General features: G+C 41.2%; 6 protein-coding genes and 1 gene segment (V, D, J or C); 2 read left to right on the top strand and 5 right to left on the bottom strand.

The window, feature by feature from the left end:
* Positions 1–1,823, top strand: part of gtf2f1 (general transcription factor IIF, polypeptide 1) — a 4,746-nt gene extending 2,923 nt beyond the window's left edge. Inside the window, 4 exon segments of the mRNA XM_080511898.1 lie at positions 63–204; positions 301–313; positions 315–437; positions 1,325–1,823. Coding sequence (XP_080368024.1) covers positions 63–204; positions 301–313; positions 315–437; positions 1,325–1,529 — 483 coding nt within the window. The 3' untranslated portion in view covers positions 1,530–1,823.
* Positions 1,824–2,542: 719 nt separating this feature from the next.
* Positions 2,543–4,435, bottom strand: alkbh7 (alkB homolog 7). Its single transcript, XM_080512035.1, has 4 exons — positions 4,079–4,435; positions 3,291–3,464; positions 3,085–3,209; positions 2,543–2,987 (listed from the first exon to the last, which is right to left on the bottom strand). Exons 1-4 carry the CDS (start codon positions 4,343–4,345, stop codon positions 2,867–2,869), a joined length of 687 nt encoding a protein of 228 aa, XP_080368161.1. The 5' UTR covers positions 4,346–4,435; the 3' UTR covers positions 2,543–2,866.
* An 8,654-nt stretch (positions 4,436–13,089) lies between these two features.
* cacna1aa (calcium channel, voltage-dependent, P/Q type, alpha 1A subunit, a) lies at positions 13,090–81,718 on the top strand (the record flags this gene model as incomplete). The annotated part of the gene is made up of 50 exons (XM_080510942.1): positions 13,090–13,434; positions 28,512–28,607; positions 28,724–28,863; positions 35,485–35,576; positions 36,306–36,458; positions 37,257–37,444; positions 39,120–39,223; positions 39,371–39,486; positions 40,066–40,110; positions 40,212–40,295; positions 41,278–41,484; positions 42,120–42,232; positions 42,355–42,467; positions 42,574–42,705; positions 42,963–43,035; positions 43,625–43,742; positions 44,136–44,203; positions 44,365–44,471; positions 45,155–45,175; positions 47,109–47,159; positions 47,962–48,130; positions 48,376–48,992; positions 49,121–49,470; positions 49,558–49,693; positions 50,160–50,289; positions 50,429–50,488; positions 50,631–50,737; positions 56,354–56,453; positions 57,109–57,269; positions 57,408–57,548; positions 57,633–57,834; positions 57,914–58,078; positions 58,312–58,422; positions 59,676–59,759; positions 63,112–63,228; positions 63,447–63,512; positions 63,710–63,807; positions 64,149–64,299; positions 64,531–64,658; positions 66,164–66,260; positions 70,613–70,718; positions 71,137–71,244; positions 72,220–72,323; positions 74,056–74,171; positions 74,285–74,417; positions 75,768–75,881; positions 77,164–77,202; positions 78,926–79,136; positions 79,254–79,537; positions 80,918–81,718. The coding sequence occupies 50 exons, from the start codon at positions 13,090–13,092 to the stop codon at positions 81,716–81,718; spliced, it is 7,572 nt and encodes a 2,523-aa protein (XP_080367068.1).
* A 6,542-nt stretch (positions 81,719–88,260) lies between these two features.
* Positions 88,261–89,447, bottom strand: ier2a (immediate early response 2a). The gene has a single exon (XM_080511216.1). The coding sequence runs from the start codon at positions 89,364–89,366 to the stop codon at positions 88,776–88,778; it is 591 nt and encodes a 196-aa protein (XP_080367342.1). The 5' UTR covers positions 89,367–89,447; the 3' UTR covers positions 88,261–88,775.
* A 5,309-nt stretch (positions 89,448–94,756) lies between these two features.
* On the bottom strand, positions 94,757–109,562 carry nacc1a (nucleus accumbens associated 1, BEN and BTB (POZ) domain containing a). Of its 2 annotated transcripts, none has more exons than XM_080511533.1 (8): positions 109,328–109,562; positions 105,184–105,338; positions 104,082–104,351; positions 102,981–103,611; positions 102,522–102,692; positions 101,041–101,146; positions 100,753–100,850; positions 94,757–98,697 (listed from the first exon to the last, which is right to left on the bottom strand). In XM_080511533.1, exons 2-8 carry the CDS (start codon positions 105,307–105,309, stop codon positions 98,387–98,389), a joined length of 1,713 nt encoding a protein of 570 aa, XP_080367659.1. In that variant the 5' UTR covers positions 105,310–105,338; positions 109,328–109,562; the 3' UTR covers positions 94,757–98,386. The 2 variants fall into 2 exon arrangements, with proteins under 2 accessions (XP_080367659.1, XP_080367658.1); XM_080511532.1 differs by lacking the exon at positions 109,328–109,562 and adding an exon at positions 108,671–108,807.
* Positions 109,563–113,555: 3,993 nt separating this feature from the next.
* Positions 113,556–119,652, bottom strand: LOC308141688 (immunoglobulin heavy constant gamma 4; the record flags this gene model as incomplete). Its single annotated transcript, XM_080511897.1, has 7 exons — positions 113,556–113,621; positions 114,589–114,737; positions 114,842–115,129; positions 115,644–115,976; positions 116,105–116,279; positions 116,781–116,906; positions 119,575–119,652. The coding sequence occupies 7 exons, from the start codon at positions 119,650–119,652 to the stop codon at positions 113,556–113,558; spliced, it is 1,215 nt and encodes a 404-aa protein (XP_080368023.1).
* Positions 119,653–120,310: 658 nt separating this feature from the next.
* On the bottom strand, positions 120,311–124,588 carry LOC308141508 (Ig mu chain C region membrane-bound form-like). The segment is given in 5 exons: positions 124,545–124,588; positions 122,553–122,849; positions 121,379–121,720; positions 120,963–121,280; positions 120,311–120,787 (listed from the first exon to the last, which is right to left on the bottom strand).
* Positions 124,589–134,588: the final 10,000 nt, after the last annotated feature.

Here is a 134,588-nt window from a genome sequence, read left to right as displayed (position 1 = left end):
ATTTTAACCTTTCGGTTTCTTTCCTCGTCCTCGCCGCCCCGTTCCTTTGCCGCTTTGCTCAGAAAAAACGCACGCCCCCGAAACGTGCCGGCGGCCGAGGCTCGGCAGGCAGCTCCAGGACCGGCAGTCGTCCCGGGACGCCGTCCATCGACCCTGCGTCCACCTCCAGTACGCTCCGGGCCGCAGCCAGCAAGCTTGAGCAAGGTGCTCGCTCAGAAAAGCGATGCAGCTGTAGAAAATGCAGGACTCCTTATTTGTGAAACGTATCTCCAATCCAGTTCACTCTTCCTTTTTTCACAGGAAAAAGACAAACCCCAGCCTCCGACCGACTCCCCTGCTGCCAAAAGGCTGAAGATGGAACCGAACAGTCAGAGTCCTGCTCCATCTGGGAAGAGCACACCTCAACCCCCATCGGGCAAATCCACGCCCAGCTCAAGGTACTTTGTTCCTCTCTGCCTCAAAGTCACACACACTCCTGAAAACGTACCGTAAGAGACGATACAATTGACTGTAGGGACGTGTGTTGGTCTCAATAACTTACAAAACAGTGTAGTCATTCTTATTAGATAAAGCTAAAGAGGCCAGGTTGAGATGATGTGGACATGTGATTCGTAAAGGTGTGCAAATATTGAACAAAAACTGAAGGTGTGAGGCAGAAGAAGTCAGCGATTATTTATTAATGTAACACTAAAGGAGACAGATGAACTGTTGTGGTGGCCTAACCACTATACCACTGTGAAGTATCATTATTATTGGGGAGTAAATAGCAACTTGTACTTGTTTTCGTTCATTCAGAGTAGTGAATTTGCCTTTATAATTATTTTTTTCTTTTTTACAATATCTCTTTATGTTGGATAACTTGTCTCCTTGCTTTGCTCTTTTGCCACCTGCCACAAGATGGCAGTAAAGTAATGTGTTGACAGCGAACAAAAACATTTATATATAAACAAATATTAAATCGATACAGTAAAGTTTTAAATTGAGCTTTACAAGCTTCTGAGTTAGTTTCTAATAACATGTTTTCCAACAATTTGAATTTAAGTTTTTATTGCATCAATAAAAATAAAAAAAGCAACATTTGATACCTTTATTAGTTGATCATGAAAACACACCATGCTTTAAAATTTTATTGGGATACTTTGATCTTTTAAGTATTTTTGTGACCCACATTGTAACCACAAATTATTTTGACATGATTTCTGAGAAACTCCCAAGGTTTCTCTCACCATTACAGTGAATCAAACGGTTTGGAGGATTGTAATTATGGCCTCGATAGCCAGTTTGAATGAGGTCAAACTGTTTTGGTTTGTGTCTTCCCCCACAGCGACGTGCAGCTCACAGAGGAAGCCGTCCGCCGGTACCTGATCCGCAAGCCAATGACCACCAAAGACTTGCTGAAGAAGTTCCAGACCAAGCGTACGGGCCTGAGCAGCGAGCAGACGGTCAACGTGCTGGCACAGATCCTCAAGCGTCTCAATCCAGAGCGCAAGAACATCAACGACAAAATGCACTTCTACCTCACCGAGTAGCGAGTGTGAGATGAAGACCAACCTCTTACTGTGAAGTGTTGATTTGACATCCAGCCATTCAAGGAAGGCTTTTCCACTGCTGTGACTTTCCACAGCAGTAGAAGCTGGAAATGTAATGTGATTTGTTCACCACTTCCAGGTTGTTTTTCATAGTTTGACATCTCACATTACATGACGAGCGATAATGTCAGGTGTATAGTTTCTCTAGAGGTTGAAGCTCTTTAAATTGGATCGTTGATTAAATGCTTGTTTGTTTTTTCGTAGTTGGAAACTTTTCTAATAAAATCAACAAAAAAAATTTTTCCCTTTAAAAGTCACATGCATGTTATGTTTATCTTGTGAAAAATCTTTGTTCTTTAGTAGCTTTTGCCTTCATTGAGAAACATTGAAACAGAAGCACAAGTAACACTTTTAACATTTTTCTAGGCACTGCTGCAGTTGCTCATAGTATCTGTTGTTAAGATTAACTGAGATGATTTGATGAACACAGTTCCGATTTGGGGGGAACGTATGTCTTGGAGTTTGCAGTTCGCCTTCATGCAAGACTGGTGTGAGGATCGCTTTGACCTGGCTGAAAGGACTCGCTGATCTCACTTTACTAGTACAGACATCATTTCCCTGTTGGTGGATGCATATTGTACATCTGCAAACTGAAGTCAATGATGACTTAGGTTATTGGTTTTTTTCCGAACACACCATGAAATCTAGTTTTTCTGCCAAACGCAACTTCATAGGTTGATGATGGAGCACAAAGCATGTTTGTTTCAGCTGCCAACACTAAAACGATGGATCATATTTAAAGAGGGCGAGGAAAACTGCAAATGTATTTTTCTCATTACTTAAAAAATATCCTATTTTTGCGTTTTCAAACTGAACCAGGACAAACATCTATTGTATTCACATTGGTTTATTTGCTAAAGTGCACTGAAAAGGCCTCACAAAGTGTCTTGTGTATCATATGGTTGTAAAGGAACACACCAAAACGATCACAGTAAATACATTGTTGACCTGCTTTCGGAGCCAGAGTTGACTGGTGCCAGTTAGTATTGAAGTCTTTGGACAGAGTTGATCTACAGTGATTTAAAGTCACCAATAACTTCCAAGCATGTCTTCAGACTGTGGGAGGAAACCAGACTCCATGTAAAGTCCACACACAAAGGCCCTGGCCTGAAAGCTTAACCTCATTAACTCAATGGACATAATTTTCCTGTTCTGTTAAGACAGAATTCATTAGTATTTTTGTGCCAATTGCAGCAAATCTCACAGGAGATTGTGGACACAGTCCTTCTCAGTGCTGTCTCTAATCTTCCAATCCCCAGGCTGAGGCAAAGTGGATGCTATCCTGGAAGGTTACGGCAGATGACCGAGATACGGCGCTGCCGCGGCACTCTCTGTCCATTGAACACAGAGTCCTCATCCTTCAGGATCTCATGAGTGAAGTTATATCTGGCTTGGTCCCTGTACAGGCGGAAAAAAACCAACAATATATTGTTATGTATCTTGCACACCCACACACATCCTCCATGAAGTGATATCCACAGGTAACATTTGTTACCTCAGTACATATAGGGAGCGTCGAGGCAGCAGCAGGTCCAGCCATTCATGGGTGGCGTCCTCTTTTACTAACCGCATGATGCTGTCTGATAAAAGACTCAACCCGGCAATGGTGCTGCCGCAGAACTGAAGCAATAAGCAAAATGATTAGATCACAAACTATTGTATTTGAATGTGTTTCCCGAAGTTTAGTCAAGAGAAACCCACCTTTACACTGTCGATGTGGGGTTTGATGTAGCCCCTTTCGTCCAAATCTAGGATGTGCACCGGGCCGAGGAGCCGACTGCCCTCTCTGAAGGCTACGGATCGGACACGAATGAAGATCTCTTCGCACGCTCCGCCCCAACTCAAACGCTCAGTTTCTCTGTATCCGTGAATCGCCTGAATGTAAGTGAGCACATCAGAGTTAAAGTTGCCATTATTGCCAACTGAACTGCATCTCCAGTGAACTCAAACTGTTTGAACTTAGATACAAAGCAGGTGAACTCACATTTTTTAAGTGTAAGTCTTGAAGGACTATATTTTAACAAACTGCATATAATTGGAGATGATTAGAAATTACGTTGTAATGAGGTTTTGCAAAAAATGTTCCTTAACCTGTCTGTTCAAGCGACTGAACACCTATGTATTTAAGATTACAAAATCAGCTCGCAATGTACACATGCAAGCCTTTATTACATCTGTGTAATGACACAGTCACAGGAAAGTCAATATTACTTTGTTAAACTACGCAGTAGAATGGGAGAGAAAAGTAGTTAAAGTGTGGCATCATTGTTGATGCCTGACAATCTGAAGCAGAAATATAATCATTGTTAGCTCAGCAGATATAAGAATGAGATCAATCATGTACATTATATTTATAGTTGTCAAATCAGTAAGTTGATCTGAACCAAATTAAGCCGTCCTGTAATAGCTATCCCAGCAATATAAAAGAAAAGATTTGCTTTCATTGAATGTCATTCACACATTGGGTTCATGTGCTCACAATCACGTACATCGTCCCAGTGGTCAAACTCGTATCTTTTCTTCCTCAGGCCTGGCTCCAGCTCTCTCGTGAGAGCAGCCTCCTCCTCCTCGGTGATGAATCCCGGCTTCACCTCCACCTGAGAGCCGAGGCGCCCCACCAGCTCCGGGCTGGACCCCACAATGAGAGCCTCATCCCGCAGCGGGGACCGGCCGCCGCTGGCACAGGAGCTCAGACGGAGCCTGCCGGGAGCCGAGGGTTTGTTAATCTGCTTCAAAACACTCACCAACAATCTCATTCTCCTCGTTTAACTAATAATAGCCCGCCAAATTAAACAATCCAATCTGTCGTCTCCTGTGTTTTGACACAAGTCAAGCTGCGATGGGAGGCGCCATCTTTAAACCGCAGTGCATTGTGGGTACTGTTGTAGTTTTGGGATGATACCGTTTTCAGATATATTCTTTTTGCAAGATTTAAGTTAGTTTTCATATTATTGTAGACATCGACAATTCAAATATTAATAGTAATCATATACTATTTTAAATTAATATTTTAGACTACAAGGTTTTTTTTTGTTTTTGGCACCTGATCAAACTGCATTGGCCAAATGTTTGTACACATGTATATTGAGTAACAACATTTCACGAGCCTTTTTTCTTTCTTTCTTTCTTTCTGTCTTTTGTTTCTTTAAAGTTGTTTTCTTATAACTTCGTATTAAACCTTTACAGTGGTTATTTATTTATTTATTTACTTACTTACTAACTTACTTACTTACTTACTTACTTACTTACTTACTTACTTACTTACTTACTTACTTACTTACTTACTTACTTACTGACTGACTTATCTTTACACCTTTGTTTTTACCTTTATCTTGGAGCTTTTGGAATGGGTGCACATCTTATGCTTCAGTTCTCCACCGGAGCTGCAGAGGGCAGTAAGCACCGATGTTTAAAAAAACAAACACTCCAGTCAAGTTTAATTACAAAAGTACCATTCAGACGTCAGGCAACGTCTTTTACAATAACTTGGAAAAACATTAAAATGTTACGTTTAAGGAACAATAGAATTGCCTTTAACATAATTTAAAAAAGAAATTGCAAAAGCAAGAAAATTATTAAAACACTAGAAGTTTAATTTGAAACCAAACATTAAAATCAAAATGCAAAAGCAAGACATTACATTGTTACATAAAACAAATAAAGCTAATGCAACCATATTTTACATATAAAAATAAATAGCTCAGCAATGTTTATAAAAGAAAGTTGAATATCTCTTCCATCGCTTAACAGCAATGATTTAGCCATTGATTTAAATAAGGTAAATAAGCCAACCTCAGATGTTCTGAAAGTTTGTTAGTAGAGAGTGTTGAGTAGAGAACTTGAAAGCTGCTTCAGCTTGCTTGGTTTTTATGATGTGAATGTTGAGTTAGAGTTTTCCAGATGATCTAAAGTTTCTGAGCGCTTCCTAAGTTACCAGTGAATCAGAGATGTGTTTATTGCTTCACTGACACCATAAGTGAATTGTATCCTTTGACAGAAAGGAAGCCAGTTTAAAGACTTGCAAAGATACAACAGGACTGCTTGAAGCTGTCTGGTGGAATTGACCTGGGAAGACATTAGTACACTAATCCTGCCTGAAATTGGAAACATGAACTAGTACATTTGGATCTTCTTCAAGCCATTTAATTCTTGTTAAAGTGATAGGAGGCTGATTTAGTGTTTGTATTTATGTGGTTACGTACACCAAGATTTCTGGATGGATTTGTAAATTTTAATGCGACAGACTCAAGTTTAAAAAGTGAAAACTTCCAGACTGTCTAAATATCAAAATGAAATGTTGCGCAAAACACACCCCAGCATTATAATATACATTTGTTAATGTTTAGTTATACAGGTCATCCCATTGAGACAAACAAAGCTTCTGTCTGTGTTTTTTTGTTGCTTGAAATCTCATTTTAAAGTTGCATGCTTCACATTGTTCGAACAAGTTTTATTAAACTATTTGATGTAGTCCTAATATAGTACTTTATATACATCAGGTGTGGTGATAAGAACTGCTACTACTACTTTTACTATAACAACTTATATATTGGGGAGGGGGAACCTTTTTTTTTTTTTTTTTTTACTTTTACCAGAACTCTTGAAATAAGAACTTGTGTCAAAATGAGATCAATAATAACAAATTTTAATAAACACAAATACACCTGGCCCAGTGATGAGAAATAGTACTGCTACTCTTAGATTTAGTACAAATCACATGGCTGCCAATTACTCAAAAATGTATTGTGACCAGATTTTAATAATGCCCGGCCCATATTCTTCCTACATTATCAGTCTATTGATGGATTCAACATTAAACAGTATTATAACATGCATCAGTTAAATATCAGGACAATCATTCTATTAAGTGATTGATTTAAACTAAGATGCATTTTTAGGAGACATTTCAGAGTTATTATGATATATTTTTCCTCATTAACAATGTTGCATTAGTTATGAAATTGGTGAAATCAGAACTATTTGCAATTGCATACATGAAGTAAACAGCAAATGGCAGGAATATATCACATGGTTTACAGGAGTCAAAAGAGGGACAAAAAAAGAATGATAATACTTTTTTCTACAAACCACCACTAATAAATGCAAATAGATATTGTCTCACTCTGGATTCCTTGTGAACAAGCAAATATAGAATGTTTTAGTATCCATGACAGATTGATAAAGAAACAGGGTTTGAAACGTCAAAACAGAATTTTGTTCTCAGAGCTGATAAAGTGGTGACTTCACCCTCGCTAGAGATTCCTGCAGAAAAAAGAGGGAAAAAAAAACAACTGTGGCCTACTTACAACTAAGGACAGGTTACCGCCCTCTCTCATCTGCTCTCTCTTTGCCTTTGTTTCCAGGCAAACCTTTTATTGGCCAAATGTTTGAATATAATGATCTGACTCCCTTTCTCTCACAAGAAATATGTTGACTTCTCAATGAGGTGATATTTTATCTGGAGCTTGATGATAAGTTGGATAAAAATCTATAAACACATCTAAAGAGAAAATATTGCTTGTACAGGACTTGATATATTAGGCTGCTCATGACCATGTTAATAATTATGAATGCTTTAAAAAAAAAAAAAAACACAGTTAATGCTCTTTTATTCTGGCTAAAATACTTCGAAAATGGCTTATTTTATTGCTTTATAAACCATCTGCTATACTATAAACTATAAACACTCCCTTTTTGATGTACTTGTCCATCATTCTATACATACAAATAACATCAAAGTAGATCGGCCGCATATGCAAGAATTATTAATGCTCCCTCTGCAAGGCTGCTGTTGGTCTCGGTCAGTGAGCATCCACAATAAAATTCACACACGCAGGCATGCGCGCACACACACACACACACAAATTATGTGATGCCCATTTCATTGTTGGATGCCATGTCGCTGCCCCCAGCATTGCAGTCATCCAGCCATGATGAGTGTTTTGGGTTTAGATTTTAATTCCCAGTTGGTGCACTTGTTTAAAGCCTCTGTGATTCACTGAATTATCATTGGTCAGCTTTTCCTGGAGGCATCATTATGCCTTCTGTTGACTCATGCGATTAAGAGGAAAATCACCAGAAAAAGACTTGGCTGCGTTCAAATCGTGCGATATATGTGTCTGTTGTCATTACTCAACAGTAATAAATGCCAACAGCGGGCTAGAGAGTGTGTTTATCAATTTTCTGAGCGCAAATACACAATACTTTTACTTTATTTAATTGATTTTATTTGCATTGTCATATTTTAGACATAAAATATGAGATGACGATAATAAATTAATAGATAACAGATGGTGAATTTGAACATTTTGCCTGTCAAATCTTTTGCCGCAAATTACCTATTGTGCTTTTTGTTGTAGCATGAAGATACCGTTTATTGCTTCCCATTTTACCAGCTCTTTATGTCCATGCACCTTCTAAAGTATGAGGGTGCACAACCCCATCAGGGTCAATGACAATTTATGAACAAATGAAATTTATGACGATGGATGGAATACGCAGGTTTTTGCCTGAATTTTAAATGTGGGCACTTGGGTTTTTTCAGGCAAAAGTATTTGATGCACGTGGCCATGGGTGTGTACTTTTCATTCATGTCAACAGATTATAATTTCAATCAGCATTATCAGATATAATATTGGAAGTAATGCATTGTTGGCGTGAAGTTGCTTGTCAAAGCCAAGTAACATCACAGGTTTTTGGAGTTGCTTTTTTTTTTATATATACAAAGATGTCATATCGAGCAGCATTCCGTAGAATATATGGCTCGACCCTTCACAGTCGGCACAGTTTTTCATGTGGCCCCCTCCAGAAAATCAACCATATGATGTGAACGGGTCTCGCAGGTTAACTTGAAAGCCTGCATCGGGTCTTTGCAGGACTGGGTTCAGCAGGGGCGGAGTGCTCTACATGCATTCAGCCATTGAATTATTCAGCCTTATGAATCATTGAGTCACGACACTCCTTTTTAGGCCCTCGCCTTAGAGCTCCAGCCTCACTGCTACCCACTGTTTGAACATCTGACAGAGAAAGAAAAACAACAGAGAACTATGCAGACACTTTTAAAGCTCTGGAGAGAGAACAATTGTTTCTCAAGCAACCATTGCTTCAATATTAGTGACTTAATCTAACTCACGGTTGGAAAACAATCCTCTTGTAACGTGCTGAAAGTCACTCGCTTTCTCCACACAATTGGACCTTATATTTGTACTTCATATTCATTCTCATAACTCCCAGGCAGATTTTGTGCATTTAAACAGAAAGTAAATTGTGTGAAGTCTTGGTGATTCCTTTGAGTTTAGGGCTTATTGTAGAATGGATGGACCAGTGGATTAGTGGATGGATGGATGGATGACATAGGTTGCCTCAGTCTCAATAAAATCCTCAACTTCTCCTAAAATAATGAAGGAGCAAAGATTTCAATTGGCTGTCATTCTCGAATGCTGCTATATTACGAAGATGACTTTCTCATGCCCTGTTATTTTTCCTCGCCTAAATCCAGTCCATACGCCCTCAGCTGATGGTGTATCTGTGTCTTTTGTGCAGACGCTGCATGCGTTCTTGTGAGGTAGCAATGTCTTATGCATGGGTGGCCTTCAAGCTGTTGCCCTGTGGTGCTTCTTCCACTAGCTGGATAGATTCACTGGTTTAGAAAGACGGTTGCTGCTCCTTAAAGAAATGTCCAGCCCTGAAGGAGTAAAGACAAATTCAACTGTAAATGCAGTGACAGTAATGGGATTTTTTTTCCCCAAAAGAAGAAAAAAGAAATAAAACAACTTGTCAAGCTAATCAAAATCATAAATATATGATTTGTGTCAATTCAAGTTAACAAAATGCATGCATACATCTAAAGAAATAACACTAGAACTATTGCAGTGTATTTAACTAAGAGTAACTTTGCTTAACCTCCTCGTCATTTTTAGCTCCCCCTGTCATCTTACTCATTCCAAGATAATTCTCACTGCTTTTATTAGCATCTAAAATATTATTTCTAAATATCCAACATGTCCTTCTCAGCCTTCCAAAACCTCCATTTTGGAAAAATTCCAAACTCATTCTCCCAAAACACTTTCACACTTCCCCCAACAATCATGCTGGGTTTGGTTGTTTTGGGGTTCTTTTAGTGAAAAAAGTGAGGTGATTACGTTTGTACATCACGCAACTGAATTCAACAAGCACAATGATTCCCAGAGGCCAGTTTTGGTTGAGGCAATATTTCTCATCTGACTGTGCACTGGAGTTACCCCTGAAACTCCCAAGAGGGACAGCGTCCACAGCAATAAAAAAAATAAAAAAAACAGCTTTCACAGCACTGGGGCTTTAATGCTGTCCATGGTTCTGAAATTATTCCATCAAGGGGCAACATTGCTATCTATCTCTCTATCTATCTCTCTATCTCTCTATCTCTCTATCTCTCTATCTATCTATCTATCTATCTATCTATCTATCTATCTATCTATCTATCTATCTATCTATCTATCTATCTATCTATCTATCTATCTATCTATGCCCTTGTGACGGGGTCAGTCTCCTTTATGGCCGGAAGCCTTGCTTAAGTGGGCACAAAGCAAAACGATCCCTTTCTGACATATCGGATAGACGTTTAAGGTCGCGCTGTTATCGATTGGCATTCTCACGTGCCAGGTTTTTCTCCCCTGATTCAATCTCTTCGAGCGGTGATTCAATTCCGCTGGTCACCCTTAAATCTGCGTCTGCGCGATCATTTCCCAATCACAGAGGCGGCTATTTGCAGAGTCAATCAATTGTTGTCCGGATGATAATTGTGGACTTCAGCCCTCCTCTCATCCCCACACAACGTGGCACCATCACTCTGGTGAAGGTGTGTAATCAGTGGTCCATGCCATCCACCGAATACGACTGCACTATTTCCCACCATGGGTCACTTTCCACACCAGGTTGATAAATGATCAAGAAATTGGATGAACTAGAATCACAGAAAACAATTTCACAAGGTGGGAAAAATACGGCATTTTGTATTTTCCTCTTAGCATTGTGCTTTCGGGTGGCCTTTGTCTGCTGTGTTGTCACTGGAAATAATTGTTGTGTGTTTGGGCTGTAGCGCAGAGCATATGGTCACACCTTGAGCAGGCACGAGTGTTTTTGGTGGAGCGATGACTAAAGCCTGGGGGAGAGGAGAGGAGAGGAGAGGAGAGGAGAGGAGAGGAGAGGAGAGGAGAGGAGAGGAGAGGAGAGGAGAAGAGAAGAGAGGAGAAGAGAGGAGAGGAGAGGAAAGGAAAGGAGAGGAAGCCAGGGAAGAAGATCCTCGACTCGATTTCAGCGAGGGAGGGAGGAGAGAGAGCTCCTCTTCGTCCATTAATTTCCAAATGTCTGTTGCTAAGAATAGCCTTCCCCCTCCACCTTCCCTAACAAACACGGGCAGACTCTTGCGCGCACCCTTTGGACGCGCTCATACTCTTTTACACACGCGCTCGAGGGCGCGCAGTCATTGTCAGCTTGGGTTGCAGCTGTATCTTTGCAGGAGCTGCATGATGCCAGTACCCCCCCCCCCCCCCCCCACACACACACACACACACACGCACACACCAATACCCCACCCCAGCCCCTCTCCTCCCCACAAGCGCTCATCTGACAAGCACACGTACCCCCGCGAGGTTTTTATAAAATGCCCACTTGTCACCAATGTCTCCCCACTCTTCACACCGTTTACTCATTATTTAGATCTGATTGTAAAGCCGTTGGGCTGGAAATGGCCAATCCAGCCAAGAAGGGCAAGGGCAACAGCCCCCGAAGCTGCCGAAAAGAAAACAGGCGGTAGACGCCACCTCCACCAGTGACATACGTCTGGAAGTTGGACGAGCTGCGTGCGTCATGTGCCGCGGCTGCAGAACTGATCAGGCGCGCACTGTAGTTTACGCAAGCTGAAAGACAGCGGATTTTTTTTTTTTTTTTTTTCCGCGCACGGTACAATTTATTTTATTCATTTTATATAGCCAGACCACCGTCGTCTGGATTTCAAGGAGAACAGTCGGTCTCCGCCTTTTTCAATTTTTGTCTTCGTCCATTCACAGATCCATCCGTCCGTCCGTCCGTTTGTCTCCCTCCTCATCCCCTGGACGGAGAGAGGGAGAGAGAAAAGGGGAGAGAGAGAGAGAGAGAGAGAGAGAGAGAGAGAGAGAGAGAGAGAGAGAGAGAGAGAGAGAGAGAGAGAGGAGGCCGTGAGGAACGCACTGCCGAGCTCCAATGAGAGAGAGAAAGGACGCTCTGCCAGGACATTTGGACTCATCGGTGCGGACGAAGGGAGACTTTTCGGGGCGGGGATGGTGAGGGACTTTCTTGGCTCTGCTGCACCCCGAACGGCCGGACCAAGATCATGAGAGGGTGTAAGGCGGCGGAGAAGCGGCCGTCATACCCTTGTCTTTGACAACGCCGTCCGTGTGTGTCCCTGCCTCAGCCTCTGGATAGCCGCTCAGGTGAGGGAGACAAGATGATGGTTGCAACGAGGGACCATGTCATTGATTTCATTTGAGGAAGAAGAAAAAAAAAATCTCATCTACAGTGCCGGACAACAATGACACCGACGATTCAAAGACGCACGGTATTTTTTTTTTATCCTCCTTTGTGCATTCTGAAATAAGACTCATGAATAACAAATGTCACAATTTTCCTGGTCTCGAGGCTTGTCGGAGCGCACTGGTAAAACAACTGTAAGGTGGCAGGAGTCCCTCTATTGCCACATACTGTATCAAACATTGCGGATGTTTCGAAATAAATAAATAATAGTAGAATTATCCTCTTCAAAAGCCTTTTTTTTTTTTTTAAAGTCTCGAGAAATGCGACTGTTTCTAAAATGCCAAGTTGAACGCCTCTGACGACCGAAGCCATCCATCCAGGCTGTAAATTATTTTTAGGATCCATGTTCGATCGTCTTATTCATTGAGGCCTCACTGATCTTTTTTTTTTTTTTTTTCCTAAGGATTGTCATTACATGCTATAATGAGAGTGAAGACATGAATCGCCGAGAAAGGTGCAGGATGCTGTGGTGCGCTCTGATACAGGCATGAAGCCATGGAGGGCATGAAACATTCATGTTAACTCGCTACAGTCTCCCCATGATTGTATGCTGGGGGCGAAGCCTGCTTCATACGGACATCAGGGAGGACGAAGACTGAGACACCTCACAGCACTACCCCACGGTGCGACCAGTCAGCCAACCGACCGCACATTTAATTTCCTCACACCCACCGTCGGCCGCTGGCAGAGACGCGCAGAGGAGACGGTATACATGGGCGTCCTCGTCTGCTGAACGCAGGAGCTTGGAGGACTGCTCGCCGAGGTCCAGGTGTTCAGCAGAAGCCGAAAAGAAAGAAAAAAGAAGAAGGGGAAAAACAACAACAAAAAAAACAACCCGTTGTGCATATGAGACGTTCTGATGCAGATGGGATGTAATGTTGTGTGGCTGCACAGCTGAGCATTGGTCTCCTTCTCCGCTGCTTCGTGAAGATTGGCTTTCGGTGTCCACAGAATGGCGCGGTTTGGAGACGAGGTGCCGGCCAGGTACGGCGGAGGGCCAGGCGGAGGGGGCCCCGGCGGCCGTGGCGGCAGCCGGCAAGGTGGACCGCATGGACATGGACACGGTCACGGCCACGGGCATGGCCACGGCCATGGCCACGGTCCTCCCGGTGGGCCCGGGGTCCAGAGAATGTACACGCAATCTATGGCGCAGAGGGCCCGGACAATGGCCCTCTATAACCCCATCCCCGTGCGCCAGAACTGCTTCACAGTCAACCGCTCGCTTTTCATTTTCAGCGAGGATAACTTCGTGAGAAAATACGCCAAAAAGATCACCGAATGGCCATATCCTTTACTCGTTGTTGTGGGCACACAGGCCTCGCCTACGGGGCCTGGTGTGAAAACAGCTGTCTGATTGAATTGCTCACATATGTTCTTACTCCACGTGCCACAGGCTTTGTATTCTGTCCTAAAAGCCAAGGTGCAACAAGCTGACCCATCCATCACTTGAAGCCCATGTGAGGTAAGCTCCAATCTGTGACAGAAGATATGTTGGACATGAAATTGATAGTTAATTAAGAGGAGGAGGTGTAAACCAGCACGCCTCTTTATGAGGCTGTTGATCACCATCCATCACATTTGTTAGTGATGTCGTGTCACAGGCCCATAGGGCCAGCTTGATTTACGTTTTTCTGTGCATCGGGGATGTAGTATTGCTTGTCCTGTTTGCTGATGTCAGCATGTGCAGTATAGACCCAAACCCAGGACAGGAGAAAGGAGCAGGGTGGGATAAACATGAGTTGGAGGCAGATTTTTTTAAAAAGCAGCTGCTGCTGGTGTGTGTGTGTGTGTGTGTGTGTGTGTGTGTGTGTGTGTGTGTGTGTGTGTGTGTGTGTGTGTGTGTGTGTGTGTGTGTGTGTGTGTGTGTGTGTGCCCTTGCAGTGATGCACACACACTTCCATATCAGCATGGTGCAGGTGCCTTTCTAGATATGGTATATGGTGTGTGTGGAGAGAGAGAGAGAGAGAGAGAGAGAGAGAGAGAGAGAGAGAGAGAGAGAGAGAACTTGCACATTGGCACTATTTTTCCTCTCTTTTGGTGGGTTCTTCTCTTAATCACACAAGATGCAGGTGTCACTGAGTGAATGTGCCATCATTCCAGACCTTGTGTGTGAGAAACAGTGAGTGATTTCACCATTTCCATTCACTGTGCATATCTGCCTGCATGGCAGAGTGAATGCCTGCAAATTTGGAAGTACATTTCTGAGTGAGTGTTAATGACAAGAGGGGGAAACTGGAGTAATGATTATATTGATACATGGTGATGTTTGAGCCATGACATAACGACACACACTAATTGGGCTGTTCTGGTGAAATGTAGGAGCTACTTGTACTGCCTCTGAATCAAGACTATTCACTGTCTAATAAATGATGATCATGCTGGTGAGAGAGAGCAGGGCTTGAGCAATACATCTGATGCAGTATGGATTTCATTTTGAACGGAAAATCTGTAACATGATAATGAAATACAGTTTTTAAAAAACTTAAAGATGACCCTTATCCACACTTATACAAACTTAAGTGCTGCATCACTCCTTACTCAGGCTGTTTATTAATTCTGATTGTAATAACTGTTCTCACTGTCAGTGACCAAAAATGGCAGAAGGGAATGAAGTGATTGCTCTCTGGTCAGGTGAAAAAGTTGTGTTTTGTGTTATTGTTTCAACCCTTTGGAGCCCCACATGTACTGTGTTTGTGTGAGAAATGGTTGCTGTGTTAACAGAGGGGGCATGACAGCAAGGCGATGACAATAGTGGCTTACAAGGCTGTGTTGTTTATTGTGTTTTGTGTGCCTTGGCGGAGGCTTTCATGTTGTCTTTCTCAGCAAATGCCTGTGACTATTATGACTGTTTTGCATATGCTTGCAGGGAATTTCACTGTTTGCCAATACTATAGGCCTTGTTGTGGTGGTTTTGCTTTCCCTATGGCCTCATTGTGGTTTTTCTCTTATGCTGTGTGTCTTTCTTGTCATTTGATTGACTCCTCAGAAAGAAATGTCAACAGTAGCATGGGAAGAAAAGCGAGACTGGAAAAGAGCAATGGTAGGCAACCATTCAGAGCTCCCATGTTGTGGCAAAGCAAATCAAATTAGGGTTAGAAAGAGGAAGTGATATAGTGATAATGCACATATCAATAATAAGGTCATCTCAGGTAACTCGCCGTTGTGGGATTGAAGTGTCAAGTGTCACGTTAGCTGATGCTATTCCGCGGAGCACATTCAAAACAAACCAAAAACTAATAATTAAAAAATAAAAAAAATATGAAAAGGCACAATAATTGGTTCATAATTACCCTGTCAAATCTAAAGTCCTATCGAATTCATCCAGATATGGATTCTTAACAGTTTTCATACATTATCATAAGCACACTGTTCTTTGAACTCTTATCTATTATATAACACTACAAATAAACAACCCACAGTGTTATTGTGAATGGCAGAAAATGAAGATAGAATTTGACCTTTCAAATATTGCTGGTGTGTACACTTTTTTCACACTCCGAGTCTGTTGAAATACCTTCCTGCTGCTCTCACTTATTGCTTCCCAAAAATATAAACCTCACTGCTATACCCCAAAATAAAGACTTTCTTCATATAGACAGTATTTGTATCATTCCGTAGATAATACAGACGAGGGTTTGATTGACCAAAACCAGCCGTGTGCAGCTGACGTGGTGAATTAAACCAACAATGCTTCATCAAATGGAGAGCAAAACAACCTTTTGATTTACCGGATGTATGAGGCTCAGTGGATTCATTAATCAGCTGAATTATGACCTGCAGCTTTATTTAGCTGTGAACTGACTGTGGACCCATGGGAATATCATATAAATAAGTACTTGCTCCCTCATCCACATGTAGACACTGTAAGTTGATATTTGGTTGTTTAATTACAATTAGCATCACAGCTTTCAGTCCCATTATGGCGTCATATTCCTTTATAGAACCAGTGGTTTTCATTGTGTGTGGGCTTCAGACACCGGGAATAGTGCAGCCAGGCACTTGTAATTACATTCTTGCCAAGAAATACATACATTGTATTGACACTCATAACTGTTTATTTTTTTAACATCTAAGAACAAAACCATGACCCAACAGTGATGTTGTGGTAGAACATTCACCAAATAGAAGATCCCTGGTTTGAAACATGCATTTTGGGTTATTTGTTATATCATAGGCTGTAATGATTTTGTGTGTGATAGTCCTGTGATGGGTTGTCACCTGCCCGGGGTGTGCCCTGCTTCTCCCCATTGGCATGTATAGGCTTCAAAGCCCCGTGGTCTTATGTTGGATTAATTTTTTAATTTTTTAAAAAATTTCATATGAAGCAACAACCACAAGTAAACACAGACAAAAAGGAAGCTATTCAGTTATGGGGGCAAAAAAACATACTCTCGTCATAAAAATGAGGGAACCCTCAAGATAAAAAGTAATTGTCAGTTTCTCTGTCCCTGTGATTTCCGGGACATGTAGAGATCTTCTAATCGAGGTTGTCATTAAGTTTGGCATCTTTTTTGTGATCGCTAATTTTGCTGTGTAATATTTCATACAGTCATAGCTATATTATGGCTATATTTTTTTATTAAATAATTTTCACATGTTCAGGATTCCTCATTGGTAGCTTTGTTTTGTGCTTGTTCATGTATGCTTTGGCTCGTTGTGTTGTTGAGAGACCCCATAGCACCATCACAATCATGATTTTTACCTTTACCAGTGCACCCACCTGACAGGTCTTCTTTTTCTCGGTTTTCTGGCTCAGTCCAGATTTAAAAGAAACGTTGGCTGCCGTATCTTCTCCTGCACTGTGGCATCTGGTCGTGAGTAGTGATGGGCCACATGTCGGCTATCAGTTGTTATTGCAGCAGGGCTCATGCAGTGGACACTGTGGTGCATATAGCTTTTGTGTGTGAACCGTGTTTTAATTGGTACTTGCAGCTGCTCCCTTTCATTTTTTTAAATGTCTGCTATTAGTTGATTTCAACCCATTAAATCTGAACTCAACCAGCCATAGTGACTTTACATCTAATTGGTATGAAATGTGGATATTTCTGTTCCAATCAGTAATATTTGGGTCTAAAAACATAATCAAAACCTATCAGAAATAAATATGTCCAACCGTCAACACTATTTTAATCACGTCCCAGAACTACCACATAGAGCATGAATATGGTATGTAGATATTGTGCCGGTATTGTCCTACTAATGTGCCCAGAAATAACAGATCCTGTTACATACTGAGGGGGAAGTTGCATCTAAATGGGTCACTCTATAGGACCTCAGAAATTAAATCCTTATCGGCTTTCTCACTCACCTTTGACCCAAGCTTCCCATTTGACCTTGTCCTGTTCAGTGGCACATTGTAAACCCGGTGAACACATTTTAAAGATCTTTAAATGTTTGTATTGAAAACAACATGTGAGCCTCGTTTATGATTTATGCCCCTGAAGGACAATCCCGCAGTGTCTTACATGTACTGTATATACACCATATGGCGTCGTCTACGTCATCTGCGTACAAGTGTTTTATTTTTCTTCCCCCTGCTGGAGTAAATGGAGATGAAGTCAATATATGTTGATATACTGAGCCCATATAGAGTACTGTGTTTTTTGAACTAACCGCTGTATTTTCAATTGTTAACTTAAGGGAGATTTAATAGTGTTTCTGTGGTTTCGTTATAGTGAGTAAATCCTGTGAAATGCTAAAACCAGGTATAAGTTAACACATTCCATCTCTGCATTCAAAGTCAGAAAGTTAAAAAAAATTTTTTTTAAACCTACTGATTTTATTATGTAATCTAGATAACTATATAATGTCCAGAATGAAACATTTGTGAATCTTATTAAGCTTAGTGTTTATGAACTCGTATTGTGTCCTCATCCATTTCAAGCTTTGAGTTCCATAATATATTCAAACATGGACTCAGAAGCAGAATCAATGAGTGATCAAACTACCTTTGAATATTTATTTATGTTAATGTGGTTCAGCATGTCTATTTTGAACTACACTGCTAGCTTTTTGCTAATGCTGACAAGTTTCTAACTACCTGGTTGTGTAACATCTTTTTCACTCCGTTGTTGGAAATCATACACTGGCTGCACCAATAAAAGTTCTGCAAGCTTTTATGAAACCATTTCAGTCATGCATGATCGTGTGTTTACATTTTATACCTTATATAGCCATTATAGTCACATCTCTTACTTGTATACATGTCAAACTCGAGGACACATACAGCATTGTAACACACATGTGAAGATTAGAGACACACCCGGGAACAGTGATTTGGAGAAAGAGAGAGGGACCGGGGTGTTTTTGGCTGGACGTGGTAAGTCAGTGATCTATGTTCACTGCAGAATCTAAATTATTTATTGGCCTTTCTCCAGCTTGCTACTGTCAGCTGATAACTAAACAGATTTAACATCAGCTTGGTTCTGTGTGTGTGTATGTGCCTGCATGCAAGTCCATCTTCCAGCTTCATTTTGTAATCCTGACAAATCTTTTTTTTTTTTGGTAATTTAGCAAGAAAAGAGCACCTTACACTAAACATATACTGCCCTGATGTGTTCAATATTGCTTTCTATGTATGCTTGTTCATAAAGATTGTGTGTAAATCAAATATAAATACAAAAATAGCAATTTTGGGCAACATATATAGGCAACCAAACCAGTTGCACGTGATGTGTAAGTTTAGTTAGTTTGACATTTGGGTGCAGGGTTAGATGTATGCTTAAATGCTTGAAGAGGAAGTGCAGTGTTAATGAGTTGTGGTCGAAGGTTGTTTCTGGTTGGCTTCCAATATGCAGCTGGAGTAAAGAAGAATGAAGGACTGTGGAAAGACGGATACTGAGGAGGGAGGAGGAAAGTCAGTAAGATGCAGACATTATATGGAGGGATAGGCTAATGAGAGAGAACAGAGAAGGGGGACAGAGGGAATCAAACTGTCCGACTGCATATAAATCATTTAACTGAAAGTGGTAGAGAGACAAATACTGAGAGATGGACAGCTCGGCTGCAGTCTGAACTCACAAACTGTTTCTTTTCTCCTTTTTTTTTTTTTTTTTTCGTTTTCTTCACTGAGACACACAAAGTGAAATTACTATCATTAGTTCCTGGGTTCATTACGTCACCATAACAGCCACATGCCTGCAGATTACCCTAAATTGAGTCTTAACCAAAAACCCAAGTGTTAACCGCGACCATGAAGCGTGAGTAATATAACCACACACGTACACACTGTGAGTGTAACCTTCTCCCTTAAAGACCCATTTCTCTTGCCTCCCTTTTCTATTATTTTCTTCTTCTTTCCTTCCCTTCCTTTGATTTACCGGTATAGGAAGTGAAGTTTTGCCACATTCTCTCATGTTTCTCTCCATCCTTTTCTCCTCCACACATCTAACAGGCTGCTTCTACCTTTTTTTTTTTTTTTTTTTTTTTGAAGCAAACTTAAGAGATTTGTCAGAAGTTTGGGAGGATATTCTGCTGAACGTCCTGACAGCTGCAGCTTAACTCTCCCGCAGTCTACCCAGAAGTGGTAGCAACGAGACACACGTGTGTGTTTATGCAGCATATGTGCCACGGTTTCCCGTCCCGTGCGTGGGTGTTTGTGTGTGTCCTTTGGGCTCAATCTGCCAGCCTCATACCTTTGACCGCCTGGTAATAAATGTGTGAATTGATCCGTATCCCGCGCCCCTACGGGCAGACTTGGCACTGGGGTTTGCATGAGCGTGAAAACACACACAGGCTCATAAGAAAAGCCTGATCTTCTCAGATTTATTTTCATCATTTCTTCCCTCTCAGATAGAACAGATAGGATATAATGACTTTAATAAAACCTGTTTCCTCTTTAAAAAAAAAATCAAAAAAAAAATCATTGTTTATATCTTCACTTGATGTCAAACACAGCTCTATTGATGTGTGTGTCCATTTATGTACTTGTGTATGTTTTTAACAAAGTTTGGATTGAGCAGAGGTTTCGGGATCTCTCTACAAAGAAATACTGATTTCAGTTAAAGCTTCCAATCCACTCCCTCGCCAGTTTAATGTTTCTAGATCATTTTCTGTTTTCTTTCATTTTTTCTCATTATTTACCATTTTAACTGACGTTTTTTCTTATTCTTTTTAAAATTCAATCATATTGCGTTACGTTTGTCTTCTAAATGGCCTTATCCAGTAGACTATGGGAGATGGTGGGATGTGTGCTTGACTGAACGCAAAGATACACACAATCACATGTTCATTCACACCTGGAGACAATTTTTTGCATTGGAAGAGATTTTTTTTTTTTTTTACCCTTTGTTGTCTTTGTTTATCATCTCTGCTGTGACATTACATATTGGTTGTGGTCAAAACTTCAGATGTTTTAAAATTTTTGATTATAGGAAAGTTTTATCAAACCTGAGGTGAAAGTCTCACTCTTTAAAATTATTTTGTTTGAATGAAAACAAAAAAACCGAGATGGGATGTGAACATTACAGGCCAATGAGGGTTTGACTTCAGTGCCTGAAATGAGTGGTGGTAACTGCTGCTGGAACAGCTAGAAATAAAACCTTCGTTAAAAAGAGATCAAACATGACTGTGATAGATTGTTTTGTTCGTCGAACCCCAGATCTATAGTATCTGTCCATGCGTGTTAATTTGATAGAAGGCTGTTGTCTCTTTCTTTCTTTTGACCTCCTTCCTTCCCCTCCTGTTTTTCTCATCCTCCTTTCTCTTAGCTGTGCGTTCAGGCTCTTTTGAATAATTCAGATGCTGGCAAGTTTGGACGTGTGTGTGTGTGTGTGTGTGTGTGTGTGTGTGTGTGTGTGTGTGTGTGTGTGTGTGTGTGTGTGTGTGTGTGTGTGTGTGAGAGTGTGTGTGTGTGTGTGTGTGTGTGTGTGTGTGTGTGTGTGTGTGTGTGTCTTGTATTTTTGAAAATGTCTGTGTGTGTGTTTGAGAGGGGTGCAGTGACGTGGTCAGAGCTATTTTAGGGATTCGGATACGTGAAGAGAGAGAAAATAGAGAGAGGAAGTCTGTGACGGATCAATTTTGTTGGTTTTTTTTTTGTTGTTTTTGGTTTTTTACTTTTTTGGTCACGTGTCGTGGCTGTTACGAGACAAACCCTGCTTGAAACCTGCACTCTACCTGCAGGGCGTGCTGGCACACACTCAAGCTCACACACACACACACACACACACACAAATACACATTGGCGGTGAGATACAAGTGAGCTCAGTCACTAGGCACCGTCAGGTAGACAAACACACTTCATATCAACACAGCGCTCAAACATAAAGCTGATGTAAAAACATGTCACATGCTACTCTGCTACGCTCCACGCTGCGCACAGCACATTCACACACCACCGTCAGCATCTTTCACAAAGTGGCAACTCGGCTATATGTGGGTGATGAGGGAGAGGCAGTGGCAGGGGTGAGATAGAGACACAACATATGCTGTGTGGAATAAACATGGAGGAGGAGTGGGCGGCTGCATCGCTTATACACTCCGATTGATGCTAACTAAGACTAAAAGAGGCCAAGCAGGGTTAAATGGGCCTTTGGGTGCTCACAATTGTTTGCCGACTTGTCACATGTGAACCAATAGTTAGATTTTTTTCCTTTTTTTCCCCTCGGCACTCAGTTGCAGTTTTGACTGGACAAATTGAACGAATCACTTTTTGCTTTGAGGGATATTGTCAATTGTAACAATATTTTTTTTTCTCTGGAGATCATTTTCTTTATTTATGCTCAATGAAGACAAAGTGAATTGTTGCTTCTGGGAGATGTACAATGTGCGTGACATTATTTAGCATCCGCTAATGAGAGTACAAACACAATCCTGCGATGGGCACTTTTCGGTCTTTAAGAGAATTATAATTTATACCTCAATTCTCGACTTGCATGCTGAAGCTAAGGTGAATTAATACAAACATTGGAGTTTGTGATATGCATGTTTGATTTAGTTGTACACTGTATGGGCTTGCTGACACAACCTGAGCAGCACCCAGACTGGTGAACTGCTGGGAGCGGGATTCAAACCAGAAACCTTTAGGCTACAAACTTGCTTCCTTAACATCCAAATTCTAATGTTGCTTTGATATTAAAATCAAAACAAGGCAACATATGAAATATGAAGAAAAACCTTAACTGCAAAATTATAAATTTCCATTAAAATTATATAGTACACGAATAAAACTAATCACTTCAACCACGCTTCTTATCTTTATGGCTGCAGATTATCTAAATAATTAGATTGGTTTCAACCACGCTGCCTAATCACGTTCGTTTGATCAAATCAGTGCTTTAGAGGCGAAAGTGACAAGAAAGTGAAGTAATCATTTGGAGCCGTTCTGCTACTGCTGCATCATGTAACAGGACACAAAGAGAGGAGAATAGAGTGAGGGATATAAATAAACTGGCAGAAAAATAAGGGAAGGCTGCTCACATATGAGTTCAACTTTTTCCTTTTGTCTCCTTTTTGAAAACAACACAAAACCTTTTCCTGAGGCATATTTTTCTTTTAAAACAATTGAGATGGATTTCGGCAAAGCAAAAGGAGAAGCTGAGTACATTCATTAGTTCCAGCTGAGGATGAGGAGTGAACAAAGCCCAAAATAATTACCTTCTTACACCATGTATGACAGTGATTGGTTGATGGATGGATGGATGGATGGATGGATGGGTGGATGGATGGATTTGAATGTAAAAGCAGCCAAATAGATTACATTGTGCAAATATTAAGAAAGCAGGAGTAAAATTTAATCTGTTTAATAAATACGTTCAAAAAATACTGCAACATTTTTTAATGAGTATGCATTTGTTATTTGGGCGAATCAGGCCACACCCTAAAATTCCATGGAGGTCAAACAGACACACAAATGCTGTCCTTTTTTAATTGAACAGGCTGAATTATAGATTACACTAAGATTGTGACTGAAAAGATGAGCTGTCAGACACCATTTTGAGGAGAGCATAAAAGAAAAAAACTAAGCAGGAATTGAGATTGTAACTTGAATAGCCTCATAATTTACTCCGTTTCACACAACCAAATATGTACAATCATGGAACAACTATCTTTATAGTCACTTTTTGAGTGTTTGACACCAGTCGTGCACTCAAAGCTATGCAGTATCCCCAGTTGTTCTTCATTTATTTGGCTTATTTGTCATGAAAAACACAGGTACACTGTGTTGAGATTTTGGAATAGTCAACTAATTCACTCCATTAATTTTAGGATTGTTGGATGATCAAATTGCATGTCTTGGAATGTGTGAGGAAATTATAGTTAAATAATCAAATGCAGCGATAGACCATGCAAACCCCACATAGAAAGGCCAATAGCTGGATTTTCAACTGGATAGCTTTACTGTGATATGAGAGTTCCTCCTTTTTGCATCTGTCCTTTGAAATTTGCTTCACAGACTGATCAGACCATCATTTCCTAAACATTTTTCAGCACAAAGCAACCGAAAGATCCAATGCAATGTTACCCAAACCCATAGTAGACAAGTAGGCCTGGCTTTTTAAGAGGTGTAATAGGAAGGTGCGTCGATGAGAAGGCTGGCACCCTCCCAGAGGGGAGCAGCTGGTTTGGACTGCACTAGCTGACAAGTGTAGCGTAGAGTAATTGCTTGTTGGTATATTAGTGCTTGGTCTATGTCTAAATATATGTTCCTAATGCATCTCTGAGGAAGCATATGTTTCCATGTCTTCGACAAAGCTGGTATGCTATTGTGAAAGATATTTATATGTACGTCTACATCCGCTTACCTGGCGGTGAGAAGTATTCCAACACACAATGACTGCAGTCATCGCACACTGTGCCGCGTGTCAGTGGCACACATCATACATACATTGCGTACACTCTTTCTGTATGTGACAGCATGATGCATGGTCCTCCACCCACTCTCATCCTTTCATCTCCCCTCCTTTTATAGACACTTGTATGTATGTGTGTGAATTCTGCCACTAACCTACTTTCCGCACAGCACACACACTGCTCGGAAAAGGAAAATACTGCAATACTCTCGCACCCCTTTGTCATTCTCCGGCTTTATTTATCATTCAGCACCCCTGTGCTTTTCGTCTCTGCCCTTCTCTTTCCCCCCATCCATTTGTTGTTTTTCCTCCATCCCTCTGCTGCGTCCTTCTGCCTTTCCTCTCTTTTATTCCTCACCACTCACTCTTTTCAATCATGTCTGTGCCCACAGGACAATTTCTTTCTTTCTGTTTTTCCTCTCCTTCCCACTCTCCTCTCTCCTTCAGTTTAACCCTCCTGATATTTTCCAATTCTCCTTTTTTTTTTTATTATCATACTGTCCCCGGCTGTCTGTGTCCCGGTATGTTTGCTGACAGTGCATCTCCCTTTCAGTACCCCCTTTCTCTCTCTTTCCCTCTTGCTCGATCTCTTCCTTTCGATTTTGAATGGAGATGGCATGATAGAGATTGAGCTAACTGATGAGCAAGCTCAGTGGCCGAATGGTGGACTGGGAAGCGAAGGGAATTAAATGATGGGAGAATGTGAGGGGAAAAGATGTAGAGAAAGGTAAGAGAGGGGGGAAACAAATGAAGGCGGAGAATGAAACGGATGGAAATGTAGAAGCACAGAGTTACTGGAGGGAGAGAGGAGGCTAAGCGAGGAGGGTAGAAAGGGCAATATATCAGTGAGAAACAGGCACAGGCTTTACTGAGGAGGAAGGGGAGTGAGAGTTAGCATAAAGAGCTGCACAGAGCTGTGATGGATAAGGTTAAGAAAAGACCAGGAGAAGTGCGTATATATATATACGTGTGTGTGCGTGCGTCATTTGGCTCCAGTGCCAGTACTTTACGGGTCCTACTTCATCTTTGTTTGGACGGACACTTTTGTCTACGACCTACTACTGTCCTGATTACGGAGTCATACGGACACACAAATGCTAAGACACACACCTAGACAAATGATATAAAGCCACCATATGTAGAGAGAGAAACACAGGGAGAGCTTCCTCTGCTTTATCCACATTTATTCCCTTCCTCGTAACGCTGATGTTCCTATATATAGCAGTTTGGGAAGGACAAAGGAAGAGATTCATAATTAAGGGTTTATGGCGAAGGGAAAGTCATTAATTCTTGATTAATTCCTGCGCAATATAGGGGAAAAATCTATCTGCAATGGCCAATATATGACATTCTTTTTTTTTTGCAGTGAATGAACATATATCATTGCATATACCATTGCAAAGTATTGGGGCTTGACACCCATTTCTTGACTGAAAAAGGTAAAGAAACAGAGTTAAGTAAGCTTTGGAAGAAGCTGACAAATGAATGAGTGTTTCTGATCCATTACATTTTGTTAAGTCATAGACAGTATCGGATGCACGGTGATGCTGTTGTTAGCAGTCTGGTCTCATAGCGTGAAAGTCTCCCATTTGGACTAGGGGGCTTTTCCTTGTGGAGTTTACATGTTCTTTCTATGCATGCATGAGAGAGAAAATGGATGGATGAATTAACAGTATAAGCCTGACCCCCACTGTCATTGCATGATCATTTTGTCCCCATTTTACATACTTCCAGTGTAGTTCTAGGTAAAAATGGGCAGCTTTGCCATCCTTCCATACACACAACCATCTTCTGTACCATTTTCTTTTTCCAGTCTAGGATCTTGGGGTGCTTGAGCCAATCAGAAAATAAATTTGGCAAAGGCAGGATACAAACACCGGATGGGTCACCATTCCATCACAGGGCAAACACAGAGACGGAAACACATAAGAGCAATTTAGGGTCACCAATTAACCAAATGTACTGTGCACAGTAACAACTCACACACAAACAGGGAGAACATGGAAACTTATCGAAGAAAGGCCTGGTTCAAACTCAAACCGCAGCTTTGCCAGTGCTTCACTTTTTTGCAACACTAATTTCATCAAACACATTTCCCTTCTTTCTCACCATCACCAAACTTGCAAATACCTACAAGTCGACACAACTTATTCTGGCAATTAACTAGGGCTAATCATGTTAAATGTTTGCATAATGATGAGTAATGTATGCTGGATATTGATAAAAAGTCTTTGTAAGTTCACTGCAGTATATCAATATGACAATAATGAGTTTGGTCTGAATTCCAGGACATCCTTAAGGATGTTTGTGCCTCTGTAAATATTACACACACACACACACACACACACACACACACACACACACACACACACACACACACACACACACACTTTACCATGGAAATGAGCGAGAAAATCCTGCAGCACCTTGAAATTTAATGCAAGGACAAAATGTGCCAAACGATCATCATACAGACGATACACACGGGGAACATTCCTCGTGAGGACCATTACTCTCACACACACGCACGCACGCACGCACACACACACACACTTGTCCCTTTGTCCCCTTGTTTCAATATCAGTCTTTCTCCTTCTGTCGCACCCTCTCCCTTCCTCTCTTTCCCTTCTTCAGTCAGCTACACACTGTGGCCTCTCTCACAGTTTTACACATACATATACATTTGTGCATGTACACAGACTCACAATTAGACAGACACATAGCTGGGGGGCTAAAAGGCTAATTGAGCGGTGCCCTGGGTGTTCTAGCAATGTGTGGCTGGCAAGAGCGGCCAAACACACACGCTTGATCGCAAGCACTCGCACTCACTGACACACATACACACAGACACACACACACACACGCACACACACACGCACACACATGCATATACAGGTCGTGCATGTACGTGTAAAAATGTTTCACACATGCACAAGTACGATGTATGTTTCTATAAATAGCTTCCTCTCTGCCTCTTTACTGTTCAATTTTCCCCTCCTCCCACTACTGCCATGGGAACGGCTGCTCCCAAAGGAGACAGGCAAGACGAGAAAAAGGTGAAGAAGAGGAGAATGAAAAGAATGGGGGGGTGCATTATACACTATGATACCCCTCGACTATTGATATTTGTTTGTCACTTTGTGATCTATTTGTCTCCATCACACATCTATACTCTGTCTTTCAATCACTGTCTCCTTTTAAATGTTCTTATCTCCTGACCTTAATGAGAAAAGGCCAGTGATTTAAGATGTTGCCCGTGTGTGTCAATGTGTGCGCAGGGGCGTGTGAGAGTAAAATACAAACACATTAAGATGTACAATAGGATACTTTTTCTTCCTCTCCCTCCGTCTCTCTCCATCCTTGCTCACCCCTCGCTCCTGCTCATTTAGCTTGCTGTTAGATGTTATGTGCAAAGAGCCAAATGGTGATGTCACAGTGAATCTCACTCAGTGTCCGGGCATGCTATCACACACTAACACTCTGATATAGCTCGTGTCTGTTTGTGTGCGTGTGCGTGTGTGTGTGTTTGTTTGTTTTGTTGGTCTGTGTGGGAGGTGTGTTACCAGAAAATACACTTAGCAGAACATATTTAACTGACTCATAATGGTGGTTCATTGTGTGTGTGTGTGTGTGCGTGCGTGCGTGCGTGCGTGTGTGCGTGTGTGAGGCCAGACATCGTCCGTCACAGCTCTGCTCCTGCTGCCTGGATGGTTCACTTACTCCACTCAGCCCGTTCAAACTCATTTATGACTTTTGACATGAGACTAATTGTCAATTTATTGTTATTGTTTTTATTCTGCCTTGTCATGAAGTCCCACAGCTCGTTGAGAAACGTTAGTCTTCTCATTTCTAAATGCTTGATGCTCTCACTCATCTTTAAATCCTTGTTGATGATGTTTTTATCTGATATTGTGTTTGGGCTTCCAGCTGACATTGAATCCTATGGATGAACTGAGCATGCATGGGGTTATAACGTGCAGGATTTACGATATATTCCCTTCTGCAATTATCAATTCATTCTCATCCCAGCCAACTATTGGAGAAGGCAGGGTACACTTTGGCGAAGTCGCCGGTCTATCTCCACCATGAAAGCCCCCTTCCCCCCAAAAAAAACCCCTAAAACTGGGGATGTTCTTGCTTTGAGTGCTGACATGCTCACACTTTGCCGCTTCACATATTTATTTGCACATTAATTTTTCCAGTGTAATTTCCCAGGCCAGTTATTTTAAGGGTCAACACAAAACAAAGCAAAGCTTAATTTTACAGCTTTCCAGCCTCGTGGCTCATTTTCCACTGCGAAGCCTTGGACTGGTTTGCTACAGCAGAGAAGGACTATTGATAATAATGATTTATGTGCATGATTAATTAAAGCCCCCATTGCCAGCAGGAAGCAACGTTAATATTAGTGCAGCACGTGTTTGCCTAATCATTCACCAGGTGCAACAAATGTTCGAAGGTAAAAACACTGTAATTGAAAAAAAAGTTGTCATCTTGAGATGGTGTTTTTGGTCTTATGTGCATTTTGTTGTGAGGCAAAATATTGTTCAGATTTGTTCCTTGACTGACCTTCCTTACTCCATTTGAGTGGATGATTCTCGCCACCATCATTGCCAACTGCATCGTCCTGGCTCTGGAGCAACATTTACCTGATGGGGATAAGACGCCATTGTCTGAACGCCTGGTGAGTTAAGCGGGAAATGATTTATCGTGTCATATGAAACTTTATGCTGCAACGTTTAAGGATTTTTAACCTTTTCCTCTTTCTACCATTCTGCCTCCACTTCTTGTCCTCCTCAGGACGACACAGAGCCGTACTTCATAGGAATCTTCTGTTTTGAATCTGGAATAAAGATCTTAGCACTTGGTTTTGCCTTCCACAAGAACTCCTACCTAAGGAACGGATGGAATGTCATGGACTTCGTAGTGGTGCTTACAGGGTGAGTGAAAAATACAGACAAGGTCTAGAAACTCGTGCACGAGATTCTAGTATCATATATCCTCAGTTTTTCTTCACAGTGGTCAGATTAAAGGGTTTGCAGAGAGGCTGTCGTATGTATTTGCACCATGTTCGTGTGTGTGTGAGTGTCCTTTTCCCTGCTCCTTCGCCCTAATGAATGGCCCCATTCTGTGCAAGGCAGCAGTCAGATCACAGAGCAGAACTGCAGGCAGCCAGCAGCCTGGGTAGTGAACAAATGTCACCACGATATACACAGAGTCCCAAAGAGTGGGGGGGCTGAGGCGGATCAGACACCGGAGAGAAGGCAAGAGGAGTGGGGCCAAGAGGAGTGGGGCTGAGACACATTTGCAGGCGTTGCAAGCTCTGAAGTGACAGAAATTCAGTGGGGAGGAATGGAAAGAAGTTGTGCAAGACCTTCCTACTAAGAGGGTACAACATACACATCTGCAGACCAGGGAGCATGTGCAACGCTCAGCTGTGAAAATGTCAGAAGAGTTAAATGCCAAGTGCAATAGCAAAACACTTTCCGCTCAAACAGAAGGAGCTGATCTTCCTATGATCTTTAAATAGTGAATGCCCATAAAAATGGAAGCATGGAGGCAAAGGGGAAGGATTGCAAAGGATTGCAAAGGTCTGTAAAGTACGGTCTCACAAAGTGTGAAACACAAAGTGATTATTGAGATAATTATTATGTCACACACACACTTTTTATATTATAGATCATGGGAAAATGACAATGAAGATCATATAATAAGTGTGACTGGCATATATGAAGGAATCACAGAATTATTGAAGTTTTCTTATAGTTTCGATTCAGAGACTCATTGATTTCTGGTCTCATACATCCGTACATCAAAAGGACAGTCAAATGTCACTTCTTCTATGACAGACATTTTTGTGAAACCACAGTAAGCGGCTTTGATGTGTTTATCGCTGTCACTTGTTGGTGTGTGGATGTAGTTTGTGTTTAAAGATTGATGCCATTTAAATCGATGTGATGCCGGAGTGATGTGTAATAAATGCTTTTGAATGTCTTCCTGTTGGAATCACAATTTCCTCAATCACTTAAGTCCATGTCAGAGCAACATATGAGACTCCCCAGTGTAGTGCTCAAGAATGAATCGAGGATTAACAAGCGCTTCCTCACCAGCTACACACATGCTATCTGTTAAAACACACTTTTAAACACATTTATTTTTCTTGCCTGATCGTAAAGTTTGCTCCATGTTAATGCGTCTCGTGGAGTGACTGAGTGGAAGTGCTGGCATAAGCTGTTGCTTTGAGGTCATTCCATGTTTTTGTGTGTGCATGTGGTGATTTGGAGACTTTCATTGCTTACATAAACATTGTGCATCTTTGCTGACAAAGCACCAGTGAATCTCATGATCCCCACCTCCTTCTGCCCACCCCTTTCTCGCAGGCTCACAAACACACACACAAACACACACACACCTACACACACACACACACACACACACAGGTGCTGAGTGAGCACTCGGTCTGGCCGTATGTCCTGATACTTTAATAAGAGCAATCATGAAGCCAAACCGCTCTCCGCTTGGCACGACAGAGTGAATGTAGGAGGGATGAGAAGTGAGAAGACGAGTGTCAGCAAGACACCGGGAAGTTGTAAGACTCAGAGAGACAGAAAACTGTGGACGCAAATGGTCTTCATAAAAAAAGAGAACTCTAGCAAATAAAACCTCACTGTGTTGTATTGTTATCTTTTTTCTGTTCATTCTTAAAGCTTGCATCTTTACATTTGTCCCCCTTTTGAGATATTGTTATGAAGCGTTGACAGCCTCAGGGTGATCATTGTTTCATGAGTACTGATCCCTAAAGTACAAGACCTTAAAATAAAGTTGGTTAATTTATCAATTGATGTTTTTTTTTTGTTTTTTTAAAATAAAATAAAGGCTTTCTTAAAGAAATAAAACACTTGGAAAAAAATCTAATTGTATAATCGAAAAACGGACATATTACCCGAGATGCCAGTGGGAGTGACCTTGCATTGGAAGAGTTGTTTGATAAGACAAGTGAAAAATAATGAATGGTTTGAAATCAAAAGGGAAACCTAAAAAAAGATGAGTGTAATGACATTTCAGTTATGCAAGAATAAAGCACTTGTTTGTCATGTAATCTTGCTGAAACAGTTTAAATCCATGCAGTCGTCTCTACTCCCCAGCTGGTTTCTGTACTAAAACACAAGGAAGGTACAAGATGTATCAATATATACAGAGAAGTTTTACACTGAAAGAGGTTCTATTGAAACGTTATAGACCGATGTCAATATGTGACGCACGCACGTATTCTTTGGTGTGCTTTCTGTGAATGGCGGTAGTGTTTTTAGCGGCGCAGGTCTTTGAAGATGAAAGAGTACTTGGCCTTTCTGCCCACCTCTGGTGGAAACCTTTGATAACACTGACCACCACACACACACACACACACACACACACACACACACACACACACACACACACACACACACACACACACACACACACACACACACACACACACACACACACACACACACACACACACACACACATTTCCACTTCAAACACCGCTTTCCATTTCCTTCTCACTTGCAGCCGTTCTCGTCAGACACACACTCCAAGACAAACATACAAGCAGAACTCAGCATGTCCCCATAGATTTGCTAGATTAATAGTTCACTTTACAACCTCGTTGGATGTCATCTGATTTGTGTGCATCCATGTGTGCGTCTTGACCTATCTCTCGCTGTAAATTGCCAAAGTGGTTTGGCACAGAGAGTAAGCTAGTTGTTTTTTATACCCTTTATTGATTATTAGTCCAATTATCCTTAGTTTACAGCCTTGCATTCTGCCTTCCTGCAAGCTCGTTCCAGTTATTTAGATGCAAGATTCTCAGGCAAGTGCGGGAATGAAAGTTGGGTTTTGTCAGTAATATAAAACCAACTATAACATTTTTTTACATTTGCACATATTAGACTGGGAATCTGTCAGTGTTATAGTCCTTTATATTTTTTTCCATAGTTCATATAGCAACGAAACCAAAAAGACCACTGAAATATCCGCATTCAAATTTCTCAACCGTTAAAATGAAACATAAAAATATTCAACTATTCTGGTGAGTCTAAATTTAAATACCTTGGATTTGACTGTGTTTACATTACGTACAAATAATTGGTTACCCTTTGTGACCAAACATGGCCTTGTTGAGATCAACACAGCATAATTAACCTGCAACCTTGACTGAAAAATATTCATGTTTTTTAACAGAAAACAGAGTGTTTTGCCAACTTTGTCTCATGTATTAAACATACATGTCACAATGCAATATTTCATATGATGCTGTAGTAATGGTATTTAATAGACACATGCAAAATAGACACATGCTCACAGAGTCACAGAGCAGACATGTTAAAACAATTATTCACATTCCTGTTCACACCTTCCAACAATTTCAAGACTGCAATTAGCCAAAATCAGATTTCTTGAGGCTGTAATATAAAAGTGGAGCTTTATACCAATGCAACTGAATATATGAAGAAAATAGTGGAGACAAAGAAAGATGAGTTGAATTTTAAGAAGCAATCAAGGGATTTACTTCGCGAAGTGGGTTAAGATAATTAGCCTTAGTCAGCAAGAAAGCAGATGGGGAGAGAACGGAAACAAATATTGTTTGTACAATATGTTGAATTCCCAAGTAGAGTGGACAGTAGAGAGATTTTGCAATAACAATACTGTCCGATGTGATTCTCTTTATTAATTTCAGTTCCTTCATGCCATGTGTAGGTCAATGTCGTTCCCTGGGTGTTTACCTGTACATGATGGATAGTGTTACGGCATAATCCATATGACCCACTTTCAAGTAGGCATGCTATGAACAAAATTATTACGTTTCAGCTTTGATTTGCACCCAGTTTCCGTGTGTAGGGATTTGTTTTATGAACATGTGTGCTCTTGTTTGTTTGTGTTGCAAGACGTTTACATTAAAGACAGAAGAGAGAAAGAAAAGAAAAAAAAACAATCAATCTGGCTCCTCCCTCGGCCCTGTTACCAAGGTGATACAGAGATTCTATCAATGAGCCAAGGTCCCTGTTGCCATGGAAACACTTATGAATGAGAAAGGGCCCAGTAACCGTGGAGACGGTGTGAATGAGGTGCTGCCTCATCGGTCTGACACTGCTTGTGACAACCAACACTGTTTAGAAACAGATTTTGTTTTTGTTTTGTTTTTTAAATCATCTCATCTTCTCATCATCATCTAGTGTCACCCAAACTGTCATTGTCATCACTATTTTTGCTCCCATTTTTTTCCCCATCTTACTTGAATCATCCTCACATCACATGAATATATGATGTGAAGTAATTTAAAATGGCAGGTTTTACTCAAATGGTCTCACCAATAATGCAAACACAGACGCACTCATTTATAATATATGCAGGGTGCGATGTGTGCAGAAACCAGAGGATAGGATGTTTCCAACTTAGGGGAAGGATGATGGCGTTGCTTATTTCCACTCTAACCTATTTCTTCTCGTCGCTGACAAAAAAAAATTGAGGAAAAAAATGAACGAGCGCAGTTTAAGACTAATATTTATGCAGGTGCAAGAATGCATGACTACACATAAACCTCAGCAGATGTTTTCACAATCAACGCTCAATAATACAACATTTAACATCTGGACTCCATCTTGATTTGCTATACCCAGAATGGGACAATATATGTGTAGTTCGTGAGCTGAGACTTCCATGCATAAGAGCTTATAATATACGTATTCATTGTTTGTGTTTTTTGTGATCTCATTTTGGGGTTAATCATTCTGAGAAAAAGATGAATTTTACCCACAGATGAAATAATGCAGCAAAAGAGCATAAAAAAACCCTCCCTGTTCTACATCATCTGCATATATCATTTTATCGCCATCTTTACTTGCATCTATGTGTTTTGCCAACATGCTAATGTACCCTTGAGCAAAGCAATAAATCATTTCCTTGTGGGATTTGTTTGGAAGCAAAGTTTGCTCTATTACCTCCTCGTTATTCAGAATTGCCAACCATATAAATATACATTACACATGTTGTATGAGATGCATATATGTGAATTAAACTAAATAGAAATATATTAGTGTGTTTTGAGAACAAACTTAGAATAGAATAGAATAGAAATAATTTGTAATCCCAGAAGGAAATTCTTTAAGGATCCATTTGTAAGTGTCCAAAAGCTTCACATATGATTTCATTTTCAGTAAAAAAAAAAAAAAAAAAGTATTCCTCCAAGAGATATTCTACGTGCATGTGGTTTTGACAGGTGCTAAACATTATTGTCAAGGCATATATATGATATGTGGTGCTAATTAACATTTTTGCCAATAATGTTTCTGAATGATTTATGATCTTGGCGGATTTTTCAATACAGCAATGTGGTAGTATGAGGCTTTATGTTTTAGCTATACATGCAGTTGAAATTAAGTAATGTCTCTTGACCAAACTGGGACCCTCTCCATTACAAGTCTGATGAGGCATTTGATATCACACAATGTCATTACAAGGACCCAAACCTATACGACTGATAGGCCACCCTCCACTGGGAGGGGCTATCTGGTAATGCAACACCAATTCAAAACCACAGCCGAGTATACTTCCACCCAAAAACCCTGAGTCGGGGGGGAGGGGGTTTGTGAGACTCCAAACAAAGTAGTTGGACTTTAAACCTGTGATTAAGGCTCTGCTGTGTCACTGGGCCTCTTCGTAGAACGGAGGAAAGGAGAAATGTGTCAGAAAGAATGAAAGAGAGAGGAAGCGAAAGAAGAGTGAAAGAAGTGGGAAGCAGGATGATTCACGGCAGACAAGGGGGACTGACTGGAAGTCTGGCGGCACAGAGGAACATCTTAACCCTCTCCAGTACACACACACACACACACACACACACACACACACACACACACACACACACACACACACACACACACACACACACACACACACACACACGCATGCTGTTTACAACTTGCTTTTCAGACGACATGCAGTGAAACAAGTGCAGTGGCACACGCCATGGCTTGTTCACTCTGTACCGTGTCGACGGACTGAAGAGAAACACTAAATGCACCAAGAATATGAATAGGCAGATATGAGCGTGTCAGCATGTCTTTTTGTTTTACCATCCGCCAGAGCATCCCCTCTCTCTCTCTCTCTCTCTCTCTCTGTCTTTCTCTCTCACTGTGCGTCCTGATGCTTTTTTCGCTCCTCGGCCCACTGTCTTTATCCTCACGTCTTCCCTCTCCTCCCAATCTTTCCATCGTTCCCCTTCTTCATTTACAATCCCGCTCTCATTCTGACACAAAACACCCTGCGTTCCTTCAGCCCGTCCCTCTTCTCGTCTTGATACACTTCTCGGTCCTACTTCACTTGTCAGCTCTATTGATCAGCTCGGCTCTTACAGGATTTACATACAGTGCTCACCCAGTTCTTTGTAATGACCTGGCATTGGTTTGAGAGTATGCGAGAGAAAGTGTGAAAGAGGGAGGTTGAGTGACAGTGACAAGCCTGACTGGCTTGAATATTGATTGGCTGTCCACGCTCCTATGCATTTGTCTTCTTCCCTTTAGGATTCTGTCCACTGTGGGTTCAGATTTCGACTTGCGGACCCTGAGGGCTGTGCGAGTCTTGAGGCCTCTCAAGCTGGTTTCCGGTATTCCCAGTAAGTCAATACTCTTCATTTTAACATCAAAACCCCAAAATTTCTCCCACTCTTCTGTGAGCTTTTCTTTGTGATTCGTGTATGAGAAGCATGTTGGCTGAAGGTCTAATACAGCTTCTGTGTTACTGTGCATAATGCACCATTAAAAGTGGTTCTCCTGTGCACACTGCTCATTTTTCAAATGTTATAGTGGCAGTACTGTTCCAGCACGACTGCCACTGCAGTGTTATTAATAGCCTGTTCTCCACTTCAGGTCTGAGCAGGCAAACCGGGGCTTACTCATCAGAGAAGTCACTGAGCTTTCTGTGAAAACCACATGAGCACAAGTTCTGCATCGCGATGATAGATTTCCATCAATTATATGCCACAGAGACCACATAGGCAGGGATCTTAACACAAATAACTAATAATTCTCGCAGATGTGTAGAAACTCTCTTCCTTTGCCTTGGTTTGTGTGGTAAAACTAGGAAAAAAGATGCCTGTTCTGACTCTGTGACCAGTCCTTAAGAAGGTGGTCCTCCTGTGTAAAGCATAAATGAGGTTAATGACTTGGCCTGACATGAGTATATTTTGATATACAATTGGATGACCAGGTCAAGTCAAAATAAGTGGTTACCAATTTAAAGTGAGGCTTATAGTCATTCTCTGTCAAACACACATTTGCTGTGGATCTTATTGTAAAACATTGTCTTTATCAACATTAAATGATGTTCTTTCTTTGTGCTACAGGCTTACAGGTGGTGCTCAAATCCATCATGAAGGCCATGATTCCCCTGCTCCAAATTGGCTTGCTCCTCTTCTTCGCAATTCTCATGTTCGCTATCATCGGCCTGGAGTTCTACATGGGCAAATTCCACAAAACCTGCTTTGACAATCACACAGGTAAAAAATATGTGTGTGTGTGTGTGTGTGTGTGTGTGTGTGTGTGTGTGTGTGTGTGTGTGTGTGTGTGTGTGTGTGTGTGTGTGTGTGTGTGTGTGTGTGTGTGTGTGTGTGTGTGTGTGTGTGTGTGTGTGTGTGCGTGCGTGCGTGCCTGCGTGTTTTATTAGTATCTTTAAATAGGCTTTGATCTGTATTCAACATGACTAAAATTGAGCATTGCCAAAGCCTTTATAGACAAAGCCTATATTAAAAACCTGAATCTTGTAAAAAAAAAAGAATAAATAAACTGTGATCCAAAATGTGTGCTTTTTCGATGTTGTATGTGTGATAGTAGTATTGCACTCACTTCTTGACGCACAAGCGTCTCCAGGAAGAGTCCATCCTTGTTGGTCAACAGTGCTGCCCCTTTTGCCAGAACCAAATAATTTACGCAATTTTTTCCGACCCGTGGAACCTTTAAAATGAGTGGTAGGGTGATTCAAAACCTGGTCCCCACAAACCATATAGAGTGTGCGAGGGTGCGCGTGTGTACGTGTAATTGTGTGTGTTGAGTTTGCCAATAGTGCAGACAGGATTAATTCCCTGTTTGCCCCAGAGAAGCCTGCACCTGTTCCTGCTGAGGTAGACTTTTAAATAGTCGCAGTGCTAATATTAGAGATGCAGACAGGCAGGTTATCTAAACAGCATATTGGGCATTAAACTTGGATTTCATGTCTTTGTGATGACAAAAGCAGTTTTCCCAAGAGGCTTCCTCATTTACGGCTAATAACTGCTTAAATTGTATGTGTTGTCTGTCAGATGAAATCCGTGAGGAGTTTCCATGTGGGACGGAGCTTCCATCGCGGCTGTGTCCGGAGGGCACCACTTGTAGACAATATTGGTTGGGACCAAACTATGGCATCACCCAGTTTGACAACATCCTGTTCGCTATCCTCACCGTCTTCCAGTGTATCACCATGGAGGGCTGGACTGACCTGCTCTATTATGTACGTACTACTGAACCTTGGTGGAACACTTGCGCACAATCAGGGAGCAGTTTATGGGTCACTTTATACATCAAAAGCTGTCTTTGCACAGGGGCTTTTTTCTTTTAGGAAACCCAATGACGGATCAAAGCGTAAAATGCATGAAATAAGATTAATGTCACGCAAATGTTGTCGTATAGCATAATTGTGTCCATATAGTTAAATGTAAACAAACTTTGATCCAGCATTTGTCAATCATGCCTGTCAGTATTATCGTTTTCTCATTCAATACTTCATATGAGATATTCACTTTAAATTCACAGTAAATTGGTAATTGTGATTTATTAGGTACTAAAATTGAGATTTGCTTTTTACCTACAACTACCCATAAAATAGATACCTTGTTCCCAACAGTGTCATCACTCAGGTCCATTACTGAATACTTCTCTGCTGTTAGTGGCAACGGTCGCTATGGCGACCAGAGGTTGACGAGGGTCTTTGAGTGTCACTGTAGACGTTTCCTATTCCCATCTCCTACTCCTCCTCCTCCTTTGCCCCCATTGTTCAGTTTTCAGCTTTCCCTCCGTCTCTTCTCCTTATTCTCATCCCTCCTTCACTTATCCCTTCTTCCTTTTCTTTCTCCCCTGTCCCCCTCACTTTATGTCTCTCCCTTCGTTGTGTCCCTCCTTCCCGGTGCTGCTCTATATTTAAAAGGGCCTGTTCAGCCCAAGTTATTCTTGCAGCTGCTGGGGAGAGGGAGCAATAAAAGTTTAATGGTAGAAAAAAGGGTCTGCAGTACATTGGGTACACAGAGGCAACGCTAGCATACAAGCGGGGAGGAGGAAAGATGGAGGAGACAAGGGTAAGGCAGACAGAGAGGCTACGGAAAAAGGATCTCAAAACAGAAAAGAGAAGTGGGGGTCTGCAGGTGTGAAGGGCGAAATTAAGAGTTTGTGCAGTGAATCGATCGGTAACCGTGAGGTGGCGTGAATGAGGGAATGACGGAGGGTGATACACCAATGATAAGATAATTAATCAAAAGTGAGGTATCAAGTTCCAAAAGAAAATGCAAAATAAGGGACAAAGCAATAAGGAGTAAATATAAAGAAGGGAAAAGACAGTCTGGGCAAGAGAAGGAAGTGATGGTGAAGGGGAGGCAGAGTCTGTTATACATTATTTAATCTAACGGAGCAGCTAAGTAGAGTGGCAGATATGCATTTACTTATTGAGATGACTTAAAGCAAAATCATGTCCATCCTGATGTTGTTTATATTTCCAACAGCAGTGGACAGCACTTTGGACTGCGCTGGCGTCCATCTTTTTAATAGCATTATTGGCTAGAACTTTATTCAGGAGATCAAATCAACTTTTCTCTGACATGATGCTGTGTGCTAATTAAATGAATTTCCTCCTTGTGTAGAATACCGATGTAGTTAATTCCACCAAAATTTTACAAAAAGTCCTGGAATGAGTTGCCCATTGTGCCGGGACAGACCTTTTAACATATTGTTTTAATGGCGCATCCGCCAACTTCAAAGGCTTAAACTGTATATATATTTTGTATCTAATGTCTCAGTCACGTCCTGCTGTTCATATAAATAAACTGTTTTTTGACATCTGTTTCTGTTAATACTGCACTTGTATGAATTTGAAGAACTGAGAGCAAAAGCTTGATCAGTCTTTTTGATGTCCGCAGAGCAATGATGCCTCAGGGAGTGCATGGAACTGGATGTACTTCATCCCCCTCATCATCATCGGTTCTTTCTTCATGCTCAACCTCGTGCTGGGTGTGCTGTCAGGGTAAGGATGTGTGTGTCTGTGAGACCGGCGCAGCATGACGTCATTGATTTTCTAACTTACACACGTGAAACTTAACATGTATGTCGGACTGCAAAGAATGTATTTTTAGTGGTGTGCGCTAAATGGGTGTGTCGTGCGTCCGTGCAGGGAGTTTGCCAAAGAGAGAGAGCGTGTCGAGAACAGGAGCGAGTTCCTGAAGCTCCGACGGCAGCAGCAGATCGAAAGGGAACTCAATGGTTACCTGGAGTGGATCTGCAAAGCTGGTGTGCAAGATTGACACACAAATGACACATACAACCAGGAACGCACAATATTTAGAAGTGTATTATTAAATGACATGCTTTCTATGCTTCATCGAGTCATAGCTTGAGCTGCTCTATAGTTTCATCCCACATATTTTGTGTTTGACATGTTCAAATGTTTTTTAAACCAGTACATGCACAGTGTACATATAGGGACAACCTTGATTTACATCACTGTGGGATGGATTAAAGATGCTCCTTTGAAGCTTACAAGGAGAATACCCACTGATACTACTCACGATTCTCTTTCTGTAGTGTTTCTGGCCCATCTGCTGAGGCCAGAAATGATGTAGGAAAGATAAGAGGGTGAGATGCGAGATGTTGGAAGGAGCAGATAAAGGGGCAGAGAGATGGGATAGACCTTTGATCTTCTAAAAAAAGACATAAAGGAAGCCAGAAAATAAAGGAGGGAATGGTGATTAACACACACAGGTGCAGGCTGAAATCTTCACAGGTTTAATTAAAGAATGGCGGCTAATGATGACATAAAGTTAATGTGACTACGTCCCATACTAATGCTGTTTTGTCTGTGTTTTGCAGAAGAGGTCATATTGGCAGACGATGAAAATGAAAATGATTATGATGGTATTAATGAGTTCATTATGTAGTATTGCTTTGTGTTATTGAATAAAACAAATAGGTCGACATTTGTACTCTTGTGTTAATTTCTTCTTTTCATGTTGAAGGTTCTCGGAGGAGAGCCACCAAGAACCATAAAAGCAAAGCTGAGCTTCTGAACCCAGAGGAGGGAGAGGGAGATTTGGCAGTTGGTAAGATACAAGTGCTCTCTCTCTCTCTCTCTCTCTCTCTCTCTCTCTCTCTCTCTCTCTCTCTCTCTCTCTCTCTCTCTCACACACACACGCACACACACACACGCACACACCTGTGTCCGTGACTTTAAAGGACATTACGTTGACTTACATCATTTCTCCGAAGCGACCCTCATCCTCACCTTCATTTACAAGACATTTACAATAGATGACAACTGTGTAAACACATTTAGGTTCACACAACACACACACACACACACACACACACACACACACACACACACACACACACACACACACACACACACACACACACGTGCACACACACTCTTACACTCACAAACCGCAGGTACATGGAGATGCTATCTTATCTTGCATATCAGCATTACCTGACCCTCCTCTCCTTCCTATTCCTCTCCTCTGCTGCTATTCTCTCCTCCTGTCAGTGATTTCCATCTCCCCTCTGCATTTAACCTGTGCTTTTTATTCCATTTATGCTTCTCTCCCAAAATCCCTGCTTTTCCAGCACTGTTGATTTACTTAGTTTTCTCAATTTTTTGTAAGACTTTGCTACTGACAGTGTTTCTGCTAGGATCTTGCAATTTAAATGGATTAACCTGCTTCAGTATTCATGTAATGCCCTTTCACTTTGTAGAAAAGGACAAATTATGTTTACAGTTTATAGAGATCTAACATATTTTGTCTTTAGCCATGCTATTTCTACTATGATTTGGAAATCATCAAGGGTTTTGGGACTTTTTTTGTTGTTGTTTTTGTTTATTGTTACCCCGACATCGACATCAAGTTTCCATCCTCGCTTATGTGGATTTGCTTTTAATTCCAATGACACAGTGTTTGCAAGCAACTATGTGCTTGTCTACTTGTACACAATAGGAAAATGCTAATCCACAAGTGAACAATCATGCCAATTAATCACTGTTCAATTCACAGTGAATTTAATATGTAATGGTTCCACTTCCAGGCTCACCCTTTGCTCGCGCCAGCTTGAAGAGCTCCAAGCTCGAAGGATCGACTTTCAAGCGGCGAGAGCGACGATTCCGTTTCTTCATCCGGCACGTAGTCAAGTCGCAGGCCTTCTACTGGTTCGTACTGTGTCTGGTGGGCCTCAACACCATGTGTGTGGCGGTGGTGCACTACGACCAACCCGAACCACTTTCGGACTTTCTATGTGAGTATGAGGTGGAGGATACGTGCATGGAAGCATCCGCAGAGTAATTCCACAAATACTGTCATCGCAGATTACCAGGAAGGAGTGGTGCGTTTGCAAATTCCTCAGTAATGTGACTAAATCCGCAAAAGTGCTGACACCAACCATTTCACGCAAGCGTCCAACACACACGCACACACTATCCTCCTCTTGCACAGGTTTTTGCACAGACGGTATATAAATGCAGGAAGTACACAAGGGGGATGAATGAAATTAATTAGAAATGTATCGCTTGTAAAGATTGAACTCCATTGTGAAACAATATAAGCAAAACTGGAAGTGTCTCATATAAAAACTGAAACATACCGCTCCATCATGAATGTCAGGTATCTTCTTGAATATATCTTGTAACATGACAAACAAGATCTAATCTAAAGTATTTGAACAACTTTACATATTTTGATGCAACTTATTCATTAACACATTACATATCTATCATATAAATAGCAGCACTGTAAAACACCTACATTGATTGTATACATGTCTGGGTGTAGATTTTGACATTTTGCAGACAGAGCTGATTGATGTGGGACTGATGATGCTCTCTTCACTTTTGAGATTCATTCCCTCCTCTCCGTCTTCTTCCCTCTGTCTAGATTTTGCTGAATTCATCTTCCTGGGGATATTCTTGACAGAGATGTTTATAAAGATGTATGGCCTGGGCAAGCAGGCCTACCTCAACTCCTCCTTTAACTGCTTCGACTGCATTGTGAGTTCTAGTGGCGCACACGCAACAAAACACACACATGCACATGTCTCACTGCGTGCTGATGTGTTCACATTATTTGATGACGAGTAAGACATGGTGACTTATGCTAATGTTGTCACTAGGTGATTTGTGGCAGTATATTTGAAGTGTTGTGGGCCATGATCCAGCCAGGCACATCGTTTGGCATCAGCGTCCTACGAGCTCTCAGGTTATTGAGGATCTTCAAAGTCACCAAGTGAGTCCTCTTAATATTAATATATCTTATATTAGTTTAAGATTGCATGATAGTCTTCACATAATCAACTGATACTAAATCCATGCTTTGTGTCTGTATTATTCAGGTACTGGGCATCTTTGCGTAACCTCGTCGTCTCTCTGCTTAACTCCATGAAGTCCATCATCAGCTTGCTCTTCTTGCTCTTCCTCTTCATCGTCGTCTTTGCCCTGCTGGGCATGCAGCTCTTCGGAGGACAGTCAGTGCAACCCCCCCCCCCCCCCTCCCCATTCTTTTTTAGTGTCTATTCTAATTTTCCTTGAATAGTCCTCATTTAATTTTATGCAGAGATTGGTTTTTACGTAATTGCCAGGATACCCGAGTCATGTTTGAAGTAGCAAGATGCCAAGATAGTTCTCGCTGTCCTTTTTTCAATCCGCTGCCTCTCTAACTCTGTTTTTATCTTCTTCTCGTCTCTTTTTCCATCTCTTTCCACATTTTTTTTCCCCCTGCTAGGTTTAATTTTGAAAATGGCACCCCTCCGACCAACTTTGATACCTTCCCTGCAGCAATAATGACAGTGTTCCAGGTGAGCAGAGGGGACTTTTATATTGTAAAAGAGAAAAATAGAGGCGATATAAGCAGAATTATAGGGAACGAAAAAGGCTTGATTAGGATAAAGAGAGGAGAGAAACTAATCTACATATGTAGCATTCTCTTTTTAACCATACTAAAACGTGTCTACTTGTTTAACGATGTACGTATGTACTATGCTTTTCACATTGAGCTCTTTGTATGTGTGTGTGTGTGTGTGTGTGCATGCGTGCGTGTGTGCGTGCGTGTGTGTGTGTGTGTGTGCGTGTGTGCGTGCATGTGTGTGTTTAAATGGAAAACTTATCAAATGCATGTAATGAATTCGATGACACCCCTGGACGAATATTGACTGAAATTTCAGAAAATAATGGGGATCTTAATAAAATAAAATAAGATAGAATAGAATAGAATAGAATAGAATAGAATAGAATGAAATGAAATGAAATGAAATGAAATGAAACAAAATAAAATAAAATAAGGTGTACATGCAATAAGATAGTTGCTTTGACATTGATACAGGACATCATGTCCGTGCTCTACATGTAAAGTAAGTCTGATTATTTCTGTTTGTGTGTTTGTGGCAGATCTTGACCGGTGAGGACTGGAATATGGTGATGTATGATGGCATCAAGTCTCAGGGTGGAGTCAACAAGGGCATGGCCTTTTCTGTCTTCTTCATTGTTCTCACGCTTTTTGGCAACTGTATCCACTTGTCGTGAGAAAAAAAACAACAACAAAAAACCTCTGACCCCCCCCCCAACACAAAACACACACAAAAACCACACACGTGTATCACTCAACAAATTTACAGTCCTATTTTTTGCCGCGTATTATCGTTACTTCAGCGCAGCTTAATTACCACAGTGTCCATTAAGTAGCCACGCATTTCATCAGTTATTCATCAGCCGTCTGTGTCAGCTCTGCAGCATGAGTGATATCCAAGCTATTAACTTCTTGGTTTTGTACGATCCAATATATCAATTTGCACTCAATCACATAATGATATACAGTATAATGGACATTTTTGCTGGTATTTGATGCATGCTGGCCATGTGAAGAAACAACCTCCTGGATAGTCTTTAACACTCTGTTCAGACACCCTGCTAAATGTGTTCTTGGCCATCGCTGTGGATAATTTGGCCAACGCACAGGAACTGACCAAGGTACGTCCAGTTTTGATTAACATCTCAAGCACTTTGTTGTGCTAAAAAAAAACAAGTTTGCTGCTCCAGTACTCAATGAATATCTGCTATCTGCCGCGTTTGCGCTTTTCTCACTCCATGCATCCTTTGCTTCTGTCGTCGTTCCCCGTCTCTGTCTGCAGGATGAGCAGGAGGAAGAGGAGGCAGCCAGTCAGAAGATTGCCCTGCAGAAAGCCAAGGAGGTGGCTGAAGTCAGCCCTCTGTCTGCTGCCAACCTCTCCATTGCAGCGTGAGTGTCTGTCTGGATTACTTTTGTGTTTACTTGTTTTTTTGGCAACAGCAGCAGGATTTTTATCAAGCGCACATCACGTCTGCATCCAGCATTCGGAGGCTTGGAGAAAGCGCAGGGCAGCAGTCTGAAGTGTTCAGAAAGAGCTTCTCCTCATCTATTTCAGCCTGGCACTCTTACTGCAGCACTTCATCTTATATCGGTCTGACAGTGGTAGTATTGATAATTTCATTACATTTTCCAAAAGCATTTTCCTTTGTTTAAAATAAAAAATTTTTTTACAAAATCCTTAAGTAGAAGTACCGGTATATGTTTTTTGTTGTGCTTTTTGGTCTCCTATTAGTAGAGTGCAACAGATCTGTTCAGCAGAACATTGAAGGAAAACCGGACACACAGATTCTTTTCTCTGCCCTCTTCCAATAATGTCTTCTCTCTCTCACTCTCTCTCTCTCTCTCTCTCTCTCTCACACACACACACACACACACACACACACACACACACACACACACACACACACACACACACACACACACACACACACACACACACACACACACACACACACACACACACACACACACACAAACACACTCACACACACACATAAGCCAGAGTTGCATTCATCTAGGCCAGCTTTCCTCTGGTCAGGAGAGTCTTTGATCTCTTTTCTCTGTATACACAGGGGTCTTTCCTTTTCGTGCTGGTAAAGTTCACACACCCCCAGTCATAGACACACACACACACACGCACACACACACACACGCACACACACGCACACGCGCGTGCACACAGTCCAATGTGGTCTGCACAACAGGGGGAGCCCATGTCTGCTTTTGAATGCCATACACATGACAGGTACATACAGTCCTGACCTCACTGCTGTGATGCATCAGACCAACTCTCAGACAAATGCAGGGAATACATTTACCTTTAGAGTTATTTCTTGGATCATACTATATTACAGTTAAACATGGTCATTATTTGTTCATATCATATCATGAGTCACACTGTGTTGTGTAATCGTCTGTGTTACGTACTGTGCCTCCCTGTGCTGTGAGCATTTGTGTACGTGCTTCAGCAGACAGGCTTCTTGTTAAAGTTCAGTATTTGTTTCTCAATACAGCATACGTGTATCAGTGTGTATGAAATTGAGAAAGTTACATATCTACACCCAGTAATTATTTCGCAGTAAATGCACAAAATATTTGTTGGAAATACTGCAGCCATATAAACATTTTGGTCCGTGTCACTGTATCAGCATGAAAAAACAAAAGACAGAGTTGTCTGTAAAGACAGTTCTGGGTTTGCTAAGCAGGGATTTTGAAGTCAGAAATATCAGCGGTGCATGAAAAATCTTTTAAGAAGATATTCTGTGGTGGATTCAGGATGGAGGCTGCTGTGAAAAACCACATAAAACCAAAGAAAAACAGTTGTAAGATGACATATATCTAAATAAATAAATATATCTCACTAAAATAATGGGTGAAAAAAAAAAGAAGCTGTCATCTATCAATGCGTTTTAAAAAAAAAAAGAGTAGTTCAGGTTCAGTCATCAATCAGAGAAACATTAAACAGCCACAATAATAAAACATTCAGATTCTTTATTGATGATAACATATCAGCTTTGAGGCATCAAATCTAAACAGCAAACACACAGTCCCTTTTTTTCCAAATGGAAGAATTTAGCTTGAAAATATATTGAATAAAGTTTGAGTGGCCTCATACGCATTATACAATACATAGTAGTGATGGCAGTGGTGCTCAATCGCAAGGATAAACCAGTTTTTTTTTTTTTACAGAAATCCAGTCAGAAATAATTCTAATAAAAAAAAAAAAAACTTTTAGACAAAATTCTGCAGTATTTCATTGAATTCCTTACAAAAGAGGAAAATTGAGCCCCATATAGGAAACTATAGAATAATATAACAGCTATTAAACCAAATTGCTCCTCTGAAAGTACGTGTACTCGCAAAACAACAATTTAGCCACATTTTCTGATTGTTAATGTATAATTGCACCTTCCTGAACACAATCCGTTCAGCAATCTGTTATTCAAACAGGCTGAGCTGCAGACTAATGGCAGTGCCCACAGTTTTAATGATAATCTTACTGGCACAAAGGACAGAACCACCAAGTACACTAAAAAAATAAACAAACGTGTAATGGATGAAAATGGAATTTCCAAGATTGTAAATAGGATTAATGTTTCGTGTGTGTGTGTGTGTGTGTGCGTGTGCGTGCGTGCGTGCGTGCGTGCGTGCGTGCGTGCGTGCGTGCGTGCGTGCGTGCGTGCGTGCGTGCGTGCGTGCGTGTGTGTGTGTGCGTGTGTGTGTGTGTGTGTGTGTGTGTGTGTGTGTGTGTGTGTGTGTGTGTGTGTGTGTGTGTGTGTGTAAAGGATTACATTCCAAAATGCTGAATAATTTTTGGCCAAAAGAAAAAAAACAACTTTTGGAGTTCAAGAATCTTGTATACTTACTGTATTAATTGAATAATTTCCCCTTCACATTCCATGTGAACAGAGACCATTTTTCACAGTCATGCTGAGTGTTAAATGGTGAATAAATTGTCCATTTTGGAATGAAATCCTCCTTCTGTTCTTTCGTGCCATCTCACTCACCAGCTGTTTCCCTCCTCAGCAACAAGGTACACAGTGAGTGTCACAACGCTACCGACCCCTTTCTGGACTGGTATTTATTTATTTGTTTATTCATTTCTGAAACCTTTCTGTTTTTGACTTTATATCCATTCCTTGCTTTCCTTTGTGTTTTAGAACACCCTCTTTTTCCTTGTCATCTTTAGTTCTTGACCTTTCTTTGGTTAAATATACATACTTGGCTTTCTTTCAGCTGTTATTTGTGTTGGCTTATTTTGAACTGTACCTTTTCTGTTGCCTGCACCTCGCAGTACGGCTGTTGCTTCACGGTGGTTGACTGTTGGCCCAAAGAGAAAAGGGAGTTAGTGTTGATTATTGGTAGACGTCTTGGAAGGATCAAAAGGAGATGGTCATAGGCAGGTTTGGGTTGCTGCTAATTATTTGGTAACAAAAAAATTATAATCTTTGATCAATCTAATCAGTTTAGAGTATTGGGAATCTAGGACGCTGATTTATTAACCTTTATTAAGAAATATGTATGAGTGAGTAACCTGCACATTACAACAAATTCTGACCTTTCCTCAGTGCTGTCCTCCATGTTGTGTGATCACATGGTTTACCAAAGGACTGTCTAGCCTTTGGCTTTGGCAAGCTGTGTAGACGTCTGTATCTATTGAGTCTTCTCATTTTGTAGGTCCAGCCAAAACCTGTAAATGTCTGTGGCCCCCAGTGTGTCCTTATGCCCTGGCTATTTTACGTCCTTATATTTTTGGTGTATGTTATCACGTCATCCTGTGCTCCGTCTTTGTGTGTATATTTTCACAGCATCGAGTCATTAGGCAGGCATTAATGCTGCCAATCCTTTTTTTTTTCTTCTCCCCTTCACCATTTTATAGTAAGGAACAGCAGAAGAACCACAATAAGGGGATCAATAAGTCAGTGTGGGAACAACGCACCAAGGAGCTGAGGAAGCAAACTCTGGCATCCAGTCGAGAAGCCCTCTACAATGAGCTGGACCCCGACGACCGCTGGAAGGCAAGGACAGGGAGGGAGGAGCACAACAATGTAAAGGACAAGGCAAACAAAGGCCCCTAGACTTGTGCTATCAGTATACACAAGTAACAGCAGCAATGATGTTGATGACTTTTATCACTGTCTAATTTATTTTATTTTATTGGTGAATACACGAGCAACACTATTTCCACTTAATACAATATTATTTTACAATTGCGTAACATATTCTGTCATTTTAGACTTAAAACTTTGATTTCAAATTTACTTTTCCTGCCCCCCCCCCCCCTCCTTGACAGGTGAACTTTTCGCGTCACATCCGCCCGGACATGAAAACCCACCTTGATCGACCCTTAGTTGTGGACCCTCTTGAAAATCGCAACAACAACACAAACAAAACCACTGCCAATAATTCAGACCTCTGCGTCAGTCAGCACCACCTTGCTGAGGAGCTCCACAAACAAACATGCCTCCATGAACCCCACGGCCAAGTGGGAGGAGGTGGTGGAGGGGGTTCAGGCCCACCGAGGCCTCCCATGGAGCGGGGGGAGTCCACAGAAAGTCGGCGGAGCCGCAAAAGTGAGCACCACCACGGCTCTCGTGTCCGACTGGATACCACCGCGATTCCTGGACCGGGCTCGGAGGAGAAGCCATCCAGACGCCACCACCACACCCGAAGTGGCAGTCGAGGGGGAGGGCAGTCGGAGCACAGGAGGCCCAGGTCACATCGAAAGGCCGCAGAGGATGGTGAGGACGGGGGAGGAGGTGCTGGGAAATCAGGCAGGCATAAGAGCAGGAGTGGAGAAGGAGGAGAGCCCGACGGGCCCGGCAATGGCATCGAGAGGAGACCGAGGAGAAACCGCCATGGGAATCAAACAGACGGCGAGGGGAAGAGGATGTGCCAACACAGAAGGAAGTACGTTCGCTGCAAATGGCTGTAGAAGACCTCCATTATGTTTACTGTATTTTTGTCTTCCGCTTTCCCCTATACATCATTTCTTTTTCCTCTGACCAAATGTTTCTTTCTCTGACCTCTTTGTTTAGGGATTGCAGCGTCCCGAACCTCTCCACCACACGACCCATTCAGAAGAGCCTCTCCAGGCAGAACAGCCAGTACAGTGAGGATATGGACAACCTGATGAATACCAAACTGGTGTCTGGCTCCACTCCACCTAGCGAGGCTCGTCCGAATCCAATTGGGAATCGCACTCTCGCCCCCGGATTTGGATCCGCCCTCCATCTTGCCAACAGTGGCACTCATGGGAGTTTGGTAACGCTGGATAGCTATGGAAATATTGGACATCACCGCACCAACAGTGTGATCAGGCTGCCCCACCCCGACTACACGGCTCTGGATATGCCGATATTTCCATCAACCAATGCCATACTGCAAGGTAAGAGCTGATTCCGTTGGGTTTTGTTGTCTTTTTTTAATTAAGTAGCTTCACCGTAATTCAATGACGTTCTCCTGTCCGTTCCAGTTAATAAAAATGCCAATACAGAGCCTCTGCCAGCAAAGGAGGACAAAGATGACGACGATGATGAAAAAGGAGGTGAAGGGGGGCCCAGGCCTATGCCGCCATTCAGCTCCATGTTCATCCTATCCACCACCAACCCGTAAGTGACAGATTCATACACATCCCGCATAGACCGATGCACATAATGCACAATATCAGAAGAAAAAAGAGTGAATCGCTGCATAGTAACAACTGGATTGAAAATTTTAAATGAATGTGTGATTTGTTGTACACCTCAGTTCTAAAGACCAATAATAATCAGAGAATGTGTTACTTATCAAATGTACACGTATTATTTTACCATCTGGGTGAAAGTAACTGATAAAGCCCATTGAGACAGTTGAAGTAGTAAAATATGCTATATAAGTAAAGTTCACTGCCATTACTTATCAGTAGTACCTCTCGCTCTTTAACAAAAGTCAAGTCTACAAATGCAGATATATTTATGAGCACTATGTTTTTTTAAATGTTTGTTAATCTTTATAAGTTTATACTCATAAATTAGACCTAATGGCATGTGGGACATAACATTTGAAACAATGGTGCGTCTTTGTGTTTATTTTTAGGTTTCGACGGGCGTGTCATTACGTCTGCACCCTGCGTTACTTTGAGATGTGCATCCTACTCGTCATTGCTATGAGCAGCATTGCATTAGCTGCTGAAGATCCTGTTTGGCCCGATTCCCCGCGAAACAATGTGAGACCGTCATATTAAACAATTAGCCTTTCACCTGTGTGAAGTGTCTTGCTGTACCGTATGACCTTGAAATCCATCAGACTTACGCATCCTGTTCCTCTTTTCCATTAGCGTGATGCATCTTTTTTTTTTTGTGCAGGTTTTACGCTATTTTGACTACATCTTCACAGGAGTGTTCACATTTGAGATGCTGATAAAGGTGAGACAGTGTGGAGGATTGCACATCGACACTCCCTCCAGACCTTTTGGGATCATCTGGCTTTATCGGATATGGATCAACACAGAAAACCAACTGTGCATCAAATGAGGATTTCAATTTTTTTTTTCTGATTCTATCTTAGATGGTGGATCTGGGGTTGGTCTTGCACCAGGGCTCTTATTTCCGGGACTTATGGAACATCCTTGACTTTATAGTGGTTAGTGGTGCTCTGGTGGCCTTCGCCTTCACGTAAGTCTCCCTCTTGCCTTCCCACTGTTCTCTCCTGTCTCCTCCTCCTCCTCCTCCTCCTCCTCCTCCTCCTCCTCCTGTGGCTGTGTATTGCCTCACTGGTACCTTGGAGTACAGTCTTTCCTATTCTTCTCTACTCGCGCATGGCTCATTTCGTACCTCTTACTCCTTTCTACTTTTTTTTTTGTCTCTACCACACATTCTGTTTCACTGCCTCTTTCTTTTCTTCTTTCCTGCTCATTTCCACCCATCAAACCTTCCTTCACCTGTGCTATAATACAAATAGCGAATCCTCAACATTTGGCAATTCTCATTCATCTTGTCTCTCACGGTCACCTATGTTTCTGCAATCATTTCTCAGCCCCTCAGCAAAATGCTTCCACATCTACATGTTAAAAAAAAAAAAAAAAAAAAAAACAGTATCCCAGCATCCTTTTTCCATCCACCTGTTCTTCCCTGTGTGAGAGGTGAGGACCACCTTTTGCACCTGTAACCCTTTAGTGCCCAGGGCGTTCTAGAGTTAAAGGCCCCTTTGCAAAGACAGGACAGGTCAAGCTGAGCCTTCTTCCAATAATCTCCACACCCCTCTTCGCAACAAATCAGGTACTTTAAGTTCTACTCGATCTGCATGATGTCAAGGATTAAAATACAGTTATGTTTGCATAACTGAGCTGAGCTAGAGATTAGATTATGAGAAGTGTGCTGCACTCCAAGCATGAACTTGGCTTTTTGCATGGTTGGGGAGGATATACGTAAAGCAAACTAGATCTTCAGAGATGCACTCACTGTTTATGGTGACGTGATCTTTGTATATTTTTTAAGATATACTGTACTCTAAGTTGATAATGGTAATGTAATAACCTCCGACACATATTTTCACATGTGGAGAAATATGAGATGTTGCTTGATATTAATCTGTTGACGACTGAACATCTTATTTGTGTTTTCAGTAAACAGCAGTGGCAGGTGTGTCACGCAAGTGTGTAGTTTTACCTCGAATTCTACATGAATGGGCTAAAGTGGTTTAGCAGAGTCGATGCAGAAACCACAAGAAGCATGCTCGCATGGAGAGCAAGAATTTGCATTTGTATCATTTTTTTTTTAATCATTTAAAAAAAGAAATTATTCATTTGTAATGTTTGTGACTTTGCTCCCCTAGCACTTTCACTGTGCAAGTAAGTAATTATTTATACATCAAATGAAAGCATGGTCTGAGCTGGCACAGCTTCAGCTGTTTTAATGTTAACAACATTGACCAGCATCAAGGTAAATACAGTTTTAATGCACAAGCCTATTGACTACTGAAGCAATTACAATTTTTGATGATTCAGATTGTCTATGTTATCCTTTCTCGTTTTGTTGTTTTCAGTTCTGTGAAATCATGGACTAAGTGTCCATTAGGCGTCCCGGGATTCAGCAGGTCGCTTCAAATGGGAATCCATTGTTGTATATGTCAATTTGTGACAAAGAGGTACTGCACTGACCATGCTGGATGCAAGAGAATTATCATTAACGCTTAGGTTATGAGCCCTTTCTTCAAGCACAGTTTGGTTGTGAGTTTGACTTGAGTGGTTTCTTCTTCACCCACTCAAGCAATAGCATTCCCCACAAGTGTTGTAAAGCTTGTATCACAAAACAGCGATTGTTGTGGGCCAATATAAACCCAATACTCACGTCAACATTACATTGTTGATCATTACCTCTTTGGTACAGTGCGGACATCCTTAACATTTTCAACATATTTCCTGAAGGGATTCTGTGTTGAGCAGATATGTAGGTATTTGAATGGTAAAATACCAATGTCTTATATTTAGGATACTTAAAGAACGATACTTAAAGAGGCAGCACAGTTTTCATTAATCCAACTATATTTCAGTCAAACAAATATTCCAACCTCATGTCCTCTCGCACTGTTAATCCTAATGTGTCTCTCTGTTCTTAGTTTTACATATACTTCTCCTTACCTTTGGTAAAGTGTTCAGCTGCTGTAGCTAAAACCAAAAATACATAGATAGAGTTCTCTTTTCTCCCACTTTTGCTTTTTTTTTTGCCATCCTATCACATTTTCCATCATTCACAGAAGCAACCAAAATCTCCTTTACTCCCTCCCTCCTTATCTATCAGGCGTCAGAAAAGTCCATATATTTCATATGATTGTATCTGGCAATAGATTTAGGATTTAGTTACACTCACTCGTCAATATCCAGCAGTACTCATAACATTATAATCTATGAATGATTTGATCGATAGTCATTGCTTGTCTGGAAATCAGCTCTTTAATTGTTTTGTTTTTTTAATTTGTATTTTAGGTGCACAGACTCCTTAAACCTGTGTTAATTAACACATTTAGTGTCTTTTGTAGAGGTCTTTGATACGTCCGTTCTTAACTCTCGCCTGTTCATGGAACACACCAATCCAAGTGTTTCTCAAACGCTTCTGTTGACAAGTTGGCTCGGTTTCCACGTGGACTGGTGAAGTGTAACGATCACAGTCATTGCATCAAGTTAAGATGCCCAAGAACAAATGCATGCATGTGAAGGTTAGCTGATAAAGCAAGCAGGTGCTCCAGGGTTCTAGTGATGGTGCTCCATGTATAGGAGTAGCTTTTACCCCAGCGTTTCTCTCCAGGTCATCTTTTTTTTGTGTCTCTTTCACCAAGACTCTTTCCCCTATTTCAGTCAAATCTGTCCATGTGTGTGTAAATGTATAAATCTGTGTACGCCTGTCATTATCTTGATATCCTCTACGCTGTTTGTGTGACATAGGCCAAATATAAATGTGACTGTGTTTGTCGTAATTATCTGCGTAAGTACTTTCCTGGGAAACGTTGGGTGATAATGTTTGGTGTATGCATGCATAGAGAATAGGAAGATCAGATGGTAGGTGCAAGTAGTGAAAAGCTTCAGTATGATGATGAAGTTTTTGTTTATTTAGTTCTGATTTAAGGGGTTAACAACATTTATAGCTGATTTGGGGAATCCAAACCAATCACAACAGACTTGCACAAATCCAGATAGGGCCTTAATTCAATTGGTGGAAATCACACAGCACTCCAGAAATGAGCAGCAGTCTCATTGGAGATGTTTATCGCTCCTTTAATCCAATTAGTCTGGTCTGAGGGCTGCTGTGGCTTTGACCACATTTGCCGCCGTCCTGCATATTTCTGCAGTCAGACTCAGATTCATCCCCAGCCAGGCATCCGGATGATGGATGGAGACTGGTGAGCTTAAAGCGATACTTTTACATCCTGTGATGCTCTTCTCACCAGGTGGTGTTTGTTCTCCAGACGTGGCGGATGTAAAATGAGTTAATACACGAGCGTATTGATCTTTCCAGCAGTCCTCATTACAAGGGATGCAAGCATTTAATTATTAATCAAGGGGTTTCAACTCGCAGTTCATGAGTGGGTTTTAAGAAACTGATAGTTTACACAATTGGAGAGTACCACTGAAACATACGGCGGTATTTAATGGGTAAATAATGGCAACCTCTGGCCTGTTGACTCATCACCAGTCTGCTGATCTCTTTCCCACATCTGTTGTCTTAACTGTGAGTGTGCGTGTTTCATTGCATGCATACGTGTGATTTGCTTAGAGTAGTCTGTGGGTGGGAGGGTTGATCTAACAAAAAACAGGCCTTGTGTTCTCTTTTTCTCTCTCTCTCTCTGTCTCTCATATGGATGTTTACCCTCAAAAACCCTCCTTTCTCTGTGTCCCATTCTATTCCTTCTCCCACCCTTTGTCTTTTTGTCTCCTCTCTCCCTTTGTCTTGCTGTCTCTCACTCCCTTAACTCATCTCTCCGTTTGGACCACCAACAGCGGCGGCGGGTAAAGTTCTGCTCTCTTTTTCCTGCTCATTTTCTCCTTCTGCACTACCATGTTCTTCTGAACACACATCTCTTTCCTTTTCATCCATTCCTCATCACAGCTGAAATTTGTACTTGTCTGTCCCCCCCCCCTCCTTTTTTTTTCATTGTTCACAATGGAACAGCTCTGACTCAGACAGGTGAAAATATGTCCCACCATCTGCACTCAGGCGCAGTAACATGGGGGACAAAAAAAAAAAAAAAAAAAAAAACAGTTATGAAGAAACCAAGACTCACATACACTAGCGCATACGCTCATACACGTGTGTGCAGACTTGCACACGAAGTCGCACACACGCACACAACCACCAGCAGTCCACCATCTGTTCGAACAGCTGTAAGACACAGGCAGCCATACACACAGCTGTTGTCTCTCCTCAGGACCACTTTCGACGACCTTTGAACTTAGTCTTTTAACCCTAATTTTGTTTTTGACTTTTTTTTTTATCAAGACATTAGAAATATTTAAATGTCCTTGATGCTAAGAACTTTGGTTTATTTTATAATGAAGTTATATAATACAATATGTTGAGGGTTTTTGTGTTATTTATTTTTCAGCTTTAGTTAACATCATTATGTTACAACTATGTTTTTTCAGACTCACTAAACAGATTTTGTGATTTGTTACTAGGTGTATAGCCCTTTTGAGTTCGTTTTTTTACTTAAATTTGTAAGTTTTTACTTTGATGAAGTTTTGGCTTTTTCTCTTCGAAGGTTACATTTTTCAAAGTGCTTCAAAGAAAGTGGTTTAGCTCAGCATTTCATCAGGAAATGCTCGCTAAAACGTCTTTGTCTTGGCTCGAAGCCCCACAAGACAAGAGTCCATGCTGTTTGAACAATGCCGTGATACCAGCTATAACAGTTGAACCTTAGAGTTGACCGATTTGAACTAGTCGAGTCATTTAAAGAGAGAGTTTGACCTTCCATTTACCACAAGTTTTTGCCTCTTTCACACAGAAACAGGATCAAACTGTGACTTATGGTGAACTTTGGGAATATTTTTGGTGGGTTATTTACAGTGAAGAGCAACTGTTTTTCCTTCAGACAGCTGCAAGTAAAGAAATAAGGGGTTATTTATGTCTCGCTGAGACCACCACTAAACTCTCTCTAATGCCTCTTAGAGAATAACGTTCTTCATCACTTGAGCTGCTGCTAAAAGAAGAGATAATGCAGCATGGAAAGCAAGGTTTCAATGCAGCATGATTATATTTCACAAGCTGGGCATGTGCAAGCCAAGGCTAAAGCATTGAAATACTTTGCAAAGTATTGAACAAGTGTAGCTACGAGATAGCATTCAGACAGGAATGATATCAGTTGTCTCCCATAGCATGTACTGTAGTTGTAAGTTACCACCTAACTCTAGCATGTAGCTACAATGCTAACCTCACGTGTAGATATGAGGCGAAAGTGTAATATAATAGCAATGCTGCATGTGTTGCTATGTATATAACCCAGACGAAGTTACTCTTTTTGAGTTAACTTGGACACAAATGCCATCAAGAAATGGCTGCCCACTGCCATTTTGGAATCGAGACGAGTATGACTGCCACAAACCCCTGAATCCGCTGACTCGTGGTTTGTGTTTGTGTGTGTATGTGTGTGTGTATATGTGTGCACTCTTTTGGGTGTGTGTGTGTGTGTGTGTGTGTGTGTGTGTGTGTGTGTGTGTGTGTGTGTGTGTGTGTGTGTGTGTGTGTGTGTGTGTGTGTGTGTGTGTGTGTGTGTGTGTACATGAACGTGTACACATGTAGGGGGAGCAGTAAAGGAAAGGACATCAGCACTATCAAGTCTCTGAGGGTACTGAGGGTGTTACGACCTCTGAAGACTATCAAACGACTTCCCAAGCTCAAGGTACGTTTCTGCAGGAAATCCCCCACCTGAGCATGATGCAACTTAAGGCTTTTATTGCGAGAATGGCTGGATTTATTTTTGAGTTCATGGCTATACAATTGTCAAGAAGTATGCAAAGTGTGAGTGCTTATGCCAAAGACGACTTTAACTTGTATTGTTGCGCATAATTATATATTTTTTTCTATTTTACAAAGGAATGTCAAGCTCATTTTGCTGCGAGGGCCACCCATGATAGCATAATACAAATGCTAAAATATTGACTTTCAACGATCCATCAGATATGCAGATTGTTGGCATCTGTAATTCATCGTTTTTATATAATTTTTTACATTTTGCATGGTTGTCTATTGGATTGATTGAACTCAGTGAGTGACCAGTTTTTACACACATAATATGGACATAAAACTCTATTTTTCTTGTTGTTTTGTTTATGGGAAGTGTGTGTGCCAGGGTTGATGAAGATGAAGCTTTTTGCGCATCAATTTCTATCAATTTTGTGTTGATAAAAACAAAAACCAAATGCCAACTGTGACAAGAGAGTTGTAATAATATTGCCATACAATAGAATATTTTACTTTCTAATTTTGGCGCTACAATTCAAAACACTGAAAACAAATTACACAATTTTTTTATTGTTATTTTTTTGTGCCCCCAGGCTGTGTTTGACTGCGTGGTGAACTCCCTGAAGAATGTGCTCAACATCCTCATTGTCTACTTGCTCTTCATGTTCATCTTTGCTGTGGTGGCTGTGCAGCTTTTCAAGGGACGTTTTTTCTACTGTACTGACGAATCCAAAGAATTTGAGCGTGATTGCAGGTAAAGAAATATCGATTATGTCCTCTTGTTTGTCAGGCTGAAAGAGATGGCTGGCTCTGTCTTCACACAGCTATTGCCTCGTGTGGTTTTGAAATTTGTCCAAAGGCGACGCGTCTCCTTGTGTATTGTGTATTTCAGAGGCGAATATTTAGTGTATGAGCGAGATAACGAAGTGAAGGCGCAGAAGCGGGAGTGGAAGAGGTACGATTTCCACTACGATGATGTGGCTTGGGCCCTTCTCACCCTCTTCACTGTGTCCACTGGAGAGGGGTGGCCGCAGTAAGTACAAGACAACATGTGTCCAGTCATGTAGCGCTGAGGACTTTTAGACAACCTGTAACTCCCATATTTTCCCCCCTTCAGAGTGCTGAAACATTCAGTGGATGCGACCTATGAGAATCAGGGCCCGAGCCCGGGATACAGGATGGAAATGTCCATCTTTTACGTGGTGTACTTCGTGGTCTTCCCCTTCTTCTTTGTCAACATCTTCGTAGCTCTGATCATCATCACTTTCCAAGAACAAGGAGACAAGATGATGGAGGATTACAGTTTAGAAAAGAATGAGGTGAGGAAGGAGAAGAAGGGTGATAGAAATTCAAAGGCTGGACAAGGACTGATCTACATTTCTGTGTTGTTTGTGACAGAGAGCCTGTATTGACTTTGCCATCAACGCCAGGCCTCTGACACGCCATATGCCTCAGAACAAGTTGAGCTTTCAGTACAAAATGTGGGAGTTTGTGGTGTCGCCGCCGTTTGAGTATACGATCATGGCGATGATCGCGCTCAATACAGTTGTGCTCATGATGAAGGTAAGAGCCCGTGAGCTTCCAACACGACACACAACTGTAAAGCATGTGATCAGAAGGACGACAAGGCAGCTTTAGGCACCAGCCTACAAGCTGTAGACATTGACCTCTTTGTGTCCCTGACGTTTGTGTTCACATGAACGTACACTCATCTGCATTCAAATCGTTCTCTCATATTTAATCAACTCTTTTGCCGGTTTGAACGTGTGTGTTGCGATGTGTGTGTTTGCTTCTAGTATGATGGAGCTTCTGACACCTATGAAGCTGTCTTAGCCAACCTGAACATAGTGTTTACTTCACTCTTCTCCATGGAGTGCGTACTCAAGATCATCGCCTTTGGAGCACTGGTGAGTTTGTTTGTTGGTGGGGGGGGGGGGGGGAACGTACTTTGCAAAATAGATCAAATAGATTTCTTTCATAATACCGACTTTTTATGCGGTTTTCCTTTTCCTCAGCTTTGGCACTGTTTGATATTCATTATGTTTCACATATTGAAGGTTTAAAAAAATTATATAAGAAGGTGATCAACAGTAATCCGTGCTGTTAATGGAGGAACAGAGGAGGGTGTGTGCATGAATCAATGCTGGAGGAGGAACAGTATTACAATAATTTTACAAATCTGAGTGAGTGACATGAAGGCGGTAAAGGAGACGCAAAGCTTGCGTGGAGGGCGGTGATTAAGCAGGACCGGATTGGAATCTTAGACTGTGCACTTGAACAACCCCATGCATCTAAACTTGTGCACAATGCAAATACAACCCCAGCCCTCAGAGATATCTGTGTGTCAAGGTGGTTTATTTTAATAGCCTCCTCCCCCCCCCTCTGTCCCTCCACTTTTCTAATGCACAGTTTGGCTACAGGCAATAAGCAGGAAAGCTTAAACAGAAAAAATAGAAAAGCTGGCTTGCTTCTCATTTGTTGTTTTTTGTCCCTTCTGTCCCACGCTCTTCATCTTTGAGTCGCCTGGTTTTTAAATCATTTTAGCAAAAAAGGTGTTTCATCAGTCTATTAGTGCAGATGTATTTTAAGCGATAAGAAAGAAAACACAAAAAGCTTTCGTTTAAGTTGAAGTAATGGACTTTTGTGGCTTTAGTTTGTGATAAATAGTAATACACAGTATGAGGTGGGTTTTTTTGGTCTTCTGGGTTCGATCCAGCATATCATCACTGATGGTCCATTTGTGTCATCTGATTTCTTCATGTTTCTTTTGGACACTGATGGCTTTTCGTATTCTCCTTCTCTCTTTTCTGTCTCTTTCTCATTTTCTAATTCCTTGTGTGCTTCTTTCATGTCGATATTACCATAATCTCATTTAATATCCTTTCACTTGTTTCACTGTGACCCGTCGATGCCACATCTCCTCGTACTGCTTCATTTCCCCGTCAATATCCATCCTTTCCCTTCCCTCCTGCCCTCCTCTTTGTCTGCTTCCCTGCTACATCCATGCTCTCCTGCTTTTCAATCTGTCATATTTCCAACATGTCACCCCATCATATCCTTCTTTCTTTTTTCTACTTTATCTTCCTTTGTCCTTGTTGCCCCATCTTGCTCCAACCTCTTCTTTCCTTCTGCTCTCGTCTCTTTCTTCTCCCGATCGCAGAATTATTTCAAAGATGCCTGGAATATTTTTGACTGTGTCACAGTTCTGGGCAGCATCACCGACATCCTGGTTACCGAGCTTGGGGTAAGTCGTAAAATTTGAACCATATGTGTATGTTTGAGTGAAAACAGTAATTGATGTCAAGCTAGCCATGTTAGTGGAGTTCAACCGCTGTTTGTTGAGCGAGTCTCAGCATGCGTCTGTGGATTTTTCACATCTGCCACACTGAGTAAAAGAATATAGCGGACAAGACGGGAAGTAAGGAGGGAGCATGAGTTAGAGGCCCCGGTTGAGTCGAGCTTTGCTCAGTCATGCATGAGCATCGCTTGAAAGTCTTATATAATTGCCCCAGTTGGTGGAACGGGGATCAGCTAGCCAGCGTTGAACTGCAAACAGCGAGGCAGAAAGCACACTGACGCTCTGCAGTGAGGCAGCTTCTCCGAGCAGCCTCTCAGCCAATATTGTTTCCAGATTGGAGCGCAGGTGAAGGTCTGAAATTGTACATAAAGAAATAATAGACTTAAGAAGCAAGTATAATAGAAGTGCTGCTTTTTTTTTTTCCTTCTTCTTAAATTTTTCATATGTATCAAAATGAACTGCTTCAAGTGTCATTTATAATTAATGAAAACAAAATGAATTTGGTTTTTGATCTATTATATTAATATAGTTAATGTTTTCCCTTAACATTTAGATTAGTTTATTATGAACTGAATACTTCAGTGTAACACCACAAAAAGATAATATGTCACATGTGTGCAGATCTCTTTGTGCTCCAAAGAGTATCATTATGAAAACACTGAAATAATTCTGAGCTTGCGTTCAGATAGAGAACAATGTGTTCATAATTTGCATTGTTGTTGCATACAAAGTCAAAGCAAAGACAAGTGACTGTGATTCAATTCGTTATTTTTCCGTCCTGATACAAACTTCAGACGAAGATGATTACCTTCGTCCCGGGACTCTAAACATCCTTTTAAATCATGAGGAAAACTGTGCCAAGCATGCATCTCCTTCAGTTTACAGAGAGGTTTGAGGCAAACATCATGTGGAAAGGAAGTAGCGTCAAATGTTTCCTTCACTTCCTGTCTCAACATACTTTGATAATCCCCTGATTTGCTAGAGGATTTCATTGATGCTGAACCAAAGCTAGTTTGGATGGAAAGGGAATAGATTTTCAAGTGTTTCAGTTCAAATCAAACAGTGTTGATTAAAAATTACTATAATTCAGGAACCCATATGACACTCCACTTCTGTCATATGATCCAAGCCCCTTCAGGACTTAAATTGATTTTACTCATCAGTCAAAGCTCTAGAAATATGTAGATGTCTTTGCTTTGTTGCTGTTGTGTGTTTTAATTCAGAATCCACACATTTCTCCAACAGTTCTCCTGACTCTTTATATGCTTTGTTGTTTTAAGGATGTGTAAACTCTGCTGACACACACTTGCTGTTGTATTAATTTGTGTCTGTAATGACCATTGATTTCTTTTCTTGTTTTTTATCTTTTTACATGCTTTCTTTAAATCGCCCACAAACTTTACGACGATCTACTGTAATCTACTTCGCCCCTTCCCTCTCTCCCTCCCCCCCCCCTCCTCCTGCTCCTCCTCTTCCCCCCCTTCAACACCTACTACTTGCTGTGATACCGGTCCAATCAAAATGCACTATGAATCCTCTGTGTCCACCATTGACAACTGGCTTGGTCAATCTGTCTGGTTGTTCTTCGAATCAACCAAAAATCCAAAAATTTGCTGCTATAAACCATATGTCTGCAACATCCACATGTAGATGGTTTGTAATTTTTTGGAGATCTTTTTTTACTGCATCTATTTTAACTGCATCCCTGCGAATGTTACGGTTATGAAATGTGCATGATTTGTTTGACCCCCCCACCCCCGCACACACACACACACACACACACACATACACACACACACACAACTCTCAGTGAGCTACACTTTTTTAGCTATTGCCTCTCTGCCAGTCACTTGATGTACATACATGTACACACACAACATATTTATATGTAATATGGACTGCATTAATATGCATATATCCTTTACTTAAAATGAGTATTCCATTTTGAAAGGAATAAACTGGAATTGATTGCCACGTCAATCCATTGTACACTCATAATACATTCACAGAGTATACACGCACGCACACACACACACACACACACACACACACACACACACACACACACACACACACACACACACACACACACACACACACACACACACACACACACACACACACACACACACACACACGTACTGACACACACTCACACGCTCGCAGACACGACAGTGACTGGGAGAATGACAGAGTGAAGCTTTGCCCAAGGCAGAGAGAACAAGCGATGCATGCAGCCCCTTGCATGTCTTTGACATGAGCCTTTTTCTTTTCACAAGACTCTCTCGCAGACTGAGCGGCTCTGTCATACGTGCCATATTGTAAATAACCTGCATGTGCTGCTGCCACCCCCCTTTTGAGCACTTCCAGTCTCAAACTGCAGTCTTTTGGGTCTTACTTTGGTAATCGAGTAAATGCCATAGATATTGATTTTGGATCAGATTTTGTGGATTTGTTCTTTTTTCATCTCTGAATAAAACTGGGGAAAAAAAAGAAATCTATCCAAAATAATCACTTTTGATAATAGAGTGGTTTCGCAACTCTGTAGAAAACAGCTTGTAAACCACATAATCAGACTCAGGCTCAACCTACGGGATCCTAAATAAGTTCCGTAGACATATAATGATTTGTTGTCGTTCTTTGAATTAGTGTCTATACTTATTTGACTGTGACATCACAACAGTATGTCACATGACTTTTGTGGTCACCCCCTTATATGGTGCATGTGTTGCCATGAGATTTCCGGCTTTGCTTTTGACTCGGTTCACATCTGCATGCTGTGGGTTTGCTTTATTCCAAAATGTGCATACTTTGCCTTGAGAGAATTAGTGCATTTGGTTGTCTTTCCAAGGAAGCGTCCTGATGTCCCTGCACTCTTACTACTCACCAATCCTACCACGACTACTAATATGATTCCCAATTGGATGAAACTAGCTAGATTTGGATGATTACCTTTCCCCTTGTGTTGTATTGTTTGGGTTTGTCTTTATTACTGAGTATGAAAAGCTTGTCAGAGCCTTGCTGATTTGAGTTCGGTTTGCTTTGACTTGTTTGGCTCCTCATTGTTTCATTTGTACTGAGTTTGAATTTCCATTTCTTTTGGGTTTGACTGTTTTTTCCTCTCATTTCTTTATATTTTTGTTATCTGAGAAATATGCTTTGCACTAGAAGCGCCACTAACTATTTCTTCCTTTTATTCCTGTGCTTTGCTCTCCCCTTCCTCCCCTTTTCTTCTCTCTCCCACCTTCAACCGCCTCGTCGCACCTTTCTCTCTGGCTGCATTTTGGCTGTACTCTAGAATAATTTCATCAACCTGAGCTTCCTAAGGCTGTTCAGAGCAGCTCGTCTCATCAAGCTGCTCAGGCAGGGAGAAACCATCCGCATCTTGCTCTGGACCTTCGTTCAATCCTTTAAGGTTCACGTCAAACTATACAGCATAACACAAATCTTATATATTTTTATATGTAGAGAGAGAGAGAGAGAGAGAGAGAGAGAGAGAGAGAGAGAGAGAGAGAGAGAGAGAGAGAGAGAGAGAGAGAGAGAGAGAGAGGAGCTTACATTTTTTTTAAATATCGTGAAGTCTTTAAACTCTGTGCCAGCTTAATACAAAGTGATTATTGTGTCTCCCCTCAGGCTCTGCCTTATGTCTGCCTCCTCATTGCCATGCTGTTTTTCATCTATGCCATCATTGGGATGCAGGTGGGTGCGAGCCTAAAAATGCTACAGTGCTTTTGGGATTCATTAAATATCTTTATAGTAGAGTTGTGATGAGGAGGATGCAACAAAGAATAAAAATGAGGCTGATCGTCGTCATAAGAATTTGGTGTGTGATGGGGGGGGGGGAGGTTAATGAGATCATACAAATAGTGTCGTAACGCGTTCTCTTCACCTCACAGCTGTTTGGGAATATTATGATCGAGGAAGATGGAGAGAGTGCCATCAACCAACACAACAACTTCAGGACCTTCGTACAAGCGCTGATGCTTCTCTTTAGGTGTGTGTCTGCGTATTGTAATCAGTATTTGTACATTAAAATTCAGCCCACCTCACAAAGCTTGAAAGCACATCAGATCCTGCAAAAGAATAAGCTGTGGCGCTCATGTGAAGCATGTGGACTGCGGACCAAAACTGGTCACCGTGGGGTTTTTTTGGGTTTTTTTTTCACTTGAAACGCTGTCGTCAGAGGAGAAAAACAGTAGGATTTCATATTGTGGTTTGGGTTTTTTTTTTCTTGGAGGAATCCATTATATGATTCTCTGTTTCGGTGCATTTTTTTTTTTTTTTTTCAAACTTTCATCAAAACCTTCACCTTCATCATCTTCCCAATGTCTACAGGAGTGCTACAGGAGAGGCGTGGCATGATATCATGCTGTCGTGTCTGGGGGGCAAGGAGTGTGACCCCCTGTCAGGGAACACAGAGCCGGAGTGCGGCAGCCAGGTTGCCTACCTCTACTTTGTCTCCTTCATCTTCTTCTGCTCGTTCTTGGTGAGCACATGATTCAGACTCAAACGCACTCAATCACACGAGATCCACGTTCAGCTGATCTATTGGCATCCAAAAAAATACAAATATATAGAGACAGTTATACTGGCATCTGCGTAGGGAATGTTTTGTTGTGTTGTTTTAGTTGCCCTGTATGAAGGCAATCGGATCAGACTTCAGATGCTGTTTTTCTTTTTAGTTGATTAACATTTGTGTGTTTGTGTGTGCGAGTAGATGCTGAATCTGTTCGTAGCCGTTATCATGGACAACTTTGAGTACCTGACAAGAGACTCATCCATACTGGGACCTCACCATCTGGATGAGTATGTCAGGATTTGGGCCGAATATGATCCTGCTGCCTGGTGAGTGATGAGATGCATGCACTCAGGTGCAAATCCTCATACATTACATCTGGAGATTTCACACAAACACATAGAAGTATTTGCAGATGTTACAGTTTATTCATTTTGTCCATTAAGTCCACATGGGACCACAAACAAGGAATATTCATCAGTCTCTATTTTTAATGTGATTTTTTTTTTTTTAGTTTCCCCACACAGTGCAAGACTCAAGCAAAGAAAGCAGTCCCTTCTTTTTCTTGTTTTGTTTTGGGTTTGTTTTTTTTTTTAATTGGTGAAATATCACCATGATATTTTGGGTCATATTATTAATGAAGAAACCACAAACTTTAGCTACTTGAAAGTAGTTTTCTATCAAAGCAGCTGCAAGAGGGCTGTGACGGATCTGAGCATAACCTCATCAGGAATCTGGTTATCTCTCTCACGCCGTACAGCCCCATCCCTGATCCCTCCTCTCCCCCTTTTCGTGAACCCTCATGAGATGCCCTTCACCCTTTCCCAAACCCCTCTCCTTTTATATCTGGAATCGGCATACTGCAAAAAAACTTAATGTGGAAAAGTCTACACGCCCAAGAAGTACTTCCCTGTAGCCTGAAGGTCTGCTGTAGACAATGCTAAGTTTCAAGGTATCTGTATTCCAGTGCCTGTGTGTTGCCCTCATGCTGTCCTGTAGGCTGCACAGAAAGTGATTTAAAAAGAAGGAATTAATGAGAAAATGCCAAGTTTGCACAAATATAATGTTTATAATAAGGGACAGAGCTAGTACTGATGTTAATAATAATACTAATTATTGGCATGTCTAGTCATTTGCCTGATAAATCCGTAAGAAGGATTGCATCTGAATAATTATTTTCATTCATTGGTGCACCATCCATAATTGTGAAAACAATGCTTTTTTGGGTTGTTTTTTTTCTTGAAACTAACCTGCAATTTCTCAACTACTAATTTACTGACTGCTGCACAATTAACAGACGGCAGGAAATGAAGACGCATGGCTGACATTGAACATGTATTTAAGAAGGAGGAGCATTTTACACACCAAGTAATTATTAAGCAAATAGCCATTTAACCAAGCACATGCTTTCCTGGTCTGTTGGTAGATCTTGAATTATATTGTGCACACATCCTAGTTAGGAGCTGGTGTGAGAAGCTTAAGGGAAGTGGTGTCAGTCTGAGGAGGAGGCTTAAAAGAAGAACCAATCGAAGATTTTTTTGTAGCAAAAAAAAAAAAAAAGGATGACTGTTATAAAATACCCTAAAATGATGTGTTTATTTTCTCTCTGTGTGTGTAGAGTTTGCACAGATGCATTCAAGTGTCTCAATAATCACTTTTTGCACATTGTAAAGTTTTTTCAGATACTGTGTTCTTGTCAATCTTGTGCTCTTCCTCCCAATGTTCTCTTTTTCTGGATGTACGTGTGTGTCTTTTTTTCCTGTTTGTGTGTGCGTGTGTGTGCGTGTGTGTGCGTGTGTGTGTGTTTGTTAACTCCCCTGTATTCTTCTTGCAGCGGGCGCATACATTATAAGGACATGTACAGTTTATTACGAGTTATCGACCCGCCTCTCGGCTTAGGCAAGAAATGCCCCCATAGGGTGGCCTGCAAGGTTTGACTTCCATTCAAACAAAACCTCTCAACCACACTTGCTAGCCACAGCATCCAGGAATGGAATGAATGCCGCTTTGTACTCTCTGTTATATTTTTTTTTTATTTTTATATTTTAATTATTATTTCTTTTATCATTTCAACTTTAGAAATTATTTTCCACCGTTTTTGGACTTGCATTCTGAACTGCTGGGAGAATGTGCGGGACAATGCAGACACCCAGAGAAGCATGTGAAATGCATTAAATGACATGCAGGAGAAAGAGAAAAAAAAAAGCTACATTTAAACTTTTTTACCACATTGTAATTTTTCTTCTTTTTTCTTTTTTCTTTTTACTTGTAAATTATATTTTACTTTTGCTTGCTGTGGAGCCATGGCTATATTGTATTAAGCTACGGTTGCCGACTGTAGTGTCGCATTGTTCTTGGTTTTTTGGGGGTTGGGGGAACGACAGAAACTGCATTGACACCCCTCCCTCTTCACCCCCTACCCCCTCCTTCAGAGCTTGGTGCCTGCTGTCAAGCTCTGTCCAACACTACTGTGCAAACGTACATGAACATTTCGTATATACCTTTGTTGCACCGAATATCTTACAGAAGAATATTTACGACCCATAGTACATCCCTCAGTCTCTCCCCTGTCATGTACTCCGTCTTTTCTTTGACAAACTGTAAGAGAGTGCTGGAAGCTCAAAGAAACGCCCCACAGTCTCTCCAAATCAACCCCAAATCCTCCGTCTTTCTGTTTTGTTATTTTACTTTTTGTCATTTCTCCCTTCCTCCTCATCTCTCTCCTCTACTTTAATCAATGGTCTGCTCCATCTCCTTTTTACGAGTGTATTTTCTCCGACACTGTCACTCCCGTTGCTCCCCTCTCCCAATATCTTCATCTCTCTCTGTCTTTTGTGCTTTTTTTTTTTTTTGTTTGTTTTTGTGGTAACGGTGTGCTGGCTCTGGCTGATGCACTGACGCAGTGGCAGGATCAGTTGCAGGGAAATGTATGACATGCTGAGGCACATGTGTCCTCCACTAGGCCTTGGGAAGAGGTGTCCAGCACGGGTGGCCTACAAGGTCAGAAAGAGCCCCATCTTCACCCGAGTCCTCTATGGGTGTCGCGGGGTTTGGGTGGGCGGTGGGTGGGGAGGAGGGGAGGGATGGGGAGGTTTTCCCTCGGAGCAAGGGACCAGGGACTGAAGTGCTCCACGTGGTGTAAACTTTAGTGTCGTCGTTTCTTTGGTTCCTCTGTTGTTGTTTTTTTTTCTGTTCTTGGGAAGTCGGGATGGGCTGGTCAGTGTTGTGGCATTTGTGCGGTGGTGTGGGACTGGTGGGTGGAGGAAACGAGACAAATTAGGCTGAAGGGTTTCAGATGTGGGGGTGTGTGTATCCACAGGAGGGGACGAAGAAGAGGGACCTTCTCAGCTCGTTTGCACCGTGTACAATGACCACAGGCTCACTTACACCAACATGAAAAGCATACACGTGATACAATAATTGCTGTCATAGTTTCTTTTCAGCAGTAATTATTTGCTGTGAGATTTTACGTTGATGCAAATATATGTATGAAACATCTAAGATATGTATCAGTGATTTAGAATTCATGATATGTAGACATTGTTAAACATACACACTCCTACACTGAAGCATGCGTGTGCAGCAGGGCTTGGAAGGTTCACTAGACTTAAGTCCTCTGACTCGTTCCATCCTGTGGATGAGGCTGATACATACACACACACACGCGCTCACATGCACACACACACACGCACACGCACACACACACACACACACAAATGCAGAATTAGGTCATATCAACCTACACATAGATATTCTCTGTTATTTCTCATGGTAGAGAGAGCAGAAGGGCTTGTGTCAGTGATGTGTTTTCCTCTGAGAGCCTTTCGGTTGCCATACAGAAGCAGTTCTTTTTTTTTTTTTTTTTTTTTTTTTTTCTGTCACCCTTCATGTAGCAGCTCAAAGCCCCCAAGCAGCCTTTTCTATCTGCAAGTCCAATCTTCTACTTGTCCTTTGGTTCTGTCGTCAATGCAGTTCTATTCTGTTTCCAGCCCCCCCTCATTTCTGCATATTGCCCCATTCCCGGCACATATATGCTCCCTCACCTGCCTGCATGTGACTATAACACCACCTCCACCTCTCTCCTATACGCACCCTTGTCTGTCAAAAACAACACAAATATAACAGAAATATCACACAATTTGTCATGAAAATACAAATATACAGAATTATAGATTGATTTCTTCATGTTACCACCCATGCTTCAGGGTGTTCAGGAGATCACTCCATTGCTTCATCATCATCATTTCTTCAATAAACCTGAGTCAAATAGCTCATATGCTTTACACTATTTTCCATAGCATATGGATGAGGTTTAAAGAATAAAGGCAATTTACAATCAATCTCAGTAGCTACACTGCTTTGTTTTTATGTGTGGATATATTTGTCAATGTCTGACTTTGCCCTCCACCCGATTATAAAACACACACAAAAAAAAGCTTCCTTAGTATGTACTATTTGACACAGGTCTTTTTGCCTCCTTGCTATTTTTCAGTTATTCATTCCTTTATGTTGACCCCTGCTTACCTCCACCCATACTTACAGCGCGCTATCCTCATCTTTTTAGTTTTATCTTCAAACCATTTTGCAATTCTAAGTGTCCTTCCTTTAAAAACAACAACAACAAAAAAAGTCTGTTCACCAGCTAAGGTAGGATCTTAAGCTTTTCCTTTGAAAATCTCTACTGGAACGATTTTCCATAAAGGCAACGTCCTTAGCTTTTTTTTTTTTCAATACTTGTGCCAATTTTCCAAACACTTTCCAATGAGACACATTCACGTCTTACCTTTGACCCTACAACCAGTCCACCGAACAATGACCCGTCTACTTGCACTGCTTTTAACCTTAAATGTTCTCAGTACTGAGGACAGACCGCAGAGCCTTCAGGCAGGATAGCTTTCGTACAGACACAGTCAACTAAGTGTGCTGATATATCTTTTTTTTTCCAGCTTTGTTTTGTCTTCAGCCTTTCTATTTCAGTCACTTTTTTTCTCTTTACATGCTCATGTCCATAGCATATTGATTTTTCTTTCTCTATCATCTCTTTCCCTAAAGGTTTCCCCTTCAATTCTTATTATATCTGTTTTCTATATCTGAAACATTTATTTTCACCTCTCTTTTTTTTTGGTCTGCATTACTCCTCTATTACATTCACTTGAAATGTCATGATGCATCTTCGCACCAAAACTTCCATGGTGGGCTTTATTTTTCCCTTCTTTTTCACAAAACACTGCTCTCTCTCGCCTATTAACCCTCCAAGTCTGTGCTCATTTTTCACACATTAGACATCAGAAAATTTGCCGTAGAACTTCTTTCTCCACCATTTCAGCGCAGCACCGTCATTGAAAATGTTTCTTATTGCCTCTAATGACAATCACAACTCACAAATTCACTTTAATGTCGCCAACAGAGGATGCTTTCTGTGTACAGCTGCACAGCTGATCGTCCTGTGAGGCATTGTGTGTGTGCAATGCATGCTGCATGAGGCTGGGATGTGCAAGAATGGTTTGTGGGGATATGGGTAAAAAAAAAAAAAAAAAAAAAGAGAGAGGCATTTTATCGGAATGCAGAGGGAGGCATGACACGATGCATGTTTGGATCGTCGGCGGGTTGTTCTCTTTTGTCACCAAACACACACGAACATCACTCAGTGAGTTGGTGTGTGTGTCTTTGTGCTGTTGGTTTCTATTACTGTCCAACAAGATCTGCATAACCAATAAACGAAAACCAAAGTGTTGTCCTTCCTCGGAGTAGACCCTGGATTTGTTTTTGGTTTATTGGTTTACTGTCTGGTCTGTTTCATTTACCGTGAACCTCCAAACCTGTAGGAGGAGCTCTGGGTCATAGTAGCTGCTGTTCAGCCTGTCCTCCTCTTTCTTTCTAAATTGAATGCATGTGTAACCAACACGTGGAATCTTTTAGATATACTTGAAATAAATCACACTCATAAATCAATTAATAATATGAGCCATGGGCCAATTCCATTGCTTATAGATAAATGTATTCTGTTAGCTGTCACTTTGCTTTAATTGCATCACCGAAATTCTAATTGGCCTCTTCATGTGACACTCGGTGTGAGCCAGAGTCATGCAGGCACACAGTCAACGCCTGCTGCAGATCCTATGCACAGCTATGCACAGCTCCTTCAACTTCCCAACCCTCACCTCTCCCTTCTCCCCTCCCTGCCAACCGCTCAGGGCTCCTCCCCCTTGTCACCCGGAGGTTCCACATGCACCCACTAACCTCCCAATTATCTCACCGCTCAACCTGATTGGCTTCCTCACAGAGACTCCTTCGGATGGATCTGCCTGTGGCCGATGACAACACGGTCCACTTCAACTCCACTCTCATGGCTTTGATTCGCACGGCGCTGGACATCAAAATCGCCAAGGGTGTGTAATGTTTGAAATCACTCTTTTTCCTTTGGTTTGATTCTTTTTTTTTTCTTTTTTTTTTGTCTCATTGTTTCTGCTTATGTACAGAATCCAAACGCTTTGAGTCTGTAGGGGGAAGTCCCGTGGAGTCAGGATGCTGCAGTGATTTGATCTTTATAATTTGTATTGTCAATAAAAACACTTTTTTCTCTTTGTTTTCATGTTTGTATGTCCTATCTCACATTTTTTTTTGTATCAATCTTGGTGGGTATGAATGTGTGTGTGTGTGTGTGTGCGTGTGTGTGTTTGTGGGTGGGTGTGTCTAAACATTTCAACGTGCATTTTTGTGTATCCACAATATTTTGGCATGGATGTCCCTGTATTTCTGTACGGTTCGGTCTGCATGTGTGTGGGTGTGTGTTATGAATATGTATAGGTGGTATCGACAAGCACCAGATGGATGCAGAATTGAGGAAAGAAATGATGGCAATCTGGCCCAACCTCTCCCAGAAGACTCTGGATTTGCTGGTTACGCCACATAAGTGTAAGTTGCAGAGTGTGGGTACAGGCACAGCAATGTGGCTTGGCCCGACCGCGTTTGTGCCACCCAGAGCTCCCACGTTGTTTCTCTTCACGCCACCAGAGGTTCGCTTCACTCAGCCAGTCCTTGTCACTGCTGCACCCTCTGAATCACGTGGCATCTCACCTCACACACTCACGTACGACACACAAGTCTTTCTGTTCATGATTTACTTGAGCTTTATGGATAAATAGATGCACAGAAGAAGACTGCATGTTTGACCCCAAGCGGTACGCTAACACAGTGCTATTCCTCCTGCCCCTGCATTCAACTAGATACACCACATGCACCAGAATACACTCACCACTAGTTCCTGACTCCCGTCACTTCTCTCCCTGCCTGCGATCAGAGGGTGCCTTACTATAGATCAACTCTCTATAGACGTCTTTTCACTCCAGGATAGCTCTGTAGACGAGGCATATACTCCAAAGTTTGTAACATTGAATACACTCAAAACAGACAAATATTAATTAACTTGGATAAATTGCTAAGGAGCCAGAAGCAAGAGTTGTTGCCTGTTATCGCCGTGCATGAGATTTTCTCTGAAAATCACAAGAAAAGAAAATTGCATTTGTTTTTTTTATTCAAGCTTTGTGACCAAGCCCCAAAGTATGCACATATGGCATGTTAATAAATGTAATTGAAGGGGCTGCATTTTGTTAGTAGTATAGTTTTGCTAATGCAAGCATGATCTATTTAGTGTTTTATTGTAGTATGCTATTGATCAATGTACAGTAAAATGCTAAGTAGAGTGATATTAAATTTAAGTGCTGTATTATATCTGTCAGTGAAAAGACCATTTGCTTTGTGTTCATGTGTGAGAGGAGTGTGGAGGAGTGCGAGAGTTGCGTGCATGTGCCACCCTTTCTTGCCATTCCTCGCGCTCAGGGTCCATACAAAAAGGGTCTAATCTTCCAGGGTAACTTGTCATTCTCTCAGCAGCGACAGACCTGACGGTTGGGAAAATCTACGCTGCCATGATGATCATGGAGTACTACAGGCAGAGCAAGATCAAACGATCACAGGCTCTCCGTGACGAGCAGGTAACGCCCCACCTGCATCTGACCCTTCAAAGTTAAAGGCAGACTGACGTGCTGAAATCAAGGCCACAGGTCTGTAGCGTTGTTTTTGCAAGCAGGGGCTGTGACAGCTTAACGGGCCTCCACACAACCTCCCCAAATGGATCTGTGTGGGCTTTCCTTGCCAACAGAAGCAGTGCTGCCATCTTGTGGAAAAATGCAAACCCACACATTCTGAATTCTGAATCTGTCAGGTAGTGCAGTTTGAAGGGGCTGCAGTGTTGTCACAGCCCTGAAAGTGCTCCTTCCTGAACCGTGGGAACCTTCACAGCAGCTCCCGAGTCCCTATCTGTCTTGTATCGACTGCTCGTGAAGATGCTGTAGCTTGGAAATTCGCCTTTCCTGCTTTTCACTTGCACAGTTGGCCCTGCATTGCATGATGGCCCTGAACCTTCCTCGTAAAGGTGAAAACACCACAGGAATATTTCAGTGAGATAAATGACCAGCCTTTATGATATAATTGTTCTATATATTCATATTGTTGTTGTTTTTTACACACAAACAGTAACAGCATAATATTAAAGACTGGCAGATTTATGCGGCAGCATAAACATGTGCCTGCTTTTAGGTATACTCAAGCCTTTTTCCTTTGCATGTGTGAAATATCCCCCCCCCCAAAAAAAAAAAAACAGAAAAGCACCCCTATGTTTTATTTTTCCTTGTGCACCTTTTTCTATCCGTCTGCTTTGCTCCGTTCCTTTACAGTCTGGCAGCAAGTAATAGAAATGTTATTTACTCCAAATGTTCTTTCTCTCTTCGAACACAAACTATACATCATCTCTGCCACCTTCACTTCCTGGTCCTACCTTTATTAACATACAATAACAGTTACTTTGTAGTGTTTTGTAATCATGAAATGGTCAATAACACCTCTGATCTCAAGTTTTTTAAATGCTGCTTTATTTTGGTCACGTACAGTGATTGGACAGCAAACACTTTGAGGTTGTGAAAGGTATTTGTTAGGTAGTGCTCCGACTACACTGAAAAAAGAAAATGGACCAACTTAACTGAATTTTCTCAATTGGTAACATTGAAATGAATCAAGTTCTTTGAAATTTAGAAATTTAGAAAGTTAATGAATTAGATTAAGTTCAAAGAACTTGATTGATTATTATTATTTAAGTTGGGGGTTTAGGGTTAGGGTTTCATTTTTCAGTGTACTTCTTTAGTGGGTGACTAATAAAGGACTGTAAATAGGAAATGTATCCATTCAGATTTGACTTGAGGCTTCCTGCATTTCACCTGCTCTATGTTCCCCTCCACAGGATTATCTGCCATGATGTCCACCATCTTCCTTTGAATGGGGCCTTTCTTTTATCACTTCCTTTTTATGACATTCAGCTTTGCTTCTACTTTCCTCAAAAAGTTTGATGGTCGAATTGTTTTCGGAGGTGTATTTTGTTTTTCTTTTCTTTTTACAATCAATTGATCAGTTGTAAAGACCATGAGGTGATCATTAATCACTGATGTGTCATTGGTCGTTAATTTGCGGTCTCTCTCTTTCACTTACCTCTGCTGGGTATCACTTCCTGGAGAGTTTCTTTCTTTCCTCTCTGTATAATCTTGTTTGCCTGGCATTGCTTGAGCCAACTGCCCCCCCATTTTCCACCCCTCTGTTACTGCGATGCTCCTTCCTCCCATTTCCCCGTCAGTCTGCCTGATAGCTGGCGATGGCCATGTTGTATATCTCACACAGAATCGAACGCCATTACTGTTTCAGCGCGTGGAGCCGCCTACCCCCGCCCAGGACGGGGGTCCGGGACTCAACAACGCCCTACCTCCACCTGAAACCACAAACACTGTCAACAGCCTGTGAGTTAGATGTCGATCGTGTGTTTTGCTCTTTCAGGAGGTAGTTTGCCAGGAAGGGACTAGAGTGGGAGGATGTGTGTGATGGTCAGTGTATATATGCATGCGTTTGACAGGCCAGTGGAGGGGGGGATACCGCAGAGCCACTCCTGGGTGACGGCTCGTGCTCAGGAGATGTCTCAGAAGGTCGGCAGCTGGAGCCCTGAGGGACACCCTGACGGTAGCCTGGGGAGCATGACCAACTCACAGGTAGAATGAGGATACCGTCACACACAGGAGCTGCACACATGACGGCACATACACACAGACATAAACACGCTACACATTACAGAGGCAACGTGCATCCCTGTTGTTTGTAGATTTGCATCAAGATAATCTCCAAACATTTGGTCCATTCAACATCTGTTTTTTTTTTATTTTCATGCCATTGTTATCAAACAAAACTGCCAAAGAAGAATCGAGAACCAGTAAATAGTCAAGCTATAGTCTTTACAATGGTGAAGCTTACAATGACAACAGTGTTGTTTTTTTGTTTTTTTTGTTTTTTTCACTCAAAGGTTAAAATCCTGCACACAAAAACTGAATCATGACTATGGTATCATTATCTTTCTTTCCATAGTATCTTTATCAGATGATCATTGTCATTGCTGTGAGGTTCTGTTAACTTTACTGCAAATATGGCGTTTACATTTCTGTGATATCTCCCATCGCTTTAACCGGCCTATTCATTACTTTTTTTTTTCCTTTATGTGCTTTTGAAATGTAGCTTCCTCGTATCTTCAGACTCTTTCATGAAGTTGTGTCCATGCTGTTTCTGTTTATAGATCTCCTGGAGAACCTGACGGGTCTCTGGGATCAATAGGATCATGAACACATTTCACTCATTTTCCACATCAGCCAGCTGAAGTCTGTTGGAATTGAACAACAACCTTAATATTGATCCAAGACATGACAATGAAGCACCTCCGGCTGTTGATCCAACTCTGATTTCAAAGTGCAATCGAAATTAAATTGATGTTTATATATGTGCTGTACACCAGCTGTGCCATAAACTAACTGTATGAACGAATCTGACAAAGCATTTGTAATTTTTACATAAAATCCAATTTTTTTCGCCTACAATGTATCCGCGCCTGCATCTCTCAAACATTGTCATCTAAACACATGTGTGTTGGGTTTGGGGTTTTTTTCCGCATGCCTTTTGAGGTCAGTATGATTTTCCCGTCAAATCCATACTGCAACTCACACTCTTTTTGATTTAGCATAAATGCCATAAAAAAAAAAAAAATCCTCTGCCAACATTTACTTGCAGCTCAATTGACAGCAGTATAAGGAAACACAAAAGAAGATCGTCTTATGTGGGAACACCAAAATAACTTTTTTTTAATCCATTGTACAGTAAAAACCAAGCAAAACCACTCACCATACCTACATATGCTAACTAAATTACCCCACTGACTACACTCAGTTCTCTGCTTTCTTTGGATAACAGACTTTTCCACCTGTCCCCCCATCCCCCCGTCCCCCCGTCCCCCCGCTCCCTATTAGTTTTCATGGCGACCAGTCACACCATCTCCTCCTCTCCTGCTCTGTTTGCAGACGGTAGAGATGAGAGAGATGGGGCAGGATGGGTACTCGGATACTGAGCACTTTCCACCAATGGAAGGCCATGGCAGGGCCGCTTCCATGCCCCGCCTCCCAGGCGACAACCAAGTGAGCAGCATTCTCACCTCTCCACTGTCTTTCTACTTCCCCGTCATTATGTCTGTAGCCCGTCCCCCTTTCGTTTAAAAAAAACATGATAAATGAAAAAAATCCTATTTACAGAGGTCTGACTCATTGCTTAAAGTCATGGTCCAATGGTCGCTTGAATCCTGGCTGGAGAAATTTACTAACAAAATGTATATAAATTCCTGCAACATTCCTGACGTGCTAGTGTCTGTCACTGTAATGTGGTGACCTCCAAGCTTGAATTCAAAAGGATGCTATCTAAGCAAAGTCAGACTTTCCCTCACTTTTTTTTTTTCTGTCATTTCAAACTTATTTATTTATTTATTTATTTTGTCTCTTGTTTTCATCCCATCCACCTGCATGAAAGATTTTTGTTCAATTTGTGGTCGCCTTGTTTTACATCCTCATACCCTCATCCATTTTGTCTTGCTTCATATCTCGGTGAGTGCTCTGGTTGTCTTTCACACACAGCAACATTATTTTACACACACACACACACACACACACACACACACACACACACACACACACACACACTGCACTCACATTGTTTCCCCCCTTATTTTCGGGACCCTGACTTATTTATCCTTTGTGGTTACACTAAACTGTTTCTTCCTTCCTATCAAAGGATTTTCCTGTGCTGAACTCATTTTGAATTCCAGGGACTTATAAACTGGAGTGTGATCGGTGTGATTGTGCATGCATGTATGTATTCGTGTGTGCGTGTGTACACAGTTTTTTCCTGTTTCCTAAACAGCCTTTTGCTGTTTTGATCGCACATCCATTTGAGCGTGCATTTGCTAATTGTTGTCATGTGCTCATGTGATTGAGCACTGTCATGGTGATATTGTCTATATTACCACTGTTGTGGCACCAAACACCCAAACCCCCACAATGTCTGTGGTAAGTGTTTCTCAACCACCTTCACTGCTGCTTTGGTGTCTAATCAGACCTTTCTCTGTCCCCTCTTCTCTTCCTGATCTTCTTCCCTCTCTCCACTGTGGCGCTCCATTTCTTTTTGGGTTCAACCTCCAACTAACACTTTGTTTTGTCAATTGTAACTCTGTGCCCACTCTTTGTTACATTGTGCGTCAAACCATTCCTGCCCATCCTTTGCTTCTCCCCTTTCCCCTTCCGCCCCCTTCACTTTCTTATTTTGTATATGTGTGCTTCATATGTGACCATACCTTTTGGTGTATTTGTGGCTCTTTGTGTGCGTGTGTGTGTGTGTGTTTGTGTGTGTGTCTTCTCTGTGCTCATACAGCAGCGGAGGAAAGGGAAGCAACGTGGCAGTAACCTCAGTGTATGTACCCTGTCTTCTCTGTCTGCTCTCCCTCTCTTTTCTCCTTTTTTGTGACCCTTTTCATTGTCAAACACTTTTCAAATTTTGTGTTCTCCTCATGTGTCATGTCTTCATGTTGTGTGGTTATAATTTCCAAGGCAGGGGTTTATTAAAAAATATACTATGGCACCTTTCTTTGGCATGAAATCAGATTCCAGCCCACTTTCTAAACTGACCCTTGTGGCTTGCATTTGCTGCAGTACGTTTGGAATTGGGCTGAACTGGGCTTGTCCTCTTGTCCTGAGGACTCATACGACTGTGTCTCGGTCCTCCATGTCTCTGTCTCTCTTTGCTCAGCTGCTGCTGCTTGTTCTTCATTGCTTAACGTCCTGATGCCTGCGTGCCTGTTCGTAATGATGTTATCACTAGTCCTTCATCTATGTCATATTCTCCATTCAAATCTGCCAACGTGCATGCCTGAAAATCAAAATGTGCTTATAGGTAGGTTTGTGTATTTCGGAGGCTGACTGTCTGTCAGGGAGAGCGACAGAATGACAAGGCAGCTGTGCGTATGTGTGCGTGAATGATAAATGATGGTGAGATTCTCAGTGCTATGTCTGCAAGGCTTGATAATCAGGTGTTTACTAAACATCTACCAACGATCTGAACTGCAAAACCTGGCCAGCTGAGCTGAGGATTTAGCACTGAAGTACCCCAATAAGGTTTTAATGCCCAGGTACACAACTTGTGATATCATAGGCTCTGTCCTTCTGTCGTACCTGAGAGCATCAGGCCTCGGCAGCACTGCATTAAGAAAAACTCCAAAAGAAGCCTCATGCTTTTCTCAGGTGGACTCAGGACAGTGCCTACCTACATGCATGGTTGTGGGAAAGCACGCTGAAAAAGAAGTGTTTTGTGCAGCCTGGAATGAGCCTCATTCAGGGCATTTATGGGTTGAGAAAAAAAAGATATGTGTAATGAGTTGTACTCTTTGGGCCCTTTTTACTTTCACAAAGCGAGTTAGAGAAGCATGAATGCCATGGCTGTTTGCCATCATCTGTTTTTTGGAATTCGCCTTGGTTCTGGGATACATTTTGAATTAATCAAAATCAAAGGTCTGCTAATAGAGTGCATTAAATGCTGCTTCAGCTTTTCTTGGTTTGGTAACTGAAGCTCAAATACAAATCTTAGATCTCTATCTATCTATCTATCTATCTATCTATCTATCTATCTATCTATCTATCTATCTATCTATCTATCTATCTATCTATCTATCTATCTATCTATCTATCTATCTATCTATCTATCTATCTATCTATCTATCTACCTTTTTATTAACTTTTCATGGCCCACAGGTTTTATTTAAATGTTCTCATTAATTGTATACCACACTGTATTCTTAAAGTGACACGATTGCGACTTTTCTTTTACTTTTTTAATTTGAGGGTGTGTGAGCCTGGGTGAGTGGTGGGAAGACAGTTTGCATAGAAACTGATTCCATTCAGACACATATCCATATATATATGTATATATATATATATATATATATATATATATATATATATATATATATATATATATATATATATATATATATATATATACTCAAACATCTCAGATTGCATATAGCATCATATTGTACAACAAGAAACACCAACTCTACAGTCAAAGGAAACACGTGTCCTTGAATCTCTTCCTGTCTCTCTCCATCCTTTGGTGCTTTTTTTTTCTGTTTCTGTCTTAGACCATCAACGACAGCAGTCCCATGAAACGCTCCGCCTCGTCGCTGGGCCACAGCAGGTCCGGACGTGGCCACAGAGATAAAGGAGGTGCAGACGACTACAACATGGAGCGGGCAATACCTGAGGAGGGGAGAAGACATGGACACCGGCGAAAAGACCGGAGTCATCGGGCATCTGAGAGATCCCTCTGCCGCTATACTGAGGGTGACACAGGTGGGAGAGATGCCCTGCATCCACGGGGTGGAAATACTGTGTGTGTGTGTGTGTGTGTGTGTGCGTGATTTTCTCACTCTTGAAGGCAATAACAACTCCAATATCCTCTGTTATCAGGCCTGGGCACAGACCTGAGCACGACTACCCAGTCGGGTGACCTCACATCGAAAGACAAGGATCGAGACAGAGACCGCGGCCGGTCCAAAGACCGAAAGCACCACCACCATCATCATCACCACCACGGCTCTGTGGACAAGGAGCGGTATGTAGCAGAGCGAGGGGGCGAGTACGGCCACAGGCACTCCCGCGACAGAGAGCTCGACAGGGACAGAGAGAGGGAGAGGGACCGGCGCTGGTCGCGATCGCCCAGTGAAGGTCGCGAGTGCATGACGCACAGACAGGTGGGCTTTCGGGGGGGTACTTTGTGCATGTCACATCTTCTTTAAAGCAGGAGAACCTTTGTTTGGCTCTAATGAAATAACATTTTCCGAACAGTGTTTCAACAGTTTAATGTGAAGGCATCTAATCTGGCGGTAGTGAACAGTCAGGCAGCGATGAACTGACTTGTTGCTCGTAGTAGTAACTTGTAGTTGTAACAATATACAGTACAGTGGCAATGAATTAAGTGACATGTTTGATATCTATGCTAAGAATCTGTAAAAGCTACCTAAACAAATCCTGGATAAAACCAAAGTAGTGCTAGAAACTCAGTCTTGACTTGATAGAGTGTCAATACTACGTACTTAAGTGTTACCTGAGTGTTTCCTGCTGCCTTCAAATTAGAGGCCAAGATGTGTTTCTATCTTAAGCAACACTGCTATGTTGAAAACGGTAAAGTTGGTATGTTCCCTTTATGTACATTTGTAAAAGCATTTCTGTTATGCCACACGCACAAAACAAATATGCATTATTGTTCATATAATAATGCAAACACAAGTGTGTTAACTGAGGTTGAATGTTCCCAAACCACCAAATATGCATCAAAAAATGTATATTTGAGAACCTTGCAGTTGTCTCAAGCTTCCCTACATGAGTGTTTTTAGATTCCCAATGTTTTTGTTGTGTCCCTTCCACTTTGTTTGCTTTTATGACTTCTTTTTCCAAACACATCACAGGACACATGTAGGTCAGATCTCAGTTGTCGTCATTTAAAAGTGTCTGTAATGCATAATATCCAGACGTGTGCCAAACATTATATCTCTGTCTTATAAACACTGCAAAGAGTATCACTTCAAAGAAGAATTTCGATGAATAGTTTAGTAAAGAATTATAAACATTTGACATATAGCAACACAGTTTGCATGAAAACAAACTTACAAATATGTTTTATGTATGTTGAGTTGCCATATTTACCCTGTACCACATTTGTTGGTCTGGAAATCAACCCTTTACCCTTCTTTTCTCCTGTCGTCTTTTTTGTTTCCTCTACGTGACATGTCGCTTCTCTTTGTATGGTGCTGTTTGGAATCTCATCTTTTTTATCCACATCCTCTGCTCTGCTGCCCTTTGATGCCTTTCATTTTTACATTGCTCTCCTCCACTTACATTACGAGTGCTGTTTTTATTCTTGTTGTCGTTCCTGTGGTTCCTGTTCTCGTCCTTCCTTGCATTTCTATCCGGAATCTCCTGCTGTCTCTCTGCCTCTCTTCATCTTGCTGTGTTTCTTTCCCCTCACTATTTTTTCACGCTCTATCTTTGCCATCCCCTACTTTATTCTACATGTTTTGTCGGTGAATTTGTGGTTCGTTCTTTTTATTTGCTTTATTTCACTTTTCGTGTAGGGCAGTAGTTCGGTCAGCGGAAGTCCCGTCCCCTCAACCTCGGGGACCAGTACGCCACGCCGCGGCCGTCGACAGTTGCCTCAGACTCCGGCAACACCTCGGCCTCATGTCACATACTCCCCCGTAGTCCGTAAGGGCGTGCCTGCACCTCCCGGGGGGCCGCAGGGCAGACCCCCAGTCCCTGTCACTCAGCGCTTTTCTCCAGAGCCCCCTCAAGGCCAGGGCCCTCCCCCAGCGGGCCTCTCAATGGCACACCATGGCACAGCCCGCCAGGGTCATCATCCTCCGCCTCGCTGGGGGGACACAGGTAGAGGGGGTGGCTCTATGGAAGGCGATGGCTGCTTCTACAACCAGGACTACCAGGACTACGAGCCCCACCATGAACCACCTGCCTATGAGCCGAGCCCCATGCAGGGCGGCAACCCCCACCCCCACGCCTTGGCCAACCACCCACTGCCGCCACCCACACAACCGCAGCCACACAACCCTCATCCCATTCCCCCGCCACAACCGCACCCCGTGAACAATCCCCACCCACAGCCCACTCGTACCTCACCGAGGACTGCCCGCCACGCGCCTCCCCCGACCACTGCCCTAACGGGGCCTGTACAGGGCCAGGTCCAGCCTGCAACCCAGCGCCGCCTCCCCAACGGCTACCGATCTTCGTCGCCTTCCACTCATCTACACGGACCCCCACACACTGGACCCCACAAGGTTCCCCCTCCAGCTGGGCATCCAAGGGGTCCCCGCAAGGGCCTGCATGAACCCTACAGCGAGACGGAGGACGACGATTGGTGCTAGCCTCTGGGGAGTGGGGAGGGACGTACCGAGGAGGAATGATTGATAATTGGACTGAAAGAAGATGAGGAGCTCTGAACGGAGCACTGACTGCCAAGGGAAACCGTGACTTTTCTTTCTTGTCAGTTCAATCTTTTCCTCTCTCCACTGCTTGGCATGAGTCGGTGGGCTTACAGAAAGGAAAGGCATCAAGATGTAGGCATGGAACAAGAATGTTGAGGCAGAATGTAGAGAGACAAGTAGCGTGAGGGGAGGCGGCAAACTACCGCTCACGTTCTGCTCACATTGTTGTTGATCCTCACTTGATGTCAAACGAGACTCAGATTGCAGTTTCAAGGATGCAGGGAGGAGGAGCGATGGACACTAGTCTTTGTGTCTTAAATTATGCCTCTGGCAATGAGCTATAGCCACTTACAAGATGTCAAGAGTTGCGACTCGACAGATGACACTTTACAGTCAGAGACAAAAGAGCGTCCACTTTTTTTGTTTTTTTTCCCTACCTTGTCCAGGCTGACTTCTGTTAAGTTAGCTGCAAAAAGAATCAAATCCAACCCTCCCAGCCACCAGTTGAATATTGATGAGTTTTATCATCTGTGTTTTTAAATAAGAACAAAACTGACAAGGAGCCGTCCACCTGTATGAGGTGAGAGGGCTCAGTGGATGGGAGAGTTGGGCAGCATTGCACGAGGTTTGATGAGTCCCTCTGATGAAATCGAGAGGAGGAGTTGGTGGGTGGGAGGGGGGGAGGGGGGAGGTGTGTGTTGGGAATTTTTTTCCCACAGTCACCGAGAACACACTCCTCCCAGAAACAAACAATTCAACCAACCTCAACCTGTGACGTATGAAAGAAGAAAAACAAAAATGTAGAGATGGGTTTAAAAAAAAAAAAAAAAAAAAAATCAAAAACCAGTAACTGTTTTCTGCAGTATTTCTTCTTCTAATTCCTGCAGCTGCTTCTTCTTCTTCCTCCCTCTCTTCTACTTCTTCAAACATTGAAGCTTGAATCTTCTGTTGCACCCCACACGGCTTCGTTTTTTAAACTTGCGGAGTTGTTACCCCACCCCCTATGAAATCCTGCATGAATGATACGAAAAAAATACTAATAATAGCAACAATGAGAATCTACTGTCTGTGGAGGGAGATATTCCTCAGTCCTTTCTGTTGTTGTCTGCAGAGTTTCTCTCTTTTTGTTATAAACGCTTTCTGTTTCTCTCTCTCTCTCCCCCTGAATGACATTCCTCTCTCTGTACCTTAATTTACACTGAAAGTCAAAATACAAAAGGCTATAGGGAGATTGAGAGGGAACAAAGTGATTACTTTTTGCTTGCTTGTCTACTGTCTGTTCTGTGCCAAATGCCTGCCACTGAAACAGCTGGAATTGCACATAATATTTTTTTGTGAGAGTAATTTTTTGTAGCTAAAGGTTGTAAGGCTAAAATGGAAAGCAGGGTATTATATGTGATTTTTTTTTTTTTTTTTTTAAGAAAAAAAAATCGGTGTCAAAAGTGTGACAAATCAGTAACATCTCAATGTCTTCCAGGGCTTGGGGTTTAAACAGAGGGACCAGAGAGAAAGAGACCAATAGAAAGGCACAGAAAGGAGAGAAACTCTTCATCTTTGTTTTCTTTGTTACTGATCGTAATAATGGGTAAACCAATACAAGAAAAAGAAGAGAAAAAAATCACAATGATAGTAACAATGAGACAGATTCTCCATATTTGGTCTTATACTTTCTTCCGTACATTTGTTTTGACTATTTGAGATGAACTGATCATTTTTCCAACCCAGAGGTGGAGCGTAAGATCCACAGCTATGCAGTGTGAGAATGAGAACAAACATGACATCTCAAAAGGCAGACAGTGTATCTGCCAACGTCTACAGTGAGCACTTGTTTAGAATTTGAAAGGTGAGTAAATTTGACAAAGATTTGCCAAAACATAGCCTCATCTTGTGGGTTCTCTGTCCTGCAGATGGTTTAGAGGAGTCTCACCGCCACTTGTGACGCTACCCCATTTCACCTGTGTGCTTTGGGATTTTCTTCCCACTGCTCCCTGTGCCTCTGATTCAGAAGTGTTCTACAGCATCGGTGCACCGGGGATGGGTTTGAACTCATTCTCTCACTCGTATACCACCAGACCTGTGTGTAAACACGTGTGACTGAACTGCATTGTAGCACAGTTCAGATGGGTTGGCTTTTTAAGGAGACTCGTCACAGTCCTGGAAAACACCTGCGTTCCGTGTGCATCACTCTTGTATGAGGTTTTTTTTTTTTTTTTCTCCATGTGTGTGTTTCTCTGCGTGCCTCGAATCAACACTTGTCACTAACACACACCACTGTCAGCCCTCACCACACTATTTTTTATTTGTTTTTTTTTTTTTTACCTGATATGTTTATTTGACCTGTATTTTACCTGGAGGCCTATCACACGTTGACCAGAGAATGCATCAAAAAAAAAAAAAAAAAAAAAAAATTTAAACTGCCTATTAGTGTCTTTCCAACCTCAGTGGAATGTCACAGACAATTATTTTTCACATCACTACACTTAAAAAAAAAAAAAAAAGAAATCACAAAGCACACTAGGTATGTAGCTCCTGGGTGTGGTGTGAGTAAGTGGGTTTTTGCGTGTATGTACTGTATGTACACAAGTGAGCGTGTTTCTGACAAATTCTAGTGTTTTGTTTTACCTGCCTGCGTTCATTTTCTATATTTTGTCTCCAGAAATCCTTTCGAACTCTTAAGATGTTTTTGCCATGTCACTGTAGCGACCTTCAACTCCGTGTTTGTGTGTGCATTAAGTGTGTGAGCGTGCGTATGTGATGTCAGTGACCCTCTGAATGAAACGTGCAAAGCCCCTCAATGCTCACCTTTCATCTTTGTGTATATGCTGCAGTAAAATCCACTAACACGCTGATTAACTACACAAAGTCTTCAAAAAGCAATGTAAAGTCGCTACTGGGAGAAAAAAAAAATAAAACGTTTTTTTTTTTTTAAGTACAAAAGACTTTAAAAGAAAAAAAAATGGAAAAAAAAAATATCTAGTTCCAGAAATGCATGTGCTATGTGCATGCCACACCGTGGGTTAAAAGTCATCTTCAGGACATAAAAAGAAAAAGCAGATTAACTAATTCAGAGGAATTAAAAAAAAGATATATAAATAGATAGATGTTTTTAAAAAGCAATGTTTCCTTTTTCCTTCTATTTTTGAGAACAAAAAGCATAAAAAAAGAACAAAAAAATGTCTAAAGATTAAAAACACAAAAAGACTTTGGTGGGAGTCAAAGTCTTGTTTGTTTTCTTCTGTTACATGGGGTTGAGGCACAACACAACCATGTTCAGGACACCACGAAAAAAAGAACTGTTTTTAATGAAGAAAAAATACAAAGAAAAGGAAGTACAGTTCAAAAGATGGTGTATTTTCCCTTCTAATTCTGTGTGGGGGTCAGAGGTTGCAGAAGCCAGCCAAATCTGATGATGTACTTGTTCTAACTGGCTGCTGGACCTTTGATCTCTCACCCACTCCCTCTTTTTCCTCTCTTTCTCTCTCTCTCTAAACTCTGTCTCTCTCACACTCTTCCCTGTCGCACTCTCAACCAGTTTCACCGCTATTTCTACCAGTGCATTTTGTAATTCCAAACAGAACTCTTCCTAAAGAATAAAATCCAGAGAGAATGCACAGTGCCTTGCCTCTTTTATTGTTTGCAGAGTTTCTGAGTGTTTGTGTGTGTTGTTTGGTTTTATTGCTGATACCTTGCCTAACAACATGCTAAAAAAAATATTTCTTAGATAAAAGAATAATCTAATGAATCTTACAAAAGTAGACTCAACTGCTTGACATCACACAACGCAAAATAGCTTCAGAGACGGTTATTTGTTTCTGCCTATAATGGGGAAGTGACACATTTTTCTTTTGGTGGAAAACTCTTCTTTCCGGAGACGACTTCTGCTTGTGGTCGACCACGATGTTGCGCGGACTACAAAATAGTTTCCTTCCACTTTTGTGCGAAACTGTTGTCGTGTGAGAATTTCCCCATAGTATAGGATCGTCTGATGGGGAGAAGTTTCATGTGTCCACCTCCCTGCACCGTAGCTGACTAACTGAGTTAACTGTGGGTGATGGGACCAGTCACAGGGAAAAAACAGTTTCACAAGAATTGATTGTGATTTTCTGGAACTCCTTATATTCCTCTGAGTCTTTTGCTTGGAGACATGATTCCCTCTTTAAATAAGCTCAATGGGAACATTCCTAATGCCTATGCCTGTACAATACTGCTGCCATAGTCTATTGTAGTGCAAGTTGCATAGATTAATGGGCTGCGCCTACAATCCCCTGGTTTCGGTCTGGTGTGAAATTCAGGTGTCGTCCTTAATGGCATGATGCTATCGAGTGACATGAAAATCCTTCATTAAATTCATATCTTCAGTAGGTGCATCAGGAGATATTGCAGTCTGGAATGGACATTATACAGCCCTTGGCAGAACCTTCCTGATGAAGGGTGCAGCTGTAGATCAGCTGCCATCCTTGTGATGTCAGCAATGGAGTAAAAATCACCAGTTCCGACTTTAATTTGCATTGTGGGCTGGCTTTACTGTGGCTAGAAGTCCCACTCATACTATCTGAATAAGGTTTTTCTAGATGGATGGATGGATGGATGGAATCTGGCAATGTTAAATATTTTTTAAAGGCGTTATTTGTGTTGATTTTCACTGATGTGATTATGAAATGACTGTGTACTGGTAGTACAAATTGTCATTACACTTGTCATTCAGTACTGTCTCATTAACAATGTGCAGACAATCATACTGGCAGGAGAACATTTCTTAATTCACGCCTATTATGAAACCAGCTTTGGGAACATGGCCGACCACACAACATGAGTTATTATAGCATATCCACATAAATACGACCCCCGTGTACGATGGTAGGTCTAGTTTTGATGTGCTTTCTGGTGAGTTTTGCTGGTCGACTTGACCACTATGCAAGGTTTATCTGTCGAACTTCAATTTAGCTGTCGTACTCATCTTGACGTTGGCAGGAATGTCTGGTTTCGGTCCAAAAGGGTGCAGCTCGGTGTGCATTAGAGGGTGGACTGGCGTTAACTTGCAATGGACAGAGAGGCCGAGTGGGGCTTTAACAGGTCACCAGTCAGTATGTGCACTACACACACAGCTAATTTAGAATCATCAGTCAACTTAGCCAGCACATTTTTTGAATTGTGGGTGCAAGCAGGAGAACGTATATAAAAGGCGGTTGGACAAAATGTTATGTATTAAAAAAAATCATCACAAGTAGGCAACTGGCAGGGTATTGAAATCGCCTCTTCCTCACAGTGAGCTCAGCCACTTTACCACCATGTGGCCTTCAAGACACAGTCACCCCATGTCACTGTGGTGATACTCAACGGATTAGTGTAGATTTAGTGAGAATATGATGATTAGGACCTGTGCGTCAGTGGCCAGTTTCGTCTGTCAAATGACAGTGTAGAAACACCTTATATGGCTCCTCTCTACATTGGTGTATGGATTAGAGAGACTGCTAAATGACAACAATATACTGTCCAGAGTACACTTAACACGAAGAAGCAGAAAACCGTTCCAAATAAATTCATCTGTTTCTGGCGTTTCACAAAAGTGTTTTGTGCTTTGGTTAGGGGAAAGATAGTTGTGTCAGCATATTCACGCACAATGAGCTTCTGTGTCAGAGAGAGAGAGAGAGCTGAAGGAAAGTGCTTGGATTGGAGTAGGCCAACACATGCTCCCTCAAGATAAGGTCAATGGGTGTATGTGTCTAACGTGCATAACGCTTGTGTGTTTTTTTCACAGGCATGTCTGAACTGTTCCGGGCCCTCCTCCTGTGTACACAGACAGAGTGCTCCGGTTTCAGCCGGAAGAATAAGCTGCGCAGTGGGGGACTCACAGGGTTCGACCCCCCCCCCCCCCTGCCACATTCCTTCTTCTGTTTTCTTGGGTTAAGCTCCTTCCCCCACGAGCACACACTGGATTTGGCAGTATAAAGCACTGCTTTTTTTTTAAGCCCTCAAGTCGGAATCAGAAGTTGACGATGAAAATAAATACCAAATCTCAGAGTAATCATTTTTACTGTCCAGTCAACATGAAAGAAGCAACTCGTATGTAATTACTAAAGCTTCAGTGCAGTATTATACCTGAACAGATTATTTGGCGTGCAATAAAACTGTAGTCCCATCATTTAAAACAGAGAAATTGTTTTGAAAATAAATGGGGATCGCCATGTGAACTTCAGCAATACACATCTCTACAGAGCAACAGGACCCCAATTGTTCTGGGTGTTTGGTCAGTCAATGGCTTTGCAGCCTCCCCCTCTCATTCTTTTGAGCACCAACTCCTGAATTATAGTTCCAGCTTTTGTTCTGCAAATCAGTGTGGGGGATGTGAAGTCGTGGGGGAAGGAAACAAACTTCTTCACACCCAGGCCAGTTTCCTGTCAGGCCTCAACATCCACATGCCACTTTCGTTATGAGCCAAGAGCAAAACCTTTTTTCCACAAGTTTGTATGATCGCGACACCTCGAGTCACCAGTATGTGCTGATCTGTGAAAGGTATGAGTGAAAACAACACACAAGTTCAGATTCAAGTACAAAAAAAAAACGTTTAATAAATACTGAGGTAGTTGTAATCATTGGATGCTGTACATATGTATCATCTTCATTCTACATGTAGACTTCAACAAGTTGAAATGATGACAAAGTCTTTAAACAGAAAGTTTGTGTGAAATGTTCATGAAAGGCCGTCAGTCTTGTTCTGTCAGGATTCATTTTTTTCTTCTTCCTGAAGTTCCGCCTCCGGCCTGGTAAACTCATATCGAGGCCAAAAGTCAGAGGGACTATAACGCGTCTCCTCGGCTGCTTCCGCGTAACTTCCCAGCACTGCCCAGAGTCATTTCTCGGGACTTTATGGGGGCGAACTTCCTCAGCCCTCCGTCCCGAAACTCCAGACCATTGGGGGAAGAGACGCACGGTGGGTCGTTTTCAAGCGTCCAGTCCCGCCTTGTTAAAAAGTCCCAACTCGGTTTAACGTGCGGGCTCAACACGCCGCAATGGCTCTCTGCATGGGAATGGGGGTTGGGGTCGACGCGCCCAGTTCACTGCTACACATCACGTAGTCCACCAGCGCCGCGCTGACGACGAGCTGCTGCGGGCTCTTCCCCGGCTCAAGTTTCGCCTTCTTGCAGGGGAGAAAGTCCGGCTCCGCGGCCGCTTTGCCTCGCCGCTTCCTGGCGTGTTGAGGTGAACCGGGCGGCCGCAGGTTCTCCTTGTCCTCCTCCGCGCCGGTGCGCGTGAGCGCGTCGGGACGCGGCCCCGTGTCCCCGGACGGTCCCGCCGCGGCCTCCTCCGAGGGGGGAGTCCGAGCGGTGTGGAGGTCCTCGGCGCCGCGGGGCTCCGTGCTCATCTCTCCCGCGGGCTCTTGTTGGTGGGGCTGCTGCTGCTCCTCCCAGTCCGACGCCTCACTCTCGGCGGCCGGCTGGGCCGCGTGGTAGATGTCCCGGGCGGATTTCATCACAAGAGTGAGCAGGAGGCTCCGGTGGAGACGGAGACCCCCCCGCTGGGTGCGCGAGCTGTACAGTTTCCCCAGAGCCACCACCATAATCCTCTTGGCCTCGGCGCTGACCTCCATGTTACCACTTGTGTTGTTGTTGTTGTTGTTAGACAAACAAGCAGAGGTAGTATTTGAATATCGTCGCTCCCCTTGGACTTCCCGAACAGACACAATACAGACCGTTAGGGCGAGGGACCACTACTTATAACCTCTCTGACGTCACCCGGCCGTCACGTCATGGAACCACGCCCACTGCGTGACAGCTGGTTAGACAGCAGCGGCTGTGAGACCTGCTAATGTGCACTTACCTGGTTAATGGTCAACTGTAAACACACACTGTGATCAAAAGAAAGATCATTAGTGACCCAGGTAGCCACGAACCAGAAAAACATTCCTAATCCAACAGTACACAGTAGGCTCATTAAAGAAATAAAGGCGCAGTGACAACAGATTAATTACCCCAAAAGCTTGCATTTTATTTTTCAAATTACACAACAATTCAAAGATTATTCATTTTAACAATAGAATAGAATAGAAATACTTCATTAATCCCAGAGGGAAATTCTTTATAGCGTTGCTCCACATAGATTTGAATGCACAAGATCTAAGTTGAAATATCTGAATAGACTGAATAAAAATTAAACAAGTAATATTAAATGTTAACATCTCCCAGCAGTGACTTATGTAAGTGTAACTATACTCAATTCTCAATACTCATTTATACTCATAATTACACTAAATTATTTACTTATAACCGTGACCAGACCATTAAAGGATTGAGATCATTTAGTTATGTATGACATGTCATTATGTATGAATGTCTGAAGCTGATACAAGATATTTCTTATAAATATATATACAGACAGACAGACAGACAGACAGACAGGTAGACTTTCACCTCTCTGCTTCCATGTTTCAGGTTGTGTGAACAGGTTACGACATGTAGATTACTATTTGAACATTGGACTCTTTTATAATGTGACAGTACTTTTCCAAAGCAACCCTACTGGCCCGTGTGCACTGGATGTCATTTTGACTTTCATTCTTGATTAATTGGTAGGAATTTTCGAATTGATGCATTGCAAGTAAAATAGCTTCATTTGAAAATATTTTTAATTTGCCATCCCATCACAAAAAGGGTTTCATATCATTAGACATAAGTAATGTAACAGAAACTACAAAAAACATATGAGAAGATTATGTTGTTGTTTTTTTAACTCTCCTTTAAAAAAAATATAGTATTTCAAGATCAAAAAATAAAAGGAACTTTTGCAGGAAAAAGTAAGAACCCCCCCCCCCAATTTTCATTAATCTAAATGAATATGACAACAGGACTTTAAATACTATCTACATACATAGAAACTGCATTTTCACGACACGTCCTTGGTTTGATGAACAAAAGCTGCTGCAGAAAAAAAAAGTTCCAAGCGTGCAAGCATCTTCTGCCTATTTTTGGTCTTTTATTTTAGTCTCTCATGAGGAATGAATACCATTCCACTCCTCTACTTATCTGGAACAGACAAGTGGGGCTGCAAAAACAGCCTGCCAGTTCCCTAGTCTCACCCATCCCCCAGTGCACTCCTTCCATTTGCAGGAAGGAAGAAAAAAAAAAAGGGGGGGCGGTGGGGGAGAAACAGACAGATGCCCATATTAGGAACATCCGGCCGCTGTGGCCCATGCAGAGGAAAACCCATGACGTGAGCGGGAGCCCTGGTTTCCTGTAGCCATTTAAAGAAACAGTAGCAGGTTGCGTCAGGGTTTGCTACTTCCATTGACCATATATGGTCAAGAGAAACAATTTCCCCAGGTTGTACGAGGATGGTAAACTACAGAGCTCTCCCCACATCACCGACGGATTGAAGAGGCATTTTAATCAGACGATACAGACTTTGAAATATGACTCAGCATGGGTTTGAATATATCCATGACACACAGCAGATTTGAGATTGTTACCGGTTACCTCCTGCCAGAGGAATCTGTGGTATGCAGGTGATTGTTCTATTTGTGCGAGATTATATAATAAATCCTTGTTTGGATTGGGAAGAGCACGGTAACGGTTGAAGGTGATGCATTAGAAGCACAATGTGGACTAAAAAGGGAAGGAAATTGCTGCGTGACCACCCATGATGACCAGCTGGCCCCCTGCTTTTGCTTCAAAAATAAAGTTCCGTGTGGAGTTTCCATGCTTTCTGGATGGATGGATGGATATAAAAAAAAAAAAAGAGTCACAAATGACCTTGAAATACACTTTTTGTTCATGTGGAGTAAATACAGAGTACCTTGAAATACCCGCAAAGGAAACCTACTGAGTCCTTTCAAGACGTGTCCGTAACAAGTTCAACATCGCCCTCTAGTGTTTTGTCTTTATAATGACCCACAAAGGACGGGGAAAGGTTGCGTGGCATTTTAGGAGAGAGAAAAGCCAACAAGGAAAATAATTTGAACAAGGTTTTTTCATCAAATATGAAGTTGTTTTGGATTGCTATTCTGCAACATGTATATATTACTTTCATGTATTTTTATGTGAAGTGAAAACAAAGTTGGTAATAATTGCATCTGGGTGAATATTTAGAATTTGTACCATGGAAAATCAAAGTGCTGAAGTAATTAGGGATCAGTTTGCAAAAAATATTTATCAAAATAAAAGAAAACTGATATTTTTTTAATAAAATGTGGGAGTACCAATTCAACTTCTTTGTGTAAGTGAAACGTAATCAAGTACAGGTTATAAGGTAAGTATAAAAGTAAAAACATGGATGGGTGGATGGAAAGTAGGTACAGCTCATTTTTGAGTAGTAATGTTCAAACATAGGGAGTCAAAGTAAAAAGATGTGGAAAAATTAAATGCTGAAGTGTAACATGAGAAATGCACTGACAAAGTACAGACATGTTCCTACTTCCCATGTTCAGTGCAAAAGGTGCAAGCAAATGCCTTTTTAATTCTCTTACCTTGCAATGATTACATTAGCTGTACTACAGGTATATACTGTAGATTCAATCACATACATTTTTATATGTCATAGGGCAACGTTATAACATTACACTCCTTTAAATGTCCCTTTGAATTTATTGTCTCTGGTCATTAAGGCATCGGAAATATCAATTTCTTTGAGGGATGCTGGTGGATGTTTAGTTGTTTTTTTTTGTCTTTGTCATTCCATTAAATAATGATGTATTGTGCTGCAGGGTAAATTTAATTTCACTCAATTTAGTTTCAATAGAGTATTTTCTTGTGTTTAGAAATTTCTGCAATTCTACAGAGAAAAATAGAATATACCACACAAGCATTCATAAGTAGAGAGAGAGAGATAGAGAGAGAGAGAGAGACAGAGAGAGAGAGAGAGAGAGAGAGAGAGTTTAGCTAGAAAATGATAATAGAGGTTGTGTCAGCCCTCCTTAACTGAAACTTGTTGCTGCTGTCACATGAGAGGGCTCTTATAGCTGAAACTTCTGCCTCCCATTGTATTCTTTTAGATACTCTAGAAACCAGCAATGAGCCAGAAAAGTCTTCCGCTATAGAGTGTTATTAGTAATACAAGACGAACAGCTATTGATGATATGATGGAGGAGCACCGTTGTTCAATTGAAAATTCTATTCTGAACTGTCCAGTGGGTGAACAATGGAAGTGACTGCCATGAAAGGTCAGGCTGGATGAATGGACGCATGAAGACAAAACATTCAGTGTGTTGGGAGACTGTCATTTCTCTCAACACCAAGAGAGAATCCCAGCTTAACAATAAGCAGCGGGTACACTCTGGATGAAAGTGCTAATGTTGTACAATTGATATTTTATATATACATATATATAAAAGTATGCTTGTAGTGATGAAAAGATGAATCACTGTCCTGCAAACATAATCTGTGACTCGTTGTTAGACATACTGTAGTGTAAAGCAAGTGCGAAAGCAACACGTCAACCAAATGAGGACAGAAACAGCTGTGTGGGATATGTTTGCAAAGCATGAAACAAATTAGTCATGCACCGCAGCTTCCAGGTGGGAGTAGAGACGTGTGCATAAAGAGGAAAATTCACAAATGAGGGTGTTTTGTTTTGGGTTTTTTTTTCAATTTAAAGGTTTATGAAAATGATTTACAGTAAATAATGTTAACCTATGAAAACATCCCAATGTGCATTTTCAGACCTAAATCTGAAACATTGCTGACAAATAATATCTTCACTGTGAAGGCTGCTAAAATAACCCGGATTATTATTGATAATGTCTTTTGAACTCAAAAAAAAAAAAAAAAGATTGGGATAATAAGTAGAATGTAAATAGAAACATGGGAAACTCAACAAATGCTGTGTGGGCAGTGTAATCAGACTTTTTAATTTGAATTTTCTTTAACAGCAGACATACAATAGCTGAAAGGTCATTGAACTATCAGGCTAGTTATTAATACACGGTTCACCATATTGTACGTCCATTTGTACAGTATCCATAATGTGGCAGAGCAATAACGCTGTGACAGCACAACAAAAGAGGCCTGTGAGCCAGATGAAACCATGTTGCCGGTTCGTGTGGTCATTATAAGGGCTAAAAATAAAGCAGACATTAAGAATATATTCAATTAAAGTACCTGCTGTTGTTAATTTGTCCACTGAGGATGTATTGTCAATGAGCGGTCATGAAGCAGCATTTAGGCCGACAACTGAACAGTAGGTGGCAGCAAAGATTATCGACATACTTCTTTAATCAGCCACCCGATCGTAAACAAAATAGCATCAAGCTCCACAGCCATGCCACAATGATGAATTCATGAACCTTTGAATTTTCTGGAAGTTATAAATTATTACATCCGTATGTCAGTTTACTGATATACGAACGTTGCCTAACTGCAATCAGAGCATATATTTTTCGATATAAGATGTCACAGCAGCGAAGTGGTTTAGGGCCCGGCAACTTTTCTGTGTGGAGTTTGAATGTATATTCTCAGATTTCCTCCCAGCAAAAAACATGACTTTAAACTTAAAAAATAGTAACGTATTGCATACAAGCTAGAAAGATACACAGTAACCCGACCGTTCATTGTAGTGTTCTTTGTGAGAATATGCATAAGGTTGAAGTTTGACTTCTTTGTGTAGTGAAAGTTTCCAAAGTTTTCAGAAAAAATATGTTCATTGAAAACTTTGATAAACTGTATTTTGAAACGAAGTTTTTGAGTTTTCTTTATTTAAGGTTTAATTTGGCTACTGTGTCGTTTTACTGCACGGGCCTTCATCCATCATCACCTGGGATGGGCTCCAACCCCAAAACACCAAAAAATGACTTCATTTCAGTCTGTTATTTTTATATATTTCAAAGACCTTTCGCCGTGAGAAAGAGGTCACAGCTCAGCAAAACGTCCTTACAAGAACAAGAACAAGAACAAGACCAAGTAAGCAGCAAAGAATGACTCTGAGAAAATTGTTACAAATCTTTTATTAAGATATTCATTATTTAATTCATTTGACTTTTTTTTTCTCTCTCTCTCGCTCTATGATTTGTATTTATTTATCTTACAGTTGTTAATGTGCAATTACCTTTGATAATGTTGGGTCACAGTTACAGGGCTTTCACAAAGTTATTGGCACTTGGAACACAGAAAGAAAGGAGGTCCACTGGTGCTACAGGGTTACAGAGGGCAAAGACAAGGGCAGACCGTTTACTGCACAGGTTGTGAAAAAAGCGCCGTTTCCAGGTAAATATATACCTCATGCTGCGAGTGCACAACAAACAATCTATGTGTGCATCTATATATAATATACAGTATTTATCTATACATGTATATAACCATATTTATATATGTACTGTTTAGTGACAGAAGGTTCCCCATGCCGTGCCACACCTTATCCATTCAAGTGTGTACATGTTTCGTGAAGTGTAAACAAACGCTTGAAGGTTACGGGAAAATTAAAATTTTCTTCGAATGTTGGGAAACTAAAAAAACAACAAACAAACAAACAAACAAACCAAAACGAGTGAAGCAGAGAAAACACACTCACACATCAGGGTGAAGATGAGCAACTGTGCAAGTAGGTTGTGAGTGCGGGACATTTAACTAATGTAAATGTTCCATCAGCAGACTTATTTCAACTTGTTCAAGTGAATGCAATGTGGGCCCTGAACCAGTGTTTTTTGTTTTTAGAAAGGTATGAACGTGTGAGGCGCAGCTGTGAGGTGACTAATGTGGATCCCTTGGATTTAATGCTGATTCAGCCCTTGTCAAAAAAAAAAAAAAAACCCGTCTCAAAGCCCCTGCGGTTCCTTGCAAAGACTTATGTCTTTTAGTTGTCATCATCTCTCGTCAGTATTTTTTTTTTTTTTTTTTTTAATTTAACCTCCTGGTGTTAACACTTTAATTGACTCCTGCAAACACATCCAACAAAGACCAGCTTTCACACAGTCGCCGCTGTGCCGCTGAAAATGGAGGAAATGAAAGGAGCGTGTTAAATTCTGGGCTGGGATACCTTTAAACTGCTGCTTTGCATTATTTGGAAAACCCGTGATTAAACTTGTGGAAGTGAAACATGACGCCAGCTGCATGAAGCACAGGAAGCACAACAGTCTTCAAAGATACTGTAGAGGTATGTTTTTTTTGGAGGGGGAGGGTTGCACCACTGGCACCCACAGTATGCAAAACTGAGGTTGTTTTGTTATTACCCTTATTGAATACTCTCAAGGTACTGCATTTTTTTTTTGTTCTGTCTGTATGTCCCCAAGAAAAACCGTCTATGTCAAGTCATTTTGTAAATTGAAGCAGTAATAAAAAATAGGTTGTATTATAATGTATATATCATGCTTTCACTTTTTTTTTTTTCTTAGTTTTTATTTTCCTTTTCTTCAGTAAGACTGCAAGTTTTCTCAAACTAAACTTCCTCGTATCGGAAGCACCGATTCCTTTGCAGTACTCTCTCTCTCACAGGAAAAGTAACTTGTTAAAAAAAAGCCTTTTTTTTTTTTTTTTAGAAATGCTTTTCCAGAAGAGGAAATTATTCAGTCGTCTGTGAGAGCATCTCTTTTAAGAAAAGAAAAAAAAGAAAAAGAAAATCCAAGTTAGATCTTCCACCTGGAATAATGAATTCCCCGTACTGACCTCTTCGAAAAGGTTTCTCGCAAACATCAACTTTTACACGAAAAGCATTTTTCAGTTTTCAACACGTGATCAGACACATCCAGCAACAGAAAGGAAGAACACTTGGGATTTAACTCAACAGTCGTCTTGATTATTTACAGTAGGAGTTTGTGCCGCCTCGAAATGAGAAACACACACAGGCATGGAGAAAGAAAGAAAGAAAGAAAGAAAGAAAGAAAGAAAAAACAAAAACAGAACAGAAAAGTTCCACCTCGAGGGGATTTGATTGCTACACATCGTTTTCTCAAAAGGTGCACGAACCACTGGTTCTTCTCGATAAGGTGCAGAAATCACCACATTACTGCTCATAAAAAGGTGCAAAGTCAGTTCAAACCCCCAAATTAAACCCATTCTGAATTTCCAGACTGAAGGGGGGAGGGGTGGGGGGCGTGACGGGTTCGATACGCGAATAACCGACGGACCACTAAACACATTTGCACAAACCGAGACTTGCCTTCTTCGAAAAAGAAAAATGGTGCACACAGACACAAGATAGTACCATGCAATATCGCCTCCTCCCAACATCCCCCATGTCCACCAGCTTCCGTTTTGTGATTTCAATTAAAAGGCACATTCTAATAAACCTAAATCTATTTCTTTAGTTTCCTTTAATTCTTCAGTTTTGTATTGTGCACAAAATGTCAATGTAACTTCAATAGTTCCCAGACAAAGTCGATCTGTTGAACCGTCAGATCAATGCGTGTTCTCCCTTTTCTACAAGCCATCTTCAAAATTGTGGGGCAACGTTTCATTTAAGGAGGCCAACGCTGCAGGTTCACCACCCCCATAAAGCTTATCAAAAAAAAAAAAGCTTATCAGAGACGCAGTCAAACCAGCTCAAACAGACTCACTGTTCCTTTGTGAGCAGATGACATGTGTCAAATTGTGCAGTTCAACTGCTCGTTCAATCACTTTTACTGTAAAATAAAGATAAAAATAAATGACTGAGGTTCCTATGATAAGACTGCTTTATTCTACTCCTGCAAAAATAGCACTTTTCCATATTTGACAGGACCCCTAAAAAAAAAGAAGAAAAAGAAAAAGAAAAAAAAAAGCTGAATAGTGAGATTTTAAAACAATCCCTCTCGCTCTTATTTGCTCACACCATTCTTGGCATGGGCACATGTATAAATATAGTTTGTCTTCTAAAAATATGACCATCTTTGATTACCTGTTGCCCTTTCATTTTCTTTACAATCTTCTTAGCAAAAAAAAGATCTCGCTCTCCTCTCTGGGTCACTCTTGAGTTCACAGACGGTGAAAACATGCCAAAGACTTGGAAAACGGAGAAAGATGAGATATATTTCCATAAGACACTGCACAGTGAACACACACAGTCGAGAATCTCTGGTCTCAAGGAAATGTGAGGTGGGTTGGAGAATATTTGCGCGGCGATGAGTGGAAGATGTGAAGAGGAGGAGCAGGTAGTGTTAATTCGTTTGAATAATGCATCTATTTTTAATTTTGTTCCCTTTCCCGGAGGCTGGACTACAAGTTGTCAGGCTTGCATAGAGGAAAAATGCCACCGACACTTACATTCAATATACTTGTCACTTTTATCCCCCCCCCCCGCCGCCGTCGCCCTCAGCCTGTTCACTCAGCCGTGCCTTCCTCCTCAGACTGCACCGGTAACTCTCCTCAACACCTGCACCTCAGGGAATGTATATACTATGCAACAGTGGATGCACTTACACACCTTAAAAAGACAAGAAGAGACAGAGGGCAGTTAGGAGAGAACTTAAAGGACCCTCTTGTTCTCCCTCTCTTCCACTCCACTCCATTACACGGTCATAAAGCAAAAAAAAAAAATAGACGTTTTTATGTCCTGGTTACATCCGGGTGACCGGAGTCGCCCCTAGCAGTGTAGTATAGACGGTCAAGATGTGAGAGATCAGCGTGGGCCAAAGAGTGAGGAGGCAAGCACAACTGGGGAATACTAGCATGTGCATCACCCACAATGCAAAATCTCCCCGGTCGACGGTGTTCAGAAGAGCGGGCCGCCGTCGCCGCCGACGCTTGGTAGCGATTCACCTGAGGAGCCGCCGGACTCCATGCCGGCGCTGCCGGCGGCCTCCAGCACGGCGGGGTCAAACGTGGGATCTGCCCCGAGGGTGTCCTCCTCAGTCTTGACGCTGTCGGGGAGGAAGGCGGAGTAGGCGTCGCTCTCGGCCATCAGCAGCTTCAGCTTGGGTATCCAGCTCTTGCGGACCACACGCCGGGCGTTGGTGCACATGTCCGCCGCGATGGCGTTCATCTCGCTCTCTTTGAAGCTCGTGGCAAAGTTCTGACAGTAAACTAGTCCGGAGGAAGAACAAACAAACAAAAAAAAGACACCTCGAGTTAGGATGATTTGGGGGGGGTATGGGTCATAACATAAGCAAATAAAATCTCTAAAGCAAAAAGCATTAGCATTTAGTGTTGATATTTCCACAAGAGTCTAATATTCTTAAAAAAAATCAATCCAAACTGGGAAATATTCCTAAAATCTGGAGCTATATTGTACACATTTCAGCAAAGACTTCACAATTTCAACAATGTCAGACCAGAGCACAATAACCTCTGAAATACCAAAAACTGCAAATGTCAACGCAGAAATGATCATACCTCCTGAAAAATTTTCACATTTAATGCACTTCCTAAAACATGCTTATAGAGTGTTGCTGATAGAGAAGGAAAAAAAAATCAGCCTGAAACAGACTTGCTACAGTGCTTCCATTCATAGCAAAAAGCTTGGAAACTAATATTATTTAAATACAAAACATTTGGTATGAAAAACCAGCATTATCTTTCACTCACTTTATCTCAACACGAACCTGCTACTGAACTAAACTCCATATGACTGTCAGCCAACTTTAACTGAAACATAAACTGCTGTTATTGTATTGATGAGACAAAGATGTGCTGCACCTTTAATTGCCAGTTATAATGCCCAAAGCTTTGTACAGCGTGGGTGTGGTTGTCAAACATCTTCAATAAATAATCCTCACGATGGGAGCAGACAGATCTGCTTCGGGAACGCTCCACAGATTATTGCGTAAACGTCTGCGGCTGCATGTTCAGGTCGATTGCAGTGGCCGTCCTCGCAGTGCTCGTATCGCCGATGTCGGTTTTCGATGCACATTATTCCTAATTAGGATTCAACTGCATGAGTTGAACGTTTCACGACGGATGCAGAGCGACTGCAACAAAGCAGCAGTTGTGTTGTTGACTCGTTTCCAATGAATAGCTCACATGGGGGAAATAATAGGCTTTTCATGTTGACAACTGGACCACACATTGCGTTGTTAAGTCAAAGGTGGTATTGTTTTTGTTGATTTCCTTGCTGAAGTTCCAGCACAACATCACCTGGAGATGAAGATTTACATGAAAAAGTCCTTCAGAAGAGAAAAACTCGAATTTCTCCGATCCGTAAGAAGAGCGGCATTTACCAGAGATGCGAACGAGAATATTAAAATTCGATTTGTTTCCGTCTTTTGGAGCCAAAGTTTGCATGTCACTCAGCTACTCTGGTTTCCTCCCAGTCTTAACTTGTGTTTGAGGCTAAATGGTGACTCTAAATTTCTCAGCGTGTGTGTGGTTTGCCATGAGATGGACTACAGACGAAATAAGTTCAAATGTTTCCGATTTCAGGGTGCAGAGTGTAAACACAAGTATTGCAACACAGAGAAACACAGCCCAACCCTAAAGTGACCTACTGTCAACTTTTTGTTCCGTCACTGCGACGCTCACTTTCGCAAGTCCAGGATTAATCACAGACCTCCTCCCTCTGTGAACAGGAGTTCAGTGAACTCGTCACAAAGTTGTTTATTTTTGATGCCGGGATTCAGTTTGATAAGCGGGTTAAATGGGGAGAGTGCCTCCCACTGATCATTGATTATTTTCACCTGCATCATTACTGTAATGCGTTACATTAATCACGTGTTTTTCACAGCACTGATGGTTAGTTGTTTTTTTTGTTTTTTTTATCCAGACTCATTAAAACCTGCACATGGTCTGTGGAAAGAAGTGAGATACTTATCAGCCAGTCATGCATGTCAACGTCTTAACTTGTCCAGGCAGGAGGCATCTTGAAGCAATTGAATCTGGCCAATCGAACTTGTACATGCCATGTGCTGACCAGTGTCGTGAGACAATGATGTCATGTACGATATGAATGCATGTAGCCAACATCACGGGCAAATTATCTGCATGCCTTCGAGCAAACAGCTTGAGAAAGTGCTGAGATGGCGACCTCTTATAGACCAGTGCACGACCTTATTGGTTTCTCATGAAAGCAATGTGTTTTTTTTCCCCCTTTTTAAAAAAAAATCCTGCCCTATAAATAAAGTTGATGAGGAGAAGCATGCTCACATTTGACTGCGTGGAGCACTCTGTTGTCCAGGGGCTTGCGGCTCGGGTCGTTGGTGGACGAGCGGATGCCGGTTCCACAGCTGTTAGCCAGAGTGTTCCTGATGCATCAACATAAGAATGAGTTACGCAGAACAGAGGAGAACAAAAATAGTTTGCCCCTCCATTCCTCGTGCACAGACAGATAAAACAAAAACAAACTTTAGTTTCTATATTAAAACTCAGCTTTTTGCAGCTTTACATGAAACACTTGCATAAATAGATGCCGGCACAGAAACGGAAGGAACGAACCTGTCAAAGAAGGCGGCCAGCAGCCTTCTCAGCAGCACCTTGTGTCTGGTCCCTGCGCTCACGTGACAATTCATGAGCTGGGCCCGCGATATGAACACCGACGTACCTGCGAGGAGCCCACATGCAACGCAGATTAGAAATGCACGAAGAAACAATTATTTCCTATCGCTCCGAGTGCAATGAGAAGATGTAAACCTGCTCTGTGAGGTAATCCAGAGCTCATCGCACGCCGTCGTCCACATAAACACACCAAGTCACATGTGCAAAACAGCCCCGCGTGCCAACGCCAAGCCACCCCATAACAGATCTCTCTAAATATGCATCTACTCATGCCAACTTCCCTTCACCTGTTTAGATTCCTTTGACTTATGCGACCATAATTTTGCTTTTTAATTGTCCATCTGCACCTTTAAAACTCATATTGACATTTTAAACCTATTGCGAAGTTGCGAAATGTTTCACTTAGATGAACCACAATTGCATCTTTATATTCCAGGAGGCAAAACAAATCTTTATTTTTGTTGTTTTTAAATATACAACTTATAATTAAACAAAACAAATCCAAGAATATCGTGAAAGATTGACCAAAAAAAACACATTGTACTAAAAATGTTACAGCTCTCAGTGCTAATGATACATTTTTTTAAAACATGCATTTTGAGATAAAAAACTGTGAAGTTTTAGATTTTTAGGAGATAACCTTTCACCTAAATAGCATCATTTCAGATGGTTGATCAGTTAAGAAATGATGGTTTGGTTTGAATGCAACCAATATAATAGAATGTATTTCAAAACTTGCTCGTTAATGGACAAAAGAAGTTCAAACAGAAGGTTTAATTTGTACTTCTCAGATGTGTTTTATACTTACGGGAAGCGCGTCGCAGTATAACAACGCGAAATAAAACATTTTGTAGTTTGACACAAAATCACTATTACATTGATCACAAGACTGGCAGCTTTGCACATTTATTTTACTCTGTAGTACCTTTCATGAGAAAATGACAAACCTGCTAAATCCACCATGGAAACCTTCACTTATCTCGAGTTACAATTAGTGAAAGATTGCATCTGCCGGTGTGACGCTCTAAAGAGTGGAAACTAAAGGCGCACATTAATATTGGTGACTGTAGTTGTGATCAATGTAATTGTGTCATCATCTGAGCTCTAAGCCACAAAGTCTGCAACCTCAATGGAGTTAAACTCAATTCATTTCATTCTTTTCTCATCTGGGCTGCTTGGAATAAACGTTGACGTGGCAGAGCTAACCATTAAAGACAGTGAGGAAAGATTATTTTGTAAAGTTTAGTTTCACTTGGGGGGGGGGGGGGACCCCTAAAGTAAATGATTTTATATTTGTTTTAAGTCAGGGAAAATTTTAATCACGGTTGTCAACATAGTTCCTTTGTTTACAGGGATAAGTGGTACCCTTGCCTTTCGAATAAAGATTTCTTAAAAACACACACACACACACACACACATACCTGAGACCAACTCAAGTTTCTCAGCAGGGTCTCCTTCTTCGTACAGTTTGGGATGACAGCGGTTTCCTATCTGAGCGATGAGTTCTGCGGGGAGACTCGTGAGATCTCGTCCTCGCATGCGACCCCGCGTCTCTGTGTGGTCCGGCAGAGCCTCCACACGTTCACCGGCAGCTCGACAAACACAAGACCACAGAATTACTATTAAATTTACATCTAATCTACGTACAGCAAAGGCTTTGTAACCGTCGGTGCGACGCAACCCAGAAACGCAACTAAACAACTAAGCAGGAGAGACGACAATCAATGCTGGATGTAATCCTTTAACAATATAAACACATTTTGTATTTTAGTTGTGTTCTTTTTTGTGTCATTTGACCTGATGAAGGTGCATTTAAAATTTGAAATGTCGTCACTGACTGCTTTAACACTTGTAATTGACCTCCATTGTAAGTCTGTTACCTGCAGCTCCCATGTTGAGCATGCTGTACATGGTATACATGTTGCAGATCTGCCGGTACTGCTCTTCGGCACATTCATCCGTCCCCTCTTCTTCCTCTTCATCGTCATGGTAGCTGATGGGCGAATCACTTGCATAGGTACTCAGAGTGCCAGGGCTGGCCCCTTCCGACATGCCAAGGCCTAACGCGGCGCTCCCGTTGGTGCCGGCGTTGCCGCCCATCCCCCCGCTGGCCACCATGCCCGCCAGGCCGGTGGCCGTGGCGCCCATGCCCATGGCCAGTCCCAGGGCTCCGGGGCTCTGGATTGCACTGCCCCGCACTGCATCCTGGGAATAACGGGCAGCTTTGCGGGCCCCGCCGCCTCCCCCCGAGCCTATGCCGCCCCCATCTCGGCTGCTACTGCCCTCCCACAGCCGCTTCGCGACCGGGGTGCAGACCACCGAGTAGGGAGTGGCCGCTTCGGGTTGGGTGGCCCCCTGCTCGGTCTTGACTCGGGCTACCAGAGGGAGCGGCGTCACGCAGCTGGCGGGCCGGGCCGCGCCGTTACTGGTCTGCGTCACGGGGCTCTGTGGCTCTGAGGGTGGGGCCTCCTCCGCGTTGAGGCCCTGGGAGTCACAACTAGGAGATGATACCTACGGATGTAAAGTAGAATTTTGTGGCCCGCGTACTTCTTCAAGACCATTACAAGAGCCCTCCAGTGTCTCACAACACAAATAGAAATAAATATCAAAGGTTACCATGATCGGATTGTTTTGAACTGATTCGAGATTTTGGCCTCAAAGACTTTAATTAAATTTTTGTCAAAGGGCTTTTTGTCTGTGAGGTTACAAAAACTAAATATTTTTCATCATTAAACAATTTCGTTTTTTTTTTTCTATGCAAGAAAATGAGAAGGCTGTCTGTCGTTTTGTTTTTTTTAATGATTAGATTACAGAGGGGAGATTTTTTGTTTGTTTGTTGTCGCAATAACAGACGAGAAAACAAGATCGCAATCGCTGACTCGAACAAGCAAAACGGCTCTCTTTCATACGACACTACCGAGCTATTTACACTCTTCGGCCTTTACTACCATGACATGTTTCTCATCCTAAAACTAGTTTACCTTGAGGAAGAATTCAGTGCCTTTCTCCATGATCTGCTGGATTTGCAGGAAGCCAGCCGTGTACATGAGGAGAAACTGGTCGCCCACGGTCATGCTGAGTCGGCCCGTGTAGCAGAAAGTCAAAATCTGCTGGAAGCTCTGGGGCTGCACAGCCGGCGGGAGCTCCACAATGGTTGGGCTCGTCTCGCTGCTGCCGCCGCCTCCGTTGTGGCTGCTGCTGAAAAGGTCTCGGAAGTAAGAACTGCTGGCCGCCAGAACAGCTCGATGAGCCTGAGGCAAAAAGGAGATGATAGAGCGTCCTCTTAGAAAGTGTGAGATTTGATACATTAAATGAAATCGTTTAAATGTCCACAGAAGCTGGCGAATTTAATCATCTGAAGGTGAGACGAGAGGGTGTTTCGTAAGGTCTTATTTTGGGGTTGCCACAATGGATCAAATGTTTGATTTGGTGCAAGCGTTACATCGGATGACAGAACCCGAGTAGGTGGGGGTCAAAGGCCATGTTACGAATGAGGATGTACACATTTTGGAGTCCCAATATAAAACAGTACAGGCCAGAAAACATTATGCATACACCTAACGTGTCAATTTTTTTCCTTAACATACCATCATAACAAAAAAACAAAGAGGACAGAAAATAAATGGAACTAAGAAATTCACATTAGATATACCCAGGAATTACTGCTGTTGGCTAGATTGACAAATTAAAGAGTTAACATACAATTTAAGCCATTTTCGTTTCCAATAAAAGCAGAAATGAGGTACAGCGGTAATGCAAAGGCCACTTCTGACGTACCGGCGATGTGGGACATTATACGACATCAGTATAGAGACTGAAACACTTTGAATAGAAAGCAAACTTTATAATTACATAGCACTTTGACATTAAAACTGTTAGAGTGTATCTAAACTGAAGGTTGAATGATGCATTGCCCACCACAGTTGGATAACTCAAGGAAAGAAAATACATGTTACGAAACGCGTTACTGTCAAAACAGCCACAAATTGCTGGCCGTCAACACCCCGAATAAAAGAGTACAATTGTACCCTTAACATTTAATGCAAGTGCATTTGCTGTATTGATTTGATATTTCATCAGTACCTTGAAGGCGTGGCCTTTAACCACCACAGAGACGTCACAGTAGAGACCCTGCAGCCGCTGCTCATTCAGACACTCGAGAACATTGTTGCCAAAGTTTGGGATCGCCATCTGGAGGGTCTGGGCCATGGTGCGCCTACGCACACCACCAAGAGGGTCTTAACGGGAAAGAAAAAGACAAAAAAAAAAAAAAAAAAAAAAATGAGCACAAAAAGTAAAAGAGGAGGTGAATGAGTTACACCTTATTCTCATATTATTACAGATATGATCAACTTTGAAAGGAATCACTTTTATCTCGACACAGTGGGTTTAGGGAAAATGGTGCATTGAATCTGAAATTTGTGGAGTCATTTGACCAAATTATGGACAACTTCCCTCATTTTTTGTCATCTTTTTTGATATTGTTAAAAGAGACGTCTGCGATGAGGGACTATATTGGTTTACAATGTGTGAGATGGGGGCTGGTGGCAGCAGTGACGGAAGAAATCTGGGCAACAAGGGGAGGCCCTTTCTTTAGATAGTCATTATTTCTTGTAATTTTTTTTTTACATTCCAGGCCAGGTTTTTATTTCTTTGTGGAGTTTGCAAGTTCTCCCTATATGAGCAACAAGTTTTCTCTGGTGTCCTCCGGCTTCCTCCCACAGTTCAAAATGGGCTCATGGACATGAACGTGATAGTGTGTGAAGCGTCTGCATCTCCATTTGCCTTTGCCCAATTCCATGCCCTGCGATCCTATATTGAATAAAACGTTATAGAAGATGAACGGATGGATTTAGACAACAGCTTTTTTTTTTCTTACCATTTAAAGTGAGTGGCATTTCATTTCTGCTTTGATGAGAATATAAGTGCACAGCAGCTCATTTGGTGACACTTGAGTACTTGCATCTTCATACACAGTTTTGAGAATCACATGAAAAGGCCCGTTCACGTTGGTGAGGGAAAGCGGTCATATTTTAAGCTGTTTCCTCGGTTTTGCAGTGTTTAACAATGCAATGTGTGGAGAGAGTGTAATCTAACAAGGTCATAGTAAAAGGCAGAGAGCTCTGAGAAAACAAAACTGAAGTGAAAAAAAAAAACTGTGAGGAATGTCAACTTGACATTAAACAATAGAGCGAAATGGCTGACAGTCTTTTACTGGGAGAAAGCATTGTGTGACAGCGAGGCCAAATCATTTACAGTGAAAATTCCTTTATTCTTGAGAGAAGAGCTCCTGAACAAGAATTATACTCCTTGGCATAGCCGTGTGACATTGGCTACAAATATTTCTTCATACCGTCCCACTGAAGGCGTTTGGCAGGCTCGCCGCAGTCAGATATTCCAAACGAAGTTTTCTGAAACTTCCATGGATAATCTACATAGCTTTAATCATATACGTCACTTCAGCCTCGCAGTAGCAGTTATTGCCAGGGGCAGGCTCAGTAAAAGCCTTTTTTTATTTTCTGTCTTCTGCGAGCTATAAAACCCTGCGCGTCCTTAGATAACTGGGTCATGTTCTGTTATTCTATGTGCAAAAGTGTGTGTGTGTGTGTGTGCGTGCGTGTGGCCTAAACAAAAACCACATAGCATGTTTCCACTTCAGTCAACACCCAAAGACAAACATACCCCCTTGCCCTGCATTCTCTCCAAGACTGCTATAGCCCATTATGCCCATCAAAATTAAGTTGAAATAAACAGAAGTTTCCATTTGCCGTGTATATACAGACTGCTGGATGCTCTGAAGACATGCAAAGGCTTGGTGTTCGTACTATACCAGTGTTTTTTTTCTTACACTAGTTAGGATTTACTTAACTGTATCATACATAACAACGGTCTCAGTAACCGGATTCCTCCGCGCACGACTTATATACCCTCAGCCAGTATCTTACTCTGGCTGAAATAGCTGAGAATACAACAGATCTGATGATCAGCCCACATGGCCTTTCATTGCCCACCAACCTTCAATTAAAGCAGACCGGTTCTAAGTATTTTCCTGTATACAAAGACAGGGACACGGTGTGCATACACAGCTAAAGCTACTACTTGAAGAAATGGATGGGTTTGACCATGCGGGTGTTGCACTCGCACCCAGGCGCGGATCGACACACCAGTATGAGGACTGCAGCCCACCCTGCACGAGGCATACAACCAACTTTGGTGTGACTGACTGATGAGGGCCGGAGTGAGCCACCCCATCATATCCAAAGCCTTTCATTTGGGAACTCGCCAAGCTCCAGGGTAAAGAGAAATGCTCTCTTTGTCTCCGTCTCTCTCAAGCTCCCTCTCCCTCATACTAAAACACAGATGCGCACACACAAACTCAAACAAACCCACAAAAGGCACACTGAGTCACACACAGACATTAGACAATACTGCTTGTTTACAGTTTGGCGAGCCGCAGTAAGCACACATGCATGCACAGAAAGACACACAATCAGTGGGCCGAGAGCTGGGCGTGTTTGCACAGTTTGCCCTGACAGTGGGAGAGAATGTGACTGTGTGTGTTCATGTGTGCCTTTATGCACTAAGGAGGGGCGATGGGGCCTGCGGAGATGAGAGAGGGATCATCTCAGGTCCCGACTCCATTAAATATATACTGTGCAGCAATGCGTACAAATGAAATTCACCCAAAGTCACCTCAGGGCTTAGACCTCATACCAACCAGCCTGGAGGATAAAGTAGGTCAAGCATACCCTTAAAGACTTTTTTATAGTAGGCCAGGAGAACATTTTGCATGCATCGAAAGGGTTTAAGTTATGTTATAATGAGAGGACTTTCGACATATTTCAGAACTTTCAGTCTGAATACTTTCCACTTGTGTGAAGGCTTTGAGATCATAATGTGGACGATTAGTTTGGAGTAACACAATGAATTCCCTCTACGGGCATTTCCTGGTTTTCCTGGATTGCTGGTGCCAGTCAAATCACGTGAAGACATAAATCTGCGACGGCCTGATCAACTTTGGGTTGAGACATTGGACGCGGGGGGCAGACATCAGCGTCTGACCTTCTGAACTCCATGCGCGCCACATGAGCGCACGTCTTCGCAGGAAAACGTTACGATACGAGGGTGAGATAAGGACGGATTTGGCCGCTTCGTGTGCCAGTCTGTCCGCCTGGAGGCGCCGGGAACGGGAGGTGTGTGTGGAGGAGGAGGAGGAGGAGGAGGGGGGGAGCACCGGGGATGTGGTGAAGGGAACGCGGGACAAACCTCGGCGGTGTCCCGGTGTGTGTGGTTCTCAGGTATATCAATATCAAGCCGTTTCAGGTGACGAGACGGCGGTGGCCCGTCGTCATCCCCCCCGTGGATAAGTCGCGCTGAAATGTCCGGTGCCCTCTCCCATCCGCAGCGGGCCTATGCGAGGTGGCTAATGCTAAGCTAACGCTCCTGTTAAATATTTTTGGGTTCGTCCCGGCGCACCATCCACCTCACGCGCGCTCCGGCGCAGCCCCGCGAGCTGCAACGCAACGCCAAGCGTTTCCGCGACAAAACAACAAAAACAAAAGACACTTACTGCCTGAGCGGACGGGGTAGCTGTGCTGCGACGCCGGTTGTCAAGCCCAAAATGTTGCTTATTTAAATATTTTGGTGATGGGGGAAATCGCTCCCCCTGCCATTCTCCATTCTACCGACATCAACAGGTCATCCCAGGACACGCAGCAGCTGAGGGCGAGCCAGACGGAACCAGTGCGGCACGGAGCGGGAGGGGGGCGGGAGCACAACAAGGCACAATTCTTTGCAACCGGCGCTTGCAAAGGGGCTGCTGTGCCAAAAAAAAAAAAAAAACCTGCCCGTCATTGCATTTTCGCATTTTTTTTTTCTTTTTTTTGTGAGGCCTTGTGAAAGTTAACCAAACTAAGCCGGAACAGCGCATCGATATGACGGGATAGATTTCACATTTTGGACAGGGTTGGGTGGGTAAAAGTTTGGATTGTGCAAAGTAACATACTTACCCCATCCAAAAACTCAAATTGTCTACTATCTTGCTGGAGTGTGTTTATTATCAACCGCCACCCCCCCCCCCATACAATAAGATTAATGGCGCTCACTGTAAGCCTCCCCCCCGCCCGCCCCCCTCCCAGCGCCTCCGCCGCCGCCGCCGCCGCCGCCGGATCCTCAGACGATCCCGGCGTGACGCCGCACGCGGCGGCGGAGGAGGGCAGACACTCACCCCCGCGCTCGGAAGCTGATGCAGAGCCTTCGGTTCACAGGAGGAGACGCAGCGCTCTCTCTCCCCGCGTTCCCTCGCTCCGGACGTCCATTCAGTGCCAAAGCAGAGGCGATATCAGCGCCATCAAGGGCGGTACAGTATCCCAGGGGATTGCGGAGCGCAGAGCCACTGATCGCACTGAGCAGCAGAGGAGCAAGACAAGCATGACGCGCTCGTCATTCAATCGCATGATCGTTCCGAGCGCAGCCTCAATTTGGGGAGACCTATCCCACAGCGTACACTGTTTGCGCATTGGCACAGCAGCAGCCTGCTCAGAGAAGCCGACTCTCTCTCTCTCTCTCTCTCCCTCCCTCTCTCTCTCTCTCCGCATATGAAGGGATAGAGTTGGGAAAAGTAGGCCGTGTGTGTGTGAGTACTCATTTAACTTGAGTGAACTCAGTGCGCGCATGTAAAGTAGGGATAAAGCCGCACCCTGGCTGGCTGTAAACAAGCGATACCCTATGTGGAAAATGCATGGCGCACTGACGCCTATCACACCGACACAAACACATTCTCTCTGCGGGCATATAGTTTACCTTCCAAGTGTGCAGACGCATGATTTATAGCGACCTACGACACGTGTTGAAGGCTTCAACTGGAGGTCAAACGAGTTCACAGTACTCCCGCATGGCTTCGAACATCCTTTGCATCTTTCATGTACATTCATACCAGTGGCGGCTGGTGATCCAATTAGTAGGTGGAGCTCTTCATTATTATTCAATTTCAGCCCATGTTAATTCAAATACAGTGGGTTATAAACCACATTATAACAATCTTGCCTTTTTTTTTTTTTTTTTTAAAGATAGATTCACACCAATATCCATCCTGTGAGTTATAGTTATATATTGAGAAGGTGGAGTCAGTAGAAATGTCTGATTTCACTTGCAGACAGGGAGCACAGAAACACAACATTGTACCTGTGGAATTATGGTTGGGGCTGTGTAGTGATGTAGTGGTCAACATTGTCACATCATAGCCAGAAGGTGTTTGGGTCCTGAATGGCTTCCTGGGCCTTTGCAATTTTAATTTCCTTCCAATGCATGCATGGCTTTTCTCCATGTATTCCAGTCTAAAAACATGTACTTTCGATAAACCGGCATCATATTGTTCAGTCAGTGTCAATATATTATGTGGATGTGTGATTGACAACCCAACAGATTGTAACCCTAAATTGGCTTATGCAGTATATAGAGAATCAATTTATGAAGTTATGTTTTGACGAATGATTCCCATCAAACAGCATAATTTGATAAACATACTATAAGATAGCATCCAATTTTGTCTTGTGAGATTGTTTACAAAATAAACAAAGACCAAATGTTTGTTTTCTCTAGGTGGCATTAAAAATTATATTACAGGTTATTCATGCACACATTACTGTCACACTTCAATGCATGATTATGTGTATAATTATTGGCATGAATATGCAAAAGAGAGAAGCCCTGTGTTGTCCTGCATGTTGTCGCATAACACAAAAGGCACAAAATGCTGACTTCAAGTCACAATACACAATATTCTGGATTTTTGGCTGTATAAACCACAAAGTGTATGTGAAGTGAAACGTGTCGTAATTTTTACATCAATTGCCTAATTTAGGCTTAAATGACCTCAAATTCAAGCTCAAAGTCTGAACGTAAAGTACATCTTAGCTGTTTAATTTCAAACTCATTGTCGTGGTGCACACAGCTGCAAATGCCTAAAATTGTGCCAATGTTAAAATATTAATAAACCTTAATTATACAGCACACAGCTTTCTTTCATTATTGACATCATTTTGTGAAAATAGTACACTAACACATACCATCGTAAAGCATAGCACTTTTTTTAGCACTTTGCTCCAAAAACTTGAGATGTGCTTGATTTTGTCAAAAGAGATGGTTTTAGTTTCTGCAATCTGTTCTTACATGGTTGTTTTATATAGTGTTTTGTTAGCAAAGATCACGTTTGAATTTGGTCCAAAAAGTACGCAGGCGGCTAAACTTTCACCATATTTAATTGACCATCACAAAATTATAACATACAACTTCAGAGTAAGGGGATTTGTTTCACAGCAAAACACATAAAACAACTTGAAATGTAAAAAAAAAAAAAGAATTTGGCACTTGAGAAAGCATGAACAGTGAGTGCCATTACAAAAGTATTTGGAGTAGTTCTGATTGTCAGACCTTGAATACAAACGTACCTCATCTCTCTGCACATGTGCAGATTTTCTCTGTAAACTGGCCCAACTGAAAATTTTGATGTAAAAATTAAATTCCTCATGTTTGAGTACATTCATACAGTTTTAACAATGGTGAGTTGAAAATAGAGTGAGTGAACACAGAAAGGATCTGATAATTGTTTGCTAAAAATAACATGGGAGGGTGGGGTGGGTGGCAGGAAAAATGTTTATTATTGCTGTTGTTTCCCCAGCAATATTGTATGTACTCTAAATACATATTCCACAGATTTAATGTGCAATACAAGAGCAATCTGAGATTACTGAACTCCGCCAAGGGCAGCCATGGACATGGAAAAATTACACATATTCAATTTATTTGCTCTGGTGATTACATGATTTTATTTCCTAATTTGAAAGAACACAAGATAAGACAATATATTGCAAAATGAACATTTTCTATTTTCTACCTATCTATGATTATTTTGATCTGGATCACCACCAAAATAATTTCAATGGGTACTTCCTCCGACCAAAATGTACCTGTGTACCAATTTTTTTTATGAAGGTCCGCTCATTATTTTTTGAGATATAAACGCAGATGATTTTATAACCTTTTTATAAGAGTCTTCTATTGTTTTGCTTATTTGGTTGGTTGAAGAACCTCTTAGCTTCTCTTAAAGGTGTTGCTTTTCCAAAATGAAATGAGGAGCAGTGAGAGTGCCACTTCAGGTTAGTCAGTTGTTGCTGTATTTCAAGGCCATCCACAGTATTTTATTGTTGTTTTTTTTGTTGTTTTTTTTTTAGCAACAAACACATGAAACATGAATGTGACAAATCTTTTTTAAACATGGACAAAATGTAGTTGTTTTAAGTCGTGCGGACCAAGGGTTTGAACTGGTGAGTTATAATCCCGTTTTTTTTTAATGGCGCTTCGATATGTTAGTAATCTAACAACATGATGCATCACTTTACGCCTCCCATTGCTCTTGTCATAATAACCACAGCCACGAGATGAGACTGGTCCAAATGACCTTAACTATCAGAAGTAACAAACTGCTTCATTAAATTAAACATGGATTCAATTTGTTAATGGGTCCACGGTATGACATGGTACTGTTGCTATGGTTGATTGGTTTCTGAGGGATTGTTTTAAGAATTTGTGTACCTCAGCTGAGACTTGTGAGGCCGTATGAAATCACAAGATAAATGATCTCAAGGATGAAATAGTCTTTTTATGTTGCTCAATCCCTCTATAATTTGATACGTTTATCCACGATGGAGTATACAATGCATTTGTACTTATGTTTGAACATTTATCATTTTAAAGACATTAAAGATAGAATTGATGTTGGACTAATATGGAAAATGGAAAAAATACTTCATGGAGGCCGTGTGGGAAATATTTCTCAACACTTAGTTAACCTTAACCAGGAGCAGTGGGCTGTTGGAAGTGCAGCCCCCTCGGAGAGGTTGGCAAACAACCAGCAAACTTGCTTGCTTCTCCACTAGACTATATTTTGTTTGACACTGTTATTCCAGACATAGGTCTGAAATCTTAGCGAACTCCTCTGCTTGATAACATTTATTAAATTTTTTTGTGGGGTGGTGGGGGGGGGGGGGGGGGGGTAATTTTGTTCTTCAGTTAGAAGTGTTCATCTCAGGCCTGTGCTGTCTCAGGCTAGCACATTAACCTGCTCAGTACAACCAGTCTACACTATCGCCTTGTCGATTCAGGTACCAGGATGTTTGGCGATAGGGGATCCCTGGTTTGTTGAGACCCATGGAAGGGGTCAAGCAAGGACCTAGAGGGAGGGTGTTTGGCATAAGTGGATGGGAGCGTATGAGGGTGTCAGACAGGGAGACGCTCTCAGGCAGCCTGCTGGGCAAGGTGCCCCGCTTCCCCCGCTGGCGGCCCCTTGGCACTTCGACTGGCAGCAACACGCTGTGACTCCATCCCAGCAACAGCGTCACAGATTTGGGCAGGCTGCCATGGGGTCCCCAGCCAATAGGGGCACACACTCTGCCAGATCACTCCAGAAGTAGCCAATAGTAGGTCTTGATGTGTTTGGTGTCATCCCTCCCAGATGTGGATTCCTATAAACCCACAAGGTACACAAATACAGATACAAACACACAGCTCCGATTTACAGTGGCTCTGTGTGTCGATGTGTATGTATGGAAAAGAGAGGAGACACCAAAAGAGCCTCTGTACTTTCAGATGAATGCACCTTTCTATCATATACTGCCATAGTGCATCCAGTTCTGATCTGCCAGCATCCTCAAATGACTACAGGGCTGGTATTTCACATGGAGGTGGAACTCTAACGCTGCTGCATGTGGAGCTTTGTCTCACTCTTGTGGACAATTAGAGAACTTTGAGGACACTGCAGAGCAGAGGAGGCTCCTCTGGTCCTGGAGGGCCACACAGTCCTGCATGTTGTTAATGTCGCCACCTGAATTGAATGAATTTGTTTCCATTAATCCCAGGAGAAAGCCTGACTACAAGCCACTGTTTTAGAATCAAGTGTGTTGAAGCTGGGAGACATTGAAACCATGCAGGACTGTGGCCCTCAAGCAGTAGATGGAGTCCAGTGTGACCCGAGAGTTCAAAAATGATGATTTTGAGATGAATTGGAATGTTTGATGGATGGGAATGAATTATGTCATTTATCTGTTATTATTATTATTGTTATTATTATTTTATTTTACACAATAGCATTATACATCAAGCAAATTATGAAATCACAGAAAAAGCACATGCAGGTTGTTGTCTTTTTTCACTAAACATAACACCAGAAATACAAAAAAAAAAAAGAAAAGATAAAAGACAGAAAGTTGAAAATAGTTGAGTGACAGGTTATCAAAAACCTTGAAATGCATGCCCTGGGAACTGTCTTGTCATCATTTAGTCTAAAAAAAATAAACAGAAACACAGGATCGTATTAACTTTCGGTGGGAGATTTACATAAATATAGTCACATTCAATTCTAATTACTCAAAATCATTGTAGACAGGATAGTTGACTGAAAGCAACTTTCAAACTGAAAGAAATGGGACTTACCTTAAAAAAGGTAGCAAAAACACCATAGATAACAGAGATAAGGAACAAGCTGAGGAAAGAGAAGGCCATGTGCAGAGCTTCCACGCCTGTATCTTGGTTCACTTCAGCATGCATGATGTGATCTAAAAAGTCACAGTGCTCCAGCGTGTCTGTGATAACATATATTTAGTACGACAGTTATTTCATTAAGTTCAAAAGTGATTTAGTATTTGACATGCACTGCTGAACGCATTGCATCATGTTCTCGTCTCACCTGGTATCGATAGATTCAGGAGCTTTGTAAAGTTCGCATGGGTCACCTTGCAGGTGAGCACCACTCCCGGTAGAGAGTCGCTTAGAGAGAGACGTAGGTGGCTTCGAATGCTAAATGTTCCATCTGCGCCTCTGTGTGGCTCACTGGTATTGTAGTCCCGCAATCCCGAGGTTCCGTCACGAAACCAAGTGATGTCGATGGCTTCGGGAGTGAAGCCAAAGGCCAGGCACACGAGTTCATTAGAGCCCTGAAGCAAGAGGACTGAAGGTTCACTGAGGGTCACTGAAGCTGAGAAAGGAATGATAAAAGTTTTAGTTTTTTTATCAATCCATTTTTTTTTTTTTTTCAGACCGAGGCAAATATGAGCAAAAGCAATTGATGAACAACTCACCCAAATTATTCTTCGGGGTGCTTTGAAAAGGTGTTTCAGATGATTCGTGTATGACACCACAAGAGTATGTCGGTCTGTCCAGACTTTTGGATACATTTAGTCTACTGCTCATGGAATAAGAGCTGCTCCCTGTGTACTTCCACACCGGACCATTTACATAACGAGATGATGGAAGCTTCTCTCCATTTTCCTCCCAGTATACGATTATGTTGGATGGGGAAAATCCAGAAACTTGGCATACAATCGTGAAAGTATCTGACACTGATATCTCAGAGTCAGTTGGTTGAATTATCTTCACTGTTGGTGGGTGCAGAGCTTGAGAAACAAAACAAAACAAAAACAAAGGATCAATTGTTTTTGTTTAGGTTTTTTTTTTCCTTTTGCAAATAAGACTTATATTTCTCACACTACCTCTGCTTTTGCTGATATGGGCCTTGTAGCCTTTGTTGGAACATCGATGTTTTCCCTCACACGACACTTGTTTATATCCATGCCAATCCTCTGCTGTCATGTTGAAAAAGCTCTGCATAGTCTGTGTCCCATTGCTGTGGCTCCTTGGTTGCTCTTTATGAGTATTTTGTCCAGACTTTCCATCATCTACTTTCCAGACGATGGAGAAGTCATTGAGATGATGACCGACGAGAAGACATGTGATGGTCATCGGACCCTTGTCCTTATCCAGAAGCTGCTGTAGCGGTGGAGCCTGAACATAAACCTCAGCAATCTGAGATGATTCTGGAGTAACTGAAGCGCAAATGTAGAGAAAATATCAACATCAGTCGGGGGTAAATGGGGAATGGTTTTCAAATTAAAAATTCGAGAATGATGAGACTGTATTTCTAATTTCCTAATGTTGTGTGTTGTCAGGTCACCTGAGCAGACACTGATGTTCTTTTTGACACTTGTATTGAGAGACTTGTCAGACACTTCACAAGTGAAGACCGTCCCAGCTTGCCACTCCGTCCGAGGGACTGGAAGTTGACTGGTAACTGCTACACGTCCATCTGCACCCATGGTGATGCCGTCTTTTGTGGAGGACGACCTGCTCTTGAGCTCAGAGAACCATTTAATTTCAGGGTCAAAGCTGCTTCCGGAGCACGAGAGTGTTTGTGAATCAGAGCCTTCACTGGGTATCAGGAAAAGTTCCATTGATGGATCCACTGAATGATAGATAAATCAGTATATTGATATACGTATGCATACATACACACATATATGTATACATACATACATACATACATACACATACACATACACATACACATACACATACACATACACATACACATACACATACACATACACAAACACATACACATACACATACACATACACATACACATACACATACACATACACATACACATACACATACACATACACATACACATACACATACACGTTGTAGACACTCTACTCACCAAAAATGTTGCCAATTGATTGTGATGTGCTGCTCTTGGAAAAACCTTGATTCACCATGCAGGTAAAATTGTGGTCTTTCTTCCAGTATTTTTTAGGTACTGTGAATTGCTCAGTAATTGAACGAACGCCTGGGGCATTGTGACCGTCAACATATCTATTGTCAGAGATGCCAACTCCATTGGCCTGAAGTGTGATGGAGAGATCATGTGAGGGAAGTTGTTTGATGTCACACTTGAGCACAGCACTGTCTCCCTTGAGAAGATCCGGAAGAGATCTGCTTATCATTACCACGGGAGGTGTAACTTCAGACTCTGCATGATAAATCAGGAAGAAAACAAAGCAAAACACGATTAATCAGTAAGTCCCTTCTGGTCGTCAGCCATTTTTCAAGTTGAAAGGTAATCTTACCTGTGATGATTTTGGTTTTCTCCACAGATGAAAAGCATGGATGTTCAGCTCTGCATGTCACACGCTTCAGTTTCTTCCACTGACTTGAGGGAACAGTCACTTCACTGGTTACATAATTTGCATTTCTGGATTGGGAAACAGTGCCACTTTGGGCAACCTGATCATTCATCCGCCAGGTCACCTTGGCATCAAAAACAGTGCTGATCACACATGTTGCTTTCACAGCAGAGGTAGCTGTCATCACAGTCTTGAAGCTGGGAGTCTTCAGATGAATAGAAGGTGGAGTACTTGCATGCACTGAAGAGAAATAATATATGAGACTAATCATAATCAGTTATTATAAACACATTTATTTTAACATATTTTATGAATATATTCATTTAAATCCAGTGTATGGTCATATATACATACCCGTACATACTTACTTTTACAAATACTTGTTGTCTTTTCATATTCACTTTTTTCATGAGTGGACTTGCATGTAAAACTTCCTCCGTTTGTCCACTCGTTCATATTTGGCTCAATTTCACTGCTTAGGCTGAAGGTTTCGCCCAACCCTTCCATACTTTGCAGCTTTAATTGGTTTTGAGAAACATTCAGCGGTTGTTGGTCTTGTTGCCACTCCACACTCAGTTTGTTGGGATAGAAGCCACTGAGAGTGCAAATAAGTTTGACTGCTGAGTTTCCCAATTCACCTTTCCACACCGGGTACAGTGTGATGTTTGGTGAGACAATCCGCGGTTCTGAGACAATGGAAAGATTGTTGTGTGTTAACATGCTTCAAATGTTAGTTTCAATAAATACATAAATAAACAAATAAATAAATAATTTTACCACAGTGATACATACCTTCACGTTTTGATAACAGTTTTAGATGTAGTGTGCTTTTGTGTAGGCTAGATGGCAGAGTTGTACTTTTACATAGTGTGTGGTGTTGTGACTTCAGGTGGAGACAGGACTGGAAGTCTGGTACACAGATGTTAAACAGGATAGGGCAGAGTGATCAGGGCAAGCAGCAAGCGGAAGGCTTTAACCCCCCCCCCCCCACACACACACACACACACACACACACACATACACACACACATACACACACTCGAGTGCTAAAATAAGCAGAAGTGAAACAATGCAAGGAGCAACGGAGCACAACAGACAGCAGGTGTGAGGCGTGGCGTGCCAGTAAGAGAAGGCAAAAGGCACATTTTAAATATCTCATGGCAGTTCAGATGTGTTGCCACAAAGACCCAACAGTGCTTTGCATAACTTTGGCTGAAGGTTTTAGTTCTCACACGCGGTAATAATAGACACAAAAAGTAACCAACTGTAAAAGAGTCCCACATTGCACATTGAGTTACACACACTGTCGATTTCTTCTGCTGGAAATAAACATGACAATATATTACTTAGAGAAATACAAAAATCAATTAATTTGCATTAAAAAAGAATATTGGTAAAACTGCAGGAAATACAGTGAAAGAGAGAATAAGAAGCCACAAGCTTTCTTATCTTCATTTGAACGTTTTATTTAAAAAAAGGGGGCAAAGAAATAAGCCACAAAAAATTAAACTGTAACTACTTACATGATACTATGAATTTGTGAGACAAATATATGATATATTGCCTTCAGGTTTTTTTTTTCACACAGATACGCACTCCTTGTTTCATTTAACCTGAAAAGAGATATTATGAAAGACAAATAAGTAAATTGCAAACTTAAATGTGAATAGACAAAAATTAAGTTATTACCAGTTATTACACATGTACTATTTAAAGATGTAAGGGTGCTCATAATTTCAGAGCACAATACAGTATATAAGAAATATTATTATTGGACTTTTTAAAGAAATGTCAAATAACAGTGACTACTAGATTGCATATTGTACCTCTTGGCAAACAAAAGTATTATTTTATCTTCTTAGTAAATGTAACATACATGAAACTGCATAAGATGAGTGCAATAATTGTGCATCATCATTTCTCGTTAAGAACTATTCATTCGAATTACAACTTAAGGAAGAATGAAAGGGTTGAATTTACAAGAGCTGGCAATGTAAACGCAGTTAATATATCAATTTGTTTAACCACATTAATAATGCAATTATTATGATAATGTGTTATTATTACATATAACTATGTTGCGATACACTGAATTAAGCAGTGCATATCCTCTCTCTTCTCTGAGATTGCTAACATGCTAAAGAATTAGTTAATCTGAGATTGTTTATTTAACACAACTTGTTCACAAATGTAGGTCCTCTGAACAATGTAAAAAAAAATGTCAATACTGTGAATGTGAACTCCTGCTGTATGAAGGAGCAGTGTTATTATATTTTAATGAGGAAATTAAGGACTTTACTAAATTTGATTGGAAATAAATATTATGCTTTACACAAATCAGTGATTTTACTATTGGAAGAAAAAATATATATATTTTTTTTAATTTGTCAGTGTATCAAACTATTGCCTGTCTACTCTTTTGATCCATATCTGTCCTTGACAAATTGATCTGTACCTTGACGGCAGTAGTTCCGATGGTGAACACCAGGGTGAGGAGGAAGAGAAGGATGAAGGTGAATGCTGTGCTTGCCATGTTATCCTCTTCTGCCCTCTCGGCATCGTTCCACTCGTTGTTTGTTTCAATCAGGCGCTCTAAGTGTAGGATATAGCAAATGTTTGATTAAGACGTGCCACCATTGAGATCTCAGTTTGGCAAATGGCGAGAATAATTATTCACGTCTGAAAACTTCCTCTTTTGGGACTTTGATTGGGTTTGATCATCTTTTAAAAGCCATCATAAGTGGCATTAAGTTAATTCTGCCTGTGATGATCCTGACTTGCTTTTGAAATTGGTGTGGTTTGCATCCCTTGTGTTTATTCATTGTTTGACTCAGAGACAGTCGAGGTCGAGTCAAACTGTTGATTGTACAGTTTGTGGAGGGGTGAAGGACCCAGTAGAGACAAACAGCCACACGCACAAAGTCACAAGAAGCATTGTTGCTGCACTATCCCCAAATAATATGAACACGAATGAGATTTATTTCATAGTTATCTGAAGTCGATGGACAAATTTTGTCAAAGGTTTTGTTTTTCTTCCTTGTAAGACTCAAAGCAGCAACGCCATAATAGACAATAAACATGTCACACACAAAATATTCAGTTTGAACGATGACATGAACTGAACGTGACAAACAGCAAAGGATTTGCAAAGGGTTTTCTTTTTTTATTTTGATTTTAAATCTGCATTGAACACACACAAACACATGGTAATATCACAAGCAACAAACGTGAACATCCAAACAACAGAAGACACAGCCAGACAGAAGGAGACATCTACTGGGTCTTGCACGTGTTAGGGACACTCATGTTGAGGTTCACCACGTTGTTCTTTTCAAACGTTCTGGAGCCAATGGATCTGACAATGGATTTGGTTGTGTTGGCCAAGAAGGACTCGTGGTAAACCACGCAGCTATACACAGCATCAATGTCACTCCATTGCTCAGCGAGCAGAGTTAAGTGGCTGTAAGCAAAATATGATCCTTGGCTTTCTACGGGGCTTGTGGTGTTGAACTCATATTGTGAGCCTGCGTCCTCATCGTTAACAAGCCAAGAGACAAAAACCTCCTGAGGGAAGAAGTCTTTCACAAAGCAAGTCAGGGTCACCTTTTCTTGCTTGTTATGTACTAACGGCGGCAGCATATACACTGTAGGCTTTTTTATTGGTTGCCCTGCAAATATGAAAAAACAATTAGACATATTGCCACATATAAAACTACCTTAAGTCCCTAAGAGAATATTTTCTCAACAAACCAAAAAAAATAAAAAATCCAACTGATGTAATTTGAGAAGTAACAAGTGGAATCAAACATGGGCTTTTACTGTATACTTGCAGAGTTTTCTTACCGATTAACTTTCTGTACTCTTTCTTCAATGGCTCCATCATGTTGTCGTGTACAACCACACAGGAGACTTGTGTGCCCTGGCTCCATTCCTCATAGGTGATGTCCAGAACGTGGAAAAGTGTACCTTGCTTTCCTTTGCCAGGGACCATCTGACTGCCAACTATTTCTTTTCCCAAGCTGTTTTCCCAGTACATCTTGTCGACTCTTCCCTTGTTCACCTTGACTTCACAGGTCAGGGTTCCTTTTCTGTTTATGGACATGTTTTCAATTCTAGGGCCTTCAATATTTATTTCCACATCTGCTTCACGGCACGCATCACCTGAGGAAGTAAACAGATTGATTCACTGAATGAGAATCGGTTGTGACGGAAACTGAACCAACACAAATGGTTAAAAGAACATGTGATGGCGTACTTACAGACAACATTGGGCTCTTTGAAGGCCACCGGTTTCTTGATAACAACAGGGATGGTTTCCCCTGTTCCCTCAAACACACATGTGTATGTAGTACCCTTAACCCAGTCACTTGAATCAACAGTGAGAAAACTTGATGCGCTGTACAGTGTGGTGTCGTTCCCGGCTCTTCCTGTGGAAACCGTTTCAATCTGGTCTATTTTGCCGGTGATTTGTCCTGTGTTTTTCTGCCATGTTATGTTATGTCCCTTGGGTGTAAAATCTTTGGCAATGCAGGAGAAGGTAACCTCATTTTCCTCATCAGAGGAGGAACACACTTTAACAGTTGGTGAAATATATTTCACCTCTGAAAAACAAACACACACACACACACACATGTATATATGTATGCAGAAGCTGGAAGTAATATAGATATACGTATATGCAGAAGCTGACAATTTGTTACATTGTTAATTAGGTCTGGATTAACGGAAAATAAAAGGTATGACTGAATATGTAGCTTGCACATGCATACATGATGTGGCTCAAATAAAAACCTTTCTTTGAAAATTGGAGCAACTTTGCCATAAAATGACATTTTATTGAACTCTTGCTGCTGCATCTACCCCGCCTGTCAAGCAACACAAACAACAATGTAGTTTTTGCCATTTCCTGATGTACAATCCAAATTTGAAGCAAGCACCAGGGAAAAACAATGCAGATAGATATAAAGAGAAAGAATGAAACATTAATCTTCAACAGAGTTTGTTAGTGAGGGGAAACAGAGAAAAAGCAAAGCGTTGTCCGTTTTATTCCACCTGCAGTCACTGTTTTTTTTCACTTGGTCTTTTAGTCATAAATTGTATTATACTGATGAATGCTAATGGATTAAATGCAGGTTGTATCACACCTTTTTGTAAACCAAATATCAGTCTCTTCATTCATCAACATATGAGGGTTGAGAGCATTAAAAGAAGTAATACCGATACCAAACAACATTTCAGATAATCAATTCAACTATGGGTGATAACTAACTTTTGGTACATCTGTGACAAAACAGAAAAAGTTAAACGTTAAAAGTTAGACTTGTGAACAAGTCTGCAATACAGTTCCAGTTGATCAGTCATTAAAAAAACCCAAAACAAAACCAAAAAAACAACAACAAAAAATAATTATAATTCACTGAGCTGGTGACTTACCAGGAAAGACAAAGGCACCCTGGGAGCTCCCGGCAGTGTTACTGGCAAGACATTTGATACTGTCCCTCTTACTCCAGTCGTCTCTCTTCACTCGGATGTGACTGACGACAGTGTAAGCGTTGTCTCTTGGGCCCGCAGGGAACTGGATGAAATCAGTCAAGGCCGTGTCGCTTTTGGTCCATGAGAAAGTGAGTGAGGCGGGAGAGAAGCCAGTGGCCAGGCAGGCCAGAGTGAAGGTGTTTGCACTGTTAGAGCTGCAGGGACTCAGAGGAAACACCGTGGGCCCAGTAACAGTGGCTGAAACAACACAGAAAAAAACCCAACATATATCATATATACATATAACGATGAACATTGAACTGAAGTCACTTTCATTACATGGGAAGAGTTAAAAGAGCTCGGAATACAGTCAAAAAGCTGAACATGTGAAATGTCCTGAAACACAGACTGAAAATCTTCCAAGTCTCAATGACAACATACAGTATATTACATGAATCAGTCATGCATTTGAGCAAATATGGAAAGCATTTCAAAAACTGGAAATAAAAGTAAAAACTACATAAAATCATTTAAATCAAACGGTGCGATAATTTATTTCAATATGTATAATTTTGCTCAATGGGATCAAAAACACAGTATCCGATATTTCAGATGGCCACAGTTGTCACAATAAAAACTTTTTGTTTTGTGAGCAAAGTAATTACTGAGAAAACAATAAACTAGTCAAGAAAAGAATAGTTTTTCACCTTTTTTAACGGAGAATGAATCAATGAACAAATAGGGTATCTTTTCAAAAATCCAAACCTAAATGTATTGACCGAGTTGTTGATATATTATTATAAACATGCACAGCTTTTAATCAACTTTAGAAGTTCCGTATGTTATAGAATAATTTCCTTACCCGATGAAACAGTTACGGCTGTAACCTTTCCCCAATAGTCAAAAGAATGGTAGAAGTAACACAGTGCCGAATTTATAATTTGAAAAGCCCATTTACTAATGTTATCAAGTGCACAGATATAGACAACTTTTGATCTAATTTATACAACTACTGCATCGGAGAATGTAAATTACTTTTTTGGTGGGAAAAGATTCAGGAAAAGATCTTAAAAATACATTTCATATTAAATGTTGAATTTTGTTCAGCAGAAAATCTTACCTGTTGACACCGTCACCATAGTGCCTTTTCCCCAATAGTCGAAAGAGTCGCTATCACAGTTTTGAAAGTCTTTTTGCACCTCTAACAAAAACTCATTACTCTTTAATTACTTTTTTTTTTTCCAAATAAAAATTTAAAGTTTCATATCTGGTTATTTCTTGTGTCCTTTACCCAGCAGTTAAAAGCATTTTTACAGTTTAAGAAATTACTGAAATCATCGGGAATAAATTGGTTCATATATACATTTCTTTTCCTTCCAGCATACACTGGCCAAGTCAAAAAGAGATTCAAATGATTTTAACATCAGAATATTCGACATATTAGAACATAAATGACTGATTTAACTGTATTTATTTAACCTTGTTGCCTTTTCTCTAGAAAGCATTATTTCAACACACCCACATCTTAACAACAAAAACAACCCAAAGGTAAATTTGCCACTAAACTTTAAATGTAAAGCAAATATCAAATCGTTATTGCAAAGGATTTAAGGAAGAAATATTTTTTTTTACCTGTTGTTACGGTCACCATGGTTCCTTTTCCCCAGTAGTCAAAATCATAGTCACAGTATAACAAACCAACACATTCAATTTACAAAAACAACTTTTATAACGTTCTTGATTTTCTAATCTTTTAAATACATTAAAAAGTTTACTTAAGTATGACACAATAACATTTTACTTACCTGGTTGTTACAATATAATTTTTTTTGACCGAAATTGTGGTTGCAAGGCATCCAAACCTAAAATCTAAGTTTATTAGAATGCAATTTTCCCCACAGGTGTACTTATGGCATTTATGACAACATTATGAAAAGAAAAGACTTATTTTACCTGATGTGACGGTCACCATGGTTCCTTTTCCCCAGTAGTCAAAACCATAGTCACAGTATAACAAACCAACACATTCAATATACAAAAACTAATTTTATAACGTTCTTGATTTTCTAATCTTTTAAATACATTAAAAAGTTTACTTAAGTATGACACAATAACATTTTACTTACCTGGTTGTTACAATATTATTTTTTTGTGACCGAAACTGTGGTCGCAAGGCATCCAAACTAAAAATCTAAGTTTATTAGAATGCAGTTTTCCCCACAGGTGTACTTATGGCATTTATGACAACATTATGAAAAGAAAAGACTTATTTTACCTGATGTGACGGTCACCATCGTTCCTTTTCCCCAGTCGGGAAAGGAATAGTCACAGTATAACAATCCAACACATTCACTGTACAAAAACAGCTTTTACCATGCTCTTGATTTCTCCATCTTTTAAATACATCTTTTAAATGAGTATGACATGAAAAAGGTTTATTTACCTGTTTGTTATTGTATAATTTTTCGTGATCTAACCTGTGGTCGCAGTGTAATAAGTGAAGGCATCCAAACTGCAAACTCTAAGTGCATTAAAATTCAGTTTTTCCCCCATTAAGGACACAACATTGTAACCTGTTTACTTTTGGCAACAATATGAAGAGAAAAAGCTTGTTTTACCTGATGTGACGGTCACCATCGTTCCTTTTCCCCAGTAGTCGAAAGCAGCGTCACAGTGAAAAAGGCCAACACAACCAACATACAAAAACATGCTGGGAGCGGTCGAGAAAACCACTATTGGTTTTTTGTTGTTTTTTTACCTTTTGTCTCAGTCTCCATATGGTCCTTTATAAAGACTCAGTCACAATGGACAACACACCAGAGCATACATATTTAATAACGTGCATAATTTTTTAATCCGTTAAACCGAATACGTCACCCAGGTCGGCTAATTTGGAAGATGTTTGTTATTTCACATGTAACACACAGGCATCGATTTAAAGACAAAGCAATGGGATAACATCAACATGTATTTTCACTCCAAATAAATTATTTACTTACCAGAAGTTACTGTGACTTCAGTCCCTTTCCCCCAGTAGTCAAAGCTGTCACAGTGTTATATCACAGTCTGCTCCTGTTACAGATACCTGATCGACTCAGGGAAGCAGCGAGGATGCACTGATGAAATAATTCCCACCATATTGCATATTTACATTTCTCCTGAGATGTTTCATTTCCTCTTGGTTACATAAAATGAATCGTGTGTACCAAAGGTTGGCGAAGAGCACTTCCTCTTTATCAGCCCCTGGCCTCAGCTTCAGTCCCTTCAGGAGTTCACACAACAAGAAACATTTACTGGAACTTAGAGACAACAATAGAAGCTTTAATACCCCATTTTTAGATCATAAGCGGATTGATGGATGAAGATAGATGGATGGATGGACTTCTTTTATGCTTGTCCTTTGTTGAAGCCATGTTATTCCACTCTTTTAAAGCTTCTCTATGCCAAAAAAAAGTATCATGAACAAGATTTCTCTGCAATTTCATGGTCATTGATTGCCAGGCACAACCACAGTTTACAGAGAATCATCCACAAAAGGATGAAATATGCAGTGAGTGGCAGTTCTCTCAGACAAAATATGTTGTTGGTAGAGCTCATACAGCAGACGAGCACTGGCTAAACAATTGAAGCTGATTATTTAACTGAAGTCTAAAGCTGAAAAAAAGAAGAAAAAAAAAGCTCCACATCACTTTACAATCAGATCAAACTTCATTGTGTCAGTTTGACACAATGAAGTTGACACGAAATTGCTACTCTTTCTGTTTTCATGTTTTTAAACCACAAACTATCTAAAAATCTAACAGGTTCGCCTGTTTATGCATCATTACGTAAGTTGATCCACTTGGATAAATAACTTGTAAATCGGTTGCCACCACTGTCATAACATCAGGAACCAGTTTCTATAGTACAGACAAGCTTACCAAGATTTGAGAATAGAAGATTGGGAAGATTCTGATATTATACTGATTCAAGGGCTCACAATGTGGCGTAAACAAACATGAAAGTATGGATTCATCCAACAGTTCAGACCTGTGGGTTAAAAATGTGGGGGATATTTATTTGGGACACTTTGGTATCCTTGATGTCGTTTGCACATTGTTCAACCTCCACCGCCTGCTGAATACTGCTGATGATCATGTCCATCGTTTCATCACCACACTGTATCGGACCCCTGATGGCTACTTCTGACAGGATAAACCTTAATGACAAAAAACCACAAACATGTTAAAAAAAAAACCCAAAAAAAGAAAAGTGGTGCTTTTAACAGTTTTAAGTTTCTCTTCCCAAAAAGTTTTGTTCAGTTCAGATATATCCAGAGTTGTTTTCTGTAACAGTCTATATTTATTGTTCTCTTTAAACTTATCAAAGTTATCAAAGCTCCACTATAACAAATCTATGGAGCAACACCAACTTCATGCCTCCACGTTTCGCTCCAGCGGCAACAATCTCACCTCCTGCTGACCGAAGATCCTTCTCGGAAATCATCTGGAGGACTCATCGCAGGCGGCAGAAACTCTCGCCTACCATATCTTTCTTGACAAAATGAAAACACTTTCTCACAGGGGTGGTTAGTCAAGGGGCCACATTCAGTCCAATTTGATCTTGCGTGGCCTAGACCGGTAAAATAATGGCATAATAAGCTTTAAATGGTATATTTTGACATTTTTCTCTGTTGTGGCGCAGAGCATATGTGATGAAAATGTCTATATTTTTGCAAAATCAAACAATTATGACCCCCCCCCCCCCGCCCCAAAAATGATTATAATCTCATTATGTTATAATTTTAATGAGAATTCTGGTGCAAAACACCGTGAAATGTCCCAAAAACTTTACACTCTACAAGCTCACACTGACAACATGGTTTTTTTTCGTCAAATTTGTCTGGCAATGAGGGGACTCGCTTTCATTGCAGCATCGTCGATATCTCAGCTGGGGTCTTGGTGTTGTGTTGCGTCCGCTACTACATTTGTTTATGAAATCAATGGAACCAGATCATTTCATCCTTGATGGCGGCGCCACAGCTCTCCAGGTGCAGAGCTCCTCCACTGCTGTCAGCTGCAGGAGATATAGAATTTAGAAGCCGTTTTCCATTGTTTTCACAGTTTTCATGGTAACTTCATTGTGACTAACTTCACTTCCAGATCATTTTGGTGGAACACAAAGAGACACCTTCTCAGTTTAGATCCAACAGGACAGGAGATAAATGATCACCAAGCATTAATAAATGCTTCACATTCATTTCAAACTAGCCCATGCTGGTGCCGTCACAAGTCATACCAGTGTTACAGGCCAATTACATTCAATTAATGAATCGCACACGACTCACAAACTCACTCTGGAGTTATCTCTGGAGTTATCTCTAGAGTTACCTCTGGAGTTACCTCTGGAGTTATCTCTAGAGTTATCTCTAGAGTTACCTCAGGAGTTACCTCTGGAGTTATCTCTAGAGTTACCTCTGGAGTTATCTCTAGAGTTACCTCTGGAGTTACCTCTGGAGTTATCTCTAGAGTTATCTCTAGAGTTACCTCAGGAGTTACCTCTGGAGTTATCTCTAGAGTTACCTCTGGAGTTACCTCTGGAGTTACCTCTGGAGTTATCTCTGGAGTTATCTCTGGAGTTACCTCTGGAGTTACCTCTGGAGTTATCTCTGGAGTTACCTCTGGAGTTATCTCTAGGGTTACCTCTGGAGTTACCTCTGGAGTTATCTCTAGAGTTATCTCTGGAGTTACCTCTGGAGTTATCTCTAGAGTTACCTCTGGAGTTATCTCTGGAGTTACCTCTGGAGTTATCACTACTTACAAGGTGGAAGAGACGCTGAGACTTTATGAGAACTACAAAAAACACAGAGCTCCGGACTGGTTGTAGAGAAAAAATTTAAATAAAACGTTGGAACGATGTCGTCAGTCGTTCCCTGAAGTTAATAGGGTTTCTTTGGAATTTAAAACATCTCCTTGATTTGGCAGACCAGATTGGAGCCTCTTGTGGGCCGGGTCACTGAAACACCTCTGTTCTACATCTAAGTTCACGTTACCCCAAATTGCAGTTTGTATTGCCGAGATGCTACAAAGCCAAAGAAGACGTTATGCTTTTTTGTTTTATGTTTATTGTGCTGTATGTCTGCTAGTCCTAATCTGGTAAACAAAACAACTCCTTCAAAAACTCTCACAAATAGAAAAACTAGACTCGACCGGGTACTTCTGTCCAGGATGTACTCTACTCCCTGAATTGGATGAAGCAGTTGATAAGATGAATGGAAGACTGCAAATTGTTTAGGATCAGTGTCAAAGTTTAGAGGTAAAAGTCACTGCAAACGCAATTATCGCTGATATTTTAGATACAGTTCTAACTTTGATCCTTTCAGATATAGTAGTGCAGTAAATGGTAAATTTATTTCAATCCCATAGTGGATGTTCACCATTTCAATAGAAGCAACATCTCTGTACACTGTCACATTCAGCCATTCATAAACAAACACAATGGCTGCCATGCAAGTTGCTGAACCTCCAATGGGAACGATTTGGGATTCAGTATTTTGCCCAGGGACACTCAGACTGATCAACTTTGACACTGGAAAACAGCACAGTGTGAATCGCGTTATTGAATTGGGAGAGCTGCTCAAGTTTTTGTCTTCCAGTCTGAGCTTTCAGTTTGTTGGCTTGGTGCGGAAGCACCTGCTGTGGTTTAGGATCGTTTCCTGTGTTACGTAAATATTAAGCAGTGAGGACGCTGCAAACCGCAAGTCTAATATCTATGTGCATACACTATCATTTATAGGTTGAAATGATAATTTTGTGTGACATTTGTTGTAAATATATATATATGTGTTAATATTGTATGTATATGAATGAATGAATGAAATAAACTTTATTTCGAACATACAAATATAAAGAAAAAGAAAGAAAGAAAGGAAAATAGAGACATTTAAATTTAAATTGGCAAAGTACGTATGTGTGTAAGTATGTATGTATGTATGTATGTATGTATGTATGTATGTATGTATGTATGTATGTATGTATGTATGTATGTATGTATGTATGTATGTTGATAAGTATGTGTGGGTATATTTAAACATTGGTTGTATATTTTTATAAAGATAGAATTTATTTATTTATTAGCATCAAATGGTGTATGTATTTTTGGATGTGTGTAGGAATATTGAATATGTATGTGATTGTGCAAAATGTACTAAATGTCACATGCCTGAAATGAATGAATAATAATAAAAGAAAATCTCTGATACAATCTAAACCTAATATTGTCATTTGGATTTATGGGGAGCTCAAAACTAAAACAGTATTAATAATTCTAATGTTGTTGGGGTTTTTGTTTGTTTGTTTATTTTTACTAAATAAAATATAATGTTTATGCACGTGCAATGTATTGAAAAAGACATGCCTTCCGGCAAATTGTGTAATTTGGGACTAAAACCGATCAAAAGAAATGTATGGTGACTCCATGCTTCAGATCCACTTCATGAAGGTTTTTGTAATACCTTCAATCACAGTGATAACCAGCTCCCACTGTAGTACACAGTAGCATTTACTCTAACAAAAACCTAATGAGGTGCATGGTCAGGATTTTCTACTGTGTCTAAACATGTGCTTGGGTTTGCATATCAATAAATGTATGCACTATTTTCAGTATTTTATCATTTTGAAGGTTATGTTGATTCTTGCTCCTATTTTAAATATTTCTAAGGATTTCTGTCCTGTTTGGAGGCATCGAAAACATACAAACATTCTTACTTTCCCCGACAAAAAACTTTAATTAGATATCTACAATGATGAAAAAAAAAATACTTACATACTATTTTCTTTTCAGTTTCATCATGACACATCAACTTCTTTAGTTTTTGCCCATTTCACTGTGACTGTTGATTCAACACTAGACAAAACATTTTTTTAATATATTTTAACTCAAAATGTTTTAACTTTCACTTTAACATGTGAAGTTTAAAATCCCGTGTCCAAAATGTTGCACGGATAAAACACAACACAATCACATAACTTTAAATGAAGGAATCTTCTGAGCTTCCGTTCCATCATGTACTGATCCGTGACTTCATGTCATTCGTAGACAGGTTTTTGTCATGACACGTGTCACCGTGCTGCCCCCCGTATACACACTGGTCCACACTCACACAAAAACCTGTGACTCATCTTAACCAGCCATATCTAGTGTCTGCTGCTATGGTTTGATTGACAGACACTGCCTTTTTTTTTTGGCATTTTGTCATTCATATATATATTTTTTACTTGATTATTATAATTACTTGACACTTTCAAAATGTATCACACGATCTTTGGTAAATCTTCCAAAAATCTGATTTTGCAGCACTTTAGTTGAGGTCAAAATACATATTTTGATAAATACGACATTTCTTGATAAAATATTTTGCTTTGAATAAAGTAGGTATTGCATGGTCACATTAACTCATTTATGTTCAGCCACACTATTGTGATAATTGATATTACAAAAGCTTCTATAGTATATATTTTTCTAGCAGCACTGTTTTTGTATTCAGACGCATTTTCACATGAAACCAAATAATAAACTGGCTTTGTTTGGTCTTTCTGTCTCCACATAAAGCTTTTCATTAGTTTTGCTGAGGGAAGGAATTGTGAGGGCTTTAATGTGAATTTTAAAATATTCTTATTTATTTAAGTTTCGGGCCACATGATCGTCTGCCCTCTTGTCTCACAGCAAAAAAAGCAATGAAAAAAAACCACACAAATAAAAAAACTGTGTGGTCAAGGACTCTGAAGAAAAGGTTGCTGGTTGGTGCAAAAGCATGCGTTTCATATCAATTTGTGACTATAATTAGCTTTAAAGAGGAAAGAAAAAAGGAAAGAAAATAAGACAGCAGTGTTGGGATTTGCTCCAGTGCCCTTTGACCCAGAGTTCAATAATGTATGATACTCCTGAAAATTCTATTGGACAGCTATGCCCTGATACTCAAGTCCTCACAAACATAAAATCGTACTGATCACGTCAGCCCAGTTCGTTTTTTGTTTTTTTTCAGGTTTTTCTGCTGGTTTCCAAAACACTGGGTTGTAAAAGTTGATTTTATTTTTAAACAACCAAAAATCATTTGACAGCCTTTCTGCTTCCTTTTACAACAGCAGCCACGTTGTTCTGAATCTTTAGCCCTGCTAATGCTTTACAAGTAGGTGCCTTGCCTCATGTGAGGGAATTTAAAGTAAAAATGCATTTGATTCACTGTTGGATTCAGACGGGTATTCTATTCTTGCAGAGGCATTGAAGTTCCGTTTGTCAAAAGAAAAAGAAAAGAAAACCAAAATTGAACTTATTCAGTGACAACTGAGAAGCTGATTATGTGCAGTTACATTGGTCCATATTCAAAAACTGCACTTTTCTTACAAAATCACTATACTCACAAAACATCTGAATTGACAAACGCATAGATCATTTTATTATTATGCTTTTTTTCGAGAAGCTGTAGAAATTTTCTGATTATTTTAGCTTTTTTTTTTTTTTTTTTAAGCGGCCTTCAGTTCAGTGCAGGTTTTTGCAATGCTATTAAACACTGTGCCCACCCACTCCATACACAATAACAGACACTTGTACAAAAACCTTTGCCTGATAAAAATGCATGCTCATTGGTTGCTGCTCTCAGGGAGAAAAGTATAATACATATCTCCATTTATTTTGTATTTCAGTACATATAAGACTAGAATACAGGTGGATATATTGAACAACATTTTTTAAGTACTGTATTTTATTGTATGTTTTTTTTAAAGTTTTTAATGGCACTTACAAAGATGAATTTCTTTGGCGGTCTCGTCAGGAACTGTAAGATATGAAATGAGACGTATACAACATAATATACAAACAAAATCATCTGACTTCAACCTATTAGAATGAAAATAAAACAGATTTGGATGTTTCATATATTCAGAAGTATCACAAAACAGATGTGTATGTGTATTTAATCATTTACTTAGAAAATCCTCAAACCGAGCAATTCACTGATTTATTTATTTATTTTTAAATTCAAATAGTTTTTTTTTCATTGTGAAAAATATAAAAAGCTAAACAAAACTGCAATAATGCCGACTAAAACTTACAATGCAACACATATCAAAAGTTGTTGTTGTTCTTTTTCTTCTTCTTCTTCTGATTATCATTATTATTATTATTTATAGTATTGTAGTATTTTTCCTAATAATTCATTACAATTCCACATGTTGGCCATTCAATTCAAATTTGTTCCCAAAGCACGAGTAGATGTAAGCGATTTGAAAAACATTTGAAAGCGTAACTGGAATCACTGAAAATACATTGACACAATAAAAACATTTTCAAAAAGTACTTGATGGCTTTGGGGAGACATGTTTTATGTTTTGTTGTTTTATTTCATCAAGCAAGATCAAAACAAAGTTGTGATAAAACAATCATTTTTGCACATGGATACCCAGTCGTGATCACTCGTGTCAATTGTGGACATTTTTCCATTGATTGTGACGTTCTAAACATGGGTGGCATATCGACTGTGATAAGTTAAGGGGTACGTTAATGGTTTTTGAGGGCATACAAGCGTCAGAGAAGGTTTATGTCACAGGATGTATCACAGTGGTAGCTGTATAGAACACATTGTTACAACCCTGTACAATAACTCCACCCTATACACTCGCTGTCACGCAACACATATGCCTATACATTAGACTCTGGCTTTCAGTTTGATGCGTTAATTGATCTGGAAAGCAAATATTCCAGCATGATTATTTTGTGTGGTGATTTATTTTTAGTTAATTAAACATGGCTTTACGAGGATAAATATGAGTGTTATTACTGTTACTGTGTTGAAACTGTAATACAGTACAAATGGCACAGCTATCATTTCAGTAGGAGAAAAAAAAGCTTAAAAAATAAAGTTAGGTTTATAAAATGTGATAACATAACATCTTACTAGGTTTATCATCCAAAGTTTGGACATAACATAAGTACATGTGCTGAAGTGGGTGTATCTGTTATTGAACTGTACACGAGTCGTCAAAGTGATCCAGATTCAGCACGTACAAATGGTCACATTTCTCAGGAACTCTTAAAGTAGGTAAACAAATCTAAAGGGATTAAAAAAAAAAAAAAAAAAAAAAGCTGTTGTGTGTTCTGATGGTTTGATAAGTATAATCTGGCTTTATATTACGGAAGGAAAGCTAAGCCTCCAGTATGTACAGTCTGCACAGCAAAGACCTGGCCTCCTTTGACAGGTTTTTGTCACTGTCTGATTTACTGTGGCCACCCCAGTCTCCACAGTCTGCCATCATCATGCAAAAACCTTCCTGCTGTCAAGCTGCATTGTACATTAATGCATCGAATGTTACACTTTGATTTAGGATTTTGATCTAATCCAGTACATAAACATGACCTTTAGTGACCGCGAAACACTTGATGAAATAGCTCCATCATTTGAAATGATGTTCTCATAAATGAAATGAACCGAATTAGAGGTAAGGAAAGCTTGTGATCAGGAGTGTGCAGGTTTCGATTCCCACTGTTGAGGCGCCATGAGCAACAGTGGAAAAACCCTCGACACGGAGCTTCAATATGACATCGAAGGGTGCAAGCATTTAATTAAATCTGGTTTTATAGTGACTTTGTGTAATTTGTCCATCATTATTATCATAGTGCTTTTATTCACTCACAGGAACCCTCATTGAATACCATATAAGATGACTTTCAGTTGACGGTTTTTGTCACAGTGTGCCAGACGGTGAATCGAAAGTAACTCTCCCGTTACCATGAAATAACAAAACTTTATTATGTATTAATTTGATTTAAAATGTAGCGACAAGCATCTCTCCAAAACCTTTTTTTTTTTTTTTTTCAATTTATGTATAATATGATCACTTCTGAGGGGGGAAGTTTCAGTCAAAAAGTGTGGAATTCACAAAATCATTGCTGCATTTTCTTTTTTTAATTAGTTCATTTAACTGTGGCTAACCTTGAAACATGAACATATATAAACAATAACAG

This window comes from Blennius ocellaris (assembly GCF_963422515.1).
Source record: "Blennius ocellaris genome assembly, chromosome: 16".
Classification (NCBI taxonomy): domain Eukaryota; kingdom Metazoa; phylum Chordata; class Actinopteri; order Blenniiformes; family Blenniidae; genus Blennius; species Blennius ocellaris.
The sequence above is the reverse complement of the archived record's forward strand: the minus strand, read 5'-3'. Positions and strand labels throughout refer to the sequence as shown.

What these genes read in the sequence shown, in the direction of transcription:
- ier2a (XM_080511216.1), bottom strand. Translation starts at nt 89,366, where the DNA reads ATGGAGGTCAGCGCCGAGGCCAAGAGGATTATGGTGGTGGCTCTGGGG.
- alkbh7 (XM_080512035.1), bottom strand. Translation starts at nt 4,345, where the DNA reads ATGAGATTGTTGGTGAGTGTTTTGAAGCAGATTAACAAACCCTCGGCT. An exon ending in CCCACATCGACAGTGTAAAG is followed by an intron (nt 3,210 to 3,290) that starts GTGGGTTTCTCT and finishes TTATTGCTTCAG; the next exon opens with TTCTGCGGCAGCACCATTGC. An exon ending in CGCTCCCTATATGTACTGAG is followed by an intron (nt 2,988 to 3,084) that starts GTAACAAATGTT and finishes CCGCCTGTACAG; the next exon opens with GGACCAAGCCAGATATAACT.
- nacc1a (XM_080511533.1), bottom strand. Translation starts at nt 105,309, where the DNA reads ATGGCCCAGACCCTCCAGATGGCGATCCCAAACTTTGGCAACAATGTT. An exon ending in TTAAAGGCCACGCCTTCAAG is followed by an intron (nt 104,352 to 105,183) that starts GTACTGATGAAA and finishes TTTTTGCCTCAG; the next exon opens with GCTCATCGAGCTGTTCTGGC. An exon ending in AGTGCTCCACGCAGTCAAAT is followed by an intron (nt 98,698 to 100,752) that starts GTGAGCATGCTT and finishes CCTCCGGACTAG; the next exon opens with TTTACTGTCAGAACTTTGCC.